This window comes from Triturus cristatus, chromosome 4_2 (assembly GCF_964204655.1).
Source record: "Triturus cristatus chromosome 4_2, aTriCri1.1, whole genome shotgun sequence".
NCBI classification, from domain to species: domain Eukaryota; kingdom Metazoa; phylum Chordata; class Amphibia; order Caudata; family Salamandridae; genus Triturus; species Triturus cristatus.
In genome coordinates, this window is record NC_140586.1 from 979,773,742 (window position 1) to 979,895,637 (window position 121,896).

At 48.4% G+C, this 121,896-nt stretch overlaps 1 long non-coding RNA gene across 1 annotated transcript; it reads right to left on the minus strand.

Moving 5' to 3' along the window:
- Window positions 1–64,571: 64,571 nt before the first annotated feature.
- LOC146839200 (uncharacterized) lies at window positions 64,572–115,753 on the minus strand. Its single transcript, XR_014960804.1, has 3 exons — window positions 115,653–115,753; window positions 114,959–115,095; window positions 64,572–64,900 (listed from the first exon to the last, which is right to left on the minus strand). It is a non-coding gene; the product is annotated as an uncharacterized LOC146839200 (long non-coding RNA).
- Between the last annotated feature and the right edge of the window lie 6,143 nt (window positions 115,754–121,896).

Consider the following 121,896-nt stretch of genomic DNA (forward strand, 5'->3'; position numbering starts at 1 on the left):
AATGATTGTAGAACCTGTCTACATTCAGTCTGCTGATGGGCAGTGAGGTTGCCTCCAAGGGTCACTCCTTCAACTGAGCCATCTTCAGGGTTCTGAGACAACAGGTCTGGGAGAGGGTCACTCTCTTCCTCCTGTCCCTCATCTGTAGCCATGAGCAAGCCCATGTCTGCCCTGTCAACATATGCTTTAAGCCTGTTAACATGGAGTACCCTGTGGGGACTCCTGGGAGTTCCTAGGTCGACCAAGTAGGTGACCTCTCCCTTCTTTTCCAGGATTGTATGGGGTCCAGACCATTTGTCTTGGAGTGCTGCTGGGGCCACTGGCTCCAACACCCATACCTTCTGTCCTGGCTGAAACTCAACCAAGACAGCCTTTTGGTCATGCCAAGCTTTCTGTAAGGCCTGGCTTGCCTCAAGGTTTTTGGATGCCTTCTCCATATACTCAGCCATCCTGGAGCGGAGACCAAGTACATAGTCCACTATGTCTAGCTTAGGCTTTTTGAGAGGTAACTCCCAGCCTTCCTTCACCAAACACAGTGGGCCTCTCACAGGGTGCCCAAACAACAATTCAAAGGGGCTGTAGCCAACTCCTTTTTGTGGGACCTCTCTGTAAGCAAACAGAAGGCAGGGTAGAAGGATGTCCCATCTTCGCCTGAGCTTTTCAGGTAATCCTTTGATCATACCCTTTAGGGTCTTGTTGAATCTCTCAACAAGCCCATTGCATTGTGGGTGATAAGGGGTGGTGAACTTGTAGTTGACACCACATTCCTTCCACATAGCTGTCAAGTATCCTGACATAAAGTTGGTACCTCTGTCAGATACTACCTCCTTAGGAAACCCCACTCTGGAGAATACTCCCAGCAGGGCCCTGGCCACAACAGGAGCTGTAGTGGTCCTAAGGGGAATGGCCTCTGGATACCTGGTGGCATGATCCACTACCACCAGTATAAATCTGTGCCCAGATGCAGTGGGAGGATCCATGGGACCCACTATGTCTATTCCCACTCTTTCAAAGGGAACCCCCACCACAGGTAGTGGTATCAGGGGGGCCTTTGTTGTGCCACCTGATTTGCCACTGGCTTGGCAGGTAACACAGGAGCGACAAAACTCCTTTGTATCTTCATTCATATGAGGCCAGTGAAAGTGAGGGACAAGTCTGTCCCAGGTCTTGTTCTGGCCTAGGTGTCCTGCTAAAGGAATATCATGGGCCAAGGTAAGAAGGAAGCCCCTAAATTGCAGAGGTATAACCAACCTCCTGGTTGCACCAGGCTTGGGGTCTCTAGCCTCTGAATAAAGGAGCCCTTCATCCCAATACACTTTATGGGTACCTTGAGCATTCCCAGCAGCCTCAGCAGCAGCCAGCTGTCTGAGGGGTTCAAGAGAGGGACAGGATAACTGAGCCTGCCTCAAGTCAGCCCTCGAAGGTCCCCCTGTCCCCAGAAACTCAACCTGGTCAGGTTCAAGCTCTTCAGGGACAGTTCCTTCAGGGTCCTCTAGATCAGCTTCCTGGGAAGGCTGATCATCACTCTGAGGCAGGGGGGAAGGCACAGCCTTGACCCTCCTGTTCTTCTTCTTGGTAGGTGCTTGGTCCATTGTTCCAGGATCCAAGACCTGTGGTTCAGTGAGGCACTTTTTGGCCTGTGACCTGGTCACAGCAAGGACATGTGATGATATACCTAACATCTCTGCATGAGTCCTGTACTCCACTTCTGACCATAGAGAACTCTCTAGGTCATTGCCCAACAAACATTCTACTGGGAGGTCTGCACTAACCACAACCCTTTTGAGGCCAGTTACCCCTCCCCATGAGAAGTTAACAACTGCCACACTATGTGAAGTAGTGGCATTGCTGGCATTGGTCACCAGGTAGTTCTCACCTGGTATGTACTGTCCAGGGTCCACAAAGCCTGGTGTCACCATAGTGACACTGGCACATGTGTCCCTGTAGGCTTGAGCCAATTTGTCATTAATTAAAGGAGTCTGTCTGTACTTGCCCAGGTTACTGGGGCTTACAGTCAGGGACAAATCAATGTCCCCATCACAGATCAAGACTGCCTGTGTCAGGGTTCTGTCTAAGTCAGAATCTCCTTCAGTTCCCATAGTGATTCCCACTACACCCTTTGTCTGGGGACCAACACTGCTAACAGTAGTACTGGGAGCAGGTGCCTTAGGGGCAACAGTGTTGGGGGCTCCACCCTTTTTGCAATCACTAGTCCAGTGAGTTGTATTTTTGCAATGATTGCACCAGGGTTTCTTTTGACCTTCTTTCTTCTTTTTGGACTGTTGTTGGGACCCACCCTCCTTAGCAGTAGTTTGGGGCCCTGTTGAAGACTTCTGGTCTTTAGATTTCTGATCTCCACCCTTTTGGTCTGTTTTCTTCTGATCACCCCCTTGGCCCTGGTTCTGGTTCTTTTGCTTAACCCTGGTTCTGACCCATTTGTCCGCCTTCTTTCCCAATTCTTGGGGAGAGGTCAGATCAGAGTCAACCAAGTGTTGATGCAGTTGCTGGTTTTGACAGTTATTTAAAATCTGTTCTCTCATCATCAAATTATACAATCCTGTAAAATCAGATACCTTACTTCCCAGCAACCAACCCTCCAAAGCCTTAGTGGCACATTCAATGTATTCAGACCAGTCCTGAGTCTGTGTCTTTTGGGTGTCTCTGAACATTAACCTGTACTGCTCAGTGGTTAAGCCTAACCCATCAACTAGAACACTCTTCAGGACTCTGTAGTTTCTGACATCCTCTTCTCTAACAGTGAGGAGTCTGTCTCTGCCTCTTCCCTCAAAGGAGAGCCAGAGGATTGCTGCCCACTGGTCTTCAGGAACCTGCTGTACTTTGCAGGCTCTCTCAAGAGCAGTTATCCACTTGTGGATGTCATCCCCACTTTTGTAGGGGGGCACAACCTTAGACAGGTTTCTATTATCGAAAACCCTATCTTTGTCCTTAGGGACAATGCTGCCACCAGTGGGTATAGACCCACTCTCTTTATGCTGTCTAGCCTTGCTCAGTTTCTCTTCCATCAGGGCTACTTCTAGCTCCTGCTTCCTGATCCTCAGCTGGGCTTCTTGCATCTTGGCCTCATGTTCCCTCCTCTGAGGGGTGGTCATCCTTCTCCTGGAGTGACCTTGAGAGCCTCTAGAGCCATGGGAAGCATTGGAGTCACCTGAGCGATTCCTTTGCCTTCCAAGCCCTGTGTTAAGTCCACTGGGGAGCTCCAGTGGGGTGAACCCACTGTCAGTCCCCAATAGCCTTGGTTTAGCTGGGCCAAGTATAAGACTTGGCACTGGGCTAGTTCTCCCTTCATCCTCACCACTGTCTGTATCCCCCTCACTTTCCTCCTCTGTAGTATGGTTTTCATCTAAGGGATGGCTATTGGAAAGGGGTACCTCAGTGGCATCTTCAGAAGGGGGGCCTCCTGTTCCTGTCCCTAAGGGGGCTAACTGGGAAGCTCTCTTGAGCTCTCTTTGATTCTCATCATCTTGCAAGAGTGCTCTGAGCACAGCAGAGGTAGGGTTCTTGGGCTGTTTAAGGCCTCTAAGAGTTGCCAACTGCCTGAGCTCATTCTGATTAAGGGTAGCAAAGATGGATGGTGCCCTCGGGGGGTCACTCTCAACAGAGATGGGTACAGTGGACCCCTCTGCCCCAGCCATTGCTCTTAAGTGTGGGTGGATGTGTTGCAATCTACCTACACTTGGGTTTACCTACTAAACCTATCTAGTAGTTGTAGTCAGGGTGTGCTACTCCCTTTGCTCTACAACAACTAAGTTCAGTAGAACTTAAGTATATCTAATCTTGTTTTATATGTACCTACAGGTACCTATGTGATCTTTCAATTGGTAACCAAGAGATTACAATGGTAAAACACAGCAAGCTCAAATCCCACCGCTGCCACCAATGTGAGAAGTTGGCCTGGTATATGATGCTCACTAGTTAAAGTGATCACCTTGTACCATGCCAAGCAACCCTTATGGTGTGGTTGTAAGTCAACCTTTTCGGACTAGCTGCCCTAGTGGTAGCGTAGGCTAAGCAGTCTTTGAGGCTAAACTCGTGAAACGTGTTAAGCAAGCTGTTTTACCAATAGTAACCCCCTTTTATACGGATGTATGACGTTACAACGCACACTTTTACAACGCATGCACTTACAACGCATTTTTTACAACGCATAATCCATTACAACGCATGACATTACAATGCATGACACTACAACGCATTTTTTAAAAATACCTTTACAACGCATTACCATTACAACGCATACTACCTTTACAACGCATACCATTACAACGCATAATATTAAATTACATTTAAGGTAAGTATTAGATAGTATAGGGGTAAAAATTACTATTCTAACTCCAGGGGGTGCAACAGTAGGGTAAGTGTTGGATAGTATAGGGGTAAAAATTACTATTCTAACTCCAGGGGGTGCAACAGTAGGGTAAGTGTTGGATAGTATAGGGGTAAAAATTACTATTCTAACTCCAGGGGGTGCAACAGTAGGGTAAGTGTTGGATAGTGTAGGGGTAAAAATTACTATTCTAACTCCAGGGGGTGCATCAGTAGGGTAAGTGTTGGATAGTATAGGGGTAAAAATTACTATTCTAACTCCAGGGGGTGCATCAGTAGGGTAAGTGTTGGATAGTATAGGGGTAAAAATTACTATTCTAACTCCAGGGGGTGCAACAGTAGGGTAAGTGTTGGATAGTATAGGGGTAAAAATTACTATTCTAACTCCAGGGGGTGCATCAGTAGGGTAAGTGTTGGATAGTATAGGGGTAAAAATTACTATTCTAACTCCAGGGGGTGCATCAGTAGGGTAAGTGTTGGATAGTATAGGGGTAAAAATTACTATTCTAACTCCAGGGGGTGCATCAGTAGGGTAAGTGTTGGATAGTATAGGGGTAAAAATTACTCTTCTAACTCCAGGGGGTGCATCAGTAGGGTAAGTGTTGGATAGTATAGGGGTAAAAATTACTATTCTAACTCCAGGGGGTGCATCAGTAGGGTAAGTGTTGGATAGTATAGGGGTAAAAATTACTATTCTAACTCCAGGGGGTGCATCAGTAGGGTAAGTGTTGGATAGTATAGGGGTAAAAATTACTATTCTGACTCCAGGGGGTGCAACAGTAGGGTAAGTGTTGGATAGTGTAGTGTAATATTATGCGTTGTAATGGTATGCGTTGTAATGGTAGTATGCGTTGTAATGGAATGCGTTGTAAAGGTAGTTTTTAAAAATGCGTTGTAGTGTCATGCGTTGTAATGTCATGCGTTGTAATGGATTATGCGTTGTAAAAAATGCGTTGTAAAGGTACTGCGTTGTAAAAGTTGCGTTGTAAAGGTTGTTCCCCCTTTTATACCAATGAAAGGACACCACACAGATATATATTCAAAATATATATGTATTTATTTCTCAAAGTAACCCCTAGTCTCTTTATGAGCACAGGAGCACAAATCGTCAAACAAGATTATCACAGAATACACAGAAGTTGCACTTTATATGGATAGGCCCTGGTGGCCACTCGAACCATATACTAAAATAGTGGTATAAGTACCACGAACAGAAAAGGGAAAAGGCCTAGGGCCTCTAGAATCGCTGGGCCTACAAGGAGCCAACGTCAGTTAGTGACCAGGAGGTCCACGGGTGGCGTGTGCAGAGCAAATAGTCACACGCGTGCTCCCATAGGTTTCAATGGGTGCGTAAAAAGTACAAAGTTACTGCAAAAGGAATCTTCCGGATGACCTAGGAACTTAAGATTTGGAACACAGGTACTAGAGATGTAATACTACACTTGGGCACAGGAGTGCCAGCTTTACCTCACCCACAGGAAGCGGGTGCATAGGCCTCGAAGTGCGTCGGGTTTCTTCTATCGGTTCCGTGGGGCCTGTAGACAAAAGTGCTGCAGGCGGTCGGTCGGGAAGAGATGCAGTGGATCCAAGAGTGGATCGGAGATGTTGAAGACCTGTAAGCAGAGGGGACAGTGTTCACAGTCACTAGCCAGTGACCAGCGTGGCACCAGGTGGGTACCAGGCGATGTCGGGTGCAAACAGGAAGGAAGGTGTAGCTTGACTCTGCAGCCACGTGGTCCCTGAAGGTCGACGAAGTCCAGGAGTCGAGTCACGAGCTGTCCCACGCAGGCTCTCGCTGTCGGCAGTGTCGTCGACTTGATCGAAGCAAACAAGCCTTGGCAAAAGCAATTGTTGTAGGCAAGGAGTTTAAGCTGATGGTTCTGACCAGCAAGGTCAGAGGAACTGCTCCTTTGGAGGGGAGCAAGGGCCAGTCTGGAGCAACCAGACCAGCGGTGTTTGTCGTAGATTTCGTCGCCAAGATGGCCACTAGCCAGCGGGCCAGCAACCGGTTAGGCGCGTCGAGTGGCAAAATGCAGAAGGGCCCCACGCAGATCGTGGAGATGCTGGAGGGCTCACCTTTGGTGCAGATGCTGCTCGAGGGTTGGGCTTCTCAGGACCCAAAGCACAACTTGGAGGGAGCCTCGGTTGTTGCACTGGTCAGCTTGTCGTAGTCGTTTCAAGATGGCTGGCTCCACATGTCTCGGTGCCTCCACGGGTCTCCTCTTTGCAGGGACTGTGGATCGGGCGGTGAGAGGTCTGGAGGTCCAGGTCTTGTCAGTCTCTGGGCTCGGGCTCCGGCGGGAGGCGGCGGCAAAGCAGACGTTGATTCGCTGGATGGTGCTTGCGTTAGCAAGGTGGTCACTCCCTGACCACAGGGGAGATTGGCTTCAGTCCTCTGTGCAGCAGAGCGTCGAAGTTCCCGTCTTCTTCTTAGTTCTAAGTTGATTCCAGGATGTCTGAAGTCTTAGGACACAGCTCCTACCTTTAAGCGGATTCTAGGGGCCGGACTACCTGCTAGGTCCCTCCCTATGGGTGGGACCAGGAAGGGGGGTGGTTACACCCCCAATCCTTTGTCCAGCTCGCCCCAGGCCCGGGACTGGTGTGCCCCAGGACCGGTTTGAACTGGCATATGCACCGAGGCTCCTTGTGAGCCACAGGCATGTCTGGTTTCTTTCAAGCCCTACCTGACCAATACACAAAATCCTGTCTGGGGTGGTGCACGCACCTCCCCTGGCAGGAAACCCTTTGTCCACACCTCCCAAGCTGGAAGGACTCCCAGCAGCAGGGGGGCAGACTTGTGTCTGTGGTGGCAGCATCCATTTTGTGGAGCTGAGGCTATGTCTGATTTTACCCGGGTTTCAGGTACTGTACATGTCGTGTCCCTCTAGAAGGGTGGAATGCTAACCCCGTCGCCAGAATTGGCGCGGGGTTAGTATTCCAATTCGTATGACACCTTACTCGACATGTTTTGATAAAGCCAAACCAAAGATAGCATTTAACCGCGAGGTTCATAATGCACTTAAGAGTATATGGTATGACGATATCTGGAAACAGTAGAAGGAAGTCGTTCCGACCACTGCAGACAGGCTCAGCTCATGCCAGAGCACCATCTCACATGGAACCAAGCACTCTGCCTTCAGGATTGTTAAGGCCTGCCATAGGAGTGACTTATAGGTTACCAGGTGTCCCATTTAAGGTTAGGTATAGGTATACTACACCTAAGTAAGAGGTGATTACACCAACTTACCCCAGCTGAGGGATCAGCCAGTTGTGTCAAATTGTTAGGCCAAGCCTGGGGTGGCATAATACATGCTGCAGCCCTTGGCAGGCCTTGGGTACACCAATGCCCTGGGTACCTAGTGTACACTGGTACAGGGGCTGACAGGGTGATCCACTTCCAATTGGTTATGCACCTAGGGTGCATAGTTTTAATTTGGTAGAGAGAACAGCAGGCTGGGGGTCTGATTGGCAGGCCCACAGCCTCAATATGTCAAAAACCAGTGAAGCAAAAAGCAAAAATTTGGGGTGACCATAGGATAGCAGACCCTACTCTCCTACAGCCCAATATTACGAAAACAGAGAAAAAGAGGAAAGTGAGCGTGCAGATAAGAAAACGAAGGATCTTAAAACTAAGGTCTTATTGCAGCAAGCCTATCCTCCGCGTTCGCATTTCAGTGATACACAACAGCAAAATAGATCACTGTTAGAAATGGGATTTCTTGTTGGCTAGGGCTTGCGCCAAAGCCAGACAGAAACCACCACTCTAGTCAGGGCTGGGGAGTTACACGCCAAAGATAACCCCTGCTCACCCCCTTGGTAGCTTGGCACGAGCAGCCAGGCTTATCTCTGAGGCGATGTGTAAAGCGTTTGCGCGCGCACCCAGCAACAACACCCAAGGCCCACCACAAAGGAAACTCCACACAAGGTATTCTATAAAAATAGCCTTTGTATTATACACAACACATTAGATAAAAACACACACTCTACAATGTGCCAACAGGCACGGGCAGAATTTACAAGGGATTATATATACAGGGGGCAGGGCCACCTTGACCGCTGTCCGGAATTAGCACTCTTAGAACATAGGAAATAAAATTACTGTTGCACAAAATTACACCTAGCACACAACCAGTCACTACTGGTATCAGGTAAGTACCACCTACGCAACCCTAACCACCTTAGGAAAATATTGCGCAGGGAATCAGGACCTCACTAGCACCACCTGTACTAGGGAGAAAACAACCACCTAAGTATCACAATACCTGTAGGGGTCTAAGCACATAAACACATGATGCAGAACATTCAGAGGTGTAAAGCAAAGCACATGACGCATAACCACATTCAGAGGTGCAGGAAAGGTACAATGGCGCAAAAACTCACATTAGCCACTATCTGTGGCAGTCCCTGGGCCAACTGGCCTAGTAGGGGCAAAGGCGCCCTGTGTCCAGCCAAGTCAGGGTGCGCCTGCGCAGGCTGCGCAAACCAAGGTGCACAAAGCACAACCTACACGTAGCAGTTGCCCACTAAGTGCTGGGCAACTGGAGAGATGCTGGGGCACCACCGTGCCTTCCTAAATAAATATGGCAGGGGTTGGAGCCTCTCCTGGGCTCTAAGAAAACACTTGTGGCCCCCTGAGCCTCGCAGGCTCTGATCAATAGTGTGGGGCAAGGTGGGAGTGGCCCGCTGCCATCTGGGGCCACTCAATCGCCAAGGAAATGCCCCCGTATGCGTTTGGAGCGTGCACTGCGCTCCCCACAAACAATGCGCTGCCGTTGGAGTCCCTCTGGACTCTGAACATAAATATGCCCTCTGCGTTGGAGCCTCGTGGGCTCGAGACAAATGATGGGGCCAGAAGTTGCAACGCACCAGCGCTCTCGAGCACACAATGCCCACGTACGTTGGAGCCTTCTCGGGGCTCAAGGACAGGTACCGGCACCCTTAGCATGTGCGCGGAGTCCCCCCCACGCTGAAGAGCCGGGCGAGGCTCTCCATAACAAGGTCCCTGCACGTTGGGGCGCGCCAGCGCTCAGCAACCACTCAGGCTGCTTCGCGCACCCTCCTGGCAAGAGCCCCACTCACCGGCTGACTCGGAGGCTTCGCTGATGTCTCCGGTGACGGCGGGAGGCTCTCCGCTTCTCTCCTTGGCGCGCTGCTCCGCTGGACCTTGCAGGGCTCTCACCACTCACGGGAGCCCTGCAGGGGAAGCCGCCACACGTCCTCACTGGAGCGCGGGGTAGGCTCCCGTCCGCTCCTCTTCCGGGCTTCGGCCCCGCCCCCAGGAAGGCCGGACTACTCTTTGTTTCCGGGTCGCCGCAGGCAGCGCGGCGGCCCAGAGCTCCTGGTGACGGTGGCAGTACGGGGTGGGCTCCCGTTTACAGCGAAAAGAGTCCCTGGCGGGTAGACACCCGCCGCTGAGCGTCACGAAGCGGGGTGGGCACCCGCTTTCGTATTAAAGGCAAAGGTACGCAAATAAGCGGGGTGGGCACCCGCTAGGAGTGGCAATGTCCCTGGCAGGGTGGGCACCTGCCAGGGGACTTCAGGCTCGGAAAAGACGGGGCGAACGCCGGGTGGGCACCGGCTAGCAGAACTAAAGCGCTCCTAGCGCTACTGCCAACAATGAAAGCGCTCTAGAAGCGCTGGGGGCCCAAATAAAGCGCTCCTAGCGCTATAAGCCAAAGAAAAGCGCTCCCAGCGCTTAGGCATACAAAAAAGCACCACAAAGTCCAGCAGAGTTCTTCCCTGCATGCAGCAGGGCAGGGGTGGGGGGGGGCAAGGCTGGACCCAGAGCCAGCTCACTGGGCCTCCAGGCAGGGAGGTAGTCCAGGTGGCGGTCCTCTGGTCCAGCAGCAGCAGCAGCCCCCCTCAGGTAAGATCCTGGCAGAGAACAGTTTCTGTGGGGACACAGCCCCATTTTTATACATGCAAACCCTTTGTTCTGGGGTCAGGGTGAGGGGGAAAACCAGTCGCAGCTGGTTGGGGAGCACCCTTGATGTGCTCAGCCCCTCACTCTATTCACTGGAAGGGCTAGGGTCGTCAGTCGCACCACAGGGGGCGGGGCCAGCATTGTGTTTGGAAAACCCTGTCCTATTCAGGACCCAGGTGGACTCCTCCCACCCATCTAGCTGCTGATCTCCCCATTCACCACTGGGTGACCCATCCTGACACTGGGGAATCCCTAGCCCGTCACATGACACGACCAGCCAATCACGCGACAGACACACTGCACACTGAAGTGCCCACTTCTAGAAGTGGCACTTCCACACTAGGTACATGCACGCCGCACACATCATCGCGCAGCATTCACTCCCACGAGTCCGCACATACCAAACTCGGGCCTGCACACCCCACGCATCAGGAACTACTAGGGACACATACATTCCCCATGCATTCCTATGGGAGGGCAGGCCTATCTCACCACATGCACTCAGAGCACGCACGCACTTTACCCTGGGACACAGGGAAAGTGCGCAGAGACCAAACAATCACCATACCAAGTCACCAATAAAAATCCAAAAAGTCCAGGGGTGAACCTGCCAGAAGGGCCAAGTCCAACACAACCCCCTTCCAGCCAAAACGCAGGGCAGACCAATCACCACCGTGATGGACTTCCCTGCTTGGGGCGATAGAACACGGACGCGGGCCCGCAACTGCATGGACACCCTCCGGTTCTACGCCACGGTGAACCCATGGAATTCTTTTTAACACCACTGTCCGGACCAACTGGGCTACCCCACTGGTACTCCCAAGCTGTCCGCGGCCAAGACCAGGCCCTAGGCCACCCAGGTGCCACTGGTCTTTGCCTAACCACAGAGTGGGGGGTAGTAACCCCTGGCACATAGCGGCCATTCTCCACTCTTCCTCTCTGAACGACAGGACTAGACTGCCACTGGTTCTCCAGCCTAGGGTCTACACCCTCAGGCGGACCAGGAGTCTCAGGGAAGGCTCTCCTCCCCCTACCTCTTCTCCTAGGGTTCCTCCTCCTCTGGCGAGGGGTACACCTAGAACGCCATCCCAACCCAGGGTTTAACCCCTCAGGTTGTACCGGGGGCAGAGGTGGGCTCTCCCACCCTCTGCACCCCCTTCCAGAGCCCTGCTCCCTACCAACTGGGGCGGTACCTCTGGAAGAAGAACTGGTCGGGACGCTGGTTACAGACGTCCCACCCCTCAGGTCAGGCTGATCCCGAACCTGGCCTTCCAACCTCCGGCCTAGAACCTTTGGTGGAATAATTGCCTGGCACTCCAGGACTTCTGGGGATTTCCACTCCATCCCCCTGAGGCTATCAAAGGACACATACGTCAAGCGACTGTCTGTCTGGCGCTGATCTCCCGTCCCCTGTCCACCTGACAGTGCGCGGAGATCCCCCAGAACCGAAGTGGTGCCACCCTGGTCCCTACACGGGATCCTAGCCCAACTGGGTAGTCCCTGACCCACAGGCTCTTCCACTGGGAAACTCATCCCCCAATCACTCCTCACACTGGACTCCTGTACCCTCCCTACCGGAGCGGTACTGCCAGACTCTAGAACCACAGGAGCCCTGGTTACAGGTGCTCCAGGTCCTCTACTCACCAGGAGATCTCCCTCAAATGGGCTAACAGGACAGCCTAGGTCCCCAACTTGGTGTTCCTTCATGGAACCATCCAAGTCCTGAGGCAGGGTTTCGTACGTCAGGGGACCCTCGGTCACCCTCTCACTCCTGCTCCACTGAGCCAGGCAGTGAGCCCCTACACCCTCCTCGCTATCCTGGGACCTAGCTGGGCCACACTGAGCCTCTTCCACCACGCTGGGCTGGAAGATACCTGACCCACTACTTTTGGAGTCACTCCCTAATGACTCTAGAGAACCTCTAGCCCTTTCCCAGCGCTCTGCTTCATCTCCAAGCTCAAATGGGGCAGACACCCCACACCCCAACAGGTGTTGGCGCAACCCCGGTGCACAACAATTGAGCAGGTGTTCTCTGAGAATCAGATCACACAGTTTATCAAAATCACTTGCTGTGGAAATCCAATCAAACATTGCATCCTCACATCCATCCACAAACTCCTCCCAAGTCTGGTGAGACAGTTTCCTACTGCCCCTGAATTTCAACCTTAACTCCTCCTCCTGGGGAACAGGTACCAGACTGGGGGAACTGGGACTGGGATTTCCTACACTGGAATCTACATCGCTACTACCACTGGACTCAACCCTCCCTGGGGAGCCCAGAAAATTAAAACTGCGCGCAGGGGATAGTCTACCCTCCAGAGCTACTTTGCCTCTGGTGGAGGCCCTCTCAGCCTCCTCTACCCTCTCCCGCGCCAAGACCCACTCAGTCTCTCGCTGTTGCTTCCTGGCCTCCAGCTGCGCCATAGCCTGAGCATGCTCTAACCTGAGCTTCTCTAACGCCAGCTGGTGCTCCCTTTCTTTCCTCCTATCTTCCCACTCCTCTGGGGACAGGGAAAGGGATGAGGCGCTGCCTCCTACGCTGGACCCAGCACGGGACGCCCTACCTATGGGGTCCTCACTCTCTACTGGCGTCCAGGTATTGTCATCCTCTACCTCCTCTTCTGACTCTTCCTCTGTACAGTACCTTTCTAACTCCTGCCTCTGGCGCCAAGCTAGCTCATAGGGATCACAAGCAGGCTCCATTCTGGCGGACGTTATGGTAACAATTATACAGGGAACCTAGGGGTCTGAGTTTCACACAGGAGCACACAATTCACAAAAATATTCAGCAAGCTCTCTAACCCAGAGAACTCACACTCACTTGCCTAGTGCCACACACCATTCATCCACACACACAACCCTCCCCTCGGACTGGTAAGGCAGTTTCTACCACCCCTGATTCCTCAACCTGACCACCACGTGACACAGGTACCAACTCTGGGCGCAGGGCGGGGGACAAATGTACAGGACACTATTACGCTGCCACCACTGGATCCCACCCTCTGGTGAATCCAGAAACACAATGCACTAAGGGGGATGATCTACCCTCCCGAGCTAGGGACACCTAACTCACAGTGCACAAAACCACATTTCCAAAGAAATGACAAGTAAAAACAATTTTAAAACAATAATCCCTATACCATGTGATTTATCTAAATGCAGAGTTTTGTAGTGCGGCCAGTTGCCGCTGCGGTACAGCGCAAACGCAAGTCCAAATCCCACCGCTGATCACCAATGTTAGAAATGGGATTTCTGGTTGGCTAGGGCTTGCGCCAAAGCCAGACAGAAACCACCACTCTAGTCAGGGCTGGGGAGTTACACGCCAAAGATAACCCCTGCTCACCCCCTTGGTAGCTTGGCACGAGCAGCCAGGCTTATCTCTGAGGCGATGTGTAAAGCGTTTGCGCGCGCACCCAGCAACAACACCCAAGGCCCACCACAAAGGAAACTCCACACAAGGTATTCTATAAAAATAGCCTTTGTATTATACACAACACATTAGATAAAAACACACACTCTACAATGTGCCAACAGGCACGGGCAGAATTTACAAGGGATTATATATACAGGGGGCAGGGCCACCTTGACCGCTGTCCGGAATTAGCACTCTTAGAACATAGGAAATAAAATTACTGTTGCACAAAATTACACCTAGCACACAACCAGTCACTACTGGTATCAGGTAAGTACCACCTACGCAACCCTAACCACCTTAGGAAAATATTGCGCAGGGAATCAGGACCTCACTAGCACCACCTGTACTAGGGAGAAAACAACCACCTAAGTATCACAATACCTGTAGGGGTCTAAGCACATAAACACATGATGCAGAACATTCAGAGGTGTAAAGCAAAGCACATGACGCATAACCACATTCAGAGGTGCAGGAAAGGTACAATGGCGCAAAAACTCACATTAGCCACTATCTGTGGCAGTCCCTGGGCCAACTGGCCTAGTAGGGGCAAAGGCGCCCTGTGTCCAGCCAAGTCAGGGTGCGCCTGCGCAGGCTGCGCAAACCAAGGTGCACAAAGCACAACCTACACGTAGCAGTTGCCCACTAAGTGCTGGGCAACTGGAGAGATGCTGGGGCACCACCGTGCCTTCCTAAATAAATATGGCAGGGGTTGGAGCCTCTCCTGGGCTCTAAGAAAACACTTGTGGCCCCCTGAGCCTCGCAGGCTCTGATCAATAGTGTGGGGCAAGGTGGGAGTGGCCCGCTGCCATCTGGGGCCACTCAATCGCCAAGGAAATGCCCCCGTATGCGTTTGGAGCGTGCACTGCGCTCTCCACAAACAATGCGCTGCCGTTGGAGTCCCTCTGGACTCTGAACATAAATATGCCCTCTGCGTTGGAGCCTCGTGGGCTCGAGACAAATGATGGGGCCAGAAGTTGCAACGCACCAGCGCTCTCGAGCACACAATGCCCACGTACGTTGGAGCCTTCTCGGGGCTCAAGGACAGGTACCGGCACCCTTAGCATGTGCGCGGAGTCCCCCCCACGCTGAAGAGCCGGGCGAGGCTCTCCATAACAAGGTCCCTGCACGTTGGGGCGCGCCAGCGCTCAGCAACCACTCAGGCTGCTTCGCGCACCCTCCTGGCAAGAGCCCCACTCACCGGCTGACTCGGAGGCTTCGCTGATGTCTCCGGTGACGGCGGGAGGCTCTCCGCTTCTCTCCTTGGCGCGCTGCTCCGCTGGACCTTGCAGGGCTCTCACCACTCACGGGAGCCCTGCAGGGGAAGCCGCCACACGTCCTCACTGGAGCGCGGGGTAGGCTCCCGTCCGCTCCTCTTCCGGGCTTCGGCCCCGCCCCCAGGAAGGCCGGACTACTCTTTGTTTCCGGGTCGCCGCAGGCAGCGCGGCGGCCCAGAGCTCCTGGTGACGGTGGCAGTACGGGGTGGGCTCCCGTTTACAGCGAAAAGAGTCCCTGGCGGGTAGACACCCGCCGCTGAGCGTCACGAAGCGGGGTGGGCACCCGCTTTCGTATTAAAGGCAAAGGTACGCAAATAAGCGGGGTGGGCACCCGCTAGGAGTGGCAATGTCCCTGGCAGGGTGGGCACCTGCCAGGGGACTTCAGGCTCGGAAAAGACGGGGCGAACGCCGGGTGGGCACCGGCTAGCAGAACTAAAGCGCTCCTAGCGCTACTGCCAACAATGAAAGCGCTCTAGAAGCGCTGGGGGCCCAAATAAAGCGCTCCTAGCGCTATAAGCCAAAGAAAAGCGCTCCCAGCGCTTAGGCATACAAAAAAGCACCACAAAGTCCAGCAGAGTTCTTCCCTGCATGCAGCAGGGCAGGGGTGGGGGGGGGCAAGGCTGGACCCAGAGCCAGCTCACTGGGCCTCCAGGCAGGGAGGTAGTCCAGGTGGCGGTCCTCTGGTCCAGCAGCAGCAGCAGCCCCCCTCAGGTAAGATCCTGGCAGAGAACAGTTTCTGTGGGGACACAGCCCCATTTTTATACATGCAAACCCTTTGTTCTGGGGTCAGGGTGAGGGGGAAAACCAGTCGCAGCTGGTTGGGGAGCACCCTTGATGTGCTCAGCCCCTCACTCTATTCACTGGAAGGGCTAGGGTCGTCAGTCGCACCACAGGGGGCGGGGCCAGCATTGTGTTTGGAAAACCCTGTCCTATTCAGGACCCAGGTGGACTCCTCCCACCCATCTAGCTGCTGATCTCCCCATTCACCACTGGGTGACCCATCCTGACACTGGGGAATCCCTAGCCCGTCACATGACACGACCAGCCAATCACGCGACAGACACACTGCACACTGAAGTGCCCACTTCTAGAAGTGGCACTTCCACACTAGGTACATGCACGCCGCACACATCATCGCGCAGCATTCACTCCCACGAGTCCGCACATACCAAACTCGGGCCTGCACACCCCACGCATCAGGAACTACTAGGGACACATACATTCCCCATGCATTCCTATGGGAGGGCAGGCCTATCTCACCACATGCACTCAGAGCACGCACGCACTTTACCCTGGGACACAGGGAAAGTGCGCAGAGACCAAACAATCACCATACCAAGTCACCAATAAAAATCCAAAAAGTCCAGGGGTGAACCTGCCAGAAGGGCCAAGTCCAACAATCACAATCACAGTTCTCCAGATCGCAGACGCGAAATACTTCCCCCGCACCTCGTTTTGTGCTGGGATATAATCAATGCGCATATTGTCGTGGGGAGGGCCATCTGAAGTTTGATTGTCCGGTTCTCCGTGATAGGAACAATGGTGTGTCGGCTCGAGGAGGACGTAGTGGCCCTCAACAGGTTTCCCGTGGTAGAGGTCGTGGAGTTACCCAGAATCAGGCCGAACGCTTTGCAACGTCTTCGGACTCGCAACATTGTTTCGATAGGCGCGAACCATCGTCCGGTCGGTCTGCACAGTATCATGTGGATGACTGTTATGTTGAGTGTGATGTTGATACGGATGGTATCTACTAGGACAGCCATAGACAAAGGAAGGGAGAAGTATCAGTTCCGGTTGATCAGAGAGGGCCTTATGTTGCAGTAGCCACTTTGGGCGTCGTTGAGCCTTTTCTGTTGGACACTGGTGCAGCAAAAAGTTCCATCATGCATTCGAAACTCCCTGGCGCGCCTTTGTCTGGCTTAACGAATGTTTCCGTTGGATTTTCTGGCGCCCCGTTAGCAATCCAGTTTCTAGCCCTTTGCCCCTTACAATTGGGTCTCATGAGCTAGAAGCTCCTTTGATTTTGACTACTGGTTGTGGTGAGAATCTTTTGGGTCTGGATTTGTTGAAAAGGTTACATGCGACTTTGTACTGTTCTCCTACGGGTGTGGAGCTTACGTTGGGTAAGAGCGTGATTTCCCCTATGTATTTATCGATCGACAAGCTCCCACCAGAATTGAGATCTCTTCCGGACTCCTTGTGGGCGACAGGTCCCAATGACGTGGGCCTGTTGGATATACCACCTTATGTTGTCCAACTGAAAGTTGGTGCGCGTTTGCCACGCATACCCCAGTATCGTATTTCCCTTGATGGTGAAAGGGCACTATTAGCGATCATTTACGACTTGATCGGTAAAGATGTTATTGAGGAGACACGCGGTAATGTGTGCAATAGTCCCGTGTTGCCTATTCTGAAACGAACGGATCCCTCCAAGCCTCCTGTGTACCGTCTAGTTATCGACTTACGAGAGGTGAATAAGGTCGTTGTTCCGCAGTTTCCTGTGGTGCCAGACATTACAGCTTTACTGACTCTGATTCCAGCCACTGCGTCATGGTTCTCGGTCATCGATCTGAAGAATGCGTTCTTTAGCATTCCGATTGCTGAGGAAAGCAGAGACTTGTTCGGTTTCTCATTAGGTGGTCGCAGCTTCAGATTCAAGCGCGCACCACAGGGCTACTGTGAGAGTCCATCAATCTACAGCCAAGCTCTTAAGAGCCAACTTGATGCGTTTGTGTTACCGGCTGGTGCAGCCTTGATTCAGTACGTTGACGATCTGTTGATCGCTGCTGACACCGAACAGCTTTGTAGGACTGCTACAATGTCACTGTTACAGCATCTTTGTGACTTACATCATAAAGTGTCACCTTCCAAACTGCAATATTGTTGTCAAGAAGTAACCTATCTAGGTCACTTATTGTCAAAAGCGGGAAGAAGGTTGACCCCTGAAAGAATTGCAGCAATTGCTCGAATGTCTGTGCCAACAACTCAGAGAGATGTGCGTGCCTTTCTAGGTATCACGTCATACTGCAGACAGTGGATCCCGAACTTTTCACTGTTAGCGAAGCCATTGGTAGCTCTCACGTGCAAGGATGTTTCGACTCCTTTGCCTTGGACGGAGGAATGTCAGAAAAGTTTTTCTGAATTACGTGATTCATTGTGTTCGGCTCCTGTGTTAGGTACTCCTGATTACAGTAAGCCTTTCACATTATACGTCCATGAGAGGGACGGTTGTGCGTTGAGTGTTTTAACGCAACAATTTGGTGATAAACAGCGTCCGTGTGCATATTTTTCCTCGACCTTAGACCCGCTAGCTAGAGCGTTGCCGAGTTGCTTGAGGGCGACAGCGGCAGCGGCGGCGTCTATTCGACAGTCCGCAGGCCTGGTCATGGATAATATGCTCATAGTAATGGTTCCGCATGCAGTTGATACGCTCTTGAATCGGACAAAGACTCAACATCTGACGAGTGCAAGGTTGTCTGGGTACGAGCTGACCCTTTTGGCAAGTCATATACAGATTAAACGTTGTAATGTACTGAATCCGGCGACATTGTTGCCGATTAATATGGAATCAGATGATGTGCTGCCACATGATTGTTATTTACGGACTGAGGAAGAAACAAAAGGTCGTGTGGACCTGAAAAACACTCCCTTGGCAGATCCCGATGGTACTTTGTATGTGGATGGTTCTTGCTTCAAATTGCCGAATGGCGATGTGACGACTGCGTATGCTGTAGTGACGTTGAGCACGGTTGTGGAAACTGCGAGATTGAATCAGAATTCCGCACAAGCGGCAGAGTTAATTGCATTGACAAGAGCGTGTGTTTTGTCGAAGGGAAAGCGAGTGAATGTGTTTACTGACAGTCAGTACGCGTTTGGTGTTGCGCATAATTTTGGAAGATTGTGGAGAGAAAGAGGATTTATGACATCGCATGGTATGAAGATCCAACACGGGCAGCTTGTGAATGATCTTTTGGATGCACTTACATTGCCTAAACAAGTGGCGATCGTTAAATGTAGTGCACATCGGAAAGTGACGGATGATGTTGGTCGTGGTAATGCGTTTGCGGATGAGATTGCTAAGGAAACGGCTAAGAATCTTGCGACTCGAATGTATGCCACGAGTTCAGTAAGGTGGCCGACGGAGACTGGTATGTGTGAGAATACTGTTGAGAGTGTGAAAGCAATTCAGAATGAAGCTACTGAAGCTGAAAAGACCAAGTGGGAAGAAAGTACAGGAAAATTGGATATGCATGGATGTTGGGTTGACCTGACGGAATGTCAGAGGTGGATGTTACCAGATGCGTATGGATTAGCTGTTGTGACGATGGCTCATGGGTTGTCACATATTAGTGCGAAAGGAATATGTAAGTTCTTGTCCCCTGTATGGAGGAATGAGGGTATTGCTAAGTGTGCCGAAAGAGTGGTTAAGAATTGTATGGTGTGTTTGATGCACAATCCCGGAAAAGGTACCCCCACTCCGCCTGGTCATTTCGCTCCTCCTGCTTGTCCCTTTGAGGTTATCCAGTTGGATTTTATCCATATGGAGAGATGCAATAACCTGAAGTATGTTTTGGTTGTGGTTTGCGCGTTCTCCAGATGGATTGAGGCCTATCCTCTTAAGGATAATACTGCCCTGTCCACAGCAAAAATCCTGCTGAAGGAGTACTTTCCTAGGTACGGAATGCCACGGATTGTGTGGTCGGATAATGGAAGCGAGTTTGTGGGAAGTGTGATGCAGAGTGTGTGTAAGGGCCTTGGAATTCGGCAGAATTTCCACAGTGCTAATCATCCTCAGGCAGCGGGTTTGGTCGAAGGGTACAATGGTACCCTGAAGCTGAAACTCGCTAAGATTCAAGCTACGACTGGTCTGTCATGGCCTGATGCCTTGCCTCTGGCTCTCCTATCGACCAGAGCAACCGTACACTCTCGAGTAGGGCTTAGCCCATATGAGATTGTGTTCGGTCGCCCTGCGAATATTTGGGGAGTCCCGAGGCCTAGGGCTTTTGATAGTCTTGAGTATCCAATGTTGATTGATTATCTGCATGATTTGACCACTAAACTACGGTTAATCCATCAACAGGTCTTTGAAGCTCTACCGGCGCAGACAGAGGGTTCTGGACACCAGCTCCGGCCAGGGGACTGGGTGGTTACCCGAAATTTTGGTCGGAAACGTAACTTGGAGCCAAGATTCGTTGGACCCTTTTAAGTTTTGTTGACGACGAGGACAGCGGTTCGACTGGAGGGCCGGAAAAACTGGGTCCATGCCAGCCACACAAAGAAGGTACCGATCCCTTTACCAACTGACGGTTGGGTGAGGACTGGGATTTCGGCCACAGAAACTGAGACTCCTTTGCACTTTGTGCCGTTTAGTGACGCTCAACTTGTGGATGAGGATTCGTCACTGCCAAACCCATATGTGGAGTCATCAGTAGCAGAAAACCCAAGGTCTGACTCGTTGTCCACTTCATCGAATCCTGTTGCGCCAGCTGAACAATTGTTTGTAGAGCAAACTCGACCTGGAAGAAATCGATACTTTCTTCGTTCAAGGACTAATAAAAATTAATAGTATGATGGTTTTTGACGTTACGAATATTATGGACAATTACATCCTTTCTTTTTGAGTCTTTATGTGCCTTTCCACTGCTAAGAGATTTGTAATAAATTTGAAAGTTTCGAGGAAACCTCTCCATCCGGGTTACCGTAGGGCCGTGCGGGTACTTCTTTCTGTTTAGCAGGTTTCTGACGCTAGGTCGGTTACTTTTGTCGATCTCTGGGAACTCCTGGGGATTGATAATCGCTATTCAGAACGAAGTGCGTCAAGTACGTCACGGACGGTTTGTAGAGGATGGCATTCTCTAAGCTGTTGGAAGAAGAAAGGGTGTCGGCACAGAGATTAGAGTTATGGAGGGTTGTACGAACAAAATGTTTTTTGTTTCAGGTGTTTCTACTGTTTTTGACTTTATCTATGCTATTGGTGGGTGGAGTGTATTTTGGAGTATCGTTGTTCTTGCCTTCTGTTTCGCCTACCTTTTCTCCTAACCTAAGTTCCCTCACCACTGTCTCCCCACATTCCTTTCATCCTTTGCCTCAGCATGAGCAGGTTAGACGTGCGGAGTTCATGAATAATTCCTTTGTTCAACTTCTACATCAGCATCCGTTGGTGGTGAATACTACCAATTGTTGGGTATGTGGTTTAATGCCACACACTATGGATAGGGGTATTCCGTATTTGGTCCTTCCTTACAGCTCCCAGGGTTCAGCTCGAGCATTCCAAACTATGTTCCGTAGTGCACTAGATTCCTACCCTAGTCGAGAGCCACGGTCTGTCAATTTTGGTCCTGGGCCGTACCACAAGCCTCTGGCGATAGCCATAGCAGATCTGGATAGAGATGTTTTTGATGCATCACTCATTCCAGATGAAGAAGTGCAGGCCTATAAGGATCTGAGTGAGACTGAGTATAGTACGTCAGTGGGTGATAGACAGCTTAAGAGCTCGTCCCCGATATGGATTGTACCGCACCTTGGTAATTTCTGCTTGAAAGGTTTGGGTCGAAATCCGAGAGCACAACTTGGGAACAGTGCTTGCACTGATACGTATGTTCTACCCATGCTCTCCTCCCCTGTTTTTCTGACTGCTAAGGGCACCTATTTTGTATGTTATGAGCGCGCATATACATGGTTACCCCGCGACTTTTCGGGTACCTGTTATATTGCGAATCTTTTACCTCCGACTTTCACAGTTGCTTCAGACTACCACAGAACTAGAGTCGTGAGAGGCGTTATTAGCAAAGAGGACACTGCTGGTCAAGAAGCAGGAGACTTCTTTAAAGGTTTCTTGCCGTTTTGGGGACCTATGGTTAATAGTAGGAACCTAAGACAGTTGACCCGTGTAGTTGAGTCGACTGCTAATATTACTGCAAATGCCCTTGGTAATCTAACAGCTGAACTACAGGCGGATAGACTCATGACGTTGCAGAACCGTATGGTTCTAGACGTTGTTCTTGCAGATAGAGGGGGTGTGTGTAAAATTATCCATTCGAGTTGTTGCATTTTTATTCCTGACAATGCTCCAACTGTATACCAAGCCATTTCGAAGTTGCACAAGATTTCCGAGTCCATACACGTGGACGAAGGTAATTGGACGCTCCTAGGATGGTTGTGGGGCCTAATGTCAACCTGGGGTTGGAAGATTCTAATGATCGTAGGGGCTGTTGTAACGTTTCTGTTCACGTGTTGTCTTTGTGTACAGTGTGGTCCTGCCTTATGTGGCCTATGTGCTGCGACGTGTATAAGGCGGCCATCTGTTACCAAGGAGACATTGATGAATAGGATGATGTTCCAGCAGCAGCTGAACGATCTGATGAATATTGACATAGATTCAGATCTTGACTAGTGCTTGCCTACATGAGGGCAAAAGGAGGGTCTGAGGTTCCGTATGACACGGGACCGCAGTTTTGAGTGGTAACGAATATGGATGAGTTTGGTATCTACGAACCGCAAATGACGAGTATAATGGGTGTACGCAGTTTCGCTATGCAGCCACGTATGGTTCGTCTCATTTTTGGGTTCGTTCATCTGGACCCTCGGGTTCCATTTTAGATACAGCATCCATTTTGTTTCTTGCCCTCAGGTAGCCAGCGAACGGGCTTCTTGTCCGCTTCGTGACCCTGGGACTCTCAAGCTTACACGAAGGACACGTGTTTCTTTGAGGTGACTTTTACGATGAGGGAAACGACACGACTAAGGCAGATGGCCCCGCTCGAGGCTCATCTTGCCGCGCCGGTCTATTGTTTCAGCCATGCATACATTAGACATGAGGTCTTTGACCCCCCTATCAAGTTTCCTTTATTGCCCCCAACACTCTTTTCTAACCCGTTGTGCATCCTTGTCCTTTCCTTGCATCTGTTCTTCGTCCTTCGTCTTAATGTGTTTATGGTTAGGATGGAATGTGTTTATTGCGGAGGAAATATGTTTTTACAGTTGGGAACCGGCAAGACTGTCGTAATTATGTTCCGGCCTCCTGAGACATGAACGCGACCCTTTTGAAGTTTATTGTGGGAACTGAGTTGTAACCTTTGTTCGCCATACTGCGCTATGGCAAAAACCTGTATAAAAGGACCGACCCACTTCTACGAATTTGAAGCAGTCTCCGAGAACCTACACGTTGTGTACTTCTTGTGACCTCTGTATCCCTGCAGTAAATAAACGCTGATCTCTGACGTCGCTGGAAGTGTCCCGTGTCTCTGTGTTTAGTACGCCAGAACAGGTAACCCACGAAGGTTTCAGGTGTTGTTCCCTGGCACCGCTGGGTCTTAAGAATAACCCAGTCCTTCAGTGCTGCGCTGCATCACAGCGAAAGAGCAGGAATGCACCATGCTGCGCTGCATCACAGGAAAAGGGCAGGAATGCACCGTGCTGCCCTGCGTCACAGGGAAAGGGCAGGAATGCACCGTGCTGCCCTGCGTCACAGGGAAAGGGGAGGAATGCACCGTGCTGTGCTGCGTCACAGGGAAAGGGCACGAATGCACCGTGCTGCGCTGCATCACGGGGAAAGGGCAGGAATGCACCGTGCTGCCCTGCGTCACAGGGAAAGGGGAGGAATGCACCGTGCTGTGCTGCATCACAGGGAAAGGGCAGGAATGCACCGTGCTGCGCTGCGTCACAGGGAAAGGGCAGGAATGCACCGTGCTGCGCTACGTCACAGGGAAAGGGCAGGAATGCACCGTGCTGCGCTGCGTCACAGGGGAAGGGCAGGCATGCACCGTGCTGCCCTGCATCATATGGAAAGGGCAGGAATGCACCGTGCTGCACTGCGTCACAGGCAAAGGGCAGGAATGCACCGTGCTGCGTCACAGGGCCCTATGAAATCGCCATTAATTTAATCGCCCTTGGATGCCTTTTTTGCTGAATTGAATTTACAGCAATACTTAATCTGTTTGAGATATGAGTAAGTCATTTTTGAAGCCTCTAAGCTAACATGGTGCTGGAATTGAATGCACACATATGTTTCTGGTTGGCTAGTATATATTTTTATATTGCTAGCACAACTCTTTATTGAGCACTGGTTGCCATTTACTAATAATTATTAATTTGGTATGGTTGAAGGTTTCTTTCCTTCTTCATTTTCTTTTTCTCTCCCCTCTTTTTCTTTTTTTTTCTTTTTCTTTTCTTCTCCTCTTTCCTTTTTCTTGTTTTTGGGAAAACACACTTTCTAAAAAACGTTTCTTTGGCCCCTTTTTAAATATGCTTAATGTTACTATGCTGTTTTTGCAATTTTAGATTGTTCATTTGGGATGCTCAGTACATTTTATGTCCTGAAGATGAGAAGTTGGAATATCACGCACACCGCTTTTATCTCCAAATGTAAATAAATCTTAGACAGGTAATGGCGTGCTGCGAGAGGAGCGACCCCTAAACCAAGGTCGGTAAATGACAGCAATTGTTGCACTGTCCCATCTCGGGTAGTGTCCCTCTGTACGCACAGCGCTAGTGGGTAACGAAGTTACCAAATATAATACCAATGGTGATTGAATCAAAGTTCGTTTATTCACGATATGATGCTATTTTTACTTGTGTTTCGAATTTCACATGTTATTTCAATAACGGTACCAACGGAAATCCTCAATGCATTTCGGGTTGGAACCCTTCGTCAGGAGGAATCCTATAAAAGAAATAGGAGACAATGTAGCATACCCCGTCTGGGATTCCAAAAATCAATAGTAAAAACGAAAGATATGAGAGTCTCTAAAGTAAAACAGTGTGCAACTGGAAATGTAGCATACCCCGTCAGGGATTCCAAAAATCAATAGTAAAAACGAAAGATGTAAAAGTCTCTAAAGTAAAACAATGTGCAACTGGAAGTAAGAAGCTTAGTTGTGAAGTATCACAAAGAGAGTTTGAAAATAAGACCCAAATGACCCGCTGTGATCAATTTAACGCGACTGTAAACGCCAGAAAGTGCACCGAAATGTAAGTGGTGGCGATAAAACAAAGGGTGGAATAGACCCGAGTTCCAAAACCAGATACGAAAGTTAGTTAGAGAAGTTACCTCGGTTCACGCGTTAGACGGGCATCTTCAAAATGCTCCGATACGGAAAAGTGTTGTTGTGCGTGTAGCCGTGTTATATACGGAAAACGAGTTGTGAACAGAAAAAGAGGACTGAGAATATGGCGGCCATCTTTGAAAAGGAAAATGCGCTTAATGAAAATTTGACGATATCAAACCGTGACTGTGACAGGAATTAATAGAAAAAAGGGGGTGTGTGTTTAGAAGTAGTACAAAATTCCGGGGTAAGATGAAATGGTTAAAATGTGAATAATAAAGGAATATAGGTTCGACATAGGTTCAAAATACAGTGTGTAAATTTAAAAGAGGTTATGTCGAGAACAATAAAGTTAAAGAAAATCAAAAAAAAACCAGGAATAGTTGGAATGAGACGTAACTGCTGGGTCCGCCATATTCTCAGTCCTCTTTTTATGTCTCATTAACTGCCTTTTATACTTATTGTGAATTGTACACTCTGAACCTTCCCTTGGGGAGGCGTTAGATTTTGATAGATTCCCAGGTTTACAAGTCCCTGTAAATTTAGAAATGCATCAAAAACCGTGGGAGTTGCATGGGATCACCACCACAACACGTCCCTTAGGCAGAGGAAGGCAAAGCGGCTATTTCTGCTGTGTCGCACGACGCCATATTTATGAAACCATTCAAAGCCACGCAAAGTGGCTGCGAGTGGCTTCATAAATATGACTTAGAGATTTGCATCATGCATTTACCACGTTCCGTGGTGCAAACAGGATGCAAGGCCCTTGTAAATATGCCCCTTAGTCTGGTGTGCATGAAAATCCTGCGTTGCCGATCCCTGGTGAGTTGCACTACTCCTGCTGGAACAAGGCACCAATAGGTGAGGCGGACTGGCCTCAAGGCTCCTGGGACCTCAGTTGCAAAGTCACTGTTGCTCTAGGGTGTGCTTCTTCGTAGGCCTGCCCGCAAGACTGGAGGTGGACTTCAGTGTGGATTGTGGTGGACAGGCCTGCAAGTTTAACCCACACTGGCCTCCAGTAGGGTCCACCTGCTGGTGCTAAGAGACTAGGGCTTCTAAGGTCTATGGAGGCCTTCTAAGGTCTAATAGGGGAATATTCTCCCACAGAGTGGTAAAACCGCTATATAAATTCTACAATGTTACGCAATACTCTATCTGCGCGTTTTGCAAATTGCACTCCTAGCAAGGTTTCTTAGCTTCGATGTATTCCTGTTTCTCAGCTGGGCTGGGGAAGATAACATTGATTTGACCAATAACATTTTATGATGATAAATGCTAGTGAATTCCAGGTAAAACGGCACCGGATATCCACGGACCATATTTAAGCTTAGACACAGTGCGCCACGGACTTACAAGCAGACCCAATTTGCAGTGCTAATGTTTTTTTTTGTTGCATATTTATATAGCGCGAACTCGACCCGAAGGTATTGGAGCGCTTTACATAGCACCGCATTTACATTACACATTCAGGCGCGGGGAAATGAAGTGATTTGCCCAGAATCACAGGATGTGGACGCGACCTCAAGGCTCGAACTCTGGTTTCCTGCACCAGAGGCGGCTGCGCAGCCGACGGACCACATCCTCTGCCCTGTTAGCACTACAGATCCCAGAATGCATTTATGCAGCTGGACTAACTACTATTATTCCCCAGCGGGCCCACCTTTACCGGTTATTGCTGGTCTCCCTAAGCAAGTGAGGGTGACTATGAGTGCCGCAAACCGCGACCAAGACGCATTAGGAAAGCAGTGCGTGTCCCAGAAGGACAGCAGAAGATGTCACTCATTTGACTTATGGTGATTCAGCAGCGTAGAAGGGCGAAGGAGTTCCTGGCTATAAAGCATACTTGTCTAAATTAAAATTAGAAATTATGCGGTATAACACGGTGCATCCTGTGACATTATTAGTTTCCCACGCTGTTATTTTACCACTAATGAATACTGCCAGGGTGTAAATTTCACCTCGTTAGTAGCAGTGTAATATAATCCGAATGCTGCACTCAGTAACTAAAGTTGATTGGTTAGGTTTTCCAATATGTGTAACAATTTGAGACACCACATTGGGCGCTTCTCTTACGAATCTCACATCGGCTCGAGCTAGAAACAACATTGTTTTGGGTCACAGCTGTATAATATGCTGGAGATTATCAAGTATTATATTAGTGCCGCATATTCATAATTATGAGGAGATCTCACACCAGCAGCGCAGTGTCATACTGCCAGTAGCCAGCAGAAATGAGCTGGATGGAGTAGTCTCGACCCAACATAATCCATAACTTGCAGATTTTACCAAACAAACTTCCACAAGCATTTGCAATGCAATAAGTCTCGCATTCTCGAGATTTTGAGCTATAGGCATTGTAAACGACAATGCCTTTTATTTATGTTTAAAGAAATCCTGCAATAATAAAAGGTATCCTCATTTACAATACCAATAGGTCAAAGTTTCGAAAATGCGAAACCTATTGCATTGTAAATGCTTGTTTTTTAAAGCGCCAAGGTTTGGGCACAGACTCCCAGGTATTCTACACTGTAGAGCTCTTCCTTTCATTGTGGGGTCGTCAGTCTGTGTGAGCCCGAGAATAAAGGGCAGATGAGGTCAAGGGCGGTGCCTAAAACGCATCCTGATGGGAGCACTGTATTGGTAACAGTGGGGGCAGGCAGGGGCACACTCTAGCAGCGGGGCCACCAAAGGTTGCCGTTTTGGCGTGCTGGGTGATTGCTCCTGCAGTGTTGCTGTGCAGGCCCCTGCCCTACCCCAGATACAGAGGGGCAGAGGGGTCGTGCCAACTGAGATGCCTTCCTTAATGGGCGAAACACAGGGCTCGACGGTCGCACAATGGGGCATATCAACAACACCCGGCGATAATTATCGCTCAGCGCTCTTAGCGTGAGGATAATTATCGCCAGCTAGCGTGAATTTTTATCGCTGAGATAGCGTGCTATTAGCAACGCTTATCTCAATAGCGATAAAAATTCTCACGCTAACAGGCTAACGTGAGATTATCGCTGGAAACCCAGCGATAATCTCACGTTACCTTGTTGGTAGGGACAGGCAAATTTAGCCATGATATCCTCCTTCCATAGGATATCATGGCTAAGTCAGAAAAATACCAGATGTAAAAAAGCAGCGTTAACCGCGGTTAGCGCTGCTTTTTTTGTCTCTAACTGGGTTAGCGACATTCTTGATAATAGGAGAAATGTCGCTTCTCCTATTATTTTACTCTGGAACGCCCCCTTTGCATCTCATTAGAGATGCAAGGGGAAGCGTAGAGTAAAAGGGTGCTAACATGCAAATTTGCGTGTTAGCACCCTGTTGTTGATAGGGCGCTAGTTTTATCTCTGCTTTTTTGGCTTTTAAAGCCAAAAAATCAGAGATAAAGACCTTGTTGATATGCCCCCAAATTTTTAAATTCGGACCATTCCTGCCGTCCGGGGACGCATTTTTAAAATACAGAAGTCGGGGAACGGACTGTGTTTACATTTAAAAAGTAGGGGCGCGCCGTGCCCTTCCCATCCCGCCTCACCCCGGGGCCCCACCCACGACTTTAATAGCAACATTTCTCAACTAACAGGACCCCAATGAACTCCGGCAGGGGGCGCACAAACAAGAGCACCCCACATTTGAAAACCATACTATGTACCTTTCCCAGACTATACGAGGGTTGTCAAAGTCCAGCGGCAATCCCTCAGAGCCGTCAAACAAACACTGACAGGTGCTGTGACGCAGATGTTGCTGCGCTCCTCCAAACAAGGGTCACACATGGTGGCCGCTCCCATTTCTCGACGACGCCTGTGATCTGAGACTGATGGGAGATCCGAGGGGGTGACAGAACCCCAGTGATGCCCGCCGAGAGGGCACCGCTCGAGTATTGGTACCCACCCATGGCCTTTGGTGTTTGAAATGCAGAGTCAGGAACAGAATGTAAGAAAGAAGGGTCCCCTGCAACAAGCTAGATCGCCCAAGGCAAGGATAATATCCATGAATTTCAAGAAGCAATCTCGATCACGTGATTCTAAAGTAGGGTAGGTAAAGGGGGCAATAAAGGGCACACCGCGAAACAACCGCATTAGCACAAAAGTAGAAATAACATTTGAATCTTATAAACAACAACGTCACTGTGTCTTTGAGGATAATTATAAATAGAAAACATACATACACTGTATAGATAATATGCATCACAATCAACAGACATACTAACTCATAAATGCCCATGCATTCATCCACTTCTCACTTAGGTACCAGAAGTACAATGAATCTGTGCACTAATTATGTTCATATCTCAAGATTAACCAGTGTGTTAGTTAACTGAGGCAACAAAAATATTTATTTGTGGCCAAAGAACTGATTTCTTTAAATGAATGATTTTTCTACGTTTCAGCAAATTCCCTTCATCAGGAAGGAAGCCACGAGATGGATGAATCAGAGAAATGCCTCTAAACAAACTAAATGTCCTTAATTGTACACCGCGCCCTCAACAACCTAGAGTATTCAGCATCAAAATAAAATAAAATGTAAAGTATAAGTTAAAAATGGTTTGTGTTGTAAGGCAGCTCATCAGCTGGTACGTTAGTGTGCGCTATAATGCGCTCCTATTGCAGTGAGTAAAGGGAACATACACCAGAGGGTGGCGGCATGCCAGAATTTCCCACAATATTGTACATCCTTGTGTGGAGGCACATGTAGTGCTGCCCGAGATTCCTCAAGCTAGGATTGAAAAGTGAAGAACGTGCATATTCCAATGTGTACTTAATCCAAATAGTGTCTGAGTATGATAAAACCTGCCCCCTTTATGGTTCTTATATGCTTACGGGGCCAGCTGCACTCTGTGGGCGTGGGTAGATAATGGAAAGCTCCAAATATATTATGCATTGAGAATAATTTCACATAGAAAGAGAAAATATATATTAAACGGAATCTGAGACATATTTAAGGAATTATTTCAGAATGTGAGATATAAAAACTCACCTGTCTGTGATTTAACACCCTAGGGGCCGATTCCAATCCGGGTCAGAAGGGCACCGAACGCGATCCGGCCGGAAAAACTACGCACCGTACACATGTTTTCCACCCAACTCGTACAGCTGTACGAGCGAGCAAGTACGATGCGAGCTACATGACATTCACCGACCGACTCATATCCGGGTACGAACCACTCCGTACGTCTTGGTCGGAAGCTAACCGTGGCGTGCAATGGATGTGATTCACGACCGAGCCAGTACGATGCACGCGTCGGACAGCCTGTGCGAGCCGGACTGTCCGGCTCACAAATCGTCCGGGTGGTTGCCTTTGGGGGTCCGCGTCGGACCCCCTGTCACCCGCAGCCCTACGACTCGGACACAAGGCATGTACGGTGAGGATGGCACCGACGCGTACTCACTGTAGGGGGCGCACTTGTCCGCGACATACCCATTCAGTCAATGGGAGCCCATGTACGCGTTGTACGACTGGCTCCCATTGACTTCTATGGGAGTCCGACCGAACTGAGTCCGACAGCATACGGCCGCATCGTACTCGCTCGGTCGGACTGCAGGACTCCGGCTCGGTCGGAGAACAATCCGGATCCGGCTCGGTCAGAGTGCTTTCCGACCCGGATCGGAATCGGCCCCCTAATGTTAGTCCTTATACAGTGACAGAATTGGCCCATTATACAGACAATGTGACAAACGAACTTCTTTTAACTCATATTGGTGGTGGTAAGCAGTTCATGTTTATTTTTCACAGATTGTAATACTTTGATCTAAGGCCCTATTGTGTCCATTGCATACGCACCTCCAGTTCTGCCTGATGAAGATATTTATGCTATGAAAAGTGCTGCTGCCACCGAGACTATCTTAAAAACAACAAAGGATTTCCAAGCAAACACCACCTTTAAAGTGCCGCCTCGATAATGCTGTTTTTCAGAGGAAACAAACCTCAAAGAATGAGTATACTTTCTTTGAGCAACAGGTAAATGGCCCGATGAGCAGGGAGCTTTTTTCTGAGTTTATGGAGGCCATTTAAAATTGTCCCTGTGCATTTGTGCATGTAAGACCTGGGGTCACCGGGCCCTAAGGGGGTAACGTGACTCGAGCGGTTGGGCACCCGAAGGCTTATGTGTAAAGCGACCATACAACGCACACATCCCCTGAAGCAGGAAATGCACACAATAATGGACACCACACAGTAGGTTCAATGAAAATCAATCAAGTTTATCTAAGCAAGTTAGATGCAAACGCAGTTCATTAGATTGCAATGGGCGTTACGTGAATACATTAGCGTCAGATTCACCAGCAATTCATTATGATGCCATAGGCAATACCTGAATACCTTAGCGTCAGATTCAAGAGCACTTCATCATAGCTCCATTGGCAATACCTGGCGAACCTGGGGGAGCGGTAAACACAGCGGTTAACCAGAGCGCTGCGCCCCTCCCACCACTAGCGTTTCACAATCTGCCGTGGGCACCTCGCGCGGTCTCTGGCAATTATTAGCGCTTCGAAATAGGACTGGAAGACGTAGCGCCACACCTGAGAAACTAATAGCGCTTCAGGGCAGGACTTGCAGACATACCGCTACTCATGACACTACTAGCGCTTCAGAGCAGAACTTGAGAACACAGCGCTACATGGATTAAACAGGCATTAAGCACTTAAGAGCAGAACTTGAGAACACAGCGCTACTCGTAATAAACAGGCATTAGGCACTTCAGAGCAGAACTTGAGAACACAGCGCTACTCGGAATAAACAGGCATTAAGCACTTCAGAGCAGAACTTGAGAACACAGCGCTACTCGGAATAAACAGGCATTAAGCACTTCAGAGCAGAATTTGAGAACACAGCGCTACTCGTAATAAACAGGCATTAGGCACTTCAGAGCAGAACTTGAGAACACAGCGCTACTTGTAATAAACAGGCATTAAGCACTTCAGAGCAGAACTTGAGAACACAGCGCTACTCGTAATAAACAGGCATTAGGCACTTCAGAGCAGAACTTGAGAACACAGCGCTACATGGATTAAACAGGCATTAAGCACTTCAGAGCAGAACTTGAGAACACAGCGCTACTCGTAATAAACAGGCATTAGGCACTTCAGAGCAGAACTTGAGAACACAGCGCTACTCGGAATAAACAGGCATTAGGCACTTCAGAGCAGAACTTGAGAACACAGCGCTACTCGTACTAATCAGGCCTTAAGCACCTGGTCCCCTGGTACGCGGCAGTCTAGAAGGGGGCAATCCCACGGAGGGGAACCAGAGTCTCGGCTGGGCACCGGGAAGCGGTCGCCAGTCGGTGCGGTGTCGCTCCCGATCGTTGGGGGGCGCACCGGGTCCTCCTCAGGCCTTCCGGGGAGCAGGGGGGTGAGTCCCAGGCCTCAGCACGGCCACGCTACCTCCCAGCCCCCGGGGGTTACCTTGATCTCGGCGTCCTCCACAGGCAGACACTCTGGGGATCTTCACTTTTGCGGTCTCCGCGGGCCCCGGTTCGATGGGGGGCAGGCTTCTGGGCCCTGGGCCGCGGCGGGGAGTGCGCTTCGGGTCCCCTCGCCAGGGGGGGGGGGTACAAATTGAGCAGGGGCGACGGCGAGCTCAGCGCTCAGCGCCCGGTGTGGGACTGACTCGGGGGGGATCCCAGGCCAGGTCGGGGAGCGCAGGGGTCACAGCGCTAGTACCTGGTTGATCCCCCAGCAGTCCAGTAGTCACTTTCAGCTTGGGTTTCAGTAGTGAGTTTCAGCATTCAGTTTCAGCATTCAGTTCCAGCATGAAGTTTTAGCATGAAGTTTCAGCATTCAGGTTCAGCATGAAGTTTTAGCAGTCTTAAATGGCGCAGATGTCTCTGGCGCCCTTAGGGGTTCTGTTCCTTGGGGGTAGGGATTGAGTTGGTGACTAGTTCCCTCCGAGTCAAGCTTGGCAGATGGCCCCTGGGTTCTCCTACCGCTGGGCTAGATTAGTGGGCTGTACAGGATCCCTCACTCACTTAAAAGGCAGTACCTAAGTCCTGTCACTTTCAGAGGCATAAGTCCCTGGCTAGGCCCTACCGCCTAAAACTCCTGCGTGGATTCCCCAGGTCTGCTTTACCCCAACTGGCCAACTAACTAGAAAATGTTCCCTCCCTCTGTTAAGTAGCCCTAGGTCAGGTGACCTCTATCCAAGGTGGCAAAAGTAAAAACCCCACCTCCCTTCTAGAAGGTTCCAGCACATTCCAGGAGCTTCCCCAGTCTACCTATGGGACAAAAAAGGCGGGCTGGTGTCGCAACATTGTTGTGGGGTACCAGCCAGCTCCTGGCAGCTAGGGTGCTACTAGAAAGACCACTCTGCAGTAGCAGGGGCCTGTGGCAGCCATCTTGGGAGAAGGGAGCACCTGCACCTTAACACTGATTGGCAATGAAAAGGCGCCCGGAGACCTAAGTCCAACATAAAAATGAGGGTGGAAAAAATGAGGCACGATCAAAAATAGAGGGGGAGACCACCCTAGGGCTGACAGGTCTAACAGTGCATGAATTCGGAATCAGGCTAGGATAATGAGTCTCAGTAATCTCACCCTCAATAGGGACACACAACAATCACTGTGACCCAGAAGTCATGTGGTGGGAGAAACACTTGATCAGGTCTTACAATCGACAAAGCAATAGGAGGCCCTGCCAATGATAACCCAGTGCTGCAAACAGTTTTTGGTGTGGGCTACAGTGCTAAACCCCATGCACTAAACACTGAGGGCCATAATCTAATGCAATAAAGTGAAACAAACAAAATCAACGAGGCAGCATATTTATATAATTTTAGAGATTCTTAAGAAATGTGGTTACTGGTTGACTGGAGGCTGTGCACTGGCCAAGCAGCAAACGCAATTCTTGAGGGTAAGGCACAACCATACCACAAATTAACCTATGCTCATACCCCTAGTAGCCTGGCACGGTATGCAGACATAATATTGATGTCTAAATATTGATATACCATGATATCGATGTTTAAATATCGATATGACAGATTATGGACCATCAAGAATATCGTCGACCAGAATATCGACATGTAGGTAAGAAATATCGTTTAAATTAATATCGATGTTATTAATATCGTTAGTAAAAATATAATTGTTAATATTATCAAATTTGTTGTTAGTGTTTTGTATGTTAGTATATGTGTTAAAAGTATAGCTTATTTTTGTAATGTAAGTTTGAATTCGTTACAAGTAATTAATTTTATGTTAATTAATTTTTGTTTATTTTAGTTCTGTAGCTGGTTGTGGGTTTATAGGGGAATAGGGTGGGAAGTAAATTAATTACACTATATTTCAAAATAATTTTTTAGAAGTTATAAAAAAAATTAAAAACATACAAATTATGTTTTTGTTCCGTAGCGGGTTGTGGGTTTATAGGGGAACAGGGTGGGAAGTAATGTAATTTAATTTTAATTATTATTTTTTGGTATTTAATAATTTATATTGTTAATTGTGTAAATTAATGTGTTATTTATTAATTATTAATTGGTTATTATTAATTAATTGATAACTATGTTAATTGTGTAATTTTTTGAGGAGCGGGTTGTGGTTTTATAGGGGAGTAGGATGGGAAGTAATTTAATCTTGTGTAAATAATTTTTTTATTATTAATATTTATTTAAATAATATTTTATATTGTTAATTGTGATAAAAATGTTATTAATTGGATATTAATTATTAATACATAATTAGTAAATATGTTAATTGTGTGATTTATTTATGAGATGTTTGTGGGTTGATAGGGGAGTAGGGTGGGAAGTAATTTAATTTTAATAACATTTTTATTGTTTTTTATATACAATATTTATTTAAAGTTATTTTATTGTGTTGATTGTGTGAACTAATTTATTTTTGATTGTTTTCAATTTGCTTCTCAATTGTTATCAGTTAATTAATTAATTAATTGTTAAATAATTATGTTAATTGTGTAATATTTGACAATATTGGTGGTGACATTCATAGGGGAATATATTGGAAGGAAAATTATTTTAGAAACATTTATTATTTGTTAATTAATGTAAATTATTTTGCAGGAGTGGGAATACTAAATTATTCCCAACACTTTCCCTACTGTTATACTTGGTGGAGTGGGAATAGTAAATTATACCCACCCACTATCCAACACTTTCCCTACTCTTGCATTTGCTGGCATGGGAATAGTAATTTTTAATCAACAATAAGGGACAGTCGGCTTTTGAAAAGGTCCAACGTACGTGCCCTACAAGAAGTGAGTACGAAGTTCCTCAGTGGGTCAAAGAACACAGTAAGAAAGTTTATGTGATGTCACGTGGGTAGGTTGTCCTCCAAGGACTCTCTGGAGTGGGAATAGTAATTTTTACATACCCGCTACCCAACACTTTCACTACTGTTGCACTCGCTGGAGTTCGTATGGTAATTTTTACCCTCCCGCTATCTAAAACTTTCTCTATTGTTACAGTCATTGGAGTAGGAATAGTAATTTTTACCCACCCACTGTCCAATACTTTCCCTACTGTTGCACTTTCTGTAGTGGTCATAGTAATTGTATCCCCCTACGCTATCCAACATTTCCTTACTTTTATAGTTAATGTAGTGTAAAATATGTTGTTAAAAATAAATATTAATTTTAATATTTTAATTTATGATATATATAATTTTTATATTTATACTACAGGTTTATATATATGTATTTATAACTTTTCCTATGTTTCTAACATTTTATAATTAAATAAAATAATTATTTATTAGTATTATAATGTTAATATATATTAAAAAAATATGTATGTTTAATTTCTTTTATATTACATTTACCATTTATCAGTTTTTAACATTTTTAAACAATTCAAACTACGTTTTTATTAAATATATTTATTATTTAATTATTTCACATTATTTTTCAGACATTCAAAAAAATGATATTTTAAACAGCGATATTTTGGTTTCAATATTTTTGTACTTACCATTGTAGAGATAGGCTGTCGGCATTCTGTCCATCGATTTGTAGACTCGATATTCCTGTAGCTCGATGTTCTGTTCGTTGATATTCTGTCAGTGATCCGCTTGGTACAGAGCAGACAGGCTTAGCTTAGTGGCAATATGTAAAGTATTTGTGCAACACCACAGAAAAGATCCAACACCTGGTTAGAAAAATAGTTTAAAAAGTTAATAAATAAAACAAGACAAAATGACCAAAAATCCAGTCACTAGAACTGGAGTTATGAATTTTTAAAGAATAAAGGGCCTGATTTACATCTTGGCAGTGCTACCACCATCTTGCAGAAGTCCCAAGCACTCCGTCAAGCTAATGGCTGTACGCACGCCCTATTTAGAGTTTATGCTGGCTGACTCCACGTCCGTCCCCAAAGAGTGTTTACCGCAGTGTGCGTCGCTCACCACGCCCAATGTTGCAGACTCCAATGCTGGTCAGGGCAGTGGGATTGTGCTGAGTCGATTTAGATGTCACATTTTTGCTGGTGGTGGTGTTCTAGCGGTGGGGTGCCAATAGAGTGAAACAGTCTCGGGTGCAGTCATCAATGATATATTCCTGTCGCTGTAGGCTGGATGCTAGCATCACACACCTGATATGTTTGCTGGCACTGGCATACCACACTATAAATCACACTCCATTTCATACCATGATCCTTTGCCATTCCTCAGCATCAAAACTTTTGAAAGGCGAATTTTGTACACTGAGCTCAGTTTATTTGTTTACTTTTCCCTGTTTCATGACCCTTTTTCTTATTTCCTTTATTTCCTTATGTTAAACTAATCTAATGTCATCACATATATTTGGATAATGCCGGGGCACCAAAATCCACGTTTCACTGAGGGTGAATTGTCAGTCATGGTAGATGAAAACAAGAGAGTAGAGCCACAATTGTTTGGGGCCCCACCTCAGGAAAGGCAAAAGAGGTCCATAATAGTTGACAGAGGGAATGCCGGAGCAAACAACCTCCTGCATACACAGGATGAAATAAGAAAAGGTCGAATGACCTGCAGGGAGAGTGTGTTCCCTGACCTCCAAGAGTTACTTTGAGGCCCACACAACTGGTGATGGGTCTCCTAGGCCCCCTTATAACTCATGCCCTGGGAGGAGAAGGTCTTCCAGATCCTACATCCTGAAGGCTTGATAGGAATAACTGGTGGAGTGGAGACTGGTAAGTTATACTTTTCAATGTGTCACTAAATGTAAATGTCCTGTTTGCTTTGAAGTTCGCTGTTGCTAATGTGTTCAACACACTTTAGTTTTCATGGAAACCTAAATATATCATTAACAACTTGTTTGGCTTGTTTGTTTGAGTTGTATTTAGGATAACAGATTTTAAATAGCCATCCCATTTCACATGATGTTATGTTGCTTGTAGGTGTTTGTACTCCAAATAACAAATAGTAAATGTCTCTTCTCTTACTACTGCAGATTTACACAAGGTACGTTCAAGTCGCACTTTTGCAACTGTTGTGAATGTTTCAATGAAAGAACTACAAACTACCATAATGATGCCTTGTTTCTGTTTTGTGATAATAATGCTGCCATTTAATTTTGCTCATTCTCCCTTTTCTATCATATTTTCACCTATGGCAAAGTTTCATTGTTGAAAAGTGGGTTAGTAGTCATGGCGAATATATATCTGCCACTGGCAATAAGGCCACCAACAAATATAGGGCTCAGTACATGTCTTAGAAAACTATTCCAATGCTCAACCCTTGGTAGCTTGACTGCGAACAGGCAGGCTTAACTTCAAAGACAGGAATATAAAGCATTTTAAAACGCCAATTGAGTACATAATTAACAAACAACATGCAATATAAATCGAACACCAATTTATAATAATAGGAAAACATTTTGGGGCCGATTCCGATCTGGGTCGGAAAGCACTCCGACCGAGTCGGATTCGGAGTGTTTTCCGACCGAGCCGGACCCCTACATGCCTGTATTAGGGAGACCCATAGGTCTCCCCCTGTGTCCGAGTCGTAGGGCTGCGGGTTTCAGGGGGTCCGACGCGGACCCCCGAAGTCCGACTCCGGGAGCTTTTGTGAGCTGGATACTCCGGCTCGCACAGGCTGTCCGACGCGCGCATCGTACTGGCTCGGTCGTGAATCGCATCCAATGCACGCCACGGTTAGCTTCCGACCGACACGTACGGAGTGGTTCGGACCGGGAAACGACTCGGTCGGTGAATTTCATGTAGCTCGCATCGTGCTTGCTCGGTTCTACAGCTGTACGAGTCGGCCGGAAAACACGCGTACGGCTAGTAGTTTTTCCGGCGGGATCGCGTTCGGTGCTCTTCCGACCCGGATCGGAATCGGCCCCTTTGTCTTTAAAATGAAACCATAACTAAAAGAATCCACTATAGTAAACCGGACATATGAACTGTTAAAGATTTAACACTATTGGGCAGATTCCGATTCCAACCGCAAAACGTACCGACCGACACGGACCCGGACCGGAGACCGACCGACACGGACTGGTGCCGTACGACCCGTGCAGTACGATGCAACGCGTGTGAATTACAACTGACACATATGGAAAACAAGCCGTCCGACCGAGCCGTAGGGAAAATAGTGATCCGGCCGGAAAAGCAACACGATTTTCACCGACCGATACGAACCCGGAATGAACCTGACTGACCCGTACCCGCGATGTCCGACCCGCGCAGTACGATGCAATGCGTGTAAAACCAGACAAACTGGCACGAAGAACAAGCCACACGACCGACACGCACAGAAAACCGGGCCCACAAGTAATAGAGATCTCCGTGACCGACGCGTATGAAACACAGAAGATAGGCAGCGTGAACGAGGCGGAGAATCCAGCACGAGACAACATCAGCGGCCGTTTCCGTCAGATGAACTTCTCCATCATGCCTACAAAACCCAAAGGAAAAAAGACAAAAAAAGGACCAAACAAGCAATGACAAAGCCAATAAATATCAAAGAAAAAAAACTGGGACAAAGACACACCCACAACTCCAACTATATAAAGGACTACAATCACTACAATGATCCCTTGCAAACAGGAGACAAGATGTGGGCGAGGAATTGTGGACAAGGTGAACGCTCAAGCACCAGCAAGGCGCACAAAGGACGATATCCAGAACAGGTGGTATGACGTGCGCAGGAGGGTCAAGAAACTCATCGAAAAAGATCACGCCCTGAGTCAGTGCACCGGCGGTGGCCCTTCTGCCAAACCAGTCTACTTCAGGACCTGGGAGGAGAAGGTGTGGGTATCAGAGCTCTACTTGTAACCATTTAATTGCACAGGAGCAGAAAGACGATAGGTCCCAATGCCCTCCTCAGAACACTTCCTGTAAGGTTCCTAAGTCCGCTTCAGGTAAGTTCCAAGGGGGGAAAGGGGTAGGGACAGAGAAGAGACAGCTCCAAAATCTGCCTGTAGCTTCGTTGCTTCTTCTTATCTTCTTACATGTCTGACAATAGTTACATCAAGGTTAGAACTTACTTTAGACTTGTTACAGATCTAACTCCTTAATTTACATTAGTTCCTTATCTTACCAGAATGTCTTTGGATACTTGCTACTCTTCTTACTTCTCTATTCCTTTATTTGCTTGGAAGAGAAGTCTTCACTCAACGCTCTTCTTGTTTTAAGGGTCGTGCTGCTCAGGACTTACTCTTTAATTAGAAGAAAATATCATTAATGAGGACATGCATTAGTTTTACTGTAAGTTCGTTTCCCCGGTGTCCCTCTAACTTACTGTGTGGAGACGTGAGTGAAAAGATGTATCGGGGTTCTGTTATTATGAATTAAGACCTGGATACTCTTCTTTCCAGAATTATGTAGTTGGAGTATTATTTCTATTATTAAATAATTGGCAAGAAAATCTCTCTCCAGTTCTTCTTTTGTTTAGGAATGCCTTATGTTACACCACCGTGATTTATTTTAATGTTCAAGGCTTTTCATGGAGTCTTTTATATGCCCTTGGGAATTTTATGCGTCTTTAGTCTTTAATTTCGCTAATGGAGAGGAAATAACTCGGTAATGAAAGGTTATTCTCACACCTTTTAATTCTTCGCGTCTACCTCAAGAGGAAGCCTCCTCTCAACCACACGCGAAGGAATCTTCATTTACTACTAGAAGAACCACTGTGTCCTTCCTTATTTTCCACCCCTCAAGACCGTATGTGTACACGGAAGAAGCTTACCATGTCTTCTTCCCGTTGTCCGTATTTAGGAATTAGCCTGAAAAATCTCTGTGGTGGACGCGACGCTTGGATGTATGCGTCCGCGTCACCATCGAGATTCAATCTTTGCCCAATGCGCTTCTCAAATAAACGCCATGTGAAGAAACGCGCTCGCGTTTATTTTCTTCTTTTTTGCCCAGAACTCAACAGGACCAAAAGCATTCCAGAAGCCTTCTTAAGTCGCAGCGCTTGAATGAATGCGCTCGCGACTGAAGTCCCTGGAACACTGTCGCCTTTTACTTGACACAGCGCACGAATGACAGCGCCCACGTCAGACTTACTCTGCAGACAAGAAATATATGATTCTCTCAACTTAAGCTGACAGGAAATACATTAGTTCTTTCAGTCACGATTCATTAAGTTTTCTATTTACTTCAGAGAAGGGAATCTTTTGGTTTTCTCTTTGACTGACTAATTTTATATTTTAAAGGAAATTTAACACGCACTAACCTGAATCAGAGGGGAAGTATCATACACCGACGAAACTAACCCCGCACATACGCAAACTACCCTAGCTAACTAACACGACGCAGGACATCAGATGCTCTTCTCTCAGCTTCGTGAGTGAAGTGCACAGTAGAATGTTGGAGCACACTTCACCAACTGCCCTGAATCCTAAAGGACTAGACTGCTGACAGCAGAGTGCTGTAGCAGTATGTGCATGTTGGCAGCCATCTTGGAGTTCTACCGATGCCAACCCAGCTTAATGGATTAGAACACTTTTGATAATCTTGCGAAAGGGAGATAGAAGCCAGAAAAGCGTCACTGGGAGGAAACCTCTTGTGGGTCCTGACAGTACCCCCTCCCAACGGGGTTTCCTCCAGACGCGGTTTGGTAGGAAATTTTGCATGAAAAGCTTTGATGAAACGGGGGGTATGGACATTAGTACTCTTTTCCCAAGAACGTTCATCAGGTCCATAACCCTGCCAATCAATGAGGTAAAAAAGTACCCAATACCCAATATTGTGTCGCAAGGGGACAGTGAAACCATGCACCACAAGCAAAGCCACAGTAACCAATAGATAATCATCCCAAGATGTGTGTGCCAGTCAGACAAACACAATACCTGCCATCTCATAGTGACTTGGAACTGCGTCATGACATGCACCAACCTACAAACAAATAGAGCAAGCCAGTGGCACAAAGCCAAATAAACACTGCCAGACAGTTTTCCACCCCAACCCACTACCTCACAGTGCAGCTGACTGACAGGAAGGAATAGTGGGGATGCAGGTGAAGTGAGTGTATCCAAAAACATGATAGGGTCTGTACTCACAGATAATGCCCCCCCCCCCCCTCCTGATTGGCCCATCAAGACCTCCCTGAAACATGCCCACATCACAGGGAGTGGAAAATGACTGACAAGATGGCTGACACTGGGTCCTGCTGTGGGGAGCACAAGGCCCTGGTAGAGGTTGTGTGCAAATCAGAAGCAGGACACCACTGACTGACATCCTGACAGACAACTTGCACGCCCTCCAATGGAAGCACGTTTCATGATGGGAAGGAGGACTGAAAGCCCTGACCATACTAATCAGCATGGGGAGACCACCCTCAACACAAACTCCACACAACTCACCGGGTAGAATGCATTGACCCACACCTCAGTGAAATATCAGCAAAAGATACACCGTACTGGGTGCTGCTGTGTGAAGCACAGGGGATCTCTTTGGACTTGTAGCCAAACAAACACCAGGATTCCACGGTCAGCCATCTTGCCATTGCTGTCACACCCCCTCACAGGGAAGCAGAGTCAAGAGGAAGGAAGTATGGGCATGCTGGGAAGGGGGGTGTAGCCAAGACCATGATATGTCTGTCTCTGCTGCTAGCTGCCTGCTCTTGTATGTCTGTCTCTAAAGCTGACCAGCCAACCCTTGTATGTCTGTGTCTGCTGCTGGCCCTCCTGCCCTTGTATGTCTGTCTCTGCTGCTGGTATGCCTGCCCGTGTATGTCTGTCTCTGTTGCTGGCATGCCTGCCCGTGTATGTCTGTCTCTTCTGCTGGCACGCCTGCCCTTGTATGTCTGTCTCTAAAACTTGCCCGCCTGCCCGTGTATGTCTGTCTCTGCTGCTGGTTCGCCTGCCCCTGTACGTGTGTCTCTGCTGCTGGTTCGCCTGCCCCTGTACGTGTGTCTCTGCTGCTGGCATGCCTGCTCTTGTACGTCTGTCTCTGCTGCTGGCACGCCTGCTCTTGTACGTCTGTCTCTGCTGCTGGCACGCCTGCTCTTGTACGTCTGTCTCTGCTGCTGGCACGCCTGCTCTTGTACGTTTGTCTCTGCTGCTGGCCCGCCTGCCCGTGTATGTCTATCTCTGCTGCTGGCCCGCCTGCCCTTGTATGTCTCTCTCTGCTGCTGGCAGGCCTGCCCTTGTACGTCTGTCTCTGCTGTTGGGCCTACCTGCACTTGTATGTCTGTCTGTGCTGGTGGCACGTCTGCCCTTGTATGTCTGTCTCTGCTGCTGGCACGCCTGCCCTTGTATGTCTCTCTCTCCTGCTGGCAGGCCTGCCCGTGTACGTCTGTCTCTGCTGCTGGGCCAGCCTGCACTTGAAAGTCTATCTCATCTCCTGGCCCGCTTGTCCTTGTACGTCTGTATATGCTGCTGGCACGCATGCCCTTGTGCGTCTGTGCGTCTGTCTCTGCTGCTGGCCCGCCTGCCATTGTACGTCTGTCCCTGATGCTGGCCCGCCAGCCCCTCTATGTCTGTCTCTGCTGCTGACACGCTTGACCCTGTATGTCTGTCTCTAAAGCTGCCCCTCCTGCCCCTGTATGTCTGTCTCTGCCCTTGTATGTCTGTCTCTGTTGCCGGCCCGCCTGCTCTTGTTTGTCTGTCTCTGCTGCTGGCACGCCTCTCCTTGTATGTCTGTCTCTGCTGCTGGCCCGCCTGCCCCTGTATATCTGTCTCTAAAGCTGGCCCGCCTGCCCTTGTATGTCTGTCTCTGCTGCTGGCCCGCCTGTCCTCGTATGTCTGTCTCTGTTGCTGGCTCGCCAGCCATTGTATATCTGTCTCTGCTGCTGGCACGCCTCTCCTTGTATGTTTGTCTCTGCTGTTGGGCCTACCTGCACTTGTATGTCTGTCTGTGCTGGTGGCACATCTGCCCTTGTATGTCTGTCTCTGCTGCTGGCACGCCAGCCCCTGTATGTCTGTCTCTGCTGCTGGTTTGCCTGCCCCTGTAAGTCTGTCTCTGCTGCAGGCCCGCCTGCCCTTGTACATCTGTCTGTGCTCCTGGCCCGCCTGCCCTTGTCTGTCTGTCTCTAAAGCTGGCCTGCCCTTGTCTGTCTGTCTCTGCTTCTGGTCCGCCAGCCCCTCTATGTCTGTCTCAGCTACTGGCACGCCTGCCCTTGTCTGTCTGTCTCTGCTGCTGGCCCGCCTGCCCTTGTATGTCTGTCTCTGCTGCTGGCATGCCAGCCCTTGTACATCTGTCTCTGCTGCTGGCCCGCCAGCCCTTGTATGTCTTTCTCTGCTGCTGGCAGGCCTGCCCTTGTACGTCTGTCTCTGCTGTTGGGCCTACCTGCACTTGTATGTCTGTCTGTGCTGGTGGCACGTCTGCCCTTGTATGTCTGTCTCTGCTGCTGGCACGCCTGCCCTTGTATGTCTCTCTCTCCTGCTGGCAGGCCTGCCCGTGTACGTCTGTCTCTGCTGCTGGGCCAGCCTGCACTTGAAAGTCTATCTCATCTCCTGGCCCGCTTGTCCTTGTACGTCTGTATATGCTGCTGGCACGCATGCCCTTGTGCGTCTGTCTCTGCTGCTGGCCCGCCTACCCTTGTACGTCTGTCCCTGATGCTGGCCCGCCAGCCCCTCTATGTCTGTCTCTGCTGCTGGCACGCTTGACCCTGTATGTCTGTCTCTAAAGCTGCCCCTCCTGCCCCTGTATGTCTGTCTCTGCCCTTGTATGTCTGTCTCTGTTGCTGGCCCGCCTGCTCTTGTTTGTCTGTCTCTGCTGCTGGCCCGCCTCTCCTTGTATGTCTGTCTCTGCTGCTGGCCCGCCAGCCCTTGTATATCTGTCTCTGCTGCTGGCACGCCTCTCCTTCTATGTCTGTCTTTGCTGCTTGCCCGCCTGCCCCTGTATATCTGTCTCTAAAGCTGGCCCGCCTGCCCCTGTATATCTGTCTCTAAAGCTGGCCCGCCTGCCCTTGTATGTCTGTCTCTGCTGCTGGCCCGCCTGTCCTCGTATGTCTGTCTCTGTTGCTGGCTCGCCAGCGCTTGTATATCTGTCTCTGCTGCTGGCACGCCTCTCCTTGTATGTCTGTCTCTGCTGTTGGGCCTACCTGCACTTGTATGTCTGTCTGTGCTGGTGGCACGTCTGCCCTTGTATGTCTGTCTCTGCTGCTGGTTTGCCTGCCCCTGTAAGTCTGTCTCTGCTGCAGGCCCGCCTGCCCTTGTACATCTGTCTGTGCTCCTGGCCCGCCTGCCCTTGTCTGTCTGTCTCTAAAGCTGACCTGTCTACCCTTGTACGTCTGTCTCTGCTGCTGGTCCGCCAGCCCCTCTATGTCTGTCTCAGCTACTGGCACGCCTGCCCTTGTCTGTCTGTCTCTGCTGCTGGCCCGCCTGCCCTTGTATGTCTGTCTCTGCTGCTGGCCCGCCAGCCCTTGCATATCTGTCTCTAAAGCTGGCCCGCCTGCCCGCGTATGTCTGTCTCTGCTGCTGGCCCACCTGCCCCTGTATGTCTGTCTCTGCTGTTGACCCGCCTGCACTTGTATGTCTGTCTCTGCTACTGGCCCACCATTCCTTGTTAGTCTGTCGCTGCTCCTGGCTCGTCTGCCCGTGTATGTGTCTCTAAAGCTGGCCCACCTGCCCTTGTACATCTGTCTGTGCTCCTGGCCCGCCTGCCCTTGTATGTGTCTCTAAAGCTGACCTGTCTACCCTTGTACGTCTGTCTCTGCTGCTGGTCCGCCAGCCCCTGTATGTCTGTCTCTGCTGCTGGTTCGCCTGCCCCTGTAAGTCGGTCTCTGCTGCAGGCCCGCCTGGCCTTGTACATCTGTCTGTGCTCCTGGCCCGCCTGCCCTTGTATGTGTCTCTAAAGCTGACCTGCCTGCCCTTGTACGTCTGTCTCTGCTGCTGGCCTGCCAGCCCTTGTATGTCTGTCTCGGCTGCTGGCCTGCCTTCCCTTGTTTGTCTGTCGCTGCTCCTGGCCCCCCTGCCCATGTATGTCTGTCTCTAAAGCTGGCCCGCCTGCCCTTGTATGTCTGTCTCTGCTGCTAGCACGCCAGCCTGATACATCTGTCTCTGCTGCTGGCCCACCAGCCCTTGCATATCTGTGTCTAAAGTTGGCCCGCCTGCCCCTGTATGTCTGTCTCTGCTGCTGGCCCACCTGCCCCTGTATGTCTGTCTCTGCTGTTGACCCGCCTGCGCTTGTATGTCTGTCTCTGCTGCTGGCATGCCTGCCCTTGTGGGTCTGTCTCTGCTGCTGGCCCTCCTGCCCTTCTATGTCTGTCTCTGCTGCTGGCCCGCCAGCCCGTGTATGTCTGTCTCTGCTGCTGGCCCGCCTGCCCCTATACGAGTGTCTCTGCTGCTGGCACGCCTGCTTTTGTACTTCTGTCTCTGCTCCTGGCACGCCTGCTCTTGTACGTCTGTATCTGCTGCTGGCCCGGCTGCCCGTGTATGTCTGTCTCTGCTACTGGCCCGCCTCCCCTTGTATGTCTGTCTCTGCTGCTGGCACGCCTGCCCTTGCATGTCTCTCTCTGCTGCTGGCACTCCTGCCCTTGTACGTCTGTCTCTGCTGCTGGGCCGCCTGCAATTGTACGTCTGTCCCTGATGCTGGCCCGCCAGCCCCTGTATGTCTGTCTCTGCTGCTGGCCCGCTTGCCCTTGTATGTCTGTCTCTGCTGCTGGCACGCTTGCCCCTGTATGTCTGTCTCTAAAGCTGGCCCTCCTGCCCATGTATGTCTGTCTCTAAAGCTGGCACGCCTGCCGCTGTATGTCTGTCTCTGCTGCTGGCACGGCTGCCCCTGTATGTATGTTTCTGCTGCTGTCCCACCTGCCTCTGTATATCTGTCTCAGCTACTGGCACGCCTGCCCTTGTCTGTCTGTCTCTGCTGCTGGCCCGCCTGCCCTTGTATGTCTGTCTCTGCTGCTGGCATGCCAGCCCTTGTACGTCTGTCCCTGATGCTGGCCCGACTGCCCTTGTATGTCTGTCTCTGCTGCTGGCACGCCTCACCTTGTATGTCTGTGTCTGCTGCTGGCCCGCCTGCCCTTGTATATCTGTCTCTAAAGCTGGCCCGCCTGCCCGTGTATGTCTGTCTCTGCTGCTGGCCCACCTGCCCCTGTATGTCTGTCTCTGCTGTTGACCCGCCTGCACTTGTATGTCTGTCTCTGCTACTGGCACGCATCCCCTTATACGTCTGTCGCTGCTGCTGGCACGCCTGCTCCTGTACGTTTGTCTCTGCTACTGGCCCGCCTGTCCGTGTATGTCTGTTTCTGCTGCATGCCCGCCTGCACTTGTACGTCTGTCTCTGCTGCTGGCCCGCCAGCCCTTGTATGTCTGTCTCTAAAGCTGGCCCGCCTGCCCTTGTTTGTCTGTCCCTGCTGCTGGCACGCCAGCCCTTGTATATCTGTCTCTAAAGCTGGCCCGCCTGCCCTTGTATGTCTGTCTCTGCTGCTGGCGCGCCTCACCTTCTATGTCTGTCTCTAAAGCTGGCCCGCCTGCCCTTTTATGTATGTTTCTGCTGCTGGCCGCCTGCTCTTGTATGTCTGTCTCTGCTGCTGGCAAGCCTGCCCATGTATGTCTGTCTCTGCTGCTGGCACGCCTGCCCTTGTATGTTTGTCTCTGCTGCTGGCCCGCCTGCCCATGTATGTCTGTTTCTGCTGTTGCCCCGCCTGCCCCTGTATGTGTGTCTCTGCTGCTGGCCCACCTGCCCCTGTATGTCTGTCTCTCCTGTTGACCCGCCTGCGCTTGTATGTCTGTCTCTGCTGCGGGCACGCCTCCCCTTGTACGTCTGTCTCTGCTGCTGTCCCGCCCGCCCTTCTATGTCTGTCTCTAAAGCTGGCCCGCCTGCCCGTGTATGTCTGTCTCTAAAGCTGGCCCACCAGCCCTTGTATGTCTGTCTCTGCTGCTAGCCTGCCTGCCCGTGTATGTCTGTCTCTGCTGCTGACACGCCTGACCGTGTATGTCTGTCTCTGCTGCTAGCCTGCCTGGCCATGTATGTCTGTCTCTGCTGCAGGCCCGCCTCTCCTTGTATGTCTGTCTCTGCTACTGGCATGCCTCTCCTTGTATGTCTGTCTCTGCTGCTGGCCCGCCAGCCCTTGTACGGCTGTCTCTGCTGCTGGCCCGCCAGCCCTTGTATGTCTGTCTCTGTCTGCTGGCCCGCCAGCCCTTGTATGTCTGTCTCTGCTACTGGCATGCCTCTCCTTGTATGTCTGTCTCTGCTGCTGGCCCGCCAGCCCTTGTACGGCTGTCTCTGCTGTTGGCCCGCCAGCCCTTGTATGTCTGTCTCTGTCTGCTGGTCTGCTGCCCTTGTATGTCTGTCTCTGATGCTGGCCCGCCTACCACTCTATGTCTGTCTCTGCTGCTGGCCCACCTGCCCCTGTATGTCTGTCTCCGCTGCTTGCCCACCGGCACTTGTATGTCTGTCTCTAAAGCTGGCCCGCTTGCCCTTGTCCGTTTTTCTCTGCTGCTGGCCCGCCAGCCCTTGTACGTCTGTCTCTGCAGCTGACGCGCCTGCCCTTGTATGTCTGTCTCTGCTGCTGGCACGCCTTCCCGTGTATGTCTGTCTCTGCTGCTGGCCCGCCTGCCCTTCTATGTCTGTCTCTGAAGCTGACCCGCCTGCCTTGTATGTCTGTCTCTTCTGCTGGCCCGCCAGCCCGTGTATGTCTGTCTCTGCTGCTGGCCCGCCTGCCCTTGTATGTCTGTCTCTGCTGCTGGTCCGCCTGCCCCTGTACGTGTTTCTCTGCTGCTAGCCCGCCTGACCTTTTACGTCTGTCTCTGCTGCTGGCACGCCTGCCCTTGTACGTCTGTCTCTGCTGCTGGCACACCTGCTCTTGTACGTCTGTCTCTGCTGCTGGCCCGCTGTAGGAGAGTAGAATCTGCACTTATGTTGCCCCCACTTTTTTTCTGATGTTAACACTGGTTTCTGGCTATAGTCTGGCTGGGTCCCTGCTAATCAGGGCCCCAGTCTCTCTGTTCTCTCTAAACAACTTGGAGTGCATATTAAATGCACTAGTGATTGGATACTGTGGTACCTTATGACCCCCTATTATATGGTACCTTAGGTACCAAGGGCATAGGTACTCCAGAGGCCTACCAGGGGCTGCAGCATGTATTATGCCACCCCTGGGAAGCATTCTCAATCCGACACCACAGGCCTGCTACTGCAGCCTAGGTGAGGTAGTTTTAGCACTCCTCACTGAGATATAGGTTCACTATATCTCTACCTGCACACACATATAAACCTATCAGTCACCCCTAAGGCAGGCCCTATCAATCCTGAGGGCAGGGTGCTTGGTTTCCATGTGAGGGGGTGCCTCTACCTGAGCAGGGCCCCTCTGCAGCTCTCAGAGTCCATTCTCTGTGGCTGTTTGTGTATGCGGTTAAACCATATACTCTTAAGTGCATTATAACCTCGCAGTAAATGCTAACTCTGGGATGGCTGCATCAAAACATGTCGTGTTTGGTGTCAAATGCTTTGGAATCATACCCCACACCAGTAACTGGAGTGACTCCCCTGCTTGGCAGGCACCAAAACTTTGAATCAACGGTCACAAACTTTCCCGCTCCCGCCGGAGTCCAAAGTCCCTGCAGCCCCGGAAGTGGATTTCTGTAAACAGTTGAAAGACTGCGTTTTTGTTATACAGGCGATTTTTAGCAAATATTTGAAAGTTTCAAAAATCGACACAAGTATTTCTGGCAAAAACCAGGCAATTTTATCCTATGGAGGAAAATCAAGTTAGCAGTACGTACGGTTGTAATTACTTTTCAGGGTCAGTGCTGGGCACCAAGATCCAGCACTGGGATCTCTCCTGATAGCAGGTGAATGAATTTGTTTTCGTTGCTCGGCTGATTTTTAGGGAATATTTTAAAGTTTCAAAACTCGACACTTAGAAGAATTTCCAAGTGAAACCAGTCAATGTTACCCTATGGAAGAAACGTGAGTCGTCGGCTTTTCGGTAAGTACTCGACTGGCAGAGTTAAGGTTCTGGGTATAGACTCAGGGGTACCCCAGGGTCAGGTAGGTACAGATGTTACACCCTCAGCGGCACAGGAGCAGCCGGGTGCAGAGAGAGTTAGGCCCAATGTTAGCCTATGGCGGGCAGGGGGCCTTTGGTTGGTGGCTGCTGGCAAGCAGGCCACGCGGCTGTGGGAGCTGGGCTGCTGGTCACTTGCTCAGGGCAAGTCGGGAAGTAGATGAGGGGCATCGGGCGGCTGGGTGCAGGGTGGTTTTGAACCGTCGGGACCTCAATGGATTCCTAAGGAGAAGCTACAAGACGAACAAAGGCTGCAAGCTCGGGGACGAAGATTCTTCAGGTGCGACCACCACTTTGAGAGGTAAGTTGGGAAGCTGTGGGTTAGGTAGGCACCCAGGATCTGGGGACAGGGGGCTGCAGGGCGCTGGGTGCAGGGGTGTCTTTTCGCGTCGGGAAATCTTACCTTCTGCTTTTCGCGGTTGGAGGGGTCCCTGGTTCTGAGGCTGCAGGCGTCGTCAGGAACATGAAGGTGGGTCCTTGGTTGCTGGAGTCTGGGTCTCAGTCGCTGGGAGGACGTCCTCTTGGTGTTTGTCCACTCAGGCACAGGCCAGGGTTGGCGGGCCAGGGTTCGCGGCTCCTGGCTGGTGCCAGGGGTTGTTGCTTGTTGTTTAGCAGGACCACTGCTCGTGGGAGTCCCAGTTTCTTTAGAGTCACAAGGCAGACAGGTCCTCCGGGGTTTTTGAGGTTGCTGACCACTGGAGATGCCGGGGTTTTGCAGGAGCAGGTTTGAGGGTCGACAGGCCTGTAGGTTCGTGTTGACGACCTCCTAGCACCATATACTCTTAATGGCAGCGCTGAACTTACAGTGCCCAGGAATGGACCTGGGTAGTGTAGGGGCACAGGGCTCATGCACCAGTACCCTCACCACTGGCATAGTGCACCCAGCTAGAGGGGTGACTGAGGTATTCCAGGGCAGTGTGTTTGTGGGCATGGCACACAGGGATGTGTGCCATGTCGACTCTGTTTTGTTCTGCACCCAGACACTCAGCCTGCAAAGGCAGTGTGTATGTGTCAGGGTACAGGGCATCTAAGGGTGGCACAATAAGTGCTGCAGCCCTTAGGGGCCTTCCCTGGTCACAGTGCCCTGGGAACCTATGGTACCATTTACCTGGGGCTGACCTGTGGCCAGAGATGCCAATTGGGTTTAGGCTGTCATGCAGTTTTAGGGAAGGAACACAGGACCTGGGCACCTGATTGGCAGGTGCCCAGGGCACACTCAGTCAAAGAACATCAGCAATTCAGCAAAAAGTGGGGGCATACCATGCAAGAAAGATGGCACTTTCTCACAGAGGTGGGCTATAAATTGATGTCAGCTGTGCTGACGCTCGGCGAACGTGTGCAGTGAGCATGCTGCGCCAAAGGCAAGCCCGACTGCGCCCCTCCGTGGCTGGATCCCTGCCCCTCACACCACGCAGCCCCACGTCATTAAGCCCCGTCCTACTCACAAAGGGACCTAATGGAGCTGAAGCGCTCCGCGAGGGCAGCCCGCGATCACTCCATGCATGTTTCCCAAAGCCCTAAAGGACGCCGCAGCTGTGAACAGCGATTACCGAGCCATCGCGTTGAGACAACCCACATGCACCACGGTAATAAGCAATGTCTACTCTTGACCAAACACAAGGCTGGGATAGCAGACCTAATTTTAGAAAACCTACCCACCGCGCTCTTCCTAACAGAAACGTGGCTTTCACAAGTCTCAGCCCCTGATGTTTTAGACGCAGTTCCATCTCACTATGCCACACTGAGACTTGGCAGCCCCCTGCTTAGAGGACATTTTCAAATGCTGTTTGCAATGCAAGCTGCAGTCGATAACCATTCTCAACTCCGAGGCAGCCTTTTTTAGCCTAACTCTGAACAGCCAGTTCACATAAGCAGGGTTTTTAATTTTCCCCCTATCCTCCCCCTCCCCCGGGTCCAGCTGCCACATTTGCAAAAAAGCTAATGGATGTCATCCCTGACTACGCAGTTCACTACGGCAACTTTACAGTACTAGGAGACCTCAGCATCCAAATTGATAACGGGAATTGGACACTGCTAAATACTTGGTGGAAGACCTTGGCCTGCTCAAACTTACTCAGCTGGTTGATGCACCCACTCGCACTCCTTAATGGTGGCCGTGCCCTCCCAGGTGGCTTGGTCGGACCACCACTTGATCCCGTTTGGGATCTCTGAGTCCTCACAACTAGTGGCACCCCCTCAAAACTGCAGCACGTGCACATTGGCCTGCATTACCCCTATGTCTTTTTCAGCGGTTTTATACCTAAACACACCTACACTTGCAGCCAGTCTTCTGTCAATACGCAACTCAAGGGGTGGATTAACCAGGCCTTAGAGACCCTCACCCCTCTGAAGACAGATACCAGCAGGCGGACCAAAGCCTTGGTTTTCAGAGGCACTTCAAGAAACGAAAAGGTTGTGCAAGCGGTTAGAACGCATGTGGGGCAAAGCGTATGATGAGCACCATAAAACTGTCTACCTTGCGGTCCTGAAAAATTATCATAAAGAGCTTAGGCGTGCCCGTGCAAATTTCTAGACCCCAAAAATTGAACAATCTAAAAACTTGTCTTGGAAGCTTTTCCAGATAATTAAATCCTTAGCCACCTTAGAACATGCGGCAGCGTCAATTCTATCCTCAAGTGATCTTTGCGATCAGACAAGATTAACAACATCTATAGCTCTTTCCCTGAGAGTGTCAGGACTTTCAAACTGATTACCCCTGTCTGTACTCCGTCAACTTTTTCAGACAAGCTCCTCAACCTGAAACCTATCTCAGAGGATGAAACCAGCAGCCTGATGCTGAAAGTTAAGTCCAGATCAACTTTAGATCCCGTGTCCCCGACAATTTTAGAGCAGGGTAGAGAAGCCATTGCACCAAAATGTATCGTTTTGCTCGGGCTTAATTCCCAAAGAGTGGAAACATGCCATGGTGAACCCTTTTCTGAAGAAGCCCACTTTATATCCTTCTTTGCCTGAAAATCTCCGACCCAATTCGTTACTGCCTTTCTTTGCAAAAATTGCTGAGAAATTTGTGGAGGAGAAGGATTTTCTCCTTGAGACACAATCTGGGTTTAGACCTTCTTTCAGTAAAGAATCTTTATTGTTACTCGCGTCTGAATCTATCCGCAAAATAGCAGATGATGGTCACACGGCGGCCTTAGTCATGCTTGACTTGAGTGCCGCTTTTAGACAGGTTACACCGTGCAGGGGTAGGTGGCACCGCTCTGGGTTGACTGGCTAATTTTTGGGAGGAACACATCTTCCAAATCACCCTTCAATCTTTTGTTTCAAGCACTCAACCGTTGAAACAGGGTGTGCCACAGGGTTCAGCGCTGAGACCGACCCTCTTTAACCTGTATATGCGCCCACTGGAAAATCAAGGGTTGCAGACGGTGTCATATGCGGACGATATGCAGCTGATCCTTACCTTGGCCCAGGACAATGGCCAAGCGGCAGAGGATTTTAAGCTATGTCTAGATGACCTGACAAATTGGATGAAAAAGCAGCTGCCTTAGATTAAATGCCAGCAAAACTGATATCTTAGTGGTTGGGAAGCAACCACCTATTTGGTCCTCGAGCTGGTGGCCCAGTGAGTTGGGGTCCCCACCCTCCTCGAGCCACAAAGTAAAAAACCTTGGAGTTTGGTTTGATTCTATACTATTTTTCTCAGACCAAATCTCCACCCTTGACATACTGCTACTGCGTCTGGGAAACTTAGGGGTTAAGGGTCAGGCTCGGTCTCTAATATCATCTTTTTTGAAGATCAGAAGACAGACAGTGACCCTGGACCAGTTTAAATCTTCCCCTTACGTGCTCCCTAGTGGGGTCCCTCGGGGTTCGTCGCTGAGCCCATCCCTATTTAACATTTATGTGTTGGAACTGGCTCCTTCAATGCAACACTTCGGTTTCAACTTAACATCATATGCCGACAATACCCAGATTGTAACTGCGGCTCATAAAAATCAAGCATCCCCTGCAAAGCAGATTCAAAACTGCAGGAGGGAACTCAGCAGCTGGATGGGAGTGCATTGCCTCAAATTGAATTCCGGCAAAACCAAAGTGGTGATGTTTGGTAATCTCCAACCAAGATGGGATGGACTCTGGTGGCCGGTTGAGATCGGAGAGTCACCAAAACCTGCAGAAAAGGCAAAGAACCTCAGGGCCCTGATTGATAATAAACTCACCAGCAAACCAATGCCATGGTTTCGGCCACCTTTTATCTGATTAGGAAACTGAAAAGGTTTCTTCCCTACATCCCCCTCGATTTCAAGAGGACGGTTATAAATGCATTGGTACTATCTAAGTTAGAGTACTGTGATGGCATCTATCTAAATATGCCGAAGCAACATCTGAAAAAACTTCAGATGGTGCAGAATGTGGCTGCCAGGCTTTTATTGAACCTACCAAAGTATGAGTCAGTTTCTAAAGACATTCGGAAACTTCACTGGCTTCCAGTGGCACAACGCATCAAGTTCAAGCACCTTGCCTAGCTTATAAAGCCTTGAATAACATAGGACCGGTATCGCTGAAAAGTATCTTCTCCTGGTACCACCCTGGCAGACAGCTAAGGTCCACCAATGCCAGGATGATGCATAGGCCATGGTACGGCTAAACTATGAAATATGCTCCCTACGGACATTAGAGCTGCCAACTCTCTTGCCTCTTTCAGAAAAGACATGAAAACTTGATTATTCTTAGATTAATTATTTTCCCCTTTTATTGCCCAGGGCTTACGGTCAGGTTTAGCGCCAAGACACCTCCGGGTATTCGTGTGCTTAAAAAGTTAACTTAACATAAGCCTTACAGGTACATCCTAGGCTCATGCTGAACTGTGCAAAAAAACGGTGGTCCAGGCCCTTGTGGCTTCTAGATTAGACTACTGCGAAGTCCTTTACTTGGGGGCATCCAAGAGGAGCAAACAAATGCCCCAGCGGGTGCAAAAAGCCGCAGCTCATTTGCTGCTTAACATCCCCAAATTTGCTCCCACAGGGCGTGCCCTAAAAACACTTTACTGGCTCTCTATGAAGGAAAGGATATTCTTGGGTCTTCCATATAAAATGTGTGCACATGTCACCGTGACAACTGTTGCCAGGGTGGAACGGTGGCATGTAGAATGGTGAGGGCGATCTGAGGCAGTTGGTCTCTGCTGCCTGCTCGGACCTGCACGCTTTGTGTGTACTGACCAGAGATACGAAGAATTGCAATTTCCGTGTCCTCAGCATCTTCTTTTTAGTGGCAAAGACCGGATTTGGTTCCCGGGACAGGCGGAGGAGGAGCCCGTTCCTAGGCGTTCCACCTTGGTAAGGATCGTTGCCAGCATTCAGGTGGAAGCCCTCTCCTGCTCGTTTCCCTGGCTTTTCGTTGTGTTTTCTGCATCATTCGCTCGGGCGCTTGTTCTGTTTCTGTGTCTAATTTGGGCCTCCGGAGACTCCAGTGACGTCATCTCTCCCTGTCCTATGCAGTTGCCCCTGCTCAGCGTCCGCTGCACCTTGCAACGACCTCTTACGTTGGAACAAGTGGCCGTGTTCCTTCGTCTGCTTTCCAGTATTCGCCTTCCCGTAGTAAGTGGTTGTCCTCGCAACAGCATCCAGATGCGTTGGTATACGCTCTGACGTCTGCAACGATTTGGCATTTCGTGGATGTTTCCGCCTGCAGCATATCGGTGATATGCGCACCCTCCTCATTGGGTTGTTCTTCTGCTGCATTTCGCATCTATCCAAGCTTAACAATTCCCCCTAGAGCGCACTCCACTCACAAACTAGGGGCCTCTATGGCATTTTTAGGAAATATACCCATAGATGACATCTGCAAAGCAGCAACATGGTGTACACCACACACATTTACAAAACACTATTGCATAGATGTGTCAGCTAGACAGCAAGCTAATGTGGGCCAAGCAGTTTTACATACAGTATTTCAGACAGCTGCAACAGCTACAGGCTAGCCACCGGTTCGGGAGATAACTGCGATATAGTCTTTGCACAGTATGTGATCTACAGCTCACATGCCTCGAACAGAAAATGCTACTTACCACAGTATGCATCTATTCTTGGCATGTAGAGCTGTAGGGTCACATGTGCCCACCCTCCTCCCCTGGAACCTATACCTGTTGCAGTACTATCTTACTTAGATACAATATACATGGACATCTCTCTTACTACTCTTACTAACGCCATCATCACCCTCTGCGGCAAAACAATCTAACAATGTAGTCGATGACCATGCGCACTATCACCGAAAGGAGGAGTCTCCTACCTCGTGACTGCAAAGACTTCTTCGAAGAAAAACAAAGTGCAAACATCCGGACCCAACACTAGATGGCGAGCTATGACCAGCATGTGACTCAACAGCTCTACATGCCAAGAACAGATGCATACTGTGGTAAGTAGCACTTTCCTTATCCATTACTCTATGAGTAGAGCTCTGTATATCTGTTTCTCTCTGGGTGGAGCCTTAACTAAAGCGCTGTGCATCAGTTACTCTATGGGTAGGATCTTGGGTAGAGCTTTGTGTATCCATCTCTCCATCGATAGACCATAGTATATCCATTGCTCGGTGAATAGAGCCTTGACTAGAGCTCTGTGCATCCGTTACTCTGTGAGTAAAGCCTTGACTAGAGCTCTGTGCATCCGTTACTCGGTGAGTAAAGCCTTGACTAGAGCTCTGTGCATCCGTTACTCTGTGAGTAAAGCCTTGGCTAGAGCTCTGTGCATCCGTTACTCTATGGGTAGGATCTTGGGTAGAGCTTTGTGATTCCATCTCGCCATCGATAGACCATAGTATATCCATTGCTCGGTGAATAGAACCTTGACTAGAGCTCTGTGCATCCGTTACTCTGTGAGTAAAGCCTTGACTAGAGCTCTGTGCATCCGTTACTCGGTGAGTAAAGCCTTGACTAGAGCTCTGTGCATCCATTGCTCGGTGAATAGAGCCTTGACTAGAGCTCTGTGCATCCGTTACTCGGTGAGTAAACCCTTGACTAGAGCTCTGTGCATCCATTGCTCGGTGAATAGAGCCTTGACTAGAGCTCTGTGCATCCGTTACTCTGTGAGTAAAGCCTTGGCTAGAGCTCTGTGCATCCGTTACTCGGTGAGTAAAGCCTTGACTAGAGCTCTGTGCATCCGTTACTCGGTGAGTAAAGCCTTGACTAGAGCTCTGTGCATCCGTTACTCGGTGAGTAAACCCTTGACTAGAGCTCTGTGCATCCATTGCTCGGTGAATAGAGCCTTGACTAGAGCTCTGTGCATCCGTTACTCTGTGAGTAAAGCCTTGGCTAGAGCTCTGTGCATCCGTTACTCGGTGAGTAAAGCCTTGACTAGAGCTCTGTGCATCCGTTACTCGGTGAGTAAAGCCTTGACTAGAGCTCTGTGCATCCGTTGCTCTGTGAGTAAAGCCTTGACTAGAGCTCTGTGCATCCGTTACTCGGTGAGTAAAGCCTTGACTAGAGCTCTGTGCATCCGTTACTCGGTGAGTATAGCCTTGACTAGAGCTCTGTGCATCCGTTACTCGGTGAGTAAAGCCTTGACTAGAGCTCTGTGCATCCATTGCTCTGTGAGTATAGCCTTGGCTAGAGCTCTGTGCATCCGTTACTCTATGGGTAGGATCTTGGGTAGAGCTTTGTGTATCCATCTCTCCATCGATAGACCATAGTATATCCATTGCTCGGTGAATAGAGCCTTGACTAGAGCTCTGTGCATCCGTTACTCTGTGAGTATAGCCTTGACTAGAGCTCTGTGCATCCATTGCTCTGTGAGTATAGCCTTGGCTAGAGCTCTGTGCATCCGTTACTCTATGGGTAGGATCTTGGGTAGAGCTTTGTGTATCCATCTCTCCATCGATAGACCATAGTATATCCATTGCTCGGTGAGTAAAGCCTTGACTAGAGCTCTGTGCATCCGTTACTCTGTGAGTATAGCCTTGACTAGAGCTCTGTGCATCCATTGCTCGGTGAATAGAGCCTTGACTAGAGCTCTGTGCATCCATTGCTCGGTGAATAGAGCCTTGACTAGAGCTCTGTGCATCCGTTACTCGGTGAGTAAACCCTTGACTAGAGCTCTGTGCATCCATTGCTCGGTGAATAGAGCCTTGACTAGAGCTCTGTGCATCCGTTACTCTGTGAGTAAAGCCTTGGCTAGAGCTCTGTGCATCCATTACTCGGTGAGTAAAGCCTTGACTAGAGCTCTGTGCATCCGTTACTCGGTGAGTAAAGCCTTGACTAGAGCTCTGTGCATCCGTTACTCGGTGAGTAAAGCCTTGACTAGAGCTCTGTGCATCCGTTGCTCTGTGAGTAAAGCCTTGACTAGAGCTCTGTGCATCCGTTACTCGGTGAGTAAAGCCTTGACTAGAGCTCTGTGCATCCGTTACTCGGTGAGTATAGCCTTGACTAGAGCTCTGTGCATCCGTTACTCGGTGAGTAAAGCCTTGACTAGAGCTCTGTGCATCCATTGCTCTGTGAGTATAGCCTTGGCTAGAGCTCTGTGCATCCGTTACTCTATGGGTAGGATCTTGGGTAGAGCTTTGTGTATCCATCTCTCCATCGATAGACCATAGTATATCCATTGCTCGGTGAATAGAGCCTTGACTAGAGCTCTGTGCATCCGTTACTCTGTGAGTAAAGCCTTGACTAGAGCTCTGTGCATCCGTTACTCGGTGAGTATAGCCTTGACTAGAGCTCTGTGCATCCGTTACTCGGTGAGTAAAGCCTTGACTAGAGCTCTGTGCATCCGTTACTCGGTGAGTAAAGCCTTGACTAGAGCTCTGTGCATCCGTTACTCTGTGAGTAAAACCTTGACTAGAGCTCTGTGCATCCATTACTCGGTGAGTATAGCCTTGACTAGAGCTCTGTGCATCCGTTACTCGGTGAGTAAAGCCTTGACTAGAGCTCTGTGCATCCGTTACTCGGTGAGTAAAGCCTTGACTAGAGCTCTGTGCATCCATTGCTCTGTGAGTAAAGCCTTGACTAGAGCTCTGTGCATCCGTTGCTCTGTGAGTAAAGCCTTGACTAGAGATCTGTGCATCCGTTCCTCGGTGAGTAAAGCCTTGACTACTGCTCTGTGCATCCGTTACTCTGTGAGTAAAGCCTTGACTAGAGCTCTGTGCATCCGTTACTCGGTGATTAAAGCCTTGACTAGAGCTCTGTGCATCGGTTGCTCTGTGAGTAAAGCCTTGACTAGAGCTCTGTGCATCCGTTACTCGGTGAGTAAAGCCTTGACTAGAGCTCTGTGCATCCGTTACTCGGTGAGTAAAGCCTTGACTAGAGCTCTGTGCATCCGTTGCTCTGTGAGTAAAGCCTTGACTAGAGCTCTGTGCATCCGTTACTCTGTGAGTAAAGCCTTGGCTAGAGCTCTGTGCATCCGTTACTCGGTGAGTAAAGCCTTGGCTAGAGCTCTGTGCATCCGTTACTCGGTGAGTAAAGCCTTGACTAGAGCTCTGTGCATCCGTTACTCGGTGAGTAAAGCCTTGACTAGAGCTCTGTGCATCCGTTACTCTGAGTAGAGCCTTGACTAGAGCTCTGTGCATCTGTTACTCGGTGAGTAAAGCCTTGACTAGAGCTCTGTGCATCCGTTACTCTGTGAGTAAAGCCTTGACTAGAGCTCTGTGCATCCGTTACTCGGTGAGTAAAGCCATGACTAGAGCTCTGTGCATCCATTACTCGGTGAGTAAAGCCTTGACTAGAGCTCTGTGCATCCGTTACTCGGTGAGTAAAGCCTTGACTAGAGCTCTGTGCATCCGTTACTCGGTGAGTAAAGCCTTGACTAGAGCTCTGTGCATCCGTTACTCGGTGAGTAAAGCCTTGACTAGAGCTCTGTGCATCCGTTACTCGGTGAGTAAAGCCTTGACTAGAGCTCTGTGCATCCGTAGAGCTCTGTGCATCCGTTACTCGGTGAGTAAAGCCTTGACTAGAGCTCTGTGCATCCGATACTCGGTGAGTAAAGCCTTGACTAGAGCTCTGTGCATCCGTTACTCGGTGAGTAAAGCCTTGACTAGAGCTCTGTGCATCCGTTACTCGGTGAGTAAAGCCTTGACTAGAGCTCTGTGCATCCGTTACTCGGTGAGTAAAGCCTTGACTAGAGCTCTGTGCATCCGTTACTCGGTGAGTAAAGCCTTGACTAGAGCTCTGTGCATCCGTTACTCTGTGAGTAAAGCCTTGACTAGAGCTCTGTGCATCCGTTACTCTGTGAGTAGAGCCTTGACTAGAGCTCTGTGCATCCGTTACTCTGTGAGTAAAGCCTTGACTAGAGCTCTGTGCATCCGTTACTCGGTGAGTAAAGCCTTGACTAGAGCTCTGTGCATCCGTTACTCGGTGAGTAAAGCCTTGACTAGAGCTCTGTGCATCCGTTGCTCTGTGAGTAAAGCCTTGACTAGAGCTCTGTGCATCCGTTACTCGGTGAGTAAAGCCTTGACTAGAGCTCTGTGCATCCGTTGCTCGGTGAGTAAAGCCTTGACTAGAGCTCTGTGCATCCGTTACTTGGTGAGTAAAGCCTTGACTAGAGCTCTGTGCATCCGTTACTCGGTGAGTAAAGCCTTGACTAGAGCTCTGTGCATCCGTTACTCGGTGAGTAAAGCCTTGACTAGAGCTCTGTGCATCCGTTACTCGGTGAGTAGAGCCTTGACTAGAGCTCTGTGCATCCGTTGCTCGGTGAGTAAAGCCTTGACTAGAGCTCTGTGCATCCGTTACTCGGTGAGTAAAGCCTTGACTAGAGCTCTGTGCATCCGTTACTCGGTGAGTAAAGCCTTGACTAGAGCTCTGTGCATCCGTTACTCGGTGAGTAAAGCCTTGACTAGAGCTCTGTGCATCCGTTACTCGGTGAGTAAAGCCTTGACTAGAGCTCTGTGCATCCGTTACTCGGTGAGTAAAGCCTTGACTAGAGCTCTGTGCATCCGTTACTCGGTGAGTAAAGCCTTGACTAGAGCTCTGTGCATCCGTTACTCGGTGAGCAAAGCCTTGACTAGAGCTCTGTGCATCCGTTACTCGGTGAGTAAAGCCTTGACTAGAGCTCTGTGCATCCGTTGCTCGGTGAGTAAAGCCTTGACTAGAGCTCTGTGCATCCGTTACTTGGTGAGTAAAGCCTTGACTAGAGCTCTGTGCATCCGTTACTCGGTGAGTAAAGCCTTGACTAGAGCTCTGTGCATCCGTTACTCTGTGAGTAAAGCCTTGACTAGAGCTCTGTGCATCCGTTGCTCGGTGAGTAAAGCCTTGACTAGAGCTCTGTGCATCCGTTACTCTGTGAGTATAGCCTTGACTAGAGCTCTGTGCATCCGTTACTCGGTGAGTAAAGCCTTGACTAGAGCTCTGTGCATCCGTTACTCGGTGAGTAAAGCCTTGACTAGAGCTCTGTGCATCCGTTACTCGGTGAGTAAAGCCTTGACTAGAGCTCTGTGCATCCGTTACTCTGTGAGTAAAACCTTGATTAGAGCTCTGTGCATCCATTACTCGGTGAGTATAGCCTTGACTAGAGCTCTGTGCATCCGTTACTCGGTGAGTAAAGCCTTGACTAGAGCTTTGTGCATCCGTTACTCTGTGAGTAAAGCTTTGACTAGAGCTCTGTGCATCCGTTACTCTGTGAGTAAAGCTTTGACTAGAGCTCTGTGCATCCGTTACTCGGTGAGTAAAGCCTTGACTAGAGCTTTGTGCATCCGTTACTCTGTGAGTAAAGCCTTGACTAGAGCTCTGTGCATCCGTTACTCTGTGAGTAAAGCCTTGACTAGAGCTCTGTGCATCCGTTACTCGGTGAGTAAAGCTTTGACTAGAGCTCTGTGCATCCGTTGCTCGGTGAGTAAAGCCTTGACTAGAGCTCTGTGCATCCGTTGCTCGGTGAGTAAAGCCTTGACTAGAGCTCTGTGCATCCGTTACTCGGTGAGTAAAGCCTTGACTAGAGCTCTGTGCATCCGTTACTCGGTGAGTAAAGCCTTGACTAGAGCTCTGTGCATCCGTTACTCGGTACGTAAAGCCTTGACTAGAGCTCTGTGCATCCGTTACTCGGTGAGTAAAGCCTTGACTAGAGCTCTGTGCATCCGTTACTCTGTGAGTAAAGCCTTGACTAGAGCTCTGTGCATCCGTTACTCGGTGAGTAAAGCCTTGACTAGAGCTCTGTGCATCCGTTACTCGGTGAGTAAAGCCTTGACTAGAGCTCTGTGCATCCGTTGCTCTGTGAGTAAAGCCTTGACTAGAGCTCTGTGCATCCGTTACTCTGTGAGTAAAGCCTTGACTAGAGCTCTGTGCATCCGTTACTCGGTGAGTAAAGCCTTGACTAGAGCTCTGTGCATCCATTACTCGGTGAGTAAAGCCTTGACTAGAGCTCTGTGCATCCATTACTCGGTGAGTAAAGCTTTGACTAGAGCTCTGTGCATCCGTTACTCGGTGAGTAAAGCCTTGACTAGAGCTCTGTGCATCCGTTACTTGGTGAGTAAAGCCTTGACTAGAGCTCTGTGCATCCGTTGCTCTGTGAGTAAAGCCTTGACTAGAGCTCTGTGCATCCGTTAATCTGTGAGTAAAGCCTTGACTAGAGCTCTGTGCATCCGTTACTCGGTGAGTAAAGCCTTGACTAGAGCTCTGTGCATCCGTTGCTCGGTGAGTAAAGCCTTGACTAGAGCTCTGTGCATCCGTTACTTGGTGAGTAAAGCCTTGACTAGAGCTCTGTGCATCCGTTACTCGGTGAGTAAAGCCTTGACTAGAGCTCTGTGCATCCGTTACTCGGTGAGTAAAGCCTTGACTAGAGCTCTGTGCATCCGTTACTTGGTGAGTAAAGCCTTGACTAGAGCTCTGTGCATCCGTTACTCGGTGAGTAAAGCCTTGACTAGTGCTCTGTGCATCCGTTGCTCGGTGAGTAAAGCCTTGACTAGAGCTCTGTGCATCCGTTACTCGGTGAGTAAAGCCTTGACTAGAGCTCTGTGCATCCGTTACTCTGTGAGTAAAGCCTTGACTAGAGCTCTGTGCATCCGTTACTCTGTGAGTAAAGCCTTGACTAGAGCTCTGTGCATCCGTTACTCGGTGAGTAAAGCCTTGACTAGAGCTCTGTAAATCCGTTACTTGGTGAGTAAAGCCTTGACTAGAGCTCTGTGCATCCGTTACTCGGTGAGTAAAGCCTTGACTAGAGCTCTCTGCATCCGTTACTCGGTGAGTAAAGCCTTGACTAGAGCTCTGTGCATCCGTTACTCGGTGAGTAAAGCCTTGGCTAAAGCTCTGTGCATCCGTTACTCGGTGAGTAAAGCCTTGACTAGAGCTCTGTGCATCCGTTACTCGGTGAGTAAAGCCTTGACTAGAGCTCTGTGCATCCGTTGCTCGGTGAGTAAAGCCTTGACTAGAGCTCTGTGCATCCGTTACTTTTTGAGTAAAGCCTTGACTAGAGCTCTGTGCATCCGTTACTCGGTGAGTAAAACCTTGGTTAAAGCTCTGTGCATCTGTTACTCGGTGAGTAAAGCCTTGACTAGAGCTCTGTGCATCCGTTGCTCGTGAGTAAAGCCTTGACTAGAGCTCTGTGCATCCGTTACTCTGTGAGTAAAGCCTTGACTAGAGCTCTGTGCATCCGTTACTCGGTGAGTAAAGCCTTGGCTAGAGCTCTGTGCATCCGTTACTCGGTGAATAAAGCCTTGACTAGAGCTCTGTGCATCCGTTACTCTGTGAGTAAAGCCTTGACTAGAGCTCTGTGCATCCGTTACTCGGTGAGTAAAGCCTTGACTAGAGCTCTGTGCATCCGTTGCTCGGTGAGTAAAGCCTTGACTAGAGCTCTGTGCATCCGTTACTCGGTGAGTAAAGCCTTGACTAGAGCTCTGTGCATCCGTTGCTCGGTGTGTAAAGCCTTGACTAGAGCTCTGTGCATCCGTTGCTCGGTGAGTAAAGCCTTGACTAGAGCTCTGTGCATCCGTTACTCGGTGAGTAAAGCCTTGACTAGAGCTCTGTGCATCCGTTACTCGGTGAGTAAAGCCTTGACTAGAGCTCTGTGCATCCGTTACTCGGTGAGTAAAGCCTTGACTAGAGCTCTGTGCATCCGTTACTCGGTGAGTAAAGCCTTGACTAGAGCTCTGTGCATCCGTTACTCGGTGAGTAAAGCCTTGACTAGAGCTCTGTGCATCCGTTACTCGGTGAGTAAAGCCTTGACTAGAGCTCTGTGCATCCGTTACTCGGTGAGTAAAGCCTTGACTAGAGCTCTGTGCATCCGTTACTCGCTGAGTAAAGCCTTGACTAGAGCTCTGTGCATCCGTTACTCGCTGAGTAAAGCCTTGACTAGAGCTCTGTGCATCCGTTACTCGGTGAGTAAAGCCTTGACTAGAGCTCTGTGCATCCGTTACTCGGTGAGTAAAGCCTTGACTAGAGCTCTGTGCATCCGTTACTCGGTGAGTAAAGCCTTGACTAGAGCTCTGTGCATCCGTTACTCGGTGAGTAAAGCCTTGACTAGAGCTCTGTGCATCCGTTACTCGGTGAGTGAAGCCTTGGCTAAAGCTCTGTATATCTATCACTCTCTGAATAGAGCCTTGGATACATCTCTGTATATACATTAATAAACAATCAAGTCTTCTCCAATGCCAGCGATCAAAGGTGAGTAGCAATTTCGATATAAATATGAATGTCGCAATATACCCAAGTAGTCACTAAAGGAAGACACATATAAGCAGTGAAAAATGTGTCTTCTATATGTCCCTCTAAAAACCAGTAGTTGCTACGTTTCAGCATTTAATAACATAATAATAAGGGATCCTCAAGTTTTAAGAACGATAACCACAAAGTAAATCAAACAATATATCCGGCCCAGCACTAACATTGACTGTATTTAGAAAGCCTCAGTAGCTAGCTGGAGTCCAAGAAAAAGGAAACGTAAACCGTCAGTGAGCAACCTGTGCCAAGAACTAGAAGACAGTTGTTAAGTATCCTTAATACGTACTCCATGAATAATCAATATTGACAATAGTTAAGAAATATTGCCATAATCCAACAAATAAAAACCAAAACTAGCTCCAAGTAACCAATAATGTCAATTGAATTCAAATTTAAAAACTTACTTAAAACTAAAGCCCGTCAACTGGAAAAACCGTCATGATAAACGAGTCAGAAGCCAAAATGTCAGGCTTCTAAAGGGTAACAGACATCAGTCGAGATCTGTAACATAACGGCAATCAGCTGTGAAAATATGTTAAAAGCCCACTGCAAGTATAGAATAATTAATTTGTATAGCGGCTTACCCAATGTGACTAAAAAATTAGCTAGCATTCGCGCCAAGAATGTTCAATTCTATTAAGGACACGGAGGCGAGGATTATGCTTCTCTTTCATTTACTGCAAACCAACAGCAGCCAATGAGAATCATGATAAGATTATAACATAACATTCCCAGAATGCTTATAGTAAGAAAACAACAACCATAGAGACTAGCTCTATATTACAGTCCTCAAACCGGAACACTTCCTCTTTCTTTGCCAAATGAGCAGAGTCCAAGTCCATTAGCAAGTCTGATAACCAACAGCGAAACATCCAAACCGCTCCAGGAGGCTGGAACCACAGGAAACGTCGAACTGGAAAGTGAAGATCATGGAACGCACTCTTCAGAGGATCACCATCTGGTCTAATCTCCTTTCCGATCAGCGCCTGAAACAGAAATATCATACTCGTAATAATTGTCATCGACTGATAAATCAGGGTGGGTAACATAACATCATGAATCATCACCAATATTCAGTTGTCCCTGGGCGGGATATTCCTCGCCTCCGTGTCCTTAATAGAATTGAAAATTCTTGGTGCGAATGCTAGCTAATTTTTTATTCTATTACAGGACTGGAGGCTTCAGATTATGCTAGTTTAACGCTTATGTAATACCACAGAGGCAACATCGCCTACAGGTTTATAGTAAAACTGCTTGAAAGTAGAGCTGGAAGACCAGTCGGCCGCTTTCATGATATCCTGTATACTGGTACCCAGCATGAATGACTTGGAGGCCATAGCACCTCTGACTGAATGTGCACCAAACAGATTAACATCAATGCCTGCTTCTGACATAACAAATCTCAGCCATCTGGCAATAGTAGCGTAAGTCACAGGTTTAAACGGTTTCTGTAAGGCAATAAGCAACCTGGAACAACCAGAAGGGCGAAGTGATCGTGTACAATCCTCATATACCTTAAGACACTTGACCACACAAAGTTTTTCATTCAAAGGAAACGCATTGTAATCTATAGACCTGGAAAAAGTCTTTGTGCGAGCAGTGATAACAAAGGACACTCCTTCAGAAGCAAAAATCCTACCCTCCAAATCATGCACTTTAACATCTGACACCCTGCGGCATGAGGATAAACATAACTGCACGGCAAGCTTAGCTGACAACTGTTTACGAGATAATAATTCATTACTAGGCCATGCATCAAACAGAGTCAAAACCTTTGAAACATCCCACAAAGAAGTATACTTAGCCTTAGGTGGATTGGAGACACAAATTCCTTTCAGAAGCTTGCACACCACCGGGTGCATGCCTACCGGCCGGCCATCCAGCTGCGAATGTCCTGCTGAAATGGCGGAACGAAAATTATTCACTGATCTGTAGGATAAACCTTCGGCGGCCTTTTGAGATAGAAAATTCAATATGTGAGAGAGATCTGCTTCCACGGGATCCAGATGTCTCTCCAAGCACCAACCCAACCAGGCCTTCCAGGCCGATCCGTATCTCTTTCTGGTAGACGGGGCCCAAGCTTGTTGAATAAAGGTGGAAGCTTGCTCCGAAATTCCTGGCAACGACCACTGTTGCCGGAAAGCCTCCAGGCCATTAGGGACAGTTGCCCCGCTAGAACTAGCGGGTGGAGTTCTCCCTGAGGGTCCTGGAGCATCTGAGGGAAGCAAGGGAGGCGGAGCGGACAGTCGCACGCCATCTCTAGGAGAACGGGGAACCACGTCTGCGATTTCCAAATCGGAGTAAACAGCAAAATCTCCGCTCCCTGCCAAGAAACTTGATTCACCACCCTGGGAATCAGAACAAAGGGGAGAAACGTGTACTGAAGGTTCAGGGACCAATCCTGAGTGAACGCATCCGTTGCTCTCGCCAAGGGATCCGGCCTCCAGCTGAAGAACGCTTCCAACTGACAATTCAGTCTGGAGGCAAAAAGATCTGTGTGGAAGGGGCCCCACAGTGCTTGGATCTGATGGAACAGAGATGAATGGAGTTTCCAATCGCTGTAATCCTTCAAGTGGCGTGATTGCCAATCCGCCACCACATTGTCTCACCCCGGAAGGTATTCCGCAATTACCGATATCTGATGCACTAGGCAATAATGCCAAAAGTCTTTGGCTATCTCCGCCAACTTCGGGGACCTGGTACACCCCAGCTTGTTGATATAGCGTACAGCTGAAATGTTGTCCATTCTCAACAGAATACAGCAAGAAACCTTCCTGGGGTGAAGGTGCGAATCGCAAACGAGCCAGCCAGGAGCTCGTGACAATTGATATGAAGCTCCAACTCCCGGCGAGCCCATCTGCCCCCCGTCGTGACTTCCCCGCAGCGGGCTCCCCAGCCCGACTGGCTGGCATCTGATTCTATGATCTCCTCGGGGTGAGAACCGAAGATCGCCCGACCGTTCCATGCCTCCACATGGGTCAATCACCATTGGATTTCTACTCGGGCTTCATCCATGAGCAGGACAAGGTCTGAATAGGAGAGGCCCTTCTGGAGGTGTCTGATCTTTAAGCGCTGTAAAGCGCGATAGTGTAGAGGGCCCTGGAAGATCGCTTGTATGGAGGATGCTAAAAGGCCCACCAGACGAGCGATCTCCCTCAGAGACATTACCTGCCTGTCCAGAGTCTTTCTCAATTCTTTCTTCAGGTCCCTGATTTTGTGTTTGGGCAGAAGCAACTGCGCCGACTGCGTATTGACCACAAATCCCAGGAATTCCAGGGATTGCGTTGGAGTGAGGACCGACTTCTCCCTGTTCACTACAAAGCCCAGACTCTCTAATAGTGACATCGCCAGCTGCAGGTGAAGAGATGCTATGTGCGCTGAGGGAGCCATAATCAGAATATCGTCGAGATAGATTATAAGACGTATGCCCTGCTCCCTGAGATGCGCTACCACCGGCTTCAGGAGTTTGGTAAAACACCACGGAGCCGAGGAAAGACCAAAAGGTAGGACCAAATATTCCAGGCGCCTGCTGCGCCACTGAAACTGTAGAAATCTGCGATGGGGAGGAAAAATGGGCACCGTAAGGTATGCGTCTTTGAGGTCGAGGCGGACTAGCCAGTCCTCCCGTCACAAGAGATCAGCCAGAAGATGGATACACTCCATCTTGAAATGTCGGTAAAGGACAAAGGAATTGAACCCCTTCAGGTTGAGAACCAGTCAGAGCCCCCCACCCCTTCTGTACGAGGAACACAGTGCTGCAGAAGCCCACGGGACCGTCGTCCTCGCAATAGGTCTCCGCGTGCTTCTGCAGCAGCTCGTCTAATTCTAGATCTATAAAATGCACGTCTTGTTGGGAAAAAAACAGGGGTTTGGGAGTTGACTCCTGAAAAGGAGTTTGATAAAAGTTGATGCGAAAACCTTGCACTGTTTGAAGAACCCAAGCGTCCTGAGTAAGGGCCTGCCAATTGTGAAGAAAGTGGCAAATCCGACCCCCCAGAGGATAAACAGACAAAGACACTGGGCTTACCTGCTGTAATTTGAGGACGGGAGTTTCCTCTGTTGCCACCGCGGTGGAAACCGCGACGATTGGATCGTCTCGTAGGATAGAAGGTGCCACCTCTGGTTGAATCCTGAAAGTCTCCGCGGCCTCGGCCATAACCCCCTCTCGCGGGACCCTGATGGTACTGGCGGCCTGGTGAGCAGCCCCTGCATCGCCCGGACCTGCCAAAAAGGCCAGTAGTGAACACCCTTTTGATATTTGTTTGGGCCTTGTCCAAACTCGTGAATGTCCCTACGTACTTGGAGACGTCTTTCACAAAACGGTCCCCGAAAAGTAAGCCGTAAGACTCTCTGATTCTGCTTTCTTGCTCGCTCTATTTTAATTGTTCTGTCTCTCAACGGGTGTGCTGTAGGATCACACTTTGGTTCTTCATATCACTTTTGGTTCCAGAAATGACATTCCCTCTGCATTCCTGTAGTTGAATGATACATCAGTCCTTTTTCGCGTCCAAACACTTCTATTTTGGATGCTCTCTGCGTAGCTGACTCGACTGTGTTGCTTTTCATTAGTTTAACGCATACTACCTTGGTTGCGCCGGAATCCACCTACGTTCATATTGCACACGCAATTGTAGGCGGGGTATTTTTAAGGTTTGGAACGCACAGGGGTTCTTTTATTTTTATTGCCGTTAACTAATTTCTATACGTGAGGCAGATAGTGACCTTTAGCAATGCGATGGCTATCTCTTACATTGGGAAACTACAATGATGGCTTCCATGATTCCATAACGAGCGCATTACGTAAACACGCTCCGTCATGGCTCTCACGCTTTAGAGTCGCGTCCTGCTACTTATGTGCTTCCGTAACGAGCGCATTACGTAAACACGCTCCGTTACGGCTCTCACGCTTTAGAGACGCGTCCTGCTACTTATGTGCTTCCGTAACGTGCGCATTACGTAAACACGCTCCGTTACGGCTCTCACGCTTTAGAGACGCGTCCTGCTACTTATGTTCTTCCGTAACGAGCGCATTACGTAAACACGCTCCTTTATGGCTCTCACGCTTTAGAGACGCATCCTGCTACTTATGTGCTTCTGTAATGAGCGCATTACGTAAATACGCTCCGTTACGGCTCCCACGCTTTAGAGACACGTCCTGCTACTTATGTGCTTCCATAACGAGCGCATTACGTAAACAAGGTCCGTTACGGCTCTCACGCTTTAGAGACGCGTCCTGCTACTTATGTGCTTCCGTAACGAGCGCATTACGTAAACAGGCTCCGTTACGGCTCTCACGCTTTAGAGACGTGTCCTGCTACTTATGTGCTTCCGTAACGAGCGCATTACGTAAAGACGCTCCGTTACAGCTCTCATGCTTTAGAGACGCGTCCTGCTACTTATGTGGTGTTTCCCACGGCGGCTTCTTCAACTTTTCAGAATGGGAGCTGGAAACAAAGTCACATTGGGTAAGCCGCTATACAAATGAGTTATTCTATACTTGCAGTGGGCTGTTAACATATTTTCACAGCTGATTGCCGTTATGTTACAGATCTCGACTGATGTCTGTTACCCTTTAGAAGCCTGACATTTTGGCTTCTGACTCGTTTATCATGACGGTTTTTCCAGTTGACAGGCTTTACTTTTAAGTAAGTTTTTAAATTTGAATTCAATTGACATTATTGGTTACTTGGAGCTAGTTTTGTTTTTTATTTGTTGGATTACGGCAATATTTCTTAACTATTGTCAATATTGATTATTATGGAGTATGTATTAGGGATACGTAACTGTCTTCTAGTTCTTGGCACAGGTTGCTCACTGACGGTTTACGTTTCCTTTTTCTTGGACTCCAGCTAGCTACTGAGGCTTTCTAAGTACAGCCAGTTTTAGTACTGGGCCGGATATATTGTTTGATTTACTTTGTGGTTATCCTTCTTAAAACTGGAGGATCCCCTATTATTATGTTATTAAATGTTGAAACGTAGCAACTACTGGTTTTTAGAGGGACATATAGAAGACACATTTTTCACTGCTTATATGTGTCTTCCTTTAGTGACTACTTGGGTATATTGCGACATTCAGATTTATATCGAAATTTCTACACACCTTTGATCGCTGGCATTGGAGAAGACTTGATTGTTTATTACTGTTATTTCTGCATACAAGTATCAATCTAAGTTAATTTCAGAACATATTTTTTTTTTCTCTTTTCATTTTCCCTTTTTCTCTTTTTCTTTCTTTGTCTCTTTGTATGTAACTCACAAAATTGGGTGTTTGTTTGGATTATGATTCACTCTTTTTATTCTAGTTAACACACTGGTGACTTTATGATTGTGTGATGTAGGTTTACTTTGATGACACCCATGGATTTTCTTTCTTAAAATTGGATTTTCTACACTTCTACTTGGATCTCGCGACTTTCTGGCACTTTTTCAGTGTGCAGCTTTCCACTTTTTCAGTAATGGAGTGTTTGTCCTTGGTAGACTGTAGAAATAATTCCCTCTTGTATTACATCAAACAACTTGTCATACTATTTTGTCAACAGCCTTGAGAAAGTCGTTTAACGTCGAAACATGTGTCGGCTGTGTATTTGCTACATCTACGTGTCAACGTTTTGGAAACTATTCCACTATTGATCAAGACTGCTCGAAACTGACTATTTATCTGTTTCTAAGTTTGGAATTAACCACATTACTGAATTTTGCTTGTCAGTTGCAACTTTTTTGTGCTGTGCTCTGTTGTTCAATTTTTTATGATTAATGTGTATGGAAAAACTGTCTATTTCTCCTTGTACTGAGTAGCACTGTGGATGGCACAGTGTTTTACATTGAGCACGCATATGGACATTTTGTGATACACATCTGCAAACTAAACAGAGGTGCTGACTGTCTGTCTTTGAAACCACTGCCATCATTTCGGTTCATAACAGCTCCGTGTATACATTACTCTGGGAGTAGAGCTTTGACTAGAGCTCTGTGTATCTGTTACTCTGTGGGTGGAAACTAGGGTAGAGCTCTATTTCCATTTCTGCATGGATAGAGCTCTGTGTATCCATTATTCTGTGAGTAGAGCCTTGAGTTGAGCTCTGTGTATCTGATACTCTGTGAGTAGAGCCTTGACTAGAGCTCTGTGTATCCGTTACTCTCTGGGTAGAAACTTGGGCAGAGCTCTGTGTATCCCTTTCTCCATTGACAGAATATAGTATGCCTATTACTCTGTGAGTAGAGCCTTAACTAAAACTCTGTATCTATTACTTTGTGAGTAGAGCCTTTGACTAGAGTTTTGTATATCCATTACTCTGTGAGTAGGGCCTTGACTAGAACTCTCCGTATTCATTACTCTGAGTAGAGCCTTTACTAGACCTCTGTTTATCCATTACTTTGTGAGTAGGGCCTTGACTAGTGTTCTGTGAATCACTTACTCCCTGGGTGGAGCCTTGACTAGAGCTATGTGTATACGTTACTCTGAGGGTAGAAACAGGAGTAGAGCTCTGTGTGTCCATTTCTCCAAGAATAGATTATAGTATATCTATTGCTCTGTGGGTACAGCCTTCACTAGACCTCGGTGTATCTATTACTCTGTGAGAAGAGCCTTGACTAGACCTCTGTGTATCCATTACTCTCTAAGTAGAGCCTTGACTTGAGCTCAGTATATCCATTACTCTGTGAGAAGATCCTTGACTAGAGCTCTGTGTATATGTTACTCTGGGGGTAGACACATGAGTAGAACTCTATGTATCAATTTCTTCATAGCGATAGTATCTTCATTACTCTGTGGGTAGAGCCTTGACTTGAGCTCTGTTTAACCATTACACTTTGAGTAGAGCAATCAGTACAGTTCTGTGAGTCCATTATTATGTGAGTAGAGCTTTGACTAGAGCTCTGTGTATCAGTTACTCTGTGGGTAGAAACTTGAGTAGAGCTCTATGTATCCATTTCTGCATGGATAGAGTATAGTAAACCTATTACTCTGTGAGTAGAGCCTTGAGTTGAGCTCTATGTATCCGATACTCTGTGAGTAGAGCCTTGACTAGAGCTCTGTGTATCCGTTACTCTCTGGGTAGAAACTTGGGCAGAGCTCTGTGTATCCCTTTCTCCATTGACAGAATATAGTATGCCTATTACTCTGTGAGTAGAGCCTTGACTAGAGCTCTGTGTATCAATTACTCTGTGAGTAGAGCTCTGTGTAGCCATTACTCTGCGGGTAGAAACTTGAGTAGAGCTCTATGTATCCTTTTCTCCATGGATAAAGTGTAGTATATTCATTAATCTGTGGGTAGAGCCTTGACTCGAGCTCTGTGTATCCATTACTCTGTGAGTAGACCCTTGACTAGAGCTCTGTGTATCCATTTCTGCATGGATAGAGCATAGTATATCCATTACTCTATGAGCAGAGCCTTGACCAGAGGTTTGTGTATCCATTACTCAGGGAGTAGAGCCTTGAGTTGAGCTCTGTGTATCCATTACTCAGTGAGTAGAGCCTTGAGTTGAGCTCTGTGTATCCGTTACTCTGCAGGTAGAAACTTGAGTAGAGCTCTATGTATCCTTTTCTCAATGGATAAAGTGTAGTATATTCATTAATCTGTGGGTAGAGCCTTGACTCGAGCTCTGTTTAACCATTACTGTTTGAGTAGAGCAATCAGTACAACCTGTGTATCCATTACTCTGTGAGTAGAGCCTTGACTAGAGCTCTGTGTATCCATTACTCTGTGTAGAGCCTTGACTAGAGCTCTGTGTATCCATTACTCTGTGAGTAGAGCTCTGTGTATCCATTACTCTGCAGGTAGAAACTTGAGTAGAGCTCTATGTATCCATTTCTCCATGGATAGAGTATAGTATGTTCGAGGCATGTGTGCTGTAGATACTCTTGCCATCTAGTGTTAGGTCCAGATGTTTGCACTTTGTTTTTGTTCGAAGAAGTCTTTCCTAGTCACAAGGTAATGTGACTCCTCCTTTCGGTGATAGTGCGCATGGGCATCGACTACATTGTTAGATTCTTTTTTTCCGCCATCGGGTTCAGATGTGTATCGCTGCGCTCTGGTTTGAAACCATTCTTCGGGCTCCCCTCGGTGCGCAATACTCTCTACCCTCAACGGTATTGCTTCATACACATTTCCCACCTCTCCGCGTATCGTTTGGGTCAACAAAATCTACTTTTTGATGGGAAAGCTTTGTGTACGACCTTCGGGCCTAACCGCGTCGTCCAGCTCTCCGTCGATGGAACGGACACCGTTCAAATTCTGTCCTCAATGCCACGCAAAGTATCTGCGCACCAGGTGTGTAACTTGTGCTTGTCTCCAGAGGGATGTATGACGATTCAACGGAAACAAACACAACGCACACCATTACATCGCATTCCTCACATCGCACGCACCGTTACATCGCATGCATTCACCACGCAAAGCATTACACCGCACTCCGCCTCCGCCTTTACACGCATGCAAAAAACATTTACAACGCACACAAAGACCACGCATTCTAACACACCTCAAAATTCTCCCTAACAGCCCCCCCAAACACAGTACAACGCCCTGACACTTCCCTCAACCCTAAGGCATAAACAGTAAAGGCAAAACAGTACCATACACTAACAATAACCCTAAGCCCTAACCCTAAAGCCTAAAACAGTACCATATACGACTCCTAACCCTAAAGCCTAAAACACTACCATATACTACTCTTAACCCTAAGCCCTAACCCTAAAGCCTATAACACTACCATATTCGACTCTTTGTCAAACCTTCACTCACCTGAAGCCGGGGGTGTCACCTTGAGAGACGTGAAGATTTTTCTCGGCTGCCCCCAAGAGCTTACCTCCAGCAAACCAACTACAAATGCGGTTTACTGACGGCAAACGCTTAAGGGAAGGGGGAAGTGGACAAAATAATAAAAGAGAGAGAGAGAGACAAACACGCCACTCTTCTACTGCGTTGTGAGGATTCAGTCGCCTCTGAAGTCTCTTCCCTCTGAACAGCAAGACACAAAATATACAATTATAAATCTTGAAATGTAAAAAATGAAATCTTACTGTAACTAATAATCGCATATAACATTTATATACCTCTCATTCTGGTCTTAGAGCTGCCAGAACGTTTCCTGATAAATATGTCAACCTTTCTGTGTACTGAATAATACTGTACTCTGCAAAATAAGCAAAACACACTTAACTCAACTCCAAACACCTTTGAACGTCTAAATCTCCACATATATATATATATGTATTTGCACATTTATGTAATCACAACTCTGATTACCAAGGAAAAATAACTGTATGCTTAAGTGTTCTTGTTCTTGGCTTTTTTCCCTTAAAGTCCTTTATTTTTCCTTTCCAGTTTTTTATCAAGAAGTTCTCGCCTGGCTGAAGAAGGATTTCACAAAGATAAGTCTTGATCTTATTTATCCTCGTTTTCTTATAAGGAAAGAATATGAACTTACTTGAATTGTCTGAGTGGATTTGCGCAAATTCACTAACTCACTGTGTCTCTTTTCTTCTCCGTTTTTTAGAACGTGGCTCCTTTAAGAACTGAAGCAGGATCGAGCAAGCTGGGATTTCTGTTTACTGCCGAGGGGGAAGACAAGCAGGTGAGGACCGGAACCGGCCCCCTGGATCCGGAAGCAGGAAGAAACCGAAGGACGAGGATTCCAGGACGGGAGCTCCAGCAGAAGACGCGATGACTTCTGACTTCTGACTTCAGGTAAGCGGGTAGATCGTAACGAGCGGCGGCTCACGCTTGCAAGGGGTTTAAGTTTTCTTGATTGGGTGGGGTTCTTAGCACACCGCGTACACGTGCCTCGCGGTTACCGGCGCCGGAACGTGCACCAGGGGTTTCACGTGTAGGATGCAGGAAGACAGATGCACATGTTGCCTCCAGCCCGTGTCAACTGACAAACCGGCAACGTGATTGTACAACTGTGAATCGAACATGAACACCTACACGTGCACAATGCAAATAGGGCAATAAGAATGTTTTTGACAACAGTTCAGTGCAGCACCATGTGAAAAAGATCCGAACAAAGTCATTGAGTCAATCATCATACAAAAGCCTACAAATGGATCGTGAAAGGGTGCAAGGTGACAAATCAGACCCCCATTAGTGCCATACAACAGAAATGAAAATAATAAAAGGCAGAAACAACAAAAGGTACCTAAAGGTGTATTATAGCTCAGTATGTACAAGGGATTGAGCATGGTCCTGACAGCTGACCCTAACACTCTTAACCGTAATCCCTAACCCTAAAGCCCAAAACACTACTATATACGACTCTTAACCCTGAGCCCTAACCCTAAAGCCTAAAACACTACCATATACAACTATTAACCCTACGCCCCCAAAACCCTCCCCGTCACTACATTCCCCATAAACTACCTTAAACCATAAAACAGTCCCCTTCACTACGAGTACAACCTCGACCTTACCTGTCTCTCGTCGTGGTTCCAGCGTTGTCTCCCCGCCGTCCGTTTCCCTGCGCTTACATTCTAAAAGCGCCCGCAATGTAATGGCGCCCGCGATGTAATTGCGCCCGCGATGTAACCTCGTGCGTAATGAACACATGCGTCGTAACGTCGCGTGCATCATGACAGCACGCGCCGTAAACGCATGCGATGTGACACATGCGTTGCGATGGTCGTTCGCCCTCCAGAGCACAAAGAAGAATACTGCGACGCTTGCAAATCATTTCGATCGAAGAAAACCCTTCACCATAGTCGGGCTCGACGTCGAGAGATGCAGAGTCAAAGCATAGAAGACAGGCCAGATATCTTCGGTGAAGAGTCTGGTCGAGAAGATGTTGGGGTATCAGCACCGGAGCAGGAAGAGGCCTTTTCCGTGTCGGAATCAGATTGGGAGCTCCAGTGAAGCAATGAAGCAAAGCAATGAAGCAAAGCAGATTACTTTTCCACATGGGGAGCTGCATGTTAGCAGCTCCCCATGTGGAAAAGCAATGCCGTCTCCCGCAGGACGCTGGGAACCAGCAGGGACCGTGGGGGCATTGGGGCTCCCCCCACGGTCCCCAACGAGATGGCCAGGCCCGGGGGATGGGGTCCCCGGGGCCAGAAGTGGCCCGGAAGGGGGGCCATGCGGCCCCCATTAAAAAAAATTAAAAATGCAGAGACCGGGGGATGGGGTCCCTAGGGCCATAAATGGCCTGAGGAGGGGGGCTACACAGACCCCTCCATAATAGTATTAAAAAAATTGGCCATACCCCGGGGGATGGGTTCCCCGGGGCCGGAATTGGCCACGTGAGGGGGGCCCACGCGGCCCCCTTCCCGTTAATAAATTATTATTTTTTTAATTTGGGGGTCAGACCCTGGGGGATGGGGTCCCCAGGGCCCCAAAAAAGTAAAAGGAAGGGGGGCCACACAGCCCCCCTTTCAAAAAAAAAGAAGACACGCGGTCGTGCCTAGGCCCCACCCCCTCACAAAAACACTCTGCAAACGCGCCCTGTGACACGTTTTAAATTGGGGAATTAATCCCCCTTCAATCCTGGGGGTCCTTGGGGGCCAACTAGCCCACCAGGTACCTCCAGTAAGCGCCACAGGACTGGGTTGCAGAGAGGTGGTCCAGGGCACGCCCCTTTTTACACCTCTCTGCAATGCAGCTCTGTGGCACTTACTGGAGGTACCTTGTGGGCTAGTTCGACCCCAGGGACTCTCAGGATTCAAGGGGACTTAATCCCCCAACTTAAAACGCGCCACAAGGTGTGTTTGCACACATGTCACCTCAGGCCCCGCACCCTTCCTTCACCACTGTGCAAACGCGCCCCCTGGTGAGTTGTAAGTTGGGGAATAATTTCCCCTTGAATACAGAAGGTCCCTGGGGGCCCACAATGCCACCTCAAACAGGAAGCAGACATCTGCAAATCAGCTTTGGACTCCTTCCAAGAAAAGCAGTGCAGCCTGAAGAGCCAATCCAGATCCTTTCTGAACCGAAACTCAAGTAACCCAAGACCAGTTTCAGCCTATCTGGGCCTTGACTGTAGGGTGCGGCTTCATTCCAGCGTTGCAGCGAGCACGGGACCCACATCTGGGCCTTGACTGTAGGGTGCGGCTTCATTCCAGCGTTGCAGCGAGCACGGGACCCACATCTGGGCTCACCTGACATATTTATGAATACGGAAAATGATGAGTGGAATGTTTGAGGTCATCTCTGCCACTGGTAATTACTCTGGGACACATCCCAGACCAACCTTCTTTTCTTGCCCTTCGTCACACTGCAGCATGCAGCCAATCAAAGAGTTTTAGCCAACATTACTTCCAGTTGTCTGTTCCAGTAGTCACGGCAGTTCTAACTCTAAGGATCGGCCTGTCTCTCTGCTCCTGATGTTCACCAAAGTAACTGAGGCCACGGTGAACAAGCAGCTCACCAAATACATCGAGTCCCACCCACTTCTGCACAAACTCCATCCAGGGCTCCAACAGAGCAGGATATTGGAGACATTATGTATGGGGGTGGGAAGGTGGGGGCTTCGATTTGATTAGATTTGTCAGCAGCCTTTGACACCATCTCCCACTCCACTTTACTACAGAGATTGCAGATGGTGGGTCTTAGGGGAAAGTGCCTGTTTGGTTCTTATCCTTTTTGAAAGATCTGACCCAAGTGGTGGCCTCAGCTAACTTCAGCCCCTCAGACGATCACCACAGGAGCCCCCCAAGGACTTCTTTTGAGCCACAATCTTTTCAATCTTTACATGGCCACTTGGCCAGCCTGATCGAGTCATTCGATATCACCTGCACTCGAATATACACAAATCATTACATTAGAATTAAATACAGATAAGATGGCCAGTAATTTCAGGAGCTGCCACCAGGAAGTCGCTGATTGGATGAGCTCAAATCCCTGGCGCTGAACAGTGAAAAAAACAGAAATAGTGGTATTTGGGTCCAGAACCTCACGGCATAAGGCTGGTGGCCGGTGTCGTTGGGAGCTCTGTCAACCCCATTCCATCAGGTCAGCAACCTGGGAGTTTGGGTGGACTCGCATCTGTCCTTCAACGGATACATTAAAATCACCTGCTCTTCAGGCTTCTGACTGCGGAAAGTTATCAGAAAAATACTTCTGTTTATCCCTGCTTCATCTAGGAGGGACCTGGCTCTAGACCTTATCCTATCGAGAAGGGATTTCTGCATCTCTTTATACGCAGGCATATCTAAAAATCACCTATATAGGTTGCAGCCACTACAAACACAGCAGCTGGGCTGGTTCTGGGCTTAAAGAAAACAACGTCGATCTTCAACAAACTGGTCAAATTGCACCGGCTTCCTGTCCTGAAAAGATGTCAATATAAAGCACTTTATGTCATAAACGCTCTACAGTCAGGGGGTTCATTCTTATTTGTCCTCGCTTTTTGCCTGGTATCAGCTGGCCGAGTGTTGCGATCCCACCGTCCTTTGCTGCGTAAAGTCTCTAAGTTAAGGAATTGATGGCTGCTCTCTGCCTGTGGTGACTGCGGGTACCTGGAATGGAATGCCCTCCCACCTGACCAGTGCGACCAACAAAACATGAGGTCTTTCAGGAAACAACTCAAAACCTTTCTGTTCGTGTTCAGGGGCTGTGTGATTTTGATACTTATGTGCTCATATTAGCGCCAGGACACTTCTTTCCCGAACTAGCCGTGCAGCGCTATATAAATTGGCTCTAACATCCCGTCATAAGCTATCGATCTCTGAGCAACAGATCGTTGCAGCTATAGACGCCCTAGGAGGAGGAAAGGCACCGGGATCTGAAGGTCTGGTGTAGAGTTTTACAAACCTTAGAAACAAATACCGGCTGCATATCTGCTATAGGTGTATGCCGAGGCATTAAAGGGTGTTCTGTCGGTGCCGTCTATAAGTGACGCAATCATATCAGCGCCCCCCAAGCCTCTAAAAGACCCTGCTAAGTGTACCTCTTATCGCCCTCTGTCACTGCTTCACTGTGATGGTAAATCCCCACCTGAGGTGATCCGACTCGGCTATCCTTCCTACTAGAGAAAATAGTCTCCCCGGTACATTCGGGATTTGTCCCACACAAATCCACAGCGTTTCTTCTATGAACGGTATACGCAGTGCTGCATCGGGAAAACACATACATGAAGGCTGGTGATGCCGATAAGGCGTTTGAATTCCTGGAATAGCCTTTTATGATCAAAACGTTTAGGCACCTTGGTGTAGGAAGGTGGATATCTGACTATGGTTACCCCCAAATTTTTGCCTAGTGTCTAGCTGGTTTTTCGACTTAGTTGGCCTGAGATCCTGCCATTCAGGACCTCAGCCCATCTGCTCTCTCTTTAAAATGGACTCCATGTACCCTAGGTACATACCCAATTGGTTGGATCACCCTGTGAGCCCCTGTACCAGTGTACACTAGGTACCCAGGGCATTGGTGTACCCAAGGCCTGCCAAGGGCTGCAGCATGTATTATGCCACCCCAGGCTTGGCCTAACGATTTGACACAACTGGCTGATCACTCAGCTGGGGTAAGTTGGTGTAACCACCTCTTACTTAGGTGTAGTATACCTATACCTAACCTTAAATGGGACACCTGGTAACCTATAAGTCACTCCTATGGCAGGCCTTAACAATCCTGAAGGCAGAGTGCTTGGTCCCATGTGAGATGGCGCTCTGGCATGAGCTGGGCCTGTCTGCAGTGGTCGGAACAACTTCCTTCTACTGTTTCCAGATATCGTCATACCATATACTCTTAAGTGCATTATGAACCTCGCGGTTAAATGCTAACTTTGGTTTGGCTTTATCAAAACATTTCGAGTAAGGTGTCATACGAATTGGAATACTAACCCCTCGCCAATTCTGGCGACGGGGTTAGCATTCCACCCTTCTAGAGGGACACGACATGTACAGTACCTGAAACCCGGGTAAAATCAGACATAGCCTCAGCTCCACAAAATGGATGCTGCCACCACAGACACAAGTCTGCCCTCCTGCTGCTGGGAGTCCTTCCAGCTTGGGAGGTGTGGACAAAGGGTTTCCTGCCAGGGGAGGTGCGTGCACCACCCCAGACAGGATTTTGTGTATTGGTCAGGTAGGGCTTGAAAGAAACCAGACATGCCTGAGGCTCACAAGGAGCCTCGGTGCATATGCCAGTTCAAACCGGTCCCGGGGCACACCAGTCCCGGGCCTGGGGCGAGCTGGACAAAGGATTGGGGGTTTAACCACCCCCCTTCCTGGTCCCACCCTTAGGGAGGGACCTAGCAGGTAGTCCGGCCCCTAGAATCCGCTTAAAGGTAGGAGCTGTGTCCTAAGACTTCAGACATCCTGGAATCAACTTGAAACTAAGAAGAAGACGGGAACTTCGACGCTCTGCTGCACAGAGGACTGAAGCCAATCTCCCCTGTGGTCAGGGAGTGACCACCTTGCTAACACAAGCACCATCCAGCGAATCAACGTCTGCTTTGCCGCCGCCTCCCGCCGGAGCCCGAGCCCAGAGACTGACAAGACCTGGACCTCCAGACCTCTCACCGCCCGATCCACAGTCCCTGAAAAGAGGAGACCCGTGGAGGCACCGAGACACGTGGAGCCAGCCATCTTGGAACGACTACGACAAGCTGACAAGTGCAACAACCGAGGCTCCCTCCAAGTTGTGCTTTGGGATCTGAGAAGCCCAACACCCGAGCAGCATCTGCACCAAAGGTGAGCCCTCCAGCATCTCCACGATCTGCGTGGGGCCCTTCTGCATTTTGCCACTCGATGCGCCTAACCGGTTGCTGGCCCGCTGGCTAGTAGCCACCTTGGCGACGAACTCTACGAAAAACACTGCTGGTCTGGTTGCTCCAGACTGGCCCTTGCTCCTCTCCAAAGGAGCAATCCCTCTGACCTTGCTGGTCAGAACCAACAGCTGATTTCCAAATCCTCCTACAATTGCCTTTGCCAAGGCTTGTTTGCTTCGACCAAGTCGCCGACACCGCCGACAGCGAGAGCCTGCGTGGGACAGCTCGTGAGCCGACTCCTGGACGTCGTCGACCTTCAGGGACCACGTGGCTGCGGAGACAAGCTACCCCTCATCACCTGTTTGCACCCGACATCGCCTGGTACCCACCTGGTGCCACGCTGGTCACTGGCTAGTGACTGTGAACACTGTCCCCTCTGCTTACAGGTCTTCAACATCTCCGATCCACCCTTGGATCCACTGCATCTCCTCCGGACCGGTCGCCTGCAGCATCTTTGTCTTCAGGCTCCACGGAACAGATAGAAGAAACCCGACGCACTTCGAGGCCTATGCACCCGCTTCCTGTGGGTGAGGTAAAGCTGGCACTCCTGTGCCCAAGTGTAGAGAATCATCTCTAGTGTCTGTGTTTCCAATCTTAAGTTCCTAGTCCATCCGGAAGATCCTCTTTGCAGTAACTTTGTACTTTTTACGCACCCATTGAAAACCTATGGGAGCTCGCGTGTGACTATTTGCTCTGCACACGCAACCCGTGGACCTCCTGGTCACTAACTGAAGTTAGCTCCTTGTAGGCCCAGCGATTCTAGAGGCCCTAGGCCTTTTCCCTTTTCTGTTCGTGGTACTTATACCACTATTTTAGTATATGGTTTGAGCGGCCACCAGGGCCTATCCATATAAAGTGCAACTTCTGTGTATTCTGTTATAATCTTGTTTGACGATTTGTGCTCCTGTGCTCATAAAGAGACTAGGGGTTACTTTGAGAAATAAATACATATATATTTTGAATATATATCTGTGTGGTGTCCTTTCATTGGTATAAAAGGGGGTTACATTTGGTAAAACAGCCTGCTTAACACGTTTCACGAGTTTAGCCTCAAAGACTGCTTAGCCTACGCTACCACTAGGGCAGCTAGTCCGAAAAGGTTGACTTACAACCACACCATAAGGGTTGCTTGGCATGGTACAAGGTGGTCACTAGAACTAGTGAACAGCATATACCAGGCCAACTTCTCACATTGGTGAGCAGCGGTTGGATTTGAGCTTGCTGTGTTTTACCATTGTAATCTCTTGGTTACCAATTGAAAGATCACATAGGTACCTATAGGTACATATAAAACAAGATTAGATATACTTAAGTTCTACTGAACTTAGTTGTTGTAGAGCAAAGGGAGTAGCACACCCTGACTACAACTACTAGATAGGTTTAGTAGGTAAACCCAAGTGTAGGTAGATTGCAACACATCCACCCACACTTAAGAGCAATGGCTGGGGCAGAGGGGTCCACTGTACCCATCTCTGTTGAGAGTGACCCCCAGAGGGCACCATCCATCTTTGCTACCCTTAACCAGAATGAGCTCAGGCATTTGGCAACTCTTAGAGGCCTTAAACAGCCCAAGAACCCTACCTCTGCTAAGCTCAGAGAACTCTTGCAAAATGATGAAAATCAAAAAGAGCTCAAGAAAGCCTCCCAGTTAGCCCCCTTAGGGACAGGAACAGGAGGCCCCCCTTCTGAAGATGCCACTGAGGTACCCCTTTCCAATAGCCATCCCTTAGATGAACACCATACTACAGAGGAGGAAAGTGAGGGGGATACAGATGTGAGTGAGGATGAAGGGAGAACTAGCCCAGTGCCAAGTGTTATACTTGGCCCAGCTAAACCAAGGCTATTGGGGACTGACAATGGGTTTACCCCATTGGATCTCCCCAGTGGACTTAACCCAGGGCTTGGGAGGCAAAGGAATCACTCAGGTGAATCCAATGCTTCCCATGGCTCTAGAGGCTCTCAAGGTCACTCCAGGAGAAGGATGACCACCCCTCAGAGGAGGGAACATGAGGCCAAGATGCAAGAAGCCCAGCTGAGGATCAGGAAGCAGGAGCTAGAAGTAGCCCTGATGGAAGAGAAACTGAGCAAGGCTAGGCAGCATAGAGAGAGTGGGCCTATACCCACTGGTGGCAGCAATGTCCCTAGGGACAAAGATAGGGTCTTTGACAATAGGAACCTGTCCAAGATTGTGCCCCCCTACAAAAGTGGGGATGACATCCACAAATGGATGACTGCTCTTGAGAGAGCCTGCAAAGTGCAGCAGGTTCCTGAAGACCAGTGGGCAGCAATCTTATGGCTCTCCTTTGAGGGGAGAGGCAGAGATAGACTCCTCACTGTTAGAGAAGAGGATGTCAGAAATTACAGAGTCCTGAAGAGTGTCCTAGTTGATGGGTTAGGCTTAACCACTGAACAGTACAGGTTAATGTTCAGAGACACCCAGAAGACACAGACTCAGGACTGGTCTGAATATGTGGAATGTGCCACTAAGGCTTTGCAGGGTTGGTTGCTGGGAAGTAAGGTGTCTGATTATACAGGATTGTACAATTTGATGATGAGAGAGCAGATTTTAAGTAATTGTCAAAACCAGCTTCTCCATCAACACCTGGTAGACTCAGATTTGACCTCTCCCCAAGAATTGGGAAAGAGGGCAGATAAATGGGTCAGGACCAGGATCAGGCCTAAGAATCAGGGTGGTGACCAAAAGAAAGATACCACCAAACCTCAAGAGAAGGGTGGGGATAAAGCAAAAGAGAAATCTTCCTCAGGGCCCCAAAACTCCACACAGGGTGGTGGGTCCCAAGCTCCCTCCTCTACCACAGGTAAAAAGCCTTACTGCCATGAGTGTAAAACTCCTGGGCATTGGAAAACTGACAGCAGTTGCCCAAGGGCTACAAACAAAACTGTTCCTCCAATTACTCCTGTCACACCACCTATTACTGTCAGCAGTAATCCCCCAGGTGGTGGGAGTGCCCCCAAAAATTTGGGTGGGTTTACTTGGGGAACACAGGGGGGCCCTGGCTTAGCCAATTCCCCTACAGCAACCACTCTTGTCTGTGATGGTGGCATGGGGTTTGCCAACTTCACTGCCTGTCCCAACACTTTGGGTAGGTACAGACAGGAGCCCTACATCAATGGTACAAAAGCTGAGGCCTACAGAGACACTGGGGCTAGCATCACAATGGTGGCCCATTGGCTAGTTCCCTCTGAGCAGCCTTTGCCTGGTTTCTCCTACCAGGTGACTAACATTGATGGCAAACAGAACAGTCATCCCATGGCAGAGGTATGTCTCAGCTGGGAAGGGGTCACTGGCCCTAAAAGGGTGGCAGTGTCCCCAACCTTGCGTGTAGACTGCTTACTGGGGAATGACTTAGAACTCTCAGCTTGGGCTGGAGTTGAACAAGACACCCATTCTAAAATGGTAGGCCTTTCACAAAAGGGTAGTGGGGTTGTGCCATTCACAACCCCTGTCCAAATAGATTTCCTCCCTGGAAAGGTTGGAAGGGCAGTGGTAACCACAGCCCAGGCACAGACAGACTTCCCTGTAGAGACTGGCAGAGCTGTGACAGTCACAGCTCAAACACAAACTGAGTGCCCCCCTGAAAAGGTTGGCAAGGCTGTAATGGTCTCAGCCTATACTCAGACTGACATAGGTGTAGTGAAGCCTGAAACTATGGATCACTCCACACAAACAGAGAGTAGTGGGGAGGAAGAAATGTCTCCCTCTCCCCAGACATTAGGAAAAGGTCAGCCTCCTCAGGGATCTGACCTCACCCCTTGTGAAGGAACTGCCCCAGAGGTAGCCAGGCCTGGCCTGGCAGAGCCTCTGATGTCAGTGGCCCCTTCCAAGGTGGGACCCAGTCTGGTGCAGGTAGCCTGCCTCTCTCTACCCTGCCTCAGTCAGCCCAGGGCTGCAGAGGTCAGGGAGGCCAGTGGACCCCAAGAGGGCCCCTGTCCACAAGAACCCCCCCATCAAAAGAATGAGGATTGCCTGGCTAGTAGCCCTAGCCAGGTGATGGGTAAAAACATTCCTGAGGGATCTCCTTCACAGGTAGTTAGGGACCTCCCCCAGAGGGATTCTGTTGGGCACAGGCAAACATGGGAACTTAGGGCCCCAAACCTGACCTGTCCCTCCAGTAAGCCCACCAAAGGGACCCAGACTCCAGCTTTAGGTAGCCAGAGGCTGACCCTGAGAGCACAGCGCAACTCAGTTAAGGAAAGAAAGGCATCCATGGTGGAGGATGATTGGAGGAAGCTGAGGCCTCACTTTGAGGACACTCACTTCAGTACTCCATCTCAACACCAGCCTTTTACTTTGCCAAGACACACCAAAGGTAGCGATTCCCTATGGTGGAGACCCTCTGATACCCTTAGGGTGAGGGATTGCTCAGTGGACCATGAGACAGGGGGTAACCATGCCAGTGCTGGTTCCTCCTTATATGGCCACTTGGGCAATATAGGCTTACCTGGTCAAGGTCAGCCTTATCTCCCTTCGTTTGGGGGGGGGTTGTGTAGGAAGGTGGATATCTGACTATGGTTACCCCCAAATTTTTGCCTAGTGTCTAGCTGGTTTTTCGACTTAGTTGGCCTGAGATCCTGCCATTCAGGACCTCAGCCCATCTGCTCTCTCTTTAAAATGGACTCCATGTACCCTAGGTACATACCCAATTGGTTGGATCACCCTGTGAGCCCCTGTACCAGTGTACACTAGGTACCCAGGGCATTGGTGTATCTAAGGCCTGCCAGGGGCTGAAGCATGTATTATGCCACCCCAGGCTTGGCCTAACAAATTTGACACAACTGGCTGATCACTCAGCTGGGGTAAGTTGGTGTAACCACCTCTTACTTAGGTGTAGTATACCTATACCTAACCTTAAATGGGACACCTGGTAACCTATAAGTCACTCCTATGGCAGGCCTTAACAATCCTGAAGGCAGAGTGCTTGGTCCCATGTGAGATGGTGCTCTGGCATGAGCTGGGCCTGTCTGCAGTGGTCGGAACAACTTCCTTCTACTGTTTCCAGATATCGTCATACCATATACTCTTAAGTGCATTATGAACCTCGCGGTTAAATGCTAACTTTGGTTTGGCTTTATCAAAACATTTCGAGTAAGGTGTCATACGAATTGGAATACTAACCCCTCGCCAATTCTGGCGACGGGGTTAGCATTCCACCCTTCTAGAGGGACACGACATGTACAGTACCTGAAACCCGGGTAAAATCAGACATAGCCTCAGCTCCACAAAATGGATGCTGCCACCACAGACACAAGTCTGCCCTCCTGCTGCTGGGAGTCCTTCCAGCTTGGGAGGTGTGGACAAAGGGTTTCCTGCCAGGGGAGGTGCGTGCACCACCCCAGACAGGATTTTGTGTATTGGTCAGGTAGGGCTTGAAAGAAACCAGACATGCCTGAGGCTCACAAGGAGCCTCGGTGCATATGCCAGTTCAAACCGGTCCTGGGGCACACCAGTCCCGGGCCTGGGGCGAGCTGGACAAAGGATTAGGGGTGTAACCACCCCCCTTCCTGGTCCCACCCTTAGGGAGGGACCTAGCAGGTAGTCCGGCCCCTAGAATCCGCTTAAAGGTAGGAGCTGTGTCCTAAGACTTCAGACATCCTGGAATCAACTTGAAACTAAGAAGAAGACGGGAACTTCGACGCTCTGCTTCACAGAGGACTGAAGCCAATCTCCCCTGTGGTCAGGGAGTGACCACCTTGCTAACGCAAGCACCATCCAGCGAATCAACGTCTGCTTTGCCGCCGCCTCCCGCCGGAGCCCGAGCCCAGAGACTGACAAGACCTGGACCTCCAGACCTCTCACCGCCCGATCCACAGTCCCTGAAAAGAGGAGACCCGTGGAGGCACCGAGACACGTGGAGCCAGCCATCTTGGAACGACTACGACAAGCTGACAAGTGCAACAACCGAGGCTCCCTCCAAGTTGTGCTTTGGGATCTGAGAAGCCCAACACCCGAGCAGCATCTGCACCAAAGGTGAGCCCTCCAGCATCTCCACGATCTGCGTGGGGCCCTTCTGCATTTTGCCACTCGACGCGCCTAACCGGTTGCTGGCCCGCTGGCTAGTAGCCACCTTGGCGACGAACTCTACGAAAAACACCGCTGGTCTGGTTGCTCCAGACTGGCCCTTGCTCCTCTCCAAAGGAGCAATCCCTCTGACCTTGCTGGTCAGAACCAACAGCTGATTTCTGAATCCTCCTACAATTGCCTTTGCCAAGGCTTGTTTGCTTCGACCAAGTCGCCGACACCGCCGACAGCGAGAGCCTGCGTGGGACAGCTCGTGAGCCGACTCCTGGACGTCGTCGACCTTCAGGGACCACGTGGCTGCGGAGACAAGCTACCCCTCATCACCTGTTTGCACCCGACATCGCCTGGTACCCACCTGGTGCCACGCTGGTCACTGGCTAGTGACTGTGAACACTGTCCCCTCTGCTTACAGGTCTTCAACATCTCCGATCCACCCTTGGATCCACTGCATCTCCTCCGGACCGGTCGCCTGCAGCATCTTTGTCTTCAGGCTCCACGGAACAGATAGAAGAAACCCGACGCACTTCGAGGCCTATGCACCCGCTTCCTGTGGGTGAGGTAAAGCTGGCACTCCTGTGCCCAAGTGTAGAGAATCATCTCTAGTGTCTGTGTTTCCAATCTTAAGTTCCTAGTCCATCCGGAAGATCCTCTTTGCAGTAACTTTGTACTTTTTACGCACCCATTAAAAACCTTACGGGAGCTCGCGTGTGACTATTTGCTCTGCACACGCAACCTGTGGACCTCCTGGTCACTAACTGAAGTTAGCTCCTTGTAGGCCCAGCGATTCTAGAGGCCCTAGGCCTTTTCCCTTTTCTGTTCGTGGTACTTATACCACTATTTTAGTATATGGTTTGAGCGGCCACCAGGGCCTATCCATATAAAGTGCAACTTTTGTGTATTCTGTTATAATCTTGTTTGACGATTTGTGCTCCTGTGCTCATAAAGAGACTAGGGGTTACTTTGAGAAATAAATACATATATATTTTGAATATATATCTGTGTGGTGTCCTTTCATTGGTATAAAAGGGGGTTACATTTGGTAAAACAGCCTGCTTAACACGTTTCACGAGTTTAGCCTCAAAGACTGCTTAGCCTACGCTACCACTAGGGCAGCTAGTCCGAAAAGGTTGACTTACAACCACACCATAAGGGTTGCTTGGCATGGTACAAGGTGGTCACTAGAACTAGTGAACAGCATATACCAGGCCAACTTCTCACACTTGGTATGTCAGGGAGTTTGAGATCACGTATGAAGCTGCTGGACACACAGCCTATGGCCTGAGTTTACGTAAATGGGCTCAACTCCGACGCCATTCAGATCGCCTGGGGCAAAGGGCTGGGACGCCCTCTATCACCCGTTCTTTATACCAGGAACGAACCCTTAGGCCCGTGAACTCCAGGAGAGGCATACCCTAACCATACTGGGCTGACACCTTTTAAACACTGAAACCAAGTAAAAAAAACATCTTTATAAACTGACAGGTTTAGAGTCAGAGTTCAGTCAAGTGACCTTTCAGTGCTAACCGAAGTTCGGTAAATCACTGGGTAGCTCTTATCTGAGTGGAGCGAGGGTTCCAAACTAGAGGTCTAAGTGTAGGAAGCGGGCTTGGTATACACTATACCAAATTAAGGTATAGTGTGCACAGATCCCAGTGAATCCCATGAGGTTTACAGAGGCTAAAGTAGATAATACTAAAAACTCTATTTTTGGTAGTGTGTTCGAGCAATAAGGCTTTACCAGAGGGTAGTGATAAGCATTTATTGTACACACTCAGGCAAGAAATGATTGTACACTCTCCAGACCAAGTGTTTTGTATAAAAAGTTACTGTTTGGTTATTTTATTTCTAGAACCAAAAAATTCCTCAGTTGCAGGTAGGTAACAGTTTTCAAAGTAGTAACACTTTTAAAATTGCAGTAAGAATTTGTTTTTCCTGAGCGGAAGAAAAGCTTTACAGTCTTAGGAATACTTTGGTATTTGTGAATCAGAAACAGTAGCACTTAGCAATGTGAAAGATAGTCAGTTGAATGCAATAGATTGAATGTAATGCATTCATATGGGCGGAAAACAGTGCTATGCATTAGCAGGTAAGTACTCGACTTACAATCCCGGTCTTCGTGAGTTTGGACCAACACTGGGCAAGGTTCAGTTCCAGGTAGATACTGCACCACTAGCGGCACTGGGGCGGCCAGATGCAGAGGTCACTGGGCCCAATGTAATTCAATGGAGACTGGGGCACCTCGAAGAGGCACGGTTTGCAGGTAAGTACCCGCGGTTTAAGGGCTCAGACCCCAGGGGTTAGTATCAGCACGGGGCCACAAGGCAGCACCAAAGCTACACCACTAGCTACACAGGGGCGGCCGGATGCACCCAATGCGTTTCAATGGAGTATCTCTGTTGCACAAGGAGGCCGCAGGCACGGACCAAGAGGCTGGCTGAAGGTCACCACCGGCTGGGCAGGTACGTTGGAGGACTAAGGGAGGTTGAGGCACCATCGGTTGGGCTCCCTAAGGCCGAAGGGTTGAGGATGCAGGGGTGCCTTTTGGTGTCAGGTTGGTGTCAGTTTTTTGTGGTTGGAGCCGGTCGCGGTCAGGGGGTCCCTTTGTGTAGAGGCTGCAGGAGACTTTGTGGGGTCCAGGAGAGGTCAGCCTTGGATGGAGACAAGGTCAGAATTGCTGGGGAGACTTCACAGGACAGGTGAGACACTCGAACTCGAGCCATGGGCGTCGGGTGCAGAGTGGGCAGGAGTCGCGGATCCGCATGGATCCGGAATCCTTGCAGTTAGAGGTTTTCTGGACAGGTCCACTGTTCTTTGGAGATCTGGTCTTTATTGAAGAGTAGAAAATAAAATATCCTCTTGGAATCAAAAGTATCACCAAATAGGTATAGCCACCATTCAATACACTCTAATCAATCACAGCTACACAAGATCATTTAATTATACATATATACTACCAAGAAAGGAATTCCACATAATAACTTTAATATAATAAAATACAACCTTTGTTATTTCCTTTGAATGTAAAAAGGAGATTATATATGTGAGTCACTATAAACAGTTCTAATTTTAACCCCCGTGTACAAAATGGACCCCAACTCACAAACGGGAGGACCCTAACACTGTCAGGATGCCTTTTCAGCCCACTTGCATAGAGACAGAGCGACGTAGGTCCCAACACCCCTCTAAGGCTTCGCCACCTCCAGTATATTAACCTGGTACGACTAACAACCCTCAGGGGGGAAAGGGGTAGGGGACAGAGAAGAGACTGCCAAAACTTCACCAGGTCTTCTTTCTTCCCGAACACTTATGGTTGTGGTAACTTCTTGCTGCTACTCGTGGTGAAGCTGTAATAATTTTCATAAGACAACATGTGATCTTTGCACTCCTTAACTTAACTACAACTTGTACTATACGTATACTATACTTAATTTACATACGTGTATGTTCTTGGCCTTTGCCTCTCTTCTGTTTTTGTAAGATTAGACATGTATTCTGCTCATTCTTCTTATTCTTGTCGGAAACATAGAATAGTACTATTAATATTCTTTATTACTCTTGCAACTTCCTATGTACTAAATGTTATAATTTTCCTTACCTATAGTTAGGCTTTCCTGTTTTCAGTTTCTATTTTTGTTAAATTCTGGTGGTGTTTTTTTTGTGTTTTCCAGTGATTTCAATACCTCAAAAAAATAGTGCTTTTCAGTGGTTACTCGTTTTCGCGCACTAAAAAATAACTGAAACAGTGTTTTACCGGTGTTTATGGAACGCTTTGCTTTTATTATTGCTTGCTTTCCTCATTGATGCATGGTATATAAACAGTGTATGTACAGTGTATATGAAGTCAAAATACATTTTACAAGTCAAACTTATTGTAGTACACCATTCAATTTTTCTTCAGTGAGTCTTTGGTGATTTGCGCTCTCTTTACTTCCCATGTAAACTTTTATTTGTGAAAAGGCCCTCTCGACATTGGCACTTGAGACTGGCAACGCCAAAACAGCCAGTACACAATTTGCCAACTCTGGCCACTGACGTAGCTTTCCATACCAATACTACGTACAAATTCAGGGTGTGACAGGCCAGAGGGGTAACACAAAACAATGGGTCTCCCTGCATAATATAAACCCCACCCCCTAGTCTCCCAAATTTCACAAATATTAAATGGCATTGTATTGTATTGTGATTGCATTTATATAGTGCTTACTACCCCTGATGAGGCGTTGAAACGCTTTTTCAGCGAGTAGCATGCTACTCCGGAACCCAAGAAGGATTAGTGTTAAATTAGTGTAGTGAAATATGAAAGTAATTTGAGTGGTGGATATTAGTCAGTTATTTGGATTAAGAAGGATAGCGGAGGGATAGGAGAGGCAAAAAGGTTTGCATTTATATAGTGCTTGCTACCCGTGTTAAAGGGAGGCGATGGAAGGGAGACAGCTAGGCACTCTGACATATGGACAATCTTAAAGCACGTGGCTAGGCTGTACCATCCCTCTGCACAGGGTGAGGGGTATGAAGACAGAGATGCACCTGCCTACATAGAGTAGTGCCTATGTAAAGTTGATCCTCCACGACACGTAGAGTTTTTTTTGGAACGAAAGGGCCCACCAGTGCAATGACACCCACAGGGTGCACCTCCTAGGCAGATTGCGGTGTAATTGCTGCAATGCTCTGTCCCAACAAGCTAAAGATCATCTTAGATAGAAGTTATTCTTCTTCACAGATGCTGCAGAGGCCCTGGCGTGGATCACACAACATGACCCAGCATTACCCTAAAAAATTTCCGAACAATGGAAATAAAGGAGGAGCAAGAACCAAAGGCTGCAGAGGCCCGGACATAGTGAACACTCTCAAATTGTCTCTACGCCCACACAGCAGGAGCCACAAAAAAGGCCCTAGTTGCTGTGGTGGCTCTCATCCTAAACCCACAATTAACTCAACTGAAGTAGGTGTCTCTACAAATTAAGATAACTTTGTCAGCTCAGTTATGAGCTCTGAAGCGGGTGACCTGCCAAAAGTTACCCCACAAAACACAGAAAATATTTTCTGATCCCAGGCTCTGAAACGTACGAAGCAGAAATGTCTGCAAAGTGTCTAATAAGACAGGAGGTTATCACCGCTATGGATGGGGCAGGTAATACGATGGTATCAGTGCGATCAGGGTTTTAAAAAAGTCCTATTTGGGTACAGACAACTGATTACTTACACCAACCTGGACGAAAACAATCAACTCTAAGCAAGAACCAAGCATGGGCAGGAAAGCAGCAGGCCACACTCTCTACAAACAATGGTGGAGTGATCCTATTCTGGTCTCATCAAGGCAAACAACAGCTATGCCCATGCTGAAGCACAAAACACAACAAAGAAACACTTAGCAACACAGTCGACTAGGAAAACAGTACCAGCGTATTATGGAAAGCAAACACTAAACAATTTCAGAGATGCGGCGGCGTAGGATTTTGTTTTTTAGAAAACTGTATCTACTGTTGAATGCAGTTTCATAATTTCTTCTGAGTAGGGATAGATCCTGTAACGCCATTTATCAAGGGACAACAGACCATCATGCCCCGATGGAAGGTACATACATGAAGCTTGCTTGTGTAACTCTGTACTGCAGAAGCCTCTTTAACATCACTGATTTCAAACATGAGCGCAAAATAGTATCATATTACAAAGGAAGCAACACTTCAACAAGACATTGTCAAACTAAAAAAGAAAGACAGCTCTTACAGAGGTTTAACTATTAAAGATGCATTTCATGCTCTTCATGAAGGCGGTCGCTTAGAGAACTATGTTGGCAATTGGGTACGGGCCACACACCAACATTACTTAATCACCCTGTGCCAAAAATTAAAAAAAGCTCTGTGCTTGAGTAATGTAATTGGGTTCTCATGAAAAATGCGCTAACAGCTTTTGGACAAGTTCACGCTATATTCCACACTATGCAAGATGAGCAAAGGCAGCAGTGCAGTAATTATGTACTCAGTGTGGAGCTGCCGTCCACTCGGCCCCTTGGCTGCTGGCACAGGCGGCGGGGAGTTGCGCTCTCCCCTGCTGGCACCCAGAGAGGAGCGGCTGGTTGATCGGATCCAGCCGCGACAGGTGCCCTCGGCGGCTAGGAGTGGGGCACAGTCATGGGCAGAGCCGGGGACGGTAGAGGGGCTCCTCCCTTCACAGCCACACATCATCTCCCTGCACCCCCGCAGCCGCCGCGTACAACAGAGGGTCATGTCATGAGTGAGTAAATCTACTGTTACTGTACATAGTTTACATATTAGTATTACATAGCTCCCGGAAGTGCAACTTGAGTCAAAATCGGCAGAGTGTAGCTGCAGGGGCGAAAGAACAACAAAGCCTTGTTAAGTAAATGGTCTTTTTAAAGACCTGTGACGTACTCGGGTGCGGCCGCAGTAAGACAGACGGCAGACCACAACAGCTCCCCTCCCCCCACGCGAGCAAGGCAGGAGCCTGGTGTTGCTCTGACCCTTGGGGCATACACACCCGGGCTCCCATGACACCTCAGCGCCAAGCCACCATAGGCAGGCCAATGAGGATGGGGAAGAAGTATGCGTGGGCCTCGCCAACCAATGTGTCTCCCCGAAGTTAATGAGGGTGACTCACGTTCCTAGCTGCTTCCTTCTCGGGCCTAAATTGCTGTTGTTTTGTAATGCTTTGGCTCCATCAAGTGGCCAAAGCATTACAAAACAACAGCAATTTAGGCCAGAGTGGTGCAACAACTATGAAAATCAGTGACACTCGGTTTGAACCTGGTCAGCTGATTTTCATCCGGTAGCGTACTGTCGGGCACCGTCGGTTTTAACTGATTTCCGGACAGCCTACCTATAGTCTTCTTATCTTATTCTTAATCTACTCCTATGTGTTCTTCGTTTTCTTTTCCTAAAATTTCTAATTCTCCTTGTCTTGCTTTCTTCTAGGAGATGATTTCTACTGAGGTGAATAAATCTTCTTAGGTAAGTATTTTTTCTGTATGTCTTAGCCTATTATAATGTAGTAAGTATTTTTCTGTTTTGAAACCTTTTTAACTATGCACGCTGTGACTCAACGCTTAAGTTGCCTTAAGTCTTTACTGGAACTAACCAATGCTCAAACTAATGTATCTTGTGTATAGCTCACAATCCTTTCACAACTATCACTAAGGTAAGTATAGTATTGACTAATGATTTCAACTAACTATGTCTTCCAAAACTCTAATTGTTCGACCCCGAATCAAACTATTATTTCTCACAGTCTTATTGTTTCTCTTCGCAACGACTCCAAGCGCTATTTTAACCTTCCGGTCTTCCTCTCTACTTGCGTGTGAAACTCTGAAAATGCAATACTCAACTGCGCAGGCTCATTGACTCAAACACTGCTCTGCATGAAATGCGCAGACTCATCACAATATGGAACAACTTTACTTGGAATTCACACTGCTGACTCTTCCCAGGTAAGCTTCTTGTCATAACATGACGGAACTAGAAACGTCGAATTTAAACACCTGCACTACCCTAACTTTTGCGCGCTTCCATACTGCAACCAGTTCCTCTGGAATCTCAGGTGAAGTGCGAGATTCCAGAGACGCACCTCATGACGTTCTAACGAACACCTGGTGCTGTGTTGACTAGAACGCTGACCTTGTCTCCTCTCTCTGCGGCCATATTAGAATTCCGCTGAATTCTAATTGACTTTTTTTTAACCCTTTGCTGCATAAAACATGGCGACTTTCCAAAGAATGGCATTGACTGTTCTCTTAACTCGCCTTGGTTAACATCAAGCCTGAGCCCTGGTGGAAATGAATTAGTTCATCACAGTGTCTCTTCATAATTGGATCCAGTCAAAACCCAGAGTCGACGCGTTTCCGTGGATTCTAATCCATACTCCCGACCTTCTTCAGGAGAGTACTAATTTGGTATTTATCTCCCCCAATCAAAATGACTCATTCATGAAGTATCTAAAAAGATGGTAAACACATTTTTAATAATGACATTTTTAGGATACAAGAAAACACTAAGATAAAAAAACTTTCTTAAAAACATTAAGATCAGATGTGCCTTTATGTCTCATCTCTAATTGGTGCCATTCAGCACATCCCTTCTCAAGGTGCATTCACCACATGCCTGTGTGCACTCTTAGATATTAACAAGGTGCCCCCAGATTTGGGCACCTCCCTCCATTATGGGATCACATCTCCAGTTGTCTATGCTCTTCATTCAGTCACTGTATATCAGAATGCACAGAATTCTCTGCAGTAATGTTGCTCTCGCTCGCCCTCTAACACTACCTTAAATTAGTGGTACTCGGGTATTTATTCCGTTTCTGACACTTTCTCTTAATATGCGGAGGTTGCTCTACCATTCAGATAAATCTTCAGTGCCGTTTATGGGCTCAACCTTCTGGGGGCCCTGAATGAGGAGAGGGAAACCGCCATATGGGTAAATGCCACTTTTATTCTATGTGGCCTTATCCTCTAATATAATAAGGTTTCCAATCCTTACCTCGTCAAACATAAAAACGGATGTTAATCCGTGTATTCCAACCCCCGGGGGGGGGAGGGCGGGGGGTTCTGAGGCTCTTATTTACCTTTAGACCATTGGATATCTCTGTTACTATTTTTAGGGTATTTTCTTTCCTTTTTTTTAAACATTATATTCAAAGGAACCTTGTTCAAGTGGTGCATCGTTATCATCCTACCCTGGAAAGAAAGGGAACATTTCACAGTCAGAGCTCACAGGTTATTAATCAATATCATGTAGTTAATAACATTTAATTCTCATGTTTTTTATACTCGTCGCCGGGTATATACCCATGTATCCCTGCCATCTAAAGCATAGCAGAATCCTCTTTTAGTCTACAGAAATAAAGTGTAATCCTGTGCTTATATCTCTCTCTATGATTTCCCAAATGTACAAGCTAAACTCCAACATTGAGGATAATATTCCAACGTTAGCTATTTAAACAATCCACGCTGTCTTAACGTTTGATGACTGATTACGCATTCTGACCCATTCATTGAGTCTCACAAAGCCACCCTATCGCAAAGCTGGGAGAATCCACATCTACCAGACATCCGACCCCTGCTCTCAACTGCTTTCGGTTCCGGGCTAGTTTCTTCTTTCCACCATCCGAAAAAGGGAACTAAATGTTCACTGGCCACATTCTAAATAACCACGACCTAGGAACTTCGCTTTCTCCTTTCGGTTTTCTGAGCCTAAGATTTAGCAAACCGAGCGGTCTCCCCCTTTAGAGTACCTACCGCTCAACTGGATTCACATATTAATACAGTATGGTTGGTTAAATAACAACCTGAAAAAGTGTCTAAAACAACACAACCCAATAAAATATTCATTTGAAATATAAGGATTAGGGAACAGAGCCCAGATCTGATCCCTACAGTCCTTGCTATCAAGATCTTGCCATCTTTAACCGCCTCCTTCTCTTACCCAAAATCACCTGTTATTACAGTATGCATGGCGACATGATGAGCTGTGATGTTATCTAAAATAACACACCCAAGATAAAATACTCTTTTGAAATATAAGGATAATGGGACAGGAGGACAAAACCTTACCTCCCCACAATAATTCAATCCCAATCTTCACTGCTATTAAGGTCACGTCTTATTGTATCAAATTTAATGATATACCACTGATCTCTCATCTTTCTCCTTGTTTCCATATTACCCCCCTCTCCTCTTGCCTTGGGTTTTCTCTTAGATGAACCATTTCAGGTGCATCAGTCCACGGCTCTTCTCCTTCTATTGATTCACTAAAGGGGCTTTCATTTTATCTGTTCTAATAGCTGACCTATGTTCGCAAAGCCTTTGTCTAAATTCTCTGCCTGTCTCCCCTATATATCCAAAGCTAAAGGGACAAAGGAGAAGATAGATCGCATGTCTCCTACAACTGTTCATAGTGTGACCATATGTTGCACCCCTTTATGTAACACATTTGGGGAAACAAGACAACATTCACATGCACCTCAGCGACCACATTTATGATCACCCTTAGCTCTGCCACCACTGAGGGCACCTTGTGTTTCCTGTTGATCTTCTCTATATGTGTGCACCAACGTTCTTTTGAGGTTCTTGTTCTTTCTAAAATCAGACAGGGGTGTCTGTAGTGTCATGGACTCTTCATTCAGAATCTTCCAGTTTTTGTTTATAACATTCTTCAATTTATTGCTTTTCCCTTAAAACTGACTAACAAACAATATTCTTTCATTCAGTTTCCTCATTTTTTAATTAGTTGGCATGCTATCCCTATCATAAAATCGGGCTCTTTTATTTGAACGATTTATAAGTTTCTTCGGATACCGTCTCTCTTTTAATTTCTTCAGTTATCTGCATGTTTATAAAAATCTTTAAGTGATGTTTAAGACCTTTTTATTTCATTCAGTCTAGGTCCCCTTCTCTCCCCTCTTGGGCTTCTGTGTGGATTATGGGTATTCTTCAGCGCTTGGACGCCTCCGGGCAGCAATTCGCGCTCTACAAATATACATCCTATCCTATGTTTAGTTCCGCCACAGTCGGAGGAACTGTCCAAAAGAGATGTTATCCTTTTGTGTTTTAGGAAGATAGCTACTATAAGGTCGGAGGGTTTTCTTATCTGTATGTTTTGTGAACAATTCAACTTGCAAGCACCCCTCTGTTGTTTTTATAGTGATATCCAAGTAATCTACACTTTCGTTGCTGACATTAGCTGGGAATTTGAAGTTCTGATCTCCCATATTCAGGCAGAACAGAAAGTCATCTAACAATTCCCTGGATCCTTTCCAAATGAAGAAGAGGTCATCGATAAAACGATGCCAGTTTCTAATGTTTTCAAAGAAGGGAGTAACGTCAATATAAATGTGCTTTTCTTCAAAGCCCCCCACATGAATGCAGGCCAGACTGGAAGCACACCTGGCTCCCTTACTTGCCCCTCTGAGCTGTAAATATAGATCTTCTTTAAATAAAAAAATATTGTTCAAAAGCTCCATGGAGACACACCTCACAATAAAATCCTAGTTACCTCCCTGGATGTCTGACTGTTCTAAGGTCTTCTTGATGACATTGGTAGTGTCTCTTTGAGGTATGTTAGTATTTAGTGCTTCGATATCGAGGGTTTCCATATATTATGAGTGATTATTAAATTATACTCCTTCTACTTGGGTTGTCATATGGGCTGAATCGCTTATATAAGATTGTTGATTTTGAACCAACGGTTTGAGAAAGACGTCCGCATATTTACTCAAGTGTTCTAATAGTGAGTCTGTAGATGAGACTATGGGCCTCAGCGGTGGCTCCCTTATATTTTTATGAATTTTAGGGAGCCCATAAAAAGTAGTAAATGTTGTTCTCCTCTGTGCTTATCCACTCTTCCTCCTCCACCTTTTCTAAACGATTGGACACTTCTTTTTCCAGACCATCCAGTCTACAATTCAGAATCTTTTGATAATGTTCTGAAATTGATAATAATTTCATGGCCCTCATCTTGTAATCAATGTTATCAAAAAAAAGCACCGCACCCCTGTTATTGGCTGGTTTTATTGTGATACTCTGGTCTTTAGCTAGGGATTCCATAGCCTCTTTCTGATTTTTAGCGAAATTATTAGCCTGAAAATATCTCTCATCTAGATTCTTGTTCACCTCTATAGTTACCACAGTTTTGAAAACTTCAAAACAAAATTCCTACTTGGGCAATATTGAGAGTGAATGTAGATTTGGGTCTCAACTCTGAATCAGTTCTGAGGTCCTGTTTAAGCCGCGCTTAAAAACAACTAAGTCAAATTTTTCTAAAAAGTGCCTTAAGATATTTCTCCGCTTGAAATCTCTTGATTCCTGTGGTGGGCACAAAACTGAAACCTCTGCCTAAAGCTTCTTCCTCTGTTCGGTTAAGGACCCTACTGGGCAGATTCGCTATCAATGCCTGTTCTATTTCCAATATTGTTGACTCATTCGAATGTATTCCAAATCTGGAGGCACCTTGTTAATATCTAAGAGTGCTCTTGGGCATGTGCTGAATGCAGCTTGAGACGGGTGTGAAGAATGCCACCAAGTAGAGAGAAGACAAAAGGCTCGTCTGATGTTAATGTTTTCTAGAAAGTTTTTTTATAATGTAATGTGCAGCCCAATGTGCCTCTTTTTAGAAAATTATACTTTTTTTCATCACAATAGAAGTAAATATTGCTCACTCAGAGTAAGCATCTCTACAGGGATACACTACAGGCACTACAGGGTTCTTCAACGTATGGAAACATTGAAGTAACCATGGTTAAAGCTCGGGTGCAAGCTCGCTTCCGAGGATTCTGTGATCCAGATAGCAGTACGGATCAAACGACTATTAGTTTGCTATGTGAGGATAGCAATGTTCGATAAATTGTCCCACTCTGTTAACCAAAGGTTCACAGTCAGATTCCCTCATGCATATGGAATTACCAGATGTGGTGTGCACTCGACATTACCAAGCACTGATTTGCCAGTGAATGGGGCACACGGCGAGCTGTCGTGCACACAGGCAATGCTGCATTTTCCTCTCGATTTATCCAACAACAACTATGCCAAAACTGACTACTCATTTATAATTAAATTCATTAGTGGCCTGTTGAACCAATAAAGACGGTCACCATTTAAAATTAAATTTGTTTGATATAAAAAAGTCATCCTCTTAAATGTTGTACACAAAGAAACACATACAACAATTGGATCAAACACAGTAATATTACTTTACGCACCCACCAACAAAAAATCTAATCACTACAGTGGATACAAAAAGGAAATCACAAACACAATTGGCAAATCATGTAAAACAAGAATAACATTACCAAAAATACAATAAACAATGCCAGGTCTTATTTTTCAAAAGTCCAGAACTGGAGCAAACAGAGATTAACAAAGATGATCAAAAACACGATAGTTTAACTTGCATACTTATTGCTCTGTATGTAAATGGACAATGCACCTCTAGAAAAACATAACTTCTGAAGCCAGGTTACTAGTTTAAGTAGAAGTAAATGACTCTTAATCGTTCCCTGGTACACAGTATTACTCCCTCAGATGGAAAACATTATTTTGAAAACAAAGTAGGTGCACAAATGATGGACAACGCGTTTCGAACCCACCACATCATCTTTTCAGGGGTTCTCCTCAGGACAAAGAACTGATATCCACTCTAAGCAAACAGCTTAAGTAGAATGGGGGTTCTCTTAGCTTATCATCATAAAACACCTTTACTTCATTTGATTTGAGTTTATTAGCACCACTATGCTAACATTGACATGAATCCTGAAATGAAAAAGATAGATTATTTATCACTGAGATGCCTCTAACACCACCTACACAAGTGCTAACTATAACAGCCACTGTCAAAACCAGACCTCTACGAGTATATACTCACAGGCAATAGGGTCAAACAACCCACTTCTGTCACGCGATCACCAGTAGAACGATCTACAAACAAATGGATGAATTAAACAAGGACTATAACATGTCCGTGCAAGCTTCAGGTAGAGAGAGCGGTGTGCAGACCGTGACATAAGCGACTTAGAAAGCATTGAAACCCAAGTCGGGAAGGGCTTCGGCTTTTGCCACTTATCCAAACCAATTTGCGCGCTCACGCCTAAAATGGAGAAAGTGTGGAATGGTATAAACCAACCACGAAGAAGACTCAACCAGCGACAGACAAATGATTTTTTTAAAAAAAGGCTCAAATACTTTCAGTTGCGTTCCACGCTATTGAAACTAAACGCATAGGCAGGTAGAATGAGTACTGGGGCTGCCGCACACAATAGTTCTCCTCGCGGAACAGAACAACACTTACTTTATTTGTGTTCTTCGTAGCCCTGCACAGCATCTCGTTGTGGTGCACTCGCTGCTCGAAGGAAGTCAGCGGCCGGAAGTCTGAATATGGATGCTGTGGGAAAGTAGGATCTGCTTCTCATGATTACCCACATTTTTTTTGCTGACGTTTCACTGTTTTATGGCTTAGTCTGACTGGAATCCTCCTATTCAGGGCTCCAGTCTATCTGCTTTCTCCCTAAATTGGTAAGTCTGTACTTTAGGTACATTCCTGATTTGATTCTGGGGTACCCTTATCAGTCCTTAGTATGTGGTACACAGGTACCAAAGGGCATAGGTACCCCAGAGGCCTCTCATGGGCTGCAGCATGTATTATGCCACACACAAGAGACCATTCAACCTGACACCAACAGTTTGCTACTGCAAACTGTGTAAGCTGGTGCATGCACCACTTACTTCAATATAGTATCCCTATATTGAAACTTATATCACTACACTTAAAACTTATCAGTCACCCTATGGCAGGACTTGTTGATCCTGTAGGCAGGGTGCTGGGTTTTACGTGAGAGGGTGCTCCTGCATGAGCAGAGCCCCTCTACAGTGCTCGTAGTCCTTTCTCCGGTATAAAGTGGGTAACCTGGCTACATGACTTTAGATTTTACCTGGACAAGATTCTACAAAGAAGAAACCTAGTACTTCGACGATCTGCACGACGCTGGACGACTGTCTGCTCTGCTGGACGGCTGAAGAATCTCCCTTGGAGTAAAAGAGTTAATCCCCTGCAAAAGCAGGCACCTGAACCGCAACTGACCGGCTTGCATCTCCCGAGCTCCTGAGGACTCCAAAGATTTCTGCAACACAGGAGGTGGGTCCCTCAAGGTCTTCGAGGTCGATCTGCCCTTCCAGCGAAGCTGAGTCCAGTATCTCTCATGGGACCGCGTGACAGGTACCCCTGTGCACCGCGTTCTTTTGCTAAGGCAGGTATTCACCAGCATTTCCTGAATTAGTGCTTTGGACTCTGAGTAGTCCTGACCCCGAGCGGTATTTCCTCCAAAGATCTCCGGCCCACACGCACTGTGTGCTCCGTGGGCCTGTACTTTTGTAATCCTACTTGAGGTCTCCTCGCGATCCCTGGTCCGTTGGTCTGTGGGTCCTGGCGAGGGTCATCTCTTGATTTAACGGGCTTCCTGGTTACACCAGACGTGCTCTGACTCTCCAACGCTTGGGGAGTCCCCTGGACCTTGCTGGTCCACTCCGTAACCTGTTTCCTCTTTCAGTGTGGGTTGCCTTGGCCAAGGCTTGTTGGTGTTCCATCTGGACATTGACCCCTCAGCATCAGACATCCTTGGATAGCTCATATCTGGACTTTGGTCATCCTCAATGTCTCCTGGTCCTCGTGGCTGAAGAGTCAAGCAGCACCTCATCTCACCTGAAGTACCCGACATCAGTGGGCACTCGCCTACTCAGCCCCTGGTCACATGAAGTGACCCAGACTCTGTCCCCTCTGCTCTCAGGTTCCTCTCACCTCAAATCCAGGCTTGGTTTCCTCCGGACACTTTCCACTTCCACTGCAGCCGTACTTCTCTCCAGCACGCCATTGAAAACTACGAGGGTTTCCGACACCACTTGACCCCTATGCACTCGGCTCCTCTGGGATAGGTAACGCAGGTACCTTGGTATCCACGGGTGGGTTGGCCTTAGAACCTTCTAGTTCTCGTTTGTCTTGCTTGAAGTCCTCTCCAAAGTGTCCTTAACTTGTAAAACTTTAACCGCGACTTGTCCATAGCGTTGCATGGAGCCCGCCCTTGTGTTCACCCACTGCACCCGTCTTCTGTGGGGTCCTAATCCACTCACCTGTGGTGGTTCCTTGGGGTCCCAGCAATTCTACATGCTCTAGGCACTTTGTCAATTGAAGTCGTTTGTGTTATACTACTTTCTTAGTATATGGTACGGACTACCCCTGGAGCCCGCTGTGTATTGTGCTACTTGCATTGTTCTATTGAAACGTATTGAGTGCTTTTGTGTCTATTCTCACATTGAGTATAGTACAGAGTGTTTTGGAAATAAATACATATTTTTATACAAACACTTCATGGTTCTCCTTTCATTTGATAATTCAGGAGGTGATTTTATGGTAAAACGATAAGCTTTACATTCCAAGATTTAGTCTGAAGGCTGCTCTCAATAGCTACCACTAGGATAGCTTTCAATAAAGGTTATCTTTGACCTCGACCTCGACATCATAAGGGTCGTTTGGACTGGTGCACGGTGCCCACTTTAATTAGTGAACAGCATATACCAGGCCAACTTCTCACAGATGCCGCCTATCTATACAGCCCAGCCTCATCCTTTGTGGTGCAGCAACGAATTCTGGGACATGTGGTCTCTCAATCCCCAAGTGCATTTACTGAGAGAATCTCAAAGTTTCAGCTCCAAACACAGGAGGCATTGTTTAGAAAATGATGGAATATCATGTGCAGGGACGACACATCATGAAGAAGTTGGAAAACATGAATAAATTATATCACGGACAAATAATTTACTTCTGACATTTCATTGAGTTCATTCGACACAGTGTCAAAGTGTAATATAAGATAGGCCTCTTTCCGGTTCAGCTTTTGATCAATGTCACTTCCCCGGGGGTCGATTTTAATGATTTGTCAAAACTGTCCCGCGTAAATCCGCTGCTGTATCATAATTATCTATCCGATGGTTGACTAATGAAGCAGACAGAACTTTACGCCTTATGCGTGATTTATGTTGGATGATCCTTTGCCGAATCTCCTGGTTGGTCTCACCGATGTACAGATTTTCACAAGGACATTTGAATCACATATACAACATTTTTTGTTTTACAGTTTTAGAAATTCTTATGTAGCCATTTAACGTCGTTGTGCTGAAACAATGTTAAATGGAACACCGCTAATACTCAGTGACCAACCCCCTCCTCTGGAATCTTCCATTACCGCCTCTGACCCCTCTAGCACACACCGATACTGTTAGAAATGGGGGTCTCTAGTTGGCAAGGGCTTGTACGTTTGTCCAAATAGGGACCCTTCTTCCTAGTCAGGGTAAGGGAGTTACACTCCTAAAATAACCCCTGCTCACCCCCGCGGTAGCTTGGCACGAGCAGTCAGGCTTATCTTACAGGCAGTGTGTAAAGCATTTGCACATAACCAACAGTAATACTGTGTAAGCACTACAATTGGACACCACACCAGTTTAGGAAGATATCCAATATTTTTAAAAACTTAAGGACGACCAAATACGAGTAAAAATCCACAATACAGTACTTTATAAACAGATAGTTGAGGGGCGTGGCTTGGCAGGCTAGCATGGCGGACACGCCTTAGCTCGGCTCCGTCCAGCCTGCCGATAAATATCCTTGAACTGATCCTTTTGCCCAACCCAGGACTCTCCCCAGTTGTGGTAGGGGTGCGTGGGCATTGGCGGCCGTCTCCGGTGGCGTCCCGGCATTTCCCGGGGTCTGTGCGACGGCGCCAGGAGTGAGAGCGGGGCCTGGGCCTGCCGTGCCTCCGAAGCCGCGGCCTCGATTTGGGCAGCAGAGGGGGATCGTCCCGTCGGACGGAGTGGCGGACGCGGAGAGCCGGGAGCTGCTGTTCTCCTGCGGACGGGGGCGGCGAGCGCTGGGCCTAGGTGTACCCTGGTGGTGGTGTACAAGGAGCCCAGAGGTCGGAGCTCCCTGGGAGTGGATCCGGACGACAGCGGGAGTGGCGCTGCCCATCGGGTACCCGGCGGGGGTGCGGAGAGCGGTGCCGCAGGAGTAGCGGTGAGTGGCCATCGACGGTGGGCGCTTCCCTCCCCCCCCCCCCACGAGGCGCACCTATCTCTTTGTGCCCGCAGCTGTCGGTGGACCGGGGGTTCGGTGGCCATTTCGGGCCGCGTGGTGGTGAGGTGGAGGGGGTCCATGGCGGCGGCGGTGAGTGTCAAGGCTGGTAGGGCCGGGGCCCGGATGGCATAGCTGTGCAGGGCCCATAACGGGGACGCTGGACTGGTTCTTTCTTCCCCCCCCTTCCGCTGGACACCCTACTGGAGTGCTTTGAGTGAGAGCCCGGGTGCTCGGCGGCCATTTCGGGTCGCGGCGGTCGAGGAGGGTCCTGCTGGTGGTGTGAGGTGGCAGGGTAGCCGGCAGTGCGCTGCGGGAGGTGGGCCTCACCCCGGGGACTGCAGTGTGTTTCGGCCTCTATTCGTCTCACCGGGGGCCTCCTTGCTCGACAGTGGTTCGGGCCTGGCGGACTTTTCTCAGTGCGCCTTGAGTGGGGGCAGCAAACTCTTGGTCTTAATCCAGACTGTGTGGCGGGAGCCCCCCTAGTGTGTGCCCAGGTGCGGGGGGTGAGCGACAATCGCAGCATGACCAAAGATAGAGCCGGCGGGGCGCCGGCCAAACAGGGGCCTATCGATAAGTTTACGGGCCCGGCCGGGGGTGCGGCCTCGGCGGCCCCGGACAACGCGGCCCTGCTGGCGGCCATTACCCAGTCCAGGGACATGCTGGATGCAAAGATTGGTGCGGTGGGCTCCGACGTGACATTGCTGTGACAGGACTTGCGGAACGCAGTGGCTCGCATCACAGAGGAGGAGACTAGGGTCTCGGGGATGGAGGACGACGTGGCGACTCGTAAAAAACAGATGGCGGCCCTGGCATCTTCCCATAAGAACTTAGTGGGCCGAGTCGAAGATGCGGAAGGGAGGGCTTGCCGCAATAACCTGCGCTTCGTAGGATTTCCGGAAGGATGCGAAGGTACCAACATGGAGCGTTTCCTGACGGAGTGGCTGGTGTCCTGACTCCCCCCTGACACACTTTCCAGCTGTTTCGTGGTGGAACGGGCGCATAGAGCGCTGGTCCAAAAACCGCCGGTGGGAGCCCGACCGCGACCGGTGATCGCCAGGGTCCTTAATTACCATGACCGAGATGTCATCCTCAGGCAAGCCAGGGTGATGGAATCACTCCACTTCGACAATTCCCGCATTCTTATCTTCCCGGACTATACGAGGTTGGTACAGCAGCAGCGTCAATCCTTCCTGGCGGCTAAGGCTCGGCTGCGGGAACTCCAGCTCTCCTACGCCTTGTTGTACCCGGCTCGGCTGCGGGTGGTATACAAATCCTAGACCTTGTTCTTTGACACGCCCAAGGAGGTGTTTAAATGGACGGATGAAACTGTGCAACTTCGTTGTCACACTCCCCCCGGCTGAGCATCTACTTCCTCGCATGATGAGACATCTAGGACTGGCGGTCGGCAGAGGGTGAGACGGGGCCGGCGGTCCAGGTCGCGCCGCCGCTCCAAATCTGGTGGAGTGCAGCCTGGAGCTGGGAGAGCTGCTGGGCGTCCACCTTCCACTTCTTGATTGCTGTTGCCGCATTGGCGGGGGACTCTATCACACTGTGAACTATGTGTCTTACTTGATGCTGTGTGTGGGGAGGGAGGGGTCCTGGGTTGGGAGAGTACGTAACGGGCAGGTGCCCCTGTAGCGTCTTGCGAGCGGGGTAGTCACCTGCGACTTGTTGGTGGGGTTTGAGTTGGGGATCCATTGGTGGGGGGTTGGAGATCCACGGTTGGGGTCTTGCGATGCTATCCACCGCGACAGGTACTTCAGTGGTTTTGAGGTATGGGGTGAGGGGTTGGGGGGGTTGGAATTGTTGTTGTTGGGGTCATGGGGTTTGTTGGACCACGCACACCCGTGGGAGCTGCCAGAGGGGAATGGAAGTCAGATGCTTCTGGAGGGGGCTCAGTGGACTACATTGACTGATCATGGCAGATACAGCCACTAGGGTCGATGGGAGACCTGCGGTACTCCGAGTTCTGAGTTGGAATGTTAGAGGCCTGCTGAACAAGATTAAAAGGGGGGCAGTCCTGCAGTATGCCAAGCGGGCGTCGGCGGATGTACTATTTTTGCAAGAAACACATCTCCTGGGTACTAAGGCTCCCTGCCTTCAAAGATACGGGTACCTGCAGGTCTTTCATTCTGGGTTCACTAGGGGTTCCCGAGGTGTGGCCATTCTCATTCACAAGCGGATCCGATATACACACAAGCGCTTATGGGCGGATACGCAAGGGCGGTATATTTTCGTTCAAGGAAAGATTGGGGCGGAAGTAGTGATTTTCGGAAGCGTCTATGCCCCACCTCCCTTTTCATGGACCCTGGCTGAAAAGATCATGAATGTATGGGCAGAGATGCCGTTGGCAGCAGGTATAGTGGGTGGCGACTGGAATGATGTTATGGTGGTGTCGCGGGATCGTTGTTCGGGGAGTAGTACGCGAGGCACAATCGACCAACCAAGCTACAGGCGTTTGCTGATGGTCTTAATTGGGTGGATGCATGGCGGCGGCTTAATGGGAATACACGGGCGTATACTTACCTCTCGGCCGTTCATGGCTCATTCTCTTGGTTAGACTACATTTTCCTCTCGGGGGCCGCGGTGGCACGGGGGGTGGAGGCGGATATCCTCCCACGTGGTTTATCGGATCATTCCCCTGTATCGCTTCGTATGCGGCTCGGGGGAGGGGGGGGGTCGGTGGGCAATTTCGCTTGGGCCATTCGGGCTGGCATCTTCAGCAGGAAGACTACTGTGCCCGCACGACGGAGGCTCTGGATCTTTACTGGGCCCGGAATGTGGGCTCGGTGTCGGGAGTTGATATCTTATGGGAAGCTTGGAAACCTACGCTGCGGGGAGTTGACATATCATATAGTGCGGCGGCCCGCCGAGCGCGTGACACGGGATTGGTCCAGGCAGAGGGCGAGATTAGGGAGCTTGAGAGTAGAAGCCAAGGGGAGTCAGGTGGGGCCATGTGGCGTCAGTTGCAATATGCCCAGCAAACATATGCCTCGCTCTTGCTGGACGAGGCGAGGCAGGCATGGTTAGCTACAAGAAGTCGGGTTTATCAGTGGGGGACAAATCGGGGACCATGCTTTATAGGCTGTGTCAGGGGCAGCATTATGCACAGACCCTCCCGGGGATCATAGATAGAGAGGGCCGTGTGCTGACAGACCCTGGCGCCTTGGCGGACAGCTTTGCAGCATACTATGCGGAGTTGTAAGAACCGCGGGAGACCATACCCGGGGGGCTTGTGGATCGGTTCCTCGATGATCTTCCCCCTAGAGCCCTTTCGGATGAGGCGCGTGCAGACTTGGACCGACCGCTAACGGTAGATGAGTTGGGGACGGCGTTGGGGAGCTTGTCCATCGGGAAGGCCCCAGGCCCAAATGGGTTCCCGAGTGAGTTCTTCCGGAAATACTTTATGCAACTGGGGCCCCATTATCATGCGGTGGTGGAGGATGCTTGTGAGCGGGGGGTTTTGCCGGCCGACTGGCGACATGCAGAGATCGTCGTATTCCACAAGCCGGGCTGCCCTCCTGAACAACATGCCTCTTATCGGCCGATTTCCCTTCTGAATGTGGAGGCGAAGATTCTGGCCAAGGCCCTGGCCAACAGGCTTTTGCCTTATATTCATACCCTGGTCCACCCGGACCAAGCCGGGTTTATGCCACATAGGGCAACGCGTCACAAGAGCCGGCGTGCACATGTGGCGATTGCTGCGGTCCAGCGGCGTGAGGCTCGGGCGGCTCTCCTTCTGGCCGACATGGATAGAGCTTTTGACCCTCTTAGTTGGTGCTATCTCTTTGCCCTGCTGCAACGGCTAAACCTGGGGCCACGCTTCTTATCCTATTTAACGCTTCTGTATACCGATCTTACGGCCTCGGTTCGGGTTGCAGGGGCGACCTCGGCAAGATTCCCGGTGAACCGGGGGACACGTCAGGGCTGCCCCCTGTCGCCTTACCTATTTGCCTTAGCCATGGAACCACTGGCCTCCTGGGTCCGTATGGATGCGCAATACACTGGGTTTGAGTGGGAACATGGCCTCTCGGATCGCATTGCCCTATATGCTGATGACGTGTTGTTCTTCCTGTCGGATCTAGGCAGAACAGGACCGCGGCTGCTCCGCATGATGCAGGTCTTTGGGGAGACGTCCGGGCTATACATGAACCCGAGGAAATCCACCCTTTGGGTGCTGGGAGGTCGGGACGTACGGGGTGAGAGGACGGCATCACTGCGGATTGCGGCTGGGGGGCTGCAATATCTGGGGATCTTTCTGACCGATGTACCGACGATCGCCTGGGAGCGCAACGTGGTGCCAGTAAGGGAGAAAGTATGTTGTGATGTTAAGCTCTGGGCTCATATGCCTCTCACTATCTGTGGCCGCTCTGCCATTAAGATGGTGGCGCTGCCTCGACTTCTTTACCAGCTCCAAAACCTCCCTTATGAGATTCCTCCCAGTTGGTTTCTGAAGGTTAATGCGGTGCTGAGCCAATTTCTGTGGGAAGGGGGTCTGGCCAGGGTATCGCTGAGAGTTTGCTTTTTGTCGGTGTACGATGGGGGACTGGCTACCTCCGATATCTTATCATATTATTACGCCTCCCATTTATTGGTCCTAAACGAATGGTGGTATGGAGATAGGGGGGACCCGGCGTATGCGGTGGAGAGGCGTCTCATGGACCCACACACGGTACATACCCTACTTTACGCGACTGCATTGCGGGAAGCACTGCCACCGGTCACTCAAGTGGTGTTTCGGGTGTGGCGCCGGGCTCTATGTCATATTGGCTGGTGGGGTAGACTTACCTTGGAAACCCCGTTGTGGCAGAACGGGCTGCTCCCTCCGTTGGCGACCCTCTGTGGTTTTAGAGGCTGGGACAGAATTGGTATCTCCACGTTGGGATCGGTGGTTAAGGGCTGTGTGATGAAATCCTTTGAGGACTTACAGCATGAGTATCAAATGCCAAAGACGCAGTTCTTTAAATACCTCCAACTGTGCCACACCCTCGCCCCTAGACTGGAGGGTCTGCAATCCATCCCTGAATTCAGTCCCCTTGAGGCTAAGGTGTTTATGGGGGATCTCCAGGAGAAGAAAGTCTCTAAAATATATCGGTCTATGGTGATTCATAGTGCTCCGTCCCTGCAGGGTCTGCGTGAGCGGTGGGAGATGGACGTTGGGCCATTGGACGAGACGGATTGGAGGGAGGCGCTGGCCTCCCTCCGTGAGGCTAGTATAGCGATCCGCCTGCGTCTTGTCCAATTTTGGTATCTGCACAGGACCTATTACACGCGACAGCGGCTGTGGCGGGCGGGTCTTATAGCCTCTCCGGACTGCCTTAGGTGTGGGCGAGAGGTGGGGTCTTTGGTGCACACGGTCTGGCACTGCCCTACAGTGCACCGGTTTTGGGGGAGAGTGTTAGGGTGCTTATCAGAAGTGTTGGGCTGGGATCTCCCAGTAGACCCCAAATTGGTGTTGCTCCACGTTATGGCAGATATTGGGGGTAATATTTATAAGCGTCACTTGCTGCTTCTGGGCCTAACGACAGCCATGCGGGATCTAGCTCGGGCGTGGAAGGCCCCGGCGGCTCCCTCTATCAATGTTTGGAAACGAGGTTTGGATTTCAATATGGGCCTGGAGTTGCCGATCTTTAGGGCGCGTGGGTGTCCTCGGAAACACTTCAAGATCTGGAAGCGGTGGGCTGATTATAGGAGCATTTTTCTTGCACCGGTCCCTACGGATGGAGACTTGGGGCCTATTTGAATGTCAAGCGTGGCACTGAGTACTCATTGTATAGAGATGGTTCTGGTGGTGGTGCTTTTCTTGATATATGATGTATGAATAGCTCTCCATTGTTCCTCTATATGATAAAAATGTCAAGAGCTGTTGCTATTTACTATGTGGCAGATCCCCTGGTTTTACAGGGGCCTGCAGCCTTTGCCTTCTTGATTAATAAAAAGTGTTGTTAAAAAAAAAAAATAGATAGTTCGCAGGATGTATTTAAATTGCCAAAATACGTTGAAAACACAGTTCGTATGAGTCGGTAGCTCGGTCCGAGCCTACCGCGATGCTGAAAACAACAGAGTCTCGCAGTTCCCGCTGACCGCGTCGGCACAGGCCAACAGCAGCGTGAACAGACTCGTACCTTTCTCGTGTAAGAAAGTGGCTCTGTATATACTGTTCCCAAATAGGTACAGTGTGTACAGAGTCCACAGTCCTCAGAGGTTTGGCAGAGGTTACATTATGATAGAACCTTACTCTGTAAAGTGGTAGCTTGGTCGAGCAGCAAGGCAGTATCAGAGGACAGTGTAAAGCATTTGTTGTACACACTCAGTCAGCAAATCGTCTCATACACTCAAGAACTGAACTCTAGGCCAATGGTTTGTATAAAAAATATATGGTTGTTTTATTTTAGAACCAACAATAGGTATCAAAATATACTCAGAATGAGATGCTTTAGTTAAATTCTTTGCAATAGGCAATTGACTTTTGCAGATTATATAGTTATAGTTTTGTTGCAATAGGCAACACCATTTCAAACACAATAATACATTGAGCTCAATGCGAATTTTAAGTTATGTGCACTTGATTACTTTCAGGATTACTTTTCTAACTCCAGGTCTGGATCCTAGATTCAGTCCTGGGACAGTTCTTGGAAACAAGTGAGTAAATTCTTTTAGTTACTGTTGTGATTTGTAAGCAATATTTTTCTATTTTGAAAGTTGACACTTAGAAACTTTTGCTAATCAAATTACCAATGTTATCCTATGGAAGGAAATTCACTTAGCAGGTAAGTGGGTTATGGTTACTTTTTCTAGGTCAGTGTTGGATCCCAGATCCAGCACTAGTGTACCACCTGTAAGCAGTTGAGAAACTGCGTTTAAGTTACACAGGTGATTTTTAAGGAATATTTATGAGTTTGCAAAATCGACACAAGAAATTTCATAGAAAAACAGTCAATAATTTCCTATGGGAGAAAATTCAAGTTACGGGTAAAGTATGTTCTCGTTACTTTTGTAATCCAGTGCTGGGCTCCTAGGCTCAATACTGGGGCATCTATCTAAAACAGGTAAGTAATTGCGTTTTCACAGTTGGTACGATTTTTAAAGAATATTTGTAGTTTGCAAAAATCGACACTTAGAAGAAATTTCACAGAAAAACAGTCAATGGTTTCCTATGGGAGAAAATTGAGTTAGTGGTAAGTACGTTTGTAAGTACTTTTCAGGGTCAGTGCTGGGCACCAAGATCCAGCACTGGGATCTCTCCTAATAGCAGGTGAGTATTTCCGTTTTCTTACTCGGTTGATTTTAGGTGAATATTTGAAAGTTTAGAAACTCCACACTTAGAAGAAATTTCAGAAGAAGCCAGTCAATGTTACCCTATGGAAGAAAAATGAGTTATCGGCTTTTGGATAAGTACTCGACTGGCAGAGTTAAGGTTCTGGGCAAAGACTCAGGGGTCTCCCAGGTTTAGGTGAGTACAGTTGTTACACATTCAGCCGCACAGGGGCAGCCGGGTGCAGAGTGAGTTAGGCCCAATGCTATCCTATGGGAGGCAGGGGGGTCTTGGTTGGTGGCTGCTGACTAGCAGGCCACGCGGCTGTGGGAGCTGGGCTCCTGGTCACTTGCTCAGGGCAAATGGGGAAGTAAGTAGGAGTAGAAATTGCACTGCCAGGGCCACTCGGGCGGCTGGGTGCAGGGTGCTTTTGAGCCTTTGGGCGCCCAATGGATTTCAATGGGAAAGTTTAAGGACGAACAAAGGCTGCAAGCTTGGGGACGAAGATTCTTCAGGTGCCACCATCACTTTTAGAGGTAAGTTGGGTAGTTGGAGGATAGGTAGGTACCCAGGAGTCGGGCACAGGGGGCCGCAGGGGCAAGGGTGCTTTTTGATGTCAGGAAATGTTACCCTCTGTTGATCGCGGTTGGGGGGGGTCCCTGGTTCTGAGGCTGCAGGCGTCGTCGGGAGCGTCGAGGTGGGTCCTTGGGTGCCGGATTCGGGGTCACAGTCACCGGGGGGACTTCCTTGGGGTCTTTGTGCACTCTGGCACAGGCCAGGCTTGGCGGGTGCAGAGTGTGCAGGGTTCGCGGTTACGGGCTGATGCCAGGGGTTATAAACTGCTCATGGGAGTCCCAGGTGCACAGAGTCACAAGGTAGCCAGGTCCTCCGGGGTTTGTGAGGTTGCTGACCGCAGGAGGTGCCAGGATTTAGCAGGAGCAGGTTCGAGAGTCGACAGGCCGGTAGGGCTGGGGCAAAAGCAGTTGGTGTCTTCCTCTTCTTAGCAGCTGCACGGCAGGTCTTCTTTCTTCTTGTTCTTCTTTGCTAGTTTAGAATCTGAAATCTGAGTAAGGAAGGTTCAGGGTGCCCCTAAATACTACATTTAGGGGTGTTACAGGTAGGTAAAGGGCAGGGACCACTGGTTCCCTGTCCTGGGGTGGGTACACCCCCTATCCTGCCACTCTCCTGTGGGAGGAGGGCAGTGGCCTAGTCCTGATTGGGTAGGGCTCCCCATCTTCAAGATAGCGAGAGCCCGGAGATGTGCTTCACCTCGACTCCCCCACCTGAGGGGTGGGGTTGGCAGGGCTGGCACATCCCCTGTCCTTACTTGGAGTTTCCGGCCAGTCTTCCCGCCAGAGTGGCGGTCAGAACCGGTGGGGGCCAGTTGCTGAGTACGGCAAGTGGCCTGGAGAAGCTCACAAAGGCGGCATGCCTTTGAAGCTTCCCCCTGCCCATCCTAGGGGAGGAGACCTAGCACCTCGCCAATGATGTGCATTGTTGCAGGCCCAGGAGAGCGGGGGGCTCTCTTCCCAGAGGTCCAGCAACATGTCTGCTGTGCTGCAGCCTAGGCAGCCTCTCAGACAAAACATGGATTGTAGGTTAGGTTTCAGGGGGAATCTCTAAGATACCCTCTGTAGTGCTTTGTACATTAAATCCCACACTGGCATCAGTGCAGGTTTAATGTGCTGAGAAGTTTGATACCAAACTTTTCAGTCTTCAGTGTTGCCATTATGGTGCTGTGGAGTTCGTCTTTGATGAGCTCCCAGCACCATATACTCATAAATGGCAGCACTGCACTTACAGTGCCCAGGAATGGACCTGGGTACTGTAGGGGCACAGGGCTCATGCTCCTGTGCCCACACCACTGGCATAGGGCACCCAGCTAGAGGGGTGGCTGATGTATGCCAGGGCAGTGTAGGTTGTGTGCATGCTTGTAAATAAAGGGACCCCCTCTAAAGGCATATGAGGTCTGGGAGCAAGAGGGGAAAATTAAACAATCAATTAACAGGCAACTCCCCTAAGACCTATATTATTTTACATAAGATTGTATCTGTGCATGGATTGATAAGTGCAATTAATCCATACGTGATTTGTACACATAAATATACTATTACACGATTTTTTTCATTTTTATACAAAATTGTTTTTTTATTAAATAGATTGATTTTACCAATAATTACAATCATATAACTGCTATACGTCAGTCTTCATCATTTTATAAAACAGTACAATTCATATCATATTATGGAAGCAACATTTGTGCAAAACAAATGAATTTTTTTATATGTACACAACTAATAGTTGTAATATATACAAATAACAACCCCCAAATCATGAAGACAATCAAAACGTAAACACATTCATAACTCTGACTCATTCACACTCACACAAAGGCACATATACTCAATTGGTTCAAGGAGCATGTAGATATAAGGACATCTCCCGTCTTGGGTTCAAATGACATCAACCTAAGTAGGTCTGGGCAGATATGGTCTACGCGCGTTCCGGTGGAATGACACAACAATGGACCACCTTCATCAGGACCTCGCCCAATTAGGGTATAGTGTCTCCAAAGTTATACAGCATGAGGTTACCTAAGGGACAATGATATAAAGTATATATATATATATATATATATATATATATATAAATATATATATATATGTTTTTTCATTTTTTACCATTATTCATCAACAAGATAATCCATGCACTAAGCAACAGTCATTAATAACGATACTGCAAGCGGTGTATCAGACCCTCTAGTGGTGAACCAATTTAGAGAAAGAAAGCCCTGAAAAGGTGTGCTTAATGCACCCCTGGAATTTCTAGCATGTGGCCCATAGTACCATAATCAAGACATAGTGTTTGTAGAAAGAGCTATCCCCAAAAGAAGAATCCCAGAGTGAACACCTTTTTGTGCTAAGAAAACTAAAATGTTAGAGTATAATCAGCACCCAGAAGTGAAATACAGATTAACAGAATAACTAACTGAGATGTCCCTTACTCTTGGGGGTTGAGTGCAATAGTCGTAATCCAAATTGATTCCGAAAGGACAGATCAGAAAGACCTGATTCTTTTGTATCTCAGATGAATCTGAGTACTGCAATAACTGCAACCAAAAAACAGCCATATATATTATAAAGGCTACATATGTCTCAGTCTTATCCTATATCATTTTAAGGTAAACGGTGGTCGTGCTCCAATGAAGACTTTTACCTATTAGGAAGAAATGGTCACTTTTTTTCTTAGCAAATCTGTGCAGCTGAGGGACAATTTCCGTGCATTTATTCCAAACAAGTCTGTAAGTGCCTAGAAAAATTGTTCAAAATCAACAATTAATAACGCAATCTGTAGGTAGTAATTCCTACCTGAGCTATATTCTAGAGTGTGGCCCATATAGATTAACAGGCCATCAATAGTAATATACTCACTGTAATTTGATATATCATGCACTCCAAGGCAATCCCGTACCCAGTTGCTGAGTCGTATAATGGGTAGTTTGGATGGCAATTTTTTTTTTAAATAGATTGATGCGATGCCCTCCAGGCCGGGTCCTCCATGTTCTGACCTACAATTAAAGCAAATAGTGGTACTGTGAGTGTGATGTCTCTAACAATATGGCCTGATCTTTGTTGCCCCAGTAAGTACTCCTCTTGGGCCTAGTTTATGAGTAATAGTTATAGGTGCAACATCCTCGAGATAGGCAAACTAACGATAAAAGTAAACAATAAGGTCAGCATCTCGGGGGTTTATCGGAGACGTGGTATAGGTGTTATTGGCTATTCGTCTTGTGAAAATGTTTTTGATCTCAATATGGGGCCGATATCCACCTAACATTAGAGGCATATTGTGTCGCAAACTGAATTATATAACCCGGGCCGGTAACAGTGTGACCCTATAGTTAGTAGGCAAACCTATCTCACGTGATGAATATGCACAGTGCGCATCTAAAAGTAACGATGTGGGCGTAATATTGCTTCGTACAATTGTGAGGGAGAAAAAGGGGGGGGAGAAAGATAAGAGCTTACGCCACGGAGAGCATTAAGAAGCCCAAGTAGGTTCAATGAGATACTCGGAATGCCATAAAGCTGCTGTCGCATGGTGACGCCGCATCAGGGCACTCACCTCCTCTCTCGGATTTCACGTCTACTACGTCAGACGCCTCAGCGTCCCGCACGGAAAGTAGACCTCAGCGATAAAAACTTACATTTATGCAAAAAAGATGGCCAGGCATACGTGAGGTCGTGGCGTAATCACTATCGAAGTAGGACTATGAGAAATGAAGGGATTCTCAGGCGAACGTAATGGCCATCGAAACAGGACTTACAAAACAGAATATATCCCTAACCTGAATGTAATGGATACGTGACACGTTGCTAAGTCTAAATTGCCCTCAATAAACGGTTGTAGGTATGGGTACCTAACAAGTAACAATTCTTTTTTATGTGTTTGACGCGTAGATAATATTTTGAGTGTAACAAAGGGATCCTCATATTAGTTAAACATGGCGGCCATCATAGAATGGTAATCACATGAGGCCGAAAACGCATACTCAGAATTGTTTGCTGAAAACAAATTATATTCTGTCGAAACATTGATACACAGGCTTGAAATAGAAATGAATCTAAATGGCAGTAGCGTTGTAACCAACCCTCGTCAAACACGTCTATTATCCATATGGGAGTACTCATATCATCATATTAATGCCAGTCTCAATGAGATGCCATAAAGATGGAATAAATGTTGTTGATTCCAAAGACAAATGATAAATAAAATACGATGATTGTGAAATACAAAATAGTGACTCAAAGGACAAATAATGAAAGAACCTCCTCATGATAGAACTCTATTTGGAGCAATTATGTGTCAAATCCCCAATAAGTCAGTAAGTGATGGAATATGCAGACGGATAGAGTAACTAACGGTTCGTGATGTTCCATATGATTTCTTCAATTAATCCTCTCTTGACACTATCAAATGGGAAACTTCGTTTTCGAACAGTGTCCTTGGACTGACCTGGTTTGGATTTGATCTTTTCCAAGATACACCAACGCAGATCTTGTTCATCAAGGTTTTTATCCAGGCAGTGTTCAACCATGGGGGCAGAGACTTTTTTTGTACGTACAGCTGACTTGTGTTCGCTGCACCGTATGCCAAATTCTCGGCTAGTTTCCCCTATGTATGCCAGTTCACAGGGGCAAAATATCATATAGATAATGTTGTTACTCCTACAGTTACTGAAATCTCTCAGTTGCATCGTTTTGCCTTTATACGTGATGGTATCTGTGACAAAAGCTGTGTTGCATGCATGGCAGGATCTACATTTGTGATTACCTACAATGGGGGGTAATCCAGTAAGGGTGGTTTGTGAACATGTTTTACGGGTATCTTGCCTTGTGTGTACTAGCATATCGCGTAGGTTCTTGTTTCTCCTATATGCGATTAGGGGCAGTTGGAGTTGTTCTCCTTCATGTACATTGAGGATTTTCCAATACTTAGTGATAATGTTTTTGATTTTGTAATTTAAAAGAGAGTGATTAATGACACATACTGTCTGGTCTTTTGGAGTGTGCGTTTGACCAAGAAGGAGGGCCTCTCAATTGTAATATTTGGCTCTTTTAAATGCTGTTTTGACCAACCGATTTGGGTAACCTCTGGCCAAGAGACATGCTGTTTTGACCAACCGATTTGGGTAACCTCGGGCCAAGAGACGTTTTTTTAACGCATCACCATGAGTATGGAAATCTTGCATCGTGGTGCAGTTACGTCTAATTCTAATGAATTCTCCAAAAGGTATGGAGTCTTTCTGGCATGTGGGGTGAAAACTCTGATGTTGAAAGATGGTATTTTTCGCTGTGGGTTTCTATAGAAACTCACTATTAGGCCCTCTTCTGTACCTCGAATCATTATGTCCAGAAGTTCAACTTCTACACAACTTGAATGTGAAGTGAATTTAAGATTGTTGTCGCTGGCATTAAGCCACCTGATGAATTCATCAAGCATGTTGCTGTCGCCCTTCCAAACGAAGAATGTCGTCAATGAATCGTTTCCTATGACTGACATTTTCAAAAAAGGGGGCCATCTCGTTGAAGATATGTGTCCTTTCCCATTCACCCATGTAGATATTCGTGATACTGGGAGCACAGGATGCTCCCATGCTGGTACCTTTCACTTGTTGGTATGTGAGGCCATTAAACTCAAAAAAGTTGTTCATAAGGACAATTTCCCAACATTGCAGTATAAAGGCATCAGGTCTAGCGCCCGGGGTTCTACTGAGAAGTGTTGTTACTGCTTGTAATGCTGGGCCTTGCGGGATGTTCGTATACAATGCCTCTATGTCCAGTGTCACTAAAATATCTTCTTTGGGATTAAATTGGGTACCCTCGATCTTGTTTATAATATCACCAGTATCACGAATATAAGAATCATAATTTCTGGTGAGAGGACATAGAAAGGTATCAATGTATTTGGAAAGGGGTTCTGTGCTTGATCCAATTGTGGAAATGATGGGTCGTAGGGGCGGATCTGTGACATGTTTGTGAGTTTTGGGGACTCCATATAGCGCTGGTATGGTGGGGCAAGACTTGTTGAGAAACATGTATTCTTGCTGGCAAATAGAGCCCTGGTCAAATGCCCTTGTGTTTTTCTAACTCCCTAGGGTGCGACTTTCTATAATGATCTGTAACTGCCAACATAGCAAGAATTTTCTCATTGTATTTTTTCTGATCCATAATTACAATACCCCCTTCTTTATCACAAGGTTTGATAATGATCTGCCTATTATATTTGATGTTATCAAGAGCCTTATAATCTAAAGATGTCAAATTATGTTGTTTATATGGAGGAACTTTGGTGATGCGCGATAACTCCTTCAAAACAGTTTTCTCGAAAATGTCTACCTCAGGTCCCACCATGTCCAGGGTGGGTGTGAAGGTAGATGGAGGTTTACATGAAGAAAGATGTGTGCCATGTCGACTCTTTGTTTTGTCTTGTACCCAGACACTCAGCCTGCAAGGGCAGTGTGTGGGTGTTAGGGTACAGGGCCTCTAAGGGTGGCACAAATAGTGCTGCAGCCCTTAGAGGTCTTCCCGGTCACAAGACCCTGGGTACATATGGTACCATTTTCCAGGGGCTGACATGTGGCCAGGGTTTGCCAATTTGGGTTTTAGGTTTCAGGGAAGGAACATAGGCCCTTGGCACCTGATTGGCAGGAGTCCAGGGCACACTCAGTCAAAGTACATTCAGCAATTCAGCAAAAAGTGGGGGCATACCATGCAAGAAAGATGGCACTTTCTCACAAGTCGGTCTTGGCATCCGTTGCGGTTGCAATGCAAAGTGGAAGCGGTGCACGGTGCAGTGCCCTCTCGATGCGGTGCAAGCATCGGCTCAGTAGCGATCGTCCAGATGGCGTCGGTGAGACCAAGGCTTGCAGTGCAGGGTGAGACGTGCTCGATGCGGTGCTGGCAAGTTACGGTGCAGGTGACAGAGCTGGTTATGGCGTCCGTCCCGGTTACGGTGTAAAGTGGAAGCGGTGCAGGGTGCGGTGTCTTCTCGACGTGATGCAGGCAGCAGCTCAGTGACGATCGTGCAGACGGCATCGGTGAGACCAAGGCTTGTGGCGCAGGGTGAGACAGTGCTCGATGCAGTGCTGGCAGGTTGTGATGCAAATGACAGAGCTGTTTCACAGGAATTGGTGCTGGCCGAGCCGGACAGCTGTGCGTGACGAGACAGTCACGTGTGTCGAGCCAGCGGCGATCTTGTCGGTGAGACTAGGCCAGCGAAGTAAAGCGAGGCGGTGCGGTACCTCTCGGTGCGGTGCAGGCTGCGGCTCCGTGACGATCGCGCAGACGGTGTCGGTGAGACCAAGGCGTGCGGTGCAGGGCGAGTCAGTGCAACCTGCGGTGCCTTCAGGACACAAGGCCAGCGACGAAATCGGTAACAGAGTTGGTCGCGGTTCCCTCTTCTCTGTGGCAACTGAAACAGCGGTTCCAAGAGCATTACCCAGAGGTTGGTGAAGTATTTGCAGTCCCTGAGACTTCTTAACAGGAGGGCAGCTTGGTTACAGGCCCTTGGAGATACACAGCACAAGTTGAGAAAGTTCAGTTCAGTCCTTTCACTGCACAAGGCAGAAGTAGCAGCTGCAGGCCAACCCAACAAAGCAACAACTCAGCAAAGGGGCAGAACTCCTCCTGGCAGCTCTTCCAGCTCTTCGTCTTGGCAGGTTCCTTGATTCCAGCGAGATCTGAAGTTCTGGGGTTTGCGTCCCCCTTTTTATCCTCAAATTCTCTTTGTTCTCTGAAGGCAGAGAGGCCTTTGCCTAGTCCAAACCAGTTCTGGTCAGTCCTGGAGCACTTTGTTGACAAGACTCCTTCTTTCCTTTCACAGTGTAGGCCAGGGACAATCAGACACACCCCAGGAGGTGGAGCCAGCATTGTGGAGGGAAGGCACATCCCTATTCAGGTCGCAGGTGCAAGTCCTCCCTCCCATCTAGATGCAGATCTCTCTATTTCCCACTGGGCTGACTCACCCTGTCTCCTGGAATCCCCCTGCCCCTGTCACTCAAACTCCAGACAAGGAATACACAACCTAGCAGCGGCAGGCTTGGATGGTTAGACAAGAAAATACCTACTTTCTAAAAGTGGTATTTTCAAACACAGAATGTTAAAACCAACTTTACTAAAAGATGCATTTTATCATTCTTAGTTCAGGCATACTAAATACAAATTTCTACCATGTTCCCTGGGTCAGTTAGGATTATAGGATGTAATAATCAAATTGCCCATTCTGGCCTATGGGGAACAGGTAGTCTTGCAATAGTGAAAATTGAAGTAGGCTGTAATTCACTATCAGGACATGCCACACATACAGAGCAGGTCCTACCTTTCACATACAATGCACTTTGCCCATGGGGGTACCTTGGGCCTACCAGAGGGGCGACTCATGTAGAAAAGGGAAGGTTTAGGGACCTGCAAGTGTGTGCACTTGCCAAGTCGACATGGCAGCCCCAGGCTGCGCACAGGCTCTGCCATGGCAGGCCGGAGTTACACTTTACGGGCTGTTTGCGGGGGTGGCACAATCCAGTACTGCAGCCCACCAACAGCATTTGATCTATAGGCCCTGGCACTTGCAGTGCACTTTACTAGGGACTGACACATAGATCAAATAGGCCAATCATGGAAATACCAATCCATACACATTTTATACAGGAGCACTTGCACTTTACCACTGGACAGCAGTGAGGAAAGTGCGCAGAATCATTACACCAGCAAAAACGTATTCAACAACAGGAGGTCAGAAAGCAAAAAGTCAGGGGAAACACGCCAAAAGATGCCAAGTCTAACAGATACCCTCCCTCCTCTCCAAATCTCCACACTCAACTTCCACCCCCTTCCCAACACCCAGACTTGGTGGCATGCCTGGACGATATTTCCCTCCAGCTGCACCTTCTCTCCCTCGAACTCCTTAATTTGAAAGCCCTCTCACTTGAATATCTCCCTTTGTTCAGCTCCTTCCCCTCTCGTCCGTGCTAGAGCTCACTTTGACCAACTCTCTCTCACCACTATCTCTAAAACCGTACCCCTACCTAACGCACCCTCTCGCCCCAGAAGCTCGTCGACCTGTCTTGCGCCCAACGAAATCAACGACCTTCTCAAGTCTTACTCGTCCAGCACAGACATCAACATGATCCTGAAGGGAATAATTCAAGCCATTCACCCTAACCCGAAGAGAGAAATCCCCCACAACCTCAGTGTCATAAACAATGACAACCTCACAAGAGTGAACATCATTCAGACACCTCTCCCCATACACCGGCACAACTCAAATGTGTATTACTCAATTGCAGGTCAGCCAACAAACACGCCTCCGATATCTTCGACCTCATACAACACAATGAGATAGACATCATCATCCTCACGGAAACTTGGCTCAAACCCTCGTCCACTCCTATCCTAGACCTCCTAGTGCCCCCTACCCACGACATAATTCATCTAGACAGAGTTAAGAAGCTGGGAGGCGGCCTAGCTTGTATACATCGGAGCACGCTCGCTGTCTCCCTCTCAGAGTCCTCTTCGCCATTAACATGTGAATACCTTTGTCTCAACATCTCTAGTAACAATCACCTGGATTCCAAACTACACACATTCTATCACCCCCGGGGGACAACCTCCCTTCGTCGAACAATTAATGGAAATCATCTCTGGCAATGTGGATTCCGGGCTGTTCCACAGCTACCTTGGGGACTTCAACCTTCACTGGTCGAACCCGAATGACCAAGCAGTAACAGGCCTCAATTCTTTCTTGAATGATCACAAGTTGATTCAGCATTGTGACCGGCCAACCCTTATTAAAGGGAAAACTCTGGACCTCA